General features: G+C 51.1%; 1 protein-coding gene across 7 annotated transcripts; it reads left to right on the forward strand.

Moving 5' to 3' along the window:
• Positions 1–225: 225 nt before the first annotated feature.
• On the forward strand, positions 226–89,263 carry NRP2 (neuropilin 2). 7 transcript variants are annotated; one of them, XM_054829636.1, is made up of 17 exons: positions 226–655; positions 12,363–12,540; positions 28,702–28,883; positions 33,201–33,431; positions 34,005–34,160; positions 36,028–36,197; positions 37,250–37,405; positions 45,808–45,952; positions 46,225–46,574; positions 47,642–47,786; positions 51,505–51,621; positions 54,168–54,320; positions 63,990–64,252; positions 66,167–66,263; positions 68,699–68,740; positions 85,118–85,186; positions 85,815–89,263. In XM_054829636.1, the coding sequence occupies exons 1-17, from the start codon at positions 583–585 to the stop codon at positions 86,117–86,119; spliced, it is 2,832 nt and encodes a 943-aa protein (XP_054685611.1). In that variant the 5' UTR covers positions 226–582; the 3' UTR covers positions 86,120–89,263. The 7 variants fall into 7 exon arrangements, with proteins under 7 accessions (XP_054685611.1, XP_054685614.1, XP_054685612.1 ...); XM_054829639.1 differs by having other exon boundaries at positions 227–655; positions 85,866–89,263; XM_054829637.1 differs by having other exon boundaries at positions 227–655; positions 68,699–68,719.
• The last annotated feature ends 28,498 nt before the right edge of the window (positions 89,264–117,761 follow it).

A 117,761-nucleotide genomic window follows, 5' to 3' on the forward strand; every position in this document is an offset into this window, starting at 1 on the left:
AGCCGCGGCACGGCGGCGCAGCCGGGGCTCGGGGATGCGCCCGGCCCCGCGCACCGCGCTGCCCCCCCCCCCCCGCCAGCGCTGCGGGAGCCTCCGCGTTTCCCCGCGGCTGAGGGCGGGGCGGGGCGCGGCCCGGCGGGGCGGGGCACGGGGCGGGGCGCGGGGGGGCGCCCCGAGGGGGCGGTGCGCGGGCGGGCGGGGGGGCACGGGGGGCGGTGCCGCCGCTCGGCGCTGACAGCCACATGCCGCCCTGCCTGAAAAGGCTGCGAGGTGCCGGTGGGGAGGGAGAGGAGGCGCAGACGGCGCCCCAGCCCGCACCGTCGCCGCCGCGCCCCGGGGGATGCCGAGGCGCCGGCCCCGCGGGTCGCCCTAGGGGAGAGGCGCTCCGCCGGCACCGCCCGCCCCGCAGTCCCGGCCCGGGGGAGGCTGCCGCCGCCGCCCCCCGCTGAGCCCCGCCGGAGCCGCTCGCGAGTGGGGCGCCCACGCGAGGCGCGTCGCGTCCGAGGCAGGGAGGCGAAGCCCGGCCCCGCAGCCTCGGGTGGTTTGGTTTTGGTTTTTTTTTTTTTTAATTTATTTCGAAGGATGGATACGTTTCTTCTCGCGTGGGGATTTCTAGGGCTGTGCTTGCCCGGCTCCGGAGGCACGGTGGAGACAGGTAAGGCGCCCCCCGGGGCGGGGGATGCCCCTGGCCGCGGGAGTCCTCCCCGCCCGCCCAACTTTCGGGTGCCCGGGCGCTGTCCCGGGCGCACGCACAGGGGCTTTTCCCGGTCTCGGGCATCGCATAGGGAATCAACGAAGGCTTGGCGCCGCCGCGCAGCTTTCGCGGTACGGGTTTTGGGGGGTTCATGCGTGTGGCGGTGGTGGCGCAGCCCCCCCGGCAAGGCGCGCAGCGGGTGTAGCCGCTCAGCTCCCATCGCCCGGCGTGAAGGGGCGAGGGGACGGAGCCGCATTGGAAAGTTGCGTGCTGGTTTTGGGGGGGGGGCACGGGGAAGGGAGGGGAAGAGGTACGGACCAGCCGCATCCCGGACGCCCGCATCCGGATCCCCGCGGCCCCGTGCCCGGTTGCAACCTCGGGAAACTTTATGTGGGAAATTAAAATCATGTGGCAGGGAGCAGGCAGCCGGGAGCCGTGCAGGGCGGCGCTGGGAGCAGGAGAGGCTTGCGGCGGCAGCGGCACCCGCCCGCGGGAGGCATCCTCCGGGCAGCTCCCCGGGAAAGCCCGCCCGCGCTCCGTGCGGCACCCGCGCGTACTTTGCAAACGCCGGAGTGTCCCGGGACCTGGCGGGTTCGTGGCGCATGGGGTTTTGGGGCGCGAATGTGGTTTTCTGGTCTTCGCTTAAGATAAACTAGGCTGGACTGTCAGGAGGCGCTGGGATGAAGCCCCGGTGCTGGCGTTCTTTCGGCTCGGGGACAGGAGAGGGGCGAGGGCGGGCTGAGACTGGGCCCGGTGCTCCCCGGCCACTGGCTTTGGGTCTGGCTAATGGGGGCAGCAGGGACCCCACCTGGAGCTGTCACTGGAGGAAAAGGATATGCCTCATGCAGCCGTCCACCGCTCTCTTGGGGCTCCTTCTGCGGTCAGCAGCCCAGGAGCTGCCTGGCAGGACAGTGGTGCCAAGCCAGCAGCTGCTGAGCTGTGGATTTCCTTTCCCGTTAACTGTGGCCTCGGGATGTGTCTCAGCCCGTGGGGATGCGGGGTCCTGAGCCGCAGTCTGACCCAGGCAGTGTTAGATAGCGAGGCGTGATGTGCATGCGTCGGTCTCTGCCTTTCCCCCTTCCCCTGCCCCAGAGCGGCATGGCCACCAGCCCCCCTTTGGAAAGGGAAGGGGGAGAGTCCCTGCTGCCTGAGAAAGTCCCTCTTTTTTGCAGCAGTGAAGCACAGACGTTCCCGGCAAACATGCTCTGTGGTACATTCAGTTGCTGGTTAGCATCGCCTCCTTCCTTACAGTTATAAAGGAAAGAAAAAAATCCCATCTTTTGTTCAAATAGTAAAACAAATGAAAAGGCACTCGATGGGGTGAGGAGAAAGGGCAAAGTCCTGGGAGGCCCCTGCTGAGTGCAACAGTCCTTTCAAGATGGTCCCTGTTGCAGAGGCAGTGGCTGGTCTCCTGGAGTGGGCATTGTGCTGAAGAAGAGCGGGCTGTAACCTGAGGCTCGCTCCTGAGGGTGCACTGACCAGCCTGGCTGCGATCCCTGTGGCTGCTGAGCCGGAATGTGTGCCTGTGTCTGTGTGTGCATCCCCTTCTTATCCTCGAGTGGGCTCGGGATCAGGACTTCTACCTGGGAAGGGTTTTATGAGACAACCGTGTCTCTGAGGCCATTCAGTCACTGTAAGAAATGTTTATTTGAACGAGGGGTTTTCCCGGCGAAACAGAGCATCACATGGTGTTGGAGCCAGCAAGGAAGTTGTCTCCCTGCGGCTGACACCAGCGGCTGTTTGCCGAGACGTTGTCGTGGTGCTGCAAACCCAGACAAATGACTTTACTGCTAGCCTAGTGTATGGGCTAACAGGATACCAACCTCGATCAGGCTACACTCAGCTCCAGTAAATTAGCCAGCCTAGTAAGAAAAACATGCCAGAGGTAGATGGATTTATGTTTCAGTCTGGTGTATCTGAAAGCCTTCCCCCATTATGAAAGTCCCTCTTAAGGTTCCCTAAGGGAGGTTAGTAGAGAGGGGAGATGTTTTTAATAGACAATAATATGATAATCCACATAGAAAAAACCCTCGTGCAATATTTCTACAGTAAGAGATAAACAGTGCAGCTGCCAATTTGTATGTAGCCAAGCAAACCTTGAGATAACCATGGAGGGGAGTGGGTGGGAGACCCTGGAAGATAAATCTGAAGGCTGGATGGCTGTGTGTTTTTCATCTTCCCGTAAAAAGCAATCAAGTAAGAAAGTTACAGATTTGAGTGACCCAAGTACTGAGCCCTTCAGATGATGTTTATGCAGCTCCGAGCAAAGCTCAGTCTTGAATTCTTCGAAATAGTTTGCTTAAAAGCTAGTATTTTTAGTAATGACTTAGGAGATGTAGCAAGGTGGGGAGGGGGACCAAAACAAATTGCTGCCAAGCAGGCACACGGTCGCACACATACAAACATGCACACACACACACCCACGCAAGCTTGAGTGTAATGCTTGTGCTGTTAACTCGGCTCTCACTGGGAACAAAAGCTTTTTTAGCCTAGGAATCAGACAGTTGTCAGGAGCATCACTGAAAACGACTGATACGAGCTCAGTGGGGGGCTTTGACCCAGGTTAGGATGCTGCATTTTGTTTTCCTAACTTTCCTGCCACAGAAAATCATGATGGGTGGTGTCTGGAGTGATAGGCAGGCATACTGGTCCCAGGGGGCTCTACAGAGGCACTTCCCACCTCCCTGCCCTGCTCCTTCTCCCCCCCTCAGCCCCCTTCCCAGTATTTACTCTGTGTTTGGTACTTTGTGCGTGGCTTAGAAGGTTAAAATGAGAAATAAACCTGCTTTGCTGGGCCAGACAAGGCAGTGCTCCCCATCCCAGCAGCGTGCCGCTCCAGCCAAACAAGTAGGCTGGCTTCCTAGCAGAAACCTCCAGTGCTGCCAGGCTCCAGGACATGGTGGCCTTGTAGCACAGATAGCCTGGGAGGAGAAAGCATCCTTCATGGGGTTTAGGAAGCTGTCAGGTTCAGATAAGGCTGGGATCCTATCCTGTGGGACCCCCAGTTGTATTAATAAGGAAAAATTAATTTTTAAGCACTGGGATTGCTGCCAAATTATATGACCTCTGACAGACCAGCTGTGCTAGGAAAATAAATTGTCTATATCTGAGACCTGTGATCCTATCTGAAATCGAAATAAAGAAGTCGGCATTTAGCCACGATGGTGGGGGCAGATTGCAGCAGCCTGAGAGCAAACTGGAAGCTGCTAAACTTGCTCTCCATTGTGCGGTGAAGTCACCGCCACCGCGTCCCCATGGGGTCTCAGGAATACAGTTGTCTAATCCGGGAAGTGTGGAGAGCTGATGTGCCTGCACGCACCCCACCCAAGCTGGGGCTGACGGTGTCGGCACAGAGGTGGGGGCAGAAGCAGGGTGTGAATGTTTCCAGCTCTACCCTCACTCTGTAACAGCCCTTTGACACATTTCTAATTATAATACACACACAGACAAAGAGGTAGCTGGGCTATTTTCGAAATCCTGTCTACACCCTGGTGGAAACTGCAATACTAGCAACAACATAAATCAGGGCTGTTGCTAGCAGTGTTGCACACGGCTTAGCGCTACAGTAGCATGGTTTTAATCATACTCAGAATCAAAGGGTCAGCCTTCTCCCTGGCTGAGCCAAATCGCAATCTCAGAAGGCCAGATCCTGAGCCAGGCTTGATGCCTGTGCAGTGAAAAGACACAAGCGCAGACACGGAGGAGAGGTTTGTCAGCACGAGGTCGGCAGGCACAGGGCCAAACACTCGAAATCACAACTCAGATCTGTAACCCTTTCTGCATGCAAGCAGTGCCTGTGGATCGCGTGCAGGAGGACAGCTAGGGTAATGCTGGGGGGCTGGGGCCCTGACCACAGCCTTGGTGAGGCAACCTCTTCCCAAACAGGTTGGGGAAAGGGGTACTAGCAGTGAGTTGGCATGCAGAATAACCCGAAGTATTACTTGCAGGGATGGATGGCTGCAGAGCCTTTCTGTCTGAATGCTTCTCCCCCTCTCTTCATACTTGATGAGTCAAAGAAAATGGGCCCCAGAGATGAAGTGCTGGGCTCTGGGTCTTTCAAACCTGCCCTGATTTCTTCCTGTGCATTTGAGACAAAGGCAAGACATCTGCCCAGCTGTTCTGGTGGGTCACCCCTAGCTGTGAAGTGCTGCCTGTGTGGGGCTTGAATGCCTGCCTTTCTCCACGTGCCTCCTAGGAACGTGGTGAAGCCAAAAGGACACTGTCCTTTCACTCTGCTTTTCATTTTGTTGAAAGGCTCCTTTGGACCCTGTTTTTTAGGGGATGCCTGTGGGGAGAGGAGGGAGGAAAACCCCAACCCCTTGCGTATGTAGACACATACGCACACACTGTCTCCTTGGTTCCTTCTCTCTCTTCGCAAGCACACAAATCTCTACCTTTTCTGTTATGCACAGAGCCCTCTGGTCCCCACCACCTTGCTGCCTGCCACACACACGCTCCTGGATCTTTCCCTTTCCTGCACTCTCCCTCATGCTCTCAGAGCCTCTCGGCAACTTTCTCCCCCGTGCGCACCCCCAGGCTCGCTCCTGCTTTCCTCTCCGTTTGACCGCTGAATGTGTGCTCAGCAGGAAACAATGTGTTTAAGATGCTCGCCAGAATGCGTAATAACTTCGTCGCTAGTAGTGAGGCTCAGCAGTAGCTGGATTTGAGCAAGCCGTCGTAAAGGCTGAAGCCACTGCTGCTCGGCAGCATGTGCGGAGGGAGCTACGGCGGGGCCTCTCCCCAGGTGGCTCCGGAGGGGCTGCTTCCGCTCCTGTTCCATGCCATCCCGTCCCATCCGTGGGGCTGCTCACTGCCGAGGCACCGGGTTTTGCTCTGCGGCTCTAACAGGGCCCTTGGGAGGGAGGTCTGAGCCAGGGGTGGTGCGGGATTCAGAGAGGCTCTGCCAGCCACTTTGGGAAGAGGCAGGAATAAACTGCCATTGCCCGGTGGGGAAAGCCAGGACTCAGTTTTTATGAAGAACGGACCCTGACAGATGGGCTCGAAAGGTGTGAGGGAGCTGGGAGGGCGCAGGGGGAGATGAGAGACAAGATAGGCTTTCTTTCTTCTTGGAATTGTTGTAATAACAATACTAATTAGTATTTCAGAGGCATTGAACACCTTTCATCAAGCCTGAAGCTCTTTAGAGAGGAATCCTAGGTGAATCCATGGCTCTTTCTTTAATGTGTGGAATTAGAAATGTCTCTCGCTTTTCCTCCGTGGCCCTCAAACCAGCCTGTTATTGATAGCATTCACGGGGGTGGCTCTGCAAATTGATTCATCCTCATATTATTTTCTAGCGTAGCCTATAGGTAGGGTGGCAGGCTGCCATGCAGGAAGACTCTGCTTTTTTTCTGCCTCTGCTCCGAGCTTTCAAGCCTCCCTGAGTCTCTGTTTCCCCACCTACGGTACTGGCGAGGTTTCCTCAGAAACTATCCGATCCGCAGCTTGAAGGTCTTCTGGAGCTGCCACCTATTCCTGGGAGATGGCAGTGTGTTTCCATGAGACTTCAAGAGCTTAACACAGAGGCAGGAGAAACAGGCGTGATTCCTGCAAGTTGAAGATGCAATTATCCCCCTCCCTTGCACGTGCATGCACACATTCATGCACTCTTTCGAATGATTACTGGAGTAGCCAGGAGTTGTAATTCCAGTCCCACCGATTACATTTGCAGGCAAGCTGGGAGAATTGTGTGCACACTCATGGATATAAAGACTAACTATTAGGCCGGTTGCCCTGTTGGAATTGCATTTGCCTGTGATATATGATGGCAAATAACAACGTTAGCAGAGGTGCCACCATGTAAAACCAGGATATGAAATCTCATCAAAGATACAAGGCGGGGGGGAGGAAGAGAACCACCAACACCCCGAAGTGGCAACATTTAAAGGTCAAGGTTGCCACTGACTAAAGTGGTACGAGGTGATGCCAGCCCCTGCAAGGCGGCTATCCAGAACTGCAGGTGTGGAAATCAGCTGAACTCCAGTGATTTCAAAGCAAATTACCCAGATTTGCATGCAGGATTTGGCCCTCTCATTTTCCGTGGTGAAGCTTGAGTAGATCTCTATTTCAGGTTTCCACTTAATTCTTCTGTGGATTAACATGGCAAAGAAAGTGTAGGTATCGGAAATCTCCAAATCTCCTTCTCTCTCTTCCTGCCTCCAACGCTCCCTTCTTATTTAAAAATAATTTAAAATGATCTCTTTTTGCAGAGGCTCACAGCTAAAATGTTCCATTTGCTGAGCTTTCCAGCGTTCCCCTCTCACTGCTGTCCAGTGCTATAAAGTGAATATATTGCATCCCTCCACAGTTGCCTTAGGAAGTGGTCAAACGGCTGCATTCCTCAACTGACAGATTGGCGCGTTCCTTTCTTGCTTAAGCCCAGACAGTGTTTTTATGAGCCTGTCTCATGACAGGCTTGAGACTCTTTGAATCAAACAAAATCTTAGTTCCAATCACAAAAGCAGTCTTTAAATTCTGCTTTGCTGTGCCTCTACTTTTAAGTGAAATTGTAGTTAAACTGGTAAAGGCCCGCAATGAAATGTTATGGGGATTTTCCCTGGTCGTGTGAAGTCCCAGGATGTGGGTACCGTTCTGGGATGAAATGTGCGTGTAAGTGCTTTGTGTTGTTTGGGTGTGTTTGTCTGTTAATTTGTTCAGGAAGCCTTTGAAGCTTTATCTCGCAATCCAAAGCAAACATGCTTCTGCTAAAATGATCTATGCTACTGGGGATAAAATATCTAATCTTATTAGCTTCCTCTGCACTATGTCTCTCTCCTTGGCCAATGGCTAAGCTGTATCATTTAAATCCGAGACTTCTCATTTGTGTTCCTGCCTGATGTGAAAGTTGTGCCGTAGGGTTTGGGGTGAGAGCCCCTGCCATGTTAGCTGTGTCCAGACTCTCCCTCAGGGCCAGAGCCTGGGGAATGAGGCAGGACGAATGTTAACAATAATGAACCCTCAGCAGAAGAGATTTGTTTCTCCTCTCCATGCCAGGGTTTGGCAAAGTGCTTGGATGCATGTGGACCTTAAAAACCTTTGCTTCTTGAAGAGCCGTTTGACTCTAATGGGACTGAAATGCAGGGTTTGCTGCACAAGGACTCATGCCAAGTTCAGCAGCTCTGAGAGCCATAGATTGTGCGTGCCAGGACCCATATTTTGCTGCGCTGTTGGAGGGTTAGCAGGGCAAATCTACTCTGCTCAGCGCTGAATCCTGGGACGTAGAAATCTTCTGCGGTGGTTGGATGAGAGCATGGAGCTGGGCTGTGAGGGTCTCATGCGAGGAAGAGAAAAAAGTGACAAGGCCAGGAGGTGCATCCCTCTGCTGTGGGACTCCGGGAATCTCTCTCCCTTGCTCCTTTGCTGCCCTCGAAGGCTGCTCTTTCCAAGCAACACTGACACTGCTGCTTGCCTCTAAGGCAACAAGAACATCTTAAATTTTGTGCGCAGCCCTGAATTACATCCCCAAAGTAAACTGAACCCGGCAGATCAAAATACGTGATAGTTTTCTGCTGGACACTACAAGCTCTGAGAGGCTGTAGTATGTGTGTTTGTTGTGAAACGAGCCTCTCTGGTGATGATTATTTTTGTTACAGGCAGAGTTGGCTTCAGTTTCTGTGTTGAAGGTCCAACAATAACAGTGAGCCCTGCTCTCCTGGGGTGAGGGAAATCCAGAGAGGTTTAATCGGCAGGAAATTCAAGTAGGAGAACGCTCTGCTCCCGGCCTAAGGTTTCAGCATGCGCTGATGAGCTGCAGAGCTGAAAAACCCCAAGTGGGGGTGGAGGTTCCTGGGGCCTGGCTGTTATTTTTGGGTCCCCTGAGTGATGATTGCTCGTTGGAGGCAGGGGGAGACTTCATCAGCCTGGATGTCTCCAGCAGGTCAGGGCAGGGAAAGAGGGATCTGCCCCTCGCAAAGGGTGAGGACCTCAGCTGCTGATATCCATCTCTGTGGGAAACTTCGGAGCTGCCCACCATATACTGTGGTGTTTGCAGGAGCCTACCCTCATAAGCTTCTCCAGGTCTTCCTTTCCAGTCCCTATGGCTTGTTTGTCATCCTCTGGTGTAGTTCCCCTGTTGGGGTGGTCCTGCAAGGAGAGGGTTGCTGGGATAATGCAAGTCATGTTGTGGGTCTTAATGAAGGAGGGGATCTGGGGATTTCCCATCCTGAACGCAGCCTGCTCCAGCACTGCCGAGGAGTCCCGACCTGCATAGCCTCTGTTGAGGAGCCTGGCTGCTCTCCTGTGGCCTTGCCATCAGCACGGCGTTCTACTGGTCCCTCCACTACGTGGGCTGGCAGGGGCCCCGGCAGTTTGCTTTCAATGCCTGCATTTTGCTTACTGAGCAACGGGATGTCCCACGCACCTGGCAGACTTGGCTTATAGTTCAGAATTTAATTTTAATTTTATTAAGTGAATTCAGGCCTGGCAAAAGCTGCCAGAGCCCATTAGCTGTGGAGCATGTCTGGCTTCCAAAGCATACAGCCTGGACAGTAGCCATGCCACTCACCTTTTTTTTTAATTATTATTTTTGCATGGATTAAATGCATCAGTTTGAAAGGACACATTTATGTAGAAGCTTGACCCTCTACTGTGTATAAAACAGGCCTGATTTTATATAGAAATCCAGTGCTTGGCATGTATGCTGAGGCAAACCATTTGCCCAGCAGTGGGCACAGTGATTATCTGCTAGATACCAGTGAATCAAAAGAGAAAAAGCCTGACAGAACAGTTACAAAGATATTAAAGTAATTTTGCCTCTTCGGATAACTCTGAGAAGTCCTGGTTTCCCTGGTACACTGTTGCCCACCACGTGGACTGGTGCTGTGCATGAACAAGGCAGCGCTGTACTGAAGTAGCCCCCTTCGTTTCTCTGGCCCTCCTTGGGGAGGGATGAATGAGAGGACAAAATCTATTCCTCTGAGAGACCTCGCAGGGCAAGGGAGAGGTTTTGAGATCAGGGTAAACCTGGATTTCTGCTCCTAAGTTCATTTGTCACAGAAGAACCAGAGCAAGCTGGAGCCTGACACCCCTGTTCACATTGCAGTCCCCCTCCAGGTTGGGCTGCGACGGCTCACAGAGTATTCATAGTATCCGGCGCGAGTAAGGGGCTAGCAACTTCTGAGTGGTGGGTGATGTTGGTGGTATCAGCCTAGCGGGTAGCATGTGTGTGAAAGCTGGAGAGACGGGGAGGGGATGACGAGGTGTGGAAGGATTGACTGTATTTTCATTGCTTCGAGACTTTGCCCTTTCCAAGAAAAATAATCTGCAGCTTGAATATTTCTCTTTGCTGGAGGGGGTGGACATGTGTGCAAACGTGGTGTGAATTTTTATGAGAAGGTGTGAAAGTGCGTACATGAGTGAAGTGTGAATTACACGTCTATTTGTACGTTGATGTCAACAAGTCCGTGAATTTCTTCCTTCCACGTGAATGTCTCTTTTTCTCTCTCTTTCCCCCCCAAACCCACATAGACACGTGTGTGGGCAAATATGCCTTGCTGAGAGAAGAGATTTGTGCAAGAACGTAGGTTTGTAAATGTTTGTGTGTTGAGCAAGCTCTCCTGTGGAACAAAACCAGATGTTTTTTGGTATTCTCAGTTCTTCTGTGGCAGTGTTGTGATTTTTCCCCTCATATTTTTCAAGATACTTACAGGATTATTTTAAGAAAAAAGGGAATGCTGCAGAGATGCCTTTGGGTGTGTGAGAAGAAAGTTATTTTGAAGAATGAATGTGTTAGAGGGCATGAAAAATATGGGGGAAACTGAGACAGTGCTTTTTCATGGTGAAGGAAGCCTCACTCCCCCACGAAGGGCCCTCCTGTTGCCCTTGTTCCTGCACAGGGCACATGCGTTTTCTGTAGGCAGCATGCAGGCAGTGTGCAGGCAGCAGGTTGTTTATTCGAAGTGGTTTTTTTCCAGGAAGCATTGCCGCAGAGGGGTCCTGCCTTGCTCCTTGCATTGGCTCTGGCAAGAGGGCAGTTTGAAGGCGGGCTGGGATGTCCCCACTGAGAGCGGGCAGACTTGCGACAGCCTGGTAGGGGACACCCCTGGGGCCTGGCGGACTCTGTGGCAGAGGGACAGAGCCAGACCCACAGCGTGGGGTTGAGCCCACGTGAGTCTGCGCTGCTTTGCTTCTCCCAGGTGGTCCCAGGGCTTTGCAGCGAATGCTGCTGCAAGAGGGACAAAGACAACCCTCGGGGCAATGGGGGGCACTGCAGAGTCCCTCAGCTTGCAGTGCCGATGGGATGCGAGACGTGTGGTTGCCCTCCTACACCGAGGGTGATGTTCCTCCTGTGCCTCAGCTCCCTCAGGGTATGGGATATGCCTCAGGCTCAATCCCAAGGTGTGCATATCTGGGCCCCGGGAAAGCCCACCCGCACCCTCCTGCAGGACCGAAACCCTGGGGACAGCATTGCAGCGGGGATAACCTACGAGGGTTTGCATCCCATGTTGTACACTGTTGCTTATCGGCAGGGAGGGGAAAGCCTTTCTGCAACGTGGGACTAGGGTCACCCTATATTCTTGCCACCCTCCCTGTGGAGGAGCTTATGGTTTTGGAGTTTGCCCATTTTGCTGGTTTTTTTGCCAATTTTGCTGGACATGAGGAGGCAATGGTGTCTTCCAGGGGCAGCTGTGGCAGCCCGTGGGGCCATGGTGCTGGGACGGGGCAGTGGCAGAGGAGAGTGGGCAGAGAGAGGCATGCAATAAGGGCCCTGTGGAGAAAGGGACTTTGTTGGGATTTGTAGTGCGTTATCAATTGACCCTGTGATGCAGATTTTCCTCCCAGCAAGTAATGCAATAATAAATTTGATTTGCAGCGTTCATGAGATTAAATGTTTTTTTGAAGATGAAATCACCCTCCAGGGCCTGTTCTAACCCAAAGCTGAGAGTGCTTCCTCTGCTCACCACGCAGCTGTTGCCAGCCATTTGTGGGCTAGCCCCACAAAACCACCACTGCTGATTATCCATGTCTGCAATTCCAACAGCTGGGTTAGCTTGAAAGGTTTCGGGGACAGGAGGTCAATCTGCTAAGATGGGGTGGTGGGGGCAGGCGGGTTGGGGAGGGAGAGCACAGCAAGCGGAGAAGGGCTGTCATGGGGCTGTGGGCTGGGGCCAGGAGGGCTGGACGCTGTCCTCAGCTCTGCCGCTGGCCACGAGGGTGGGCCTGGGTTTGCCATCAGCCCCGCAGTGCCTCAGTTTCCTTCCTTGGGAACAGCAAAGCTTTCTGCGCTCCTGCAGCTGTATCGAGGGTCATACGTGTCCAAATTTTGGTGTCTCCCAAGGCAGCTGTGGGAGACTGCCACAGAGCAGCTTGCAAAGAAGGTTAAAAAAAAAAAGGGATAAAATGAGGCGGCTCTGGATGATCTGATATCAATCTGTCTCTTACTTTATGGCTCTGTAATGGGCTCGGCAAGAGCATTTATTTCTCTTTTCTGGTCTGTATGAAATGTGGTATGTAAGTGTGGCAGGAGGTGGAGGGGAAAAGGAGTAGGTTTGTTGTAGAATAATTGTCCTTGCCCGGAGATTAATATGAAATACTAGAGTACCAAACGGATATCAATGGCCTGAAGAATGGCCTCTATCAGACCACCCCTAGCAGTGGCCCAGAGGGACCGGCTGTGCGCGGCCGATGCCCAGAACCCATTTCAATGCCTTGTTCTCTTGTGTCTCTGCAGCTCAGCCGTGCGGGGGCCGCCTGAACTCCAAGGATGCGGGCTACATCACCTCCCCAGGGTACCCCAATGACTACCCCTCCCACCAGAACTGCGAGTGGGTCATCTATGCCCCTGAATCCAACCAGAAGATTATCCTTAACTTCAACCCTCACTTTGAAATCGAAAAGCACGACTGCAAGTAAGAGCCTTCCTCTTCCTCTTTAGTACATAGTCACCTCTTCTTGCCTAGCAGTATGGGCCTCATGCTTGAAAACAAGCATTGTCCTGAGTCCTCGTAGCGCTGTGTCTCGTTGCCTTTTGGGGCAAGTGCGCCTCTACTGACTGGGTGGTTATAAAATGCTGCTTTGGACACACAGGACGAGCCTACCTGCATTGAACTGGTGGTTCTTAACTCAGCCTGATATCACCTGAAAGCCAGAGCTAACTGGCTTTCAACCTGAGTTTGACTTTGGTTCAAAGGCAGCTTGTTTTTCTCAGTGTCAAAGTGGCCTCACTGTCCTTTTAAACCATGCTGGGAGAGCAGAGCAATTTCCTGGTGTGTGAGTCGGCAGAGGTATGGGCACAGAGCGCCCTAGGGCTGGAGACCCAGGCTCAGGCCATGTGAGGCTGGGGGCTTGGGGGTCCAAGCTGTTTGGGCTGGATCTGACTCTCCACAGTGCTTATTGTGTTGCGTTTGGTAAACTGGGGGTTCGTTTTTATCTGCTTTTTTAATTCTTTGCTTCTGAGAAGGTACTTGGAAACTAGATGTCGGGGAAAAACAATTAACAGCTAGTAAAGAATAATTAACGGCATCAAAGGGCACCATAAAAGGCTGAGTTAATAACATGGTCTCAGCAGACATATAAACCTGTGTGTTTAATCTGGAATCCACAGCCAGCTACAAGGATGCCTGAGCTGTGAAGGAGCTTGGGGTCTCCTAAAACGGGCCTGACACAGCAGTCTTGCCAGACACACTGGTCCTGTTGATTAAAAGAGGGTTATATATGGAGAGGGGAACTCTGTTTGCAAAAAGGACAGAGGAACGGGGAAAGCATTTATGGGGCTGTAGAATCAGTCCTGTGGAGAACAAAGAATTCAGCATGGATTTGATGATGTACTGAAGGTTATGAAGTGTAGAGCTGGATCCTCAGCTACCATAAATCAGCATAGCTCCTCTAACTCTAATGAAGGTGTGCTGATTGATGTCATTGGGGATCTCATCACCCCCTACAGATAAAGCCTGGGCTAATAAGGCTTCGAGCACCATGAACTCTCCCTGAAGTCACTGTGTGCGAGGCGTTTAGCACTTTGCAGTATCAGGCCTGTGTTTAGAGAGGGGAGAAGGTGGAGAAAGGCTGGATGTGGGCATAGATGAACACAAGAAGGCCTTGGCAGTGCGTGTGAGAATGATGGTTGCTATCAGATTTTATTATTGCTTGTACAGGCTGAACTGTATAGCCTTCTCATAGCTAATGCAGTTGCCCCAAATTCACAGTAGTAAAAGCTTTATAGGCCTATATTCGCAGTCTGCAGTGTGTGCAGGGCAATGTTGTGTGCAGGACGGGTTGAGCTGGGCAGGAGGGACTCCAGCATCTGCCTCTCCAAGGTCTTGAGCAAGCAAAGCCAGCTTGGTCAGAGAGCCAAAGGAGACGAGCGTTAACACTGTGTAACGCTTGGGCATTAAGCAGTACTAATAGGTGACCATCTAGTAATAAATCTCATCCAAGTGTCAGAGGGTATTTTATGGAGAAGCAACGGCCTTATTGCAAATGCAGGTGGGAACCTTAACAAGAACAGGAGTTCAGCATCAAAGAAACATAGTCTCAGGGCAGAGCCCTTCTTTTGACATCTGATCATTAACATAGAGCACATTCACACAAAGGTGACAGACTAATGAACCCCATTGTGGCACTCTGGGCAGACAAGGTTCCCTCTACTCTGGTGTTGCTACCTGGCAGCTATCGGCGCGAGAGCGGGGCCAGTTTGTGCTTCCAGCTGCCAGAGGTAAACACCGTAACCCTTTCCTCTGTTGCTGCTTCTTTCAACATTTCGTTTTACCTTATTAGGCTAAAGTTTCTCCCTCATAAAGCATAACATTTACATTCCTAAACCCCATTCTAAGGCCTACAAAAATATCTGCAAAAGTCTTTTTAGTTTTAATGTGTCCTTTCTGGCCTTCCTTGTATCTGCTTTAGATTTCCCCTTGGGACGGGAGGCATTTCCTCCTGTGTTTTGCACAGTGCCTGGCACCCTGGGGACCTCTGCGGAAAGGTCAGTGATTTCCCCTTGCTGGGCAGCTGGCCGGAAAGGGCCTGCGTACCTGGTGCTGTCCCGACCGCCGGAGTGAGAGCTGGCTGCCAAGAGCGGCTTCAGCAGCCAGCCCTCCCTGCCTGGCAGCGGGAGCATCAGCTGGGGACGGAGCCCAGAGGTGGCAGGCAGGGGTGGCTGCTCAGTTCTGATTGTTGCTATTGTTTTCCTGGATGCACATCTGGGCTTTTATTTTTTGGCTGCGTTCAGCTGCATTAAGAAGTAACTGCCCACACCATCATGAAAGGAGTAATTTGGTGTAACTGAAGCCCCAGAACATTTTTTTTTTTCTCTCTCTGTGCTTCATCCGTGCTCCAAGGAAGTGCCTTACTTTGGGAAGGCGCTTCAGGTTAAGAAAATTGGCAACCTCCTCCTGTTGTGGCTCTTCTGCAACGGGGATCCCTGTTGTGGGAGGATGGGCACGCTGTGATAGGAAGCATGGGACCCGGTTGTTCACGCTGTCCTGCAGCCATGGGGCCACAGCGGTAATGGCAAACCCAAAAGGGAAGTTTGATGCTCCGAAAAAAGACCTGCCAAACTATTCGGAAATAATTGTAACAGCCTGTCTGCTCGCCGTTTCTTCCTCTCCGTGCTGCGAGCGCAGCTGTTGCTCGGGCACTGCGGCCCTGCACAGTCGGTATCTGCTCTCTGAACAGGGAAGTGGCATCCAGTGGAAAAGAGCACGCTGCTGCTGCTGTGGCGAAATGTTTCCACTCGCCGCATGGCATGGCGGTAGCTGGGCAGCCTTGTGCCTGGCAGCGTTTATTTTGTGATCCCAGGAGTGACCTGAACGGTTCGCAATAGGTGTGCAATAAGGGGTGGCTGTCCCCCGGCTCGCAGAGTCACGTAGCTGAGCTGCCCACTCCTTCCTAATTGCCATGTCGCTGTTCTGTCTGCACCACTTGCTCGGAAAATCCAAGTCAGAAGCCTCATCTGTTTGTGAATCACTGCATTTATAACCACCTTTTCCATGTGGGCCGCCCTCCTGCTGCTAGGTTTCTCTTTGGACCATTAAAAGCTCCCTCCCAAGATTGGCTACTGACCCTGCCATCCCCGGCCGCACTCGGCTGACTCTGGCAGAGGATTAGGCTGGGCAGAGGTGCCGTTGAGTGCCAGGACGTTGCTGTACACTCACGGCAGAGGCACGCTCCCTCTAGACTGCAGCGGACAGGCTCATGCTCCCTCTGCAAGCAGAAGATCTTTCAGCTGAGTCATGACATCTGCACCAGAGGAACGTTATTTAAAAAAAGAAAAAAGCCTGACTGATAATCAGACCATGTCAGCGGGGTTTTTTGTAGCCCTTTCCAATACGCGCTGCAACTGGGTTGCAATCGGTGGGATATCCCTGCTTGGGGAGGATTTGGGGGGCTGCTGCAGTGGCTCGTAGCCCCCTCTGGTGGCACATGCCAAATGCTGGCAAAGGTCTCTGGAGACAGGGGCCTGGGGCTTCAAAAACAGGCAGGAGCTGGCAAATTGGAGACGGCCCAGAGCTGCAGTCAGGCTCTTCTTCCTGACTTTGGCTCCCCATGTCAAGCCCTGGGGGCTTGCAGAAACGGGAACTGGGGCCACCATAATGAGGAAATTTATGCAGTTGTCACTATGACCTCATAAGTGTCACGATGGTGCCAAGAGCTTTGAACCAAGTTCAGCATCCTGGTGTGTGCTGGATACCAGGCAGACATGGCAGGAGATGCCCCTGCTCCCAGCCTGAAGGGTAGAGGGGACCGAGGTTTGGCAAGGGAAGGTGCCACACTGCCAGCACCCGTCTCGCAGAGCACTGCCTGCCAGGGGACACTGGCAGTAACATGCTGGTGTTCCTGGGCCACAGTACAAAGGGTGAAGCACACGGGCTTGCCTAGCCAGTGAAGGCCTCTTATGGCAGCGTGGCCATCTCCTGTGCTTCCAGGAAGCTGGGCACTAGAACAAAAAAGCTCTGCATCCTTCCTAGAGAGCAGCAGAGACACTGGCCCAAGTCCCTTGCTCAGGCGGCGGGGGGAGCTGCAGCCAGCCCCAGTGCCCACGGACAGGCACAGCTGCTGGCTGCAGCATTCAGCCTGGGTCTCTTGACCATCTCCTTCAAACAAGAGCATAATATTGCAAGAAGCTGTCCTTCCATCAGTGAAGGTTAAGAGTAGACAAGGCAGCAATTATGGACAGCTAATTAGCAAATGCTTTGGAAAGTATGCATAATTAGCTTATTAGTAAACATTTTAGAAACAATGCAGTTCATCTGGAGATTGGGAAAATGCTTAGAAAAGAGGAATACATTTGGCGCACTGCAGAATGCCGGGGCTTGGGGGGCTTCTTCGCTGGGATGCAAGGGGAAGTGACTGCATCTCCTGCGACAGTGTGGGAGTCAAGCCTTAACTTTACAGAGAGGGGAAGTCAAAGATGAGATGTTAAGGAAGGCATTTGCTTGCTCATATATTTGTGGCATGGGTAGCCAGAAGCAACATTTCATACGTACAGGAAATAATTCAGTCTGGGTAACATGACACTGCAGCTCAACTTGTCTTGAAATGAGCTTCTACTGTTTTTTAACTCTGTCCAGCATCCGCTGTATGGTTCACAATTCCCCTCAAGCCCAGATCATTTTCCAAAATGAAACATCAACGAATGGGTTAGCTGTGACAGCATTAGACCAGGACATGAGTTAACAGCTCAAGGTTGTTCACATCTCTCTTCTCTGCTGCCCATCCACAGAGCTGTGAAAGCTCAGCTCCGCCGTTGTGCTTCCCCACGCCCCGTAGCCTCTCCCTGGGGGGAACAGGCCAAGTCCAGGCTCTGCAAAAGGTGATGGCCCCAAAGGCACTCTCCTGGGGTCTCCTACATCCCGCCGGCTCACCAATATCCAGTGCGTAGGAGTCAGATCTGGTTTTGCACCTTGTTTCCTGCTGGCATGGTGACAAATTGAGGGCCAGCTGGTGACATTGGGAACAATAGCATTAGAGACAGAGACCTCTCCCCCTCCTTCCTGCTAGCGAGGAGGAGGAGGTGGTAGTGTACTCTTACTCAGCCTCTCTTGCCAGCGAGGGAGGGAGGCAGGTCCCCCGCAGCATCTGGGAAGGAAGCAAGCACAGGGCTGGCTGTGATGACTTCTCACTAACCGGGTTCAGGATCCAGCTAAAAGTGTCAGAAGCTGCGTCCTTTGTGAGCGTGCAGTGCTAGCCATGCTCCAGCTCTAAGCCCCTTGCACGTTCGCTGACCCTGCTTAGCGCGGGTGCCACAGGACAGTAGTAGAGCAATCCCATTGAAACGGCCTGATGATAACCACGGTGTTGAGATGCTCGTGCTTTCAGCAAAGAGCCCAAGGCCCTTGGCTGTCCTTGCAACAGTGCTCCGGTTCACTGGGTGACACCAGGTGACGCCATTCACAGAGGCTCATCCCAAACAAGTGGGTCTTGGGAGCCTAAATGTCTGTGGGGATATGAGTCTCAGTCACTTTTTTGCATCACACAGCAGGGTTAGCAGTGCTCTTCCGTGTCACGGTGTTGCTGTCTGGATGCGGGAGTCAGGTGGCTTAGTGAATGTAAGGAGAGTGCTAGAATGTTATTTTAAAAAATTACCCTTTTTTTGTTAATGACCAGACATAAAGCCCAGCAAAGGCAGTGGGAGGTTTTACCTTGATTTCCATAGGAACTGGTTTAGGCTTTTAATGAGCAACTGTTTGCCTTAGCTACACGCAGCCTTTTTAATGGATATCATCCCTATTGTCAGGCTGCAACAGGGGAGTGGCAGACTCGCCAGCAGTATCAGGGCTGGGAGTTGTGAGATTTGGGTTCTTCCCCTTCCCTGGTATTGATTTACTGTTGCTGCTCTGGCAAATCACTTTAAATTCCCCGGCCTATAAAGAAGAGAAGACCTGGGCATCTGCAGGCATAAAACCCAGTCTAGATAGCAACCGTGCATTGCACACTCCCCTCCAAAGGCTGCTGCGTAGCCGCATCACACAGGAGCAGGTCAGAGCGCTGCAGACGACGATTGGTTCGTTCCCAGCCTTTTCTGGCTGGGTGTGAATTCTGCAATTAAATATGAATGCGAAATAAAAAGAACAGACTGCAAAGAGCAGACTGAAAACAGAAGAAATTTCTGGTTGCTTTTGGCTAGAGCTTATTTGAAAGAATTGGGGGAGGTTAGTTTTTAGTCTGAGACTAGTTCTGAGTCTTCTTTAAATCAAGCGGCTGCACACCACCGTGGAATGGCAATGTAATAATATGTTGCAAACCACAGTCTGGTGATCCTGGAATTCCTTATAAGTTAATAGCAGTCATGGTCCACTAATCACAGCTAGGATGTTTTCAGCAACTGTCTTTGATAGATCAGTTCAAACACACCTTAGAAAGCCTTCCTTATGCTGGCTTAGCAAGTAGATCAGTAGATCAGTAGAAAGAGTGAATAACCTGGGGGGTTTTGTTGTGTTCTCCCCCTCCGAATCCCAGGGAGTTCTGGGATCTACATACAGCGTTGCTGAGAAATCACAGTCCGGTGGTATGGTGGTGGTTTTAAATAGCACTGGGTCAGATATGGAGACGTTAGTGTTTAATAAATTGCTAGAAGCAGAGCCTGAAGCAGTGAGGTCTGACAGCAGAAATCCTATGCCAAAGACTTAGTCCTGTTACAAATGGCACAGAAACTGGTAGGGCAGCCCCTCTGTGGGTGTGCTGTGGCTGCCCCAGACGTCACTTCTTGCAGAGGTACAGAAGACATTGCAGTCAGCGTGAGGAAGGGCGCGCCCCTGATTTTTGAGGTGGGGTCCCCCTTTGCTGAGACAGGCAGCATTCACCGCTGGCAGTGGGAGAGCCCCTGTGCTCAGCTCCGTGCCTGCCGAGGCTGTGCCGCATACAGGGTGTTTGTAGGGGAAGTGCTCAGTGGATTAGAAACCTCCAGGGAACTCTCAGACCTGGGGTTGTTGACGGATGTCCAACAAGGCGTAGGACTCCCCCCCCCCCCGTCCCCCCGGCCAGCAGCACGAGAGTTTGAGGCATGTGCTCAGCTTCCTTCCTCTTTTGTGAGCGTTGGTGTGAGGTTTCATTTACATTGTTATTTTGCAGTAAAAAGGGAAGGTGTAACGCATGGCTCTCGCACGTTATGCCTTTGGTAATGCTGATGTTTGGCTGATAATCAGGGGCAGGAACAAGGTCTGGGATCTCCATCAGCAGAGGGGACTGACTCACCATTGATCTATGTTCACTGCATCTTGTTGAAGTTTTTTGACCCATTTGATTTCTTAGGTTTTCTTTTGTGAAAACCCTCTTGATTTTTCTGCTGTTCAGGAGCAAAACATCTCTCTGTGTCTTTAAATATGGCAGATGGGGATTTCTTCAGATGTCCAACAACTCAATTGAAGGAGACCTCAGGAGACCTCTCCCCTTCCCTGTCCCCCTTCTCAGCCTGTCTTTTCATCTGCAATCTGTAGATGTAAGGGCTATAGTAATAGAGTGTCAGAGGAAGTAATTGATTCATCACACACCGAGAGAGGAGTCTGTTGCCTTCAGTGTCAATGGAGCTGAACCACAGCCTGGAAGGGTGAGGGAGGCTTGTAAACACTCCATGGCTGAGCTGGCAGGACAAAGCAGACGCACCGCCGCTGCTGAGCAAGAGGGTGACACAAAGGGTTGCTTCAAAGAAAATCTTTCTGAAAAAAGCAGTGGCAGGGCCCTCGTTTGTGGGAGAAACAGGGATGCTCCCATCCCCCTGTTCCTAGAGCGCATTAAGGAGAAAAGGCATCCACCAGCTTCATGCAGCAGTCCACTCCCTCGTCTCGGTCTCCCTCTTCCATCTCGGCATGGCTGTCTCTCCAGCCTGCTGTCCCAGGCAGGGCTGAGCTTTCGACCAGCCCCCACAAGCGGCTAATTCCTCCCACACCCCCAGGCAGATACTGCTGCCTCTGAGACCTGGGTGGGAGGCCACCACTGCTGTGAACGCACAGCAGGGCATGATGTGTGCACGGCACAGCACTCGCCCTCGTCCAGGCATTGGTGGTGCTCAGAGCCTTGGTGAGACTCAGTTCAGATGGCTGTTGAGCTGCGAACGCCTGTGTTTTGGGGGCAGAATGGAGTAGGAGATGCTGCATGCAAGGAGGGATCAGGCAGGTTTGGTGTGCTGTTTGCCCCAGAAGCGGCTCTTACTACAAGCCAGCACGGTTGGGTTGTTGTGGAAGTGCCCGAACAGCGGAGGCTGAAGGCCAGCCTTGGCAGCAAAGCTTTGCTTACTAGTGCATCGGCTAAAGGCAGGAGCTGGGCTGTGAACAGGCTGTGTCTGAGAAACTGCGGGGTCAGAAAGCCGTCCCATGGTGAGCCGGTCCCGGGGTGACCATCCGTCATTAACAAGGGATGCAGGCAGCCAGGAGCGCGAGGGTGGGCTGGTCAGGGCTCTGTCCTTGCAACCTCCTTTATACAACTGGTGCTTAATGAGGTGTTTGTTTCGGGTTTGTGCTGAAAAAGGCCAGTGCAAATGAGTGACATGTGCAAAGCCGAGCTGCAAAGCTCCCTTTCTGATCCCAGTTATTACCAGCTCTTTCGTTCCTCGTGGCATGTTGTGTCTAAGGCCATGACTGGCACTGCACGAGGTGCAAGGGGATGTCCCTTGCTACCGCTGTGGAGGGTGGAGGGTGTTTTCCTCTGGGAAGAGGGCTGGCACAGCAGAGCATGTGAGGGTGCCCTAATCCTCATCAGCACCTGCCCGCCAGTCCCCAGACCTTGAGCCCTCAGGGCCAGCCTGGCCCAAACTGGTCTCCATCTATTGCCTGGGCTGTCGGGCACTGGATCCCACCAGGAAATGGGAGCCTGTTCACCTGTTCCCCCCACTGCAAAGTGAGCATTCGCCCCCCACACACACCTTCTGCCTGCTTTGCTGCTTTTCAGCAGTAAATTTTCCTCATGTGGTTATTACCTTTTATTATATATTTTTTTTCTTTCTGTTAGTGATCAACTGCCTGTGAGTGGTGACAGTAAAATGACATAGAAACCAAAGTCTAATTTTTTCCACAGATGGATTGTAGCAGAAGGAGGAAAGTGCAAATGCAGTTTCTCAAGTGTCCTGCATTTTGGGGTATGAAAGGGTTGTGAGTTGCTTCAGTTCCCTTAAAGCAGCAACAGAAGGCATAATGCCATGGGAAGGGTGGCTATTCTTAACATGCTTTATATATTTTATTCCTGGTTTCACCATGATTCCCCCCCCCCCGAAAAATACCAAAGACATCTTGCAACTAAAGACCCCTTTAGCTAAAGATAGAAGGGTGAGGAATTTATAGAGATGGTTTTGGAGGCAGAAATAAAATTAAACAGCCATGTGTAACTCCTGAACAACAGCCTGCAGAAAACCCCTAAAGTGCACATTAGCACATCTTGTTTTCTTATATAATGAACGGTTTTCCAGACATGCCCCAGATGAGAGCACTTCTCTACTCCAACGCGCCTTTCCGTAGCGATCTGGCAACACAGCTTGAAGAAGGCAGCCCGAGGATGAACAGCAAAGCGCGGGGGAGCCTTTTGCTCTCCCGTCTCAGGGGGGGCAGCAGCATGCAGCATGCTAGGAGCTGAAATTTCCTCCTGAATCAGAACTTGCCACAGGAGCAGTTTGCAGCTATGTTTTATTCTTCCCTTTGCAAGATGTATTTTGGCTACCTTTTTTTTTTTTCTCCCCACATAAGTTAACAGTAACTGCTGAAAGACTTTTCCCATCAGCGGTGCTTGTACAGGGGTGAAAACAACCCAAGGAGTATAAATAGAGGCTATTTGTAGTTTCCATTTTTTGTCTTCAAGGCATTTTTGAAGAAGTTTTGCAATCTGTTAGGGTTATTTTCTCTCCCTCTCTGTCTCTTTTTTTTCTTTTTCTTTTTTTTTTTGACTGGATGACTGGATTTTTCTCATTTCTCAGAAATTCTGGTCAGATTTTTGAGGGGATAAGAAAGTAATCCAAAGTACAGTGGAATGATTACAAAACCCCACAATTCTGTGATTACACAAGATGTAATTGGATGGAACAAATTCAAAACAAGCTTCCGAGAAATCGTAAGCAATTATGCCCCTCCGCCCCCCGGCTTGGCTCTTTCCCTGCTGCCATTCCATTTTGGTCATTTTAGTCACTGAAATCCAGTGAGGTCCCTTCAGATTCAGAGCAATGATAGCCTATTTCTCTCTGCTGTCGCCAGGGGCAGTTATTTCCATCAGGGCAAAACAAGGGCAAGCTCTGCCTGCTCTGGGAGCATCTTTTACCTTACCGTGGGCAAACACGGCCCCACAAGCTGCAGACTGAGACCAGATTCATTGCTTCTACATTCAGCCACCTAAAGGCCAGGTCTGGTCAGCAAGAGGGATTTAAACTACCTCTGTCATCAGTGCAGAAGAACGATTAACCCCATCCTGAGATGGCTGTGAGTTGTCATCTTCCACTGAGAGGAGAGGAGGTTTAGTTGGCTAAAGCTAGATATGATACAAGCTTAAGGTCTGGGCACAAATCTGTATCAGGATCTGTGTCTATGAGGACTGATTCTCTTCTCACCCCAGGATAAATTAGGAGTGATTACCCTTAAAATGATGAGTTACACATGTGTAAAACCAGTTCAAGTCAAAGGAGAATCCAATTCATCTGCTGTATTTATAATTAATTACTCTGATTAAGGGCTGGCAGCTAAGATCAAACTTCATTGCTCTTGTTTCATCAGACAGCAGAGGTGCTTGCCTCTGCTATCATGGCTATAAAAAAAACCCTGCAACATTTAAAAATCCCCAGGAGCTTCTGCAGCAATTTAACCTTTGAAGCTTATGTCCTGCAGTTGCTTAAGATTATATAAACATCACAGAAAAGTTCTACTGTCTTTCACAATGTAACCACCCATGAAATAAGGATTTGGTTTGAAGGTGGTGTATGAAAGAGCATGAAGATGGGTGGTGACACAGAAAAATCGACTAAGCCAGCTAGCATGTAGTGGACATTAATTCTAGCCGTCCCTTGATTGCAAAACAAGCACAGAGCTGCTGGTTCACCATTTCTTAACCATCTTTATACTGCAGCTGCCATTTAATTTCTAACAAACAGCTTTTTCTTAGATCATGTTTAAAAAACCTTACATTTTATATAACAATTTATGAGAAACAAACCACTCACCACCCTTTCAAAGGGAACAATTGCATTTACCAGCTGCCATAGTGGCTAAGCAATTTCCCCATGCCTTCCCCCAGCTACCCGCAGAGTATTAACGCCTGCTGAACTTCACTAGAATCGCACTTTCTCTTCCTATTCTCAGCAGATGCATTTGAGACACCATAACATATGGTTCAAGCAGACCAGAGGTCTCGAAGGCTCGAGTCAACACTGGGCATTCCCAAATTTAGGGCTGTTGGCATGCAGTCAGTACCTATTTGTCTCTCTGCCTACCTAGGCCAGACTCCTTCAATATAATATAATCTGTCTAATCAAGGCTGGCTTCTGTTCTCGGCTGTGCTGCAAACTTCCTGTGTGACCTTGGCCCAGCCACTGCTCCTCTCTGTCTTCCCACCTCCCAGGGTCTCATGAGGATCCCATCATTACTGTTGGCCAGGTGCAGTCATGAGCCCCATGGAAATGCCTATAAATAACAGCTCCAAATTAAACATTGGGGAAGTTCAGGTTAGAGGCCTGCAACTCTCTCCAGCCCTGGCAAGCACTGGAAACCAGGCTTAGCTCTGCGCGAGCCCTCACCTACTCCAAATCATAACTCGGGGAAGAGACTGAGAAAGCTGCCAGCTAGGTCAGAGCTTGGTCGGGGGAGCCAGCTCTCCTCAGGCTTTGAAGCAAGGCTTGCACAAGTTTATGTCTTGGGAGGACTCATAGTATGGCTGTGAGCATATAAATGATTTATCGTATTTCCATCCTAAGCTCATGTCCCCGTAATGTCCTTGCAGTATGCTTCTTTGGGGAAAGACTCAGCATCTCTTTGACCTGGGGCTGAGGGGCAATAGGTTTGTTGGTTATGTGTGGAGCAGTACAAGTCCCAAAACCGTGCTTTGTGCTGAGTTGTGTGCCTCAGAAAAGGAGCACCCAGAGGAATGGTGCAGGCTCTCTGGTGGGTCACAGCATTTCTGGAGCTCACCGGTGCCTGGGTGGGCACCTGGGAGGTCTGTGCTGGCCTCTGGGGATGGTGGAGCACAGCTAAATGGCCAGGGAGCAGATTAGCTATTTCATAACAGAAAAGGACTGAAAAGGTGGAGGTCTTCTCGTAATCACTGCGATTGGGGCTTGTTTGCCTTTATTGTGCCTTGCAGTCTTGTTTGGAGAGCCAGCAGCAAAATGACTTAGGGAAAATAGAAAGGAAAGACTGGGAAGCACAGAGGGTTGACTGGAGGAAAAAGCAAGCAAGGAAGCACGAGTAATACAGGCATTAGAAGTGCTTTATAATTAGTTTATAAAAGCTCTCTTAATATCAGCAAAGCACTTTCTACTGGAAATCTTTAATAAAAATGCAGCAATATTTGTAAGCATTGTACGTTTTCTGTTTAATTCTGTTAAACAGCTCCAAGAAAAGTGTTTAAGCAATGCATTTCCCTCCTTTCTCACCCCTCCCCATTGTCTGGGCAGTTAAAAGCACTTCAGCTTTGCCTCCCTGCCTTGAAAGTCCCTGGTGGAAGCCTCTGTTTGAGGTGGTTTCAAACCTACTGGCTGGCCTTTCCGCTTAAGCAACAGCTGAAAATATCCTGCCGCTGGAGGAACAGCCAACTGCGGTCACCTTCCCTGCAAGAAGACTTGGTTAATCCATTGAGTATACTTGTGGGTTACAGATGCTGCACCCTGCCCTCGCATATTTATGGTTGGCTCATTGGAGCAGTGCCTAGATGGGGAGAAGTGGCCATGAAATGTGCTTGGAGATGGCAGCTTGCCCAGTGGAGGTAATACCAGAGGTCAGCCCACAAGGATGTTGGTGCACACTGACTGAAACAATGGATTTGGTTATATGAGTGAAATGCAAATTTCTGAGCACTGGTCAAGACAGTTTGAATGCTATCGCTGCTTAAATGTGTCCCACCCAGCTGTGCCCTACTCTGTAATTATCTGGAAATGAAATGGTTAGAGTCGAAAGCATCCCCTGGGTTGGGTTTTCTTCCTTCCAATTTTTCTTCTTGTTTTTCACACGGGAAGAACAAAGTCTGGAAACCATGCTTAAGCTCAACAGAAGCAAAGGTCTGGCCAAACCAGATTTTAACATGGCCAGTGACCCAACGTGAGAAGAATAGGATTTATCAGCTTGTTTTATTGTGGGCCAAAGCATGGATATGACTGAAGCACATGATGCCAAAAGACTCTGCAATGGGGATTAGCTGGTGTTCTTGCTGAAGTTCAAAAGTTTCACGGTTTGGACCGGACGTGTTTGGTGTTTCATTTTGAAAGCCTAAAACTTAATTGCTGTGTTGGAGAGGAAGTAGGTGCTCCTGCTCATCTGGACAGGACTTATCTCCTGAGTGCAATACTCTCCCAGTTCGCACTGTTTATATGACCTGAAGACAAGAGAGTTTTGCCATATAAAGAGCAGAGGGCTTGGGCCAAGATTTTTTAGCTAGGGAAGAAAACTCTTATGCATTTATATTCATTTTACATTTGGCAAAAATGATTCCCTGACCTTCTCCTAGGGGCTTTTTTGGTTGTTTGTAACATTTGATTTATTAAGGATTAGCTCCAGTAGGAGAAAGCTCAGTTAGATGCATGGATGAAGCAAAACAGGGTTTAATTCAGAGAGGCAAATATTTCCTGATGATTTACTTACTAGATTCATTCTTTTAATTTTCCATTTGCAGATTGCCCATGAGCAGATTGCAATATTCCCAAATTGTATGTATTATTGGAAGTTATTCACCCATTCAATAACCAAATATTTCTTGGTCCAGAATTTGCTTCTGAAATTGCCAGGGCTCCTACAGCACTGGGTGGTTTGAGGAGCCATGTGGACAGCGCTGGTGGGATGTCTGGTGTGTTGGCTACAGCAGAAGCTGTGATCATTACAGTCAAGTAGTTGGGGCCACGTACTGTGTTGGCGAGTTATAACCCCACGAGGAGACAAACAGATGTGTTTCCCTGAGATGCAGCTAACCTCTGCCTGTGCCATGCAAATGGCAGCTTTTACAATCCGCTCCATGAAGTGTGTTTTGCCAACATTCATGTTTTTGCCAAATTAATTTTTTGCCACATATTCACAATTTCACTAGTAGCCGGTAGTCCTGCGGCACAGATGTGTACTTCAGATGTGGAAGGACTGCAAGCACACTGAGAGCAAGTAGTTATTTAGAGAACAAAATGTCCCTGCTGTTTGCTCAGTGCTACTTTAAACAAATAGACAAACAAGGAGGAAAAAATTCTACTTAAAAGAAGCAATAACACTGCCCTCTATGTTCCTCCTCCCTGGAGAAATGGTGGGATCAAGCCACACATGATGGACATTAGTGGGGTCATGCAGGGTGCTGCTGGACGGTGTCAGGGTAATAAGGGGTCACAAGGTGATAGGGAGCTACGCAGAGCTGAGGGGAGCAGAGGGAGCAGATCTTCATTTACATTGCTGCGTGTCTACCTACCAGCTAAGCCAAGTGCTCTTCCTGTGCGAGTGCCTCTTCTCAAGACCGCTTGGATTTCACCTTGGCCAAGCCAATTGAGCCTGTAATGAAGTTAAAGGCTGGGTGATTGCAGCTAAGCTGAGTGCTTGGTCCAGCGTAGACAGGATTTTATCTGCAGGCATTTTTGCTTCTGGCTCTCAGCCTGATTTAGTCCCAGAAAGGAGTGCAACCAAAGCCGTCCGGGCCATCTTTCTTTGTGGAGGAGCACACTCAGTCCCTGTAAGTTTGTTTTGAGGTTGTTGCCTGCTGATGTGTGTTTTGCAGAACAGGAATGAGTCACATGAGGATCATTCTGTATCCAGCAAGCTACTTCTCCTTTCAACTCTCCATTCCCAAACAGGAGATCTTGTGACAGAGAAGAGAGGCAGATTTCTGGCAGCCTGGAAATGCTTTTTCCCTCTCTGGCCCCATGAGAAGAGCTGTAGCATGTTGTTCAAACAGGTTGATACAAAGCGAATAAACAGTGGGAGAGAGATGGGCAGTTTCTGTAAATAGCAGCGTGCTGGCCAGAGAGGAGAAGAGGGGCGGGAGAGCGCGGGTGTTAGGAAGCAGCTGAAGAACAAGATGTTCACATAAAAGCTGTTTGTATCTTCACAGCACATAGAGCCCGATACTACCTTGCCATTAGTCATGGCCTAGAAAATATGAAGGAATCTGTGGGAGGTTCACCTTTCAGCCAGACTTTGGAACAAACTTTTGTCTTTGCACCAGGAAGCAACTCTTCCAACCCAACATATTCCTCCCCCAGACCATTCAGATGTCCAGGAGCCATGCCAGTGGGCAGGTGGGACATCTCCAGGTAGGGTTTAGCAAAGGCAGGTTATGGTTACAGGATGTACAAGGATCAGGCAATAGTGAATGTAGTTACCCAGCTCTTACGCAGCACTTCTTCTCATTTGTTAGCACTTAACAGAAGAGGATCAGTATTACTGTCCAAGTGCTACGTGTGTGTACTGGCCACGCTTGTTAAAGGACCGGTGTGGTGTCAGCGCACAAAATAGCTACCCTCTCACATGGATTGAACAGTGACTGTTTGTTTAATGCTTGGTGCGTGCTTGGCCAAATCCCACCTGGATGGTGGAATAAGCTGAGTGGATGGCACTTAAGGAGAGAGGGAAGGGAAGGAGAGCAGCCCCAGAAGAGCTGTCTCTGAACTTCTCCCATGCCAAAGGAATCTTGTGGAAATGAAGGTAAATTGTCCCCTAAATTTTGCATGTTGGCTCCGAAGTTGATGTGGGTGAAATAAATTAATCATATGAGGAGTGACAGAGGAAGGGACTTAAATGTAGCTGGACAAAAGGGAAAAAAGATATTGGGGGGTGTGTGGTGTGGTTTGAGTGACAGAGTCCCAGGTACATGTCTGGAAGATGTTCTGTGAAGTATGCAGATATAAAGAAGTGTTTTGTGTTTGTTCCTGGCATCCTGAAACGTCTCTCTGACAGATGGTTTTACTGCCTTTTCACCTGCCTCCACAGGTACGATTACATCGAGATCCGAGATGGGGACAGTGAAGCGGCAGACCTGCTGGGCAAGCACTGTGGGAACATAGCACCTCCTACCATCATCTCTTCTGGCCCCTCTCTGTATATCAAGTTCACCTCGGACTACGCACGGCAAGGTGCCGGCTTTTCCCTGCGCTACGAGATCTATAAGACAGGTGAGTGTCTGAGTCAGTGCCTGTCTCCCAGGCTGTTTGCCACGATGATCTTCACAAGGCGGTGTCTTTGGCCACCTTTTCAATGTGATTTTTAGCATTTTGTCCAGAGAGAGCTCGCTCTTCTTTTTTTTTTTTTTTTTTAATTTAAGCAAGTCTGTTGCATCATATTTCCAAGAAGGTAAAAGATATTACTGGTGCATGATAGTGCATTTTTGGATCACAGTGCGGCATCAAAAGCAGAGTTCCTCGTTAAATGCTGTCTTGTATTCAAGGACTAGAGACGTATATAATTTCTCCCTGGCATGTGTGGAGCTTGTTAGGGCTAAGTGGGGATTGTCCCTCCGTTAGGAGCGTGTGGAGCTCCCCCTCCTGTGGAGTTGTGATTCTGGGCTGATCAATGACACTGTATTTTCTCTCCCTTGAAGTGGGGTTTGTAACTGGGGAGCGCTGGTTTTCAAGGGACTGCTGTCAGCAGTGCTGTCAAGGGCTGAGACAGCGCCTTTCCAGGCAGATATAAGAGGAACTATTCATGATTCTGTTTAATACCAAACTATTATTGAGGAAAGGAAAACCTGCTCAAAGGCCTTTTAATAGTATTTCTGTCTAAATATTTGCCAGAATTGTGTGTCTGGGAAGAAGGAGGCTTGAGAAAATAAAACCCACTCTGTGCGTGCTGTGTGTATGTGAGTGAGAGAGGTGTGCCTGCATGCTGAGGGAACAAGAGTGTGTTTTGCTTGGGGATGCAGGCGCCTGCCCTGTGCCCACATTCTTTTGGTGGTGTGTTGGAAGAAATCACAGATGTGGCTGTCACATCATTGCATCCAGCATGAAAAACATTCCCGTGCCTGATGAAGAACCAGAAAGGAGCACAACAGGGTCACTCATCCAGCTTCTTCAAAGGGAAGGCAGGGAGCACAAGCACCAGGGGCTCCGGCCCAGCTGTGCAGCAGGCAGAGGTGTGCAGGCAGCAAGTAGATGTGAATGTGGAGGCCCTGCTGCAGAAGGATGGGAATGGGACTCCCCAAATTCATTGTGAAATGGTGAGGACAGGAGATGTCTAGAGGTTCAGGTAGCTGAGGAAAGGGCTGTTGCCGGTGGTTGCCTGGGCTGTGTAACCAGCCATTAAGCTGTGTGGTGCAACCAGCTCACCACTGCTATTTGTTAACGGTTAGGGTGCAGATTAGTCCTGAAAGAGTTTAGTGGTTCATCTGGCTATTGGGGTTTGCTGAGGCCACTTGCCAGCATGGAGGATGGCAAAGAATGCCTGTGTTCAGGTGGAAGACTGCTGACCCACCTCAGCCTCCCTTGCCCCTCGCTCCCTGTGTACACCCCCTCTGAGCCCAGCAGACTGCGCTGGGCTGTGCTTGTCCTCACATCGGGTCCATGCCTTGAGTCGGGGCATGGGCGATGTGGGTGGCCCAGCTGGCTGAGGTGGCCAGGTCAGACTGAGTGTGGCAGTGGGAAGGGATGGCAGGCAGGAACCACGTCTGCCTGGGTGGGAGCCAGCAAGGGGCCAAATTCATGGGAAAAGGAGGTTTTGTTGCTGCTGGCAGGGAGGGAGAGGAAGCAAAGGCTTCTCTGGAGGAGAGCAGATGTTGGATGGAGGCTGGAGCCGAGTTTGTGTCCCTTGATGTAGGTCCATGCAGAGCTGCCTTCAGGTCTCAAGTGGTGTTGGGGCTTCTTTCACGACCACCACCCCCCGCAGGCAGCCATCCTCTCCAGAAATAACCATGCTTTCTTCCAGCCACAGCCCACAAAATCCAGCCTGGTAAGGCAGGTTTTGGCCTGGGAGCGGGGATGAGTTTGTGATCCAGGAGCACCCCCAGCCCACCCGCCCACCAGGGCTCCCAGGGAGGGCAGTGGGCAGCACTGGCTGCCGTGCCACCGCAGTACCAGCAAACCCTGCCTTTTGTTTGCAGGCAGGCACGGGCAAAGTTTCCTTCTGAGCTGTCAGCATAGCCAGCAAGGGTGTCACCAGCTTTAAAGGTCATCAGATTGTAATCGTCCACATCAGTAAAGGCAATATGGCTGCAGCTTCTTTCTTTCTTAAAGGTGACCTAAAAAACCAACTCGTTTCATCTGAGCATTTAGTTCCACACCTTGTGCTAAATTTCCCTTATCGCGGTGTGAGAGAGGAGCAATCTGCATACAAACAACTGCATACCAGTCTTTGAATCCCCTGATGGGTATCAGTCAGCGGTCTGCGGGCTGACAAAAGAGCCGTGCCCTGGCTGGTCCAGCCTCCCTGCTGCTCACTTTATGAGTCAGTTTGGCAGAGCTGGCCTGAGCTCCCCATCGCTGGGCATCAAAGTCTCCTCTCAGGCTGGTCCGTGCAGCCGAAGCCAGCATGATTCCCGTTGATTATCTGCAGCTTCCTTCTAAAAAACCTAATCGTTGTGTTTGCTGGTATCAGCCAAACTGTAGACAAAGATTCCAAATGCGATAAGAGCCCCACATGAGGAGACTGCTGTTGTCTAATGCAGTGACATAGTTATGTCTCTCTCCTGTCTCTAGAGGACAGTCCCTGACTCTGGGTTTAGTCTTTGATTTTCTCCCTAGCTCAGAGCTTGTGTTATTTTCCCTGTTTATCTATTTATCTCTCAAGCTGTTTGGAACGAAGTACAACCTTATCCCTGTTTTCGGCGTTATGCTGTGATTTGTGTTTGGCCTTTTTTTTTGCTTCTGTGTTTTACCCCACAGGTTCACACCAGAAAAGCTGGCTGCTTCATTAGGAAGTCAATTAAGAGCCTCTCCTGAGTAGCTCTCCAGCTAGGCGCTGCATAATGCAGTGCCGGGATCCTGCTATTACTGCGGGCTGCTGGCCTGACTCCTGTAGGTTAATGCTGAATTGAATAACAAGTCTCCCATTAGTCCCAGGAAGGCTCATGCTGCCTGGAAGAGCTGGAGCAGAAGGGTTTATAGAGGAGAAGGAGAGTATCCCAGTAAAACCGAAGCAGAAACCTTTGTGAATGCTAATGCCGGGTTGCAGCGGTGGCCAGCAGCCTCTTGACATCCCCTTTTGCCTCTGATAGCTTCAGGCTGCAGATTTCTGTTGCCTATTGTCCTGTCTCCACAGCACAGGGGTTTCAAAGTCACCGTGGTATGAATACGACACAAATTCCCCTTTCCCCGGCCACCCTGAGGCACCTTGGCTGTGTGAGAGGGGGCACGGAGCTGGCCCGGCTGCAGCCGAGGCCAGTGCTGAGGTCAGCAATAAATAAGAGGCAACATTGTCTGCTCTCCTCGCCACGCATAGATCTTCCTTAAGGATAGAAATAACTTGCATTTCTGGTGTGGATGGCTCAGTCTGTAAGAAAGAGGGCTCTGTTCCTCCTCTCAGCAGAGATCAGAGATGCCCCCCGTTACCCCCACTCTTGCCACAGCCATGGAGCGGGAACATATGCTGGAGCTGCCCCTCATCCTTTGCGTGGGACTTGGGGCTCTGCAGGCTAACTGCATGCTTCCTGAGGGTTTCCAGAAGTTTCCAGCTAACAGTGGAGACATTGGCACCCTCCCCTGAGCCCTTTCACTGTGTAAATATTTGTGCTTCCGGATTCTCTCAAGAGGAAACTGAGGTGCAGATGTCCATGCCAAAGAGGGAGACGTTGCAGGAGACAAGTCCCTTGGGACAAATTTTTCCAAAGAGATGGCATCCCATTACTCCTCTCTGCCCCTTCCCAGGCAGCCCCCTCCCCAAACAGGGGCTCCTCCATCAGACCTGGAGCTGCTCTGGCTCTTTGCCAGTGCGGTCGGTGGGTGGCAGCCGCGGCAGTGAGGACCATGGACGGCAGCCCCCTGCACGCTGGTCTGCCCCTCTGCAGGTCTGCTAGCAGGTCGCCCTTTGGGGAGCCTGGCAGACAGCAGGTAGGGCTGGCAGGGGAAGCCCAGCCCAGCTTGGCATGGCCTCCCTTCCCCAGCAGGGCCACCACCACTGGCGTGGGGGACACAGCAGGGTGCTGGCCTGCCAAATCGCAGCCGTGGCTTTGGATGGGATCACTCTCCTAGTCCTGTTTTTGGAGTAATTGGCAGGGGGATGAGCAGTGGCATGTGGGTTACGTTTGCAGGGCTGTCTGAGGGATTTAGACACATGCTGTCCACTCCAGTGAACGCACAGACCTTGTCTCTCCACCTGTGGACAGCTTTGAAAATCACCCTCTTGGTCCTTGCAGGAATTCACACAGCTCTTGGGTTACAGGACATTTCCAGAAGTGAATACACAACCCCTCTAAGCTCAAAATTGGGTTTCTACAGTGTGACAAGCTGTTGGTATTAAGCTGCATCGTTGCTAAGGCTGTGGGCTTTTTCCTGCCACTACAGGCTCTGAGGACTGCTCCAGAAACTTCACTGCTTCCAACGGCACTATTGAGTCTCCAGGTTTCCCTGACAAGTATCCACACAACCTGGACTGCGTCTTCACCATCATAGCCAAGCCGAAGACAGAAATCCTCCTCCACTTCCTGCTCTTCGACCTCGAGCACGACCCGCTGCAGGCAGGGGAAGGAGACTGCAAGTACGACTGGCTGGACATCTGGGATGGCATCCCTCAGGGTAAGCCATGGGGTGCTGCGCTGCTCTCCTCAGCTTCTCTTGGTGTCTCACGAAGCTCCAAACCTGTGCATTCTGTGCCTGAGCACCAAAGGTGCCTAACCTCAGATGTAGCTGCAGCATGCAGCCTGCCGTCAGGGTGCTCCGTGGCCAGCTGTGGGGACGGTACACTTGCAGAAGGCTGCATGCATTAAACCTTAACTTCTGCTCTGTTGTAACCACTGATCTGAAAAGCCCCGTGGGACACTTCAAGATACCACTGGTGTTCCCTCAGGGAAGGGCAGTGGGTTCGGACAGTGCTGAGAGGACCTCCCTACCCCATACCAACACTGAAAAACAGAGCAGATTGGAGCATTTCCCAGGAATTGCAGAGCAGTGCCTGCTGCAGTGAATATTTCTGCGTGGTGCACTGCATGGCACCAGGCCAGCGGATATAAAAAATAGTCCATCCCCAAAGCCTTTCTTTTATCCCGATCGGTCCCGCTGAGGCATCTCTGCTGAGTGATGCCAGTCTGCTGGTGAACCAGGAGGCTGGTGGAAAAGCAGGCGTTACCTTTGCTGCTCTTTCTTTTGCAGTCGCCCCCTTGATAGGCAGGTACTGTGGCACTAAGATGCCGTCGGACATCCGCTCAACCACTGGCGTCCTCTCGCTCACCTTCCACACAGATCTGGCAGTGGCTAAAGACGGTTTCTCTGCTCAGTACTACTTGATCCAGCAGGAAGTCCCAGAAAGTAAGTTGGGAATGTGTGTGTATGACTTTAGGCAGTTGTGTCACCTGTTTTTCCCAAGTCTTTCACTTGGCACGTGCAAGAGTGAGGCAGGCAGGAGTGTGTCCAGGGGCTGGTCCCCCACTGGCAGTGCAGACAGCAGTTACACTAGGTGTGTTCTCTGTTTCTCTTAAAAGTGAGATTTCAGTAAGAATCACACTTTCTGACCTTTCTTTGACTTTTTCACTGGCTTGTGAAGTCTTCTCAATACCTTTTGGGATAGAATCCTTCATGTATCTGCTCAGCCCAAAGGATTTAGGGGAAGACTTCAGCCCAGCAGGTGCAGTGGATTCATTAAAGCATGGGGGAAAATACTCCCCTCTCTGTTTTTTCAAAAATTCACAGCCCCAAACTACAAATTGGAATTTCTTGTCTAATTAAAAAATGCCTAAAGCTCTAAGAATTTCAAACTAAAATTTGTTTTAGATCCCTTGTTAAGGGAGGTAAATTGATGTGGAGTGAGGAAGTTGTGTGTTTTGAGAATGAAGAGCATTTTGATTCTTTGTGATAATGCTTGCAGGCAAGGAAAGATTCGGTTTGTTTTCCCATGGTTTTTTTCACATCAGAGCTACAGTTCTCAACCTCTGTTAGCAGCGAACCTGTGATACAACAGAAGAAGCCCTCAGGAAACTCCTCAGTCTCAGAGTAAGAGAGCGGGTCCCTGACCCAACACTGAAAGCCCATGACAGAGAGCACGGTAGGGTAGGGGTTGTGCAGCGCTAGGGCAACTGGGTTACAGGCTCTTGCTCTGTGATTGAGTTAATGATGTTCTGCTGGGGCTGTGAGAGTTACAGACAAGCACGAGCTCTTCACCATTACCTATATCCACTCTCAGCTGATCTATTCTTTAATCCCCTTTCTATTCTGTTCTTTAATAGGATTGGGAAATACAATGTTAATGACACACAAAGCTTGAGAAATCAAGCACAAGAGCTGTTAAAGGGCCAGGCCTTTTGATTTATGCTGGTGTAGAATCGTAACTTTAATATTACCACTGAGATCGTGGCCCATCGTTTCCACCCGGGGTTGACTTGGCCACATTAAAAACACAGGCAGCTTGGTGGAGCCCCATTGGTTTACAGCAGCAGCACACTTTGGCCCATGTGGTATTTCCAATCAACGTTTTCTTTGCTATTGTTTTTACAGGACAGCTGCCATAAAATATATGAGACGTGCAATAAGATTGAGCTAATTGTGACTTTTAAAGCCTTAGAAGTGAGGAAACACAAATGAAAGCATACCAGAGTCTTTCATATTCTTGGCTGGTTAATTCCTATGGGTCTGATACCACATGTAGCAAATGCACATATACACAGACACATACACACATGCATCCATACTCTCACACACACAAAACCTTTAGACTTCCCGTTCCAGGCCTTGATGTTCCTGCCGGCAGCACAGCAGTAAGCACCCTCCCGTTGTGCCTGCCCATACTCCTTGCCTTCTCAGTGCTTAGATTTCACCTCTGGCCTTCAAGAAGATGGGGAACTTTGTGGCAAGGGGACTTGGGACATCTTGATGGAGATGGACGGAGGGAAGGGACAGAATTTTGTCAAAACTGCAAAGGTGAAGGAGATAGAGAAAGGGAGAAAGATCTGGACTGTGTTAGTTTTCAGAGGGCCATGCAAACATAAAGCTGCCCATCTGTAATTTTTCATCTGTGCCATCTGTGAACACACACAACCTGCAAGATGGTGCAGATCTGTTCATCGTTCCAGGCAGGCAGCTTTGCTTGGGGTTAGCTGGGGAGGACAGTTCAGGGCTGCCTTCCACTTGGGAGTGAAGTACAGAAACTGTAAGGTCATCTGTGTGTGTGTGTCCGCTCCAGACTTCCAGTGCAACGTGCCGCTGGGGATGGAGTCTGGCAGGATCTCCAACATGCAGATCAGTGCCTCCTCCACCTACTCAGATGGGCGATGGACTCCTCAACAGAGCCGGCTCAACAGCGATGATAACGGCTGGACCCCCAACGTAGACAGCAACAAAGAGTACCTCCAGGTACACACACTTTGCAGCCCCCTCACCTCTTCCCCCACCAAATGGAGTGTCACGCTGTTAAACTGACCTTTGACCATAAGGCTTGTTGAATTTTTTATTGCCTCTGTGGTTCACGGGGAGCGAGCAGCAGGGGAGCTGCAGTGCCTCCATGAAATGTGACAGGCTGGCTCTCCCATTAGCACGCCTGCACGAGGGCTGACTCGACCTGCTGTCCATCTCCCACCCCCTCCTTCCTGCCCAAAACCTTGATGGACTTCCCAGCATACCAACAGAGACTGAGGGACCTCTGCCACTTACAAGGGCCACTGACTCCACCACTAGCCTGAGGACCAAAGTCTCCAGGAGGCACATGGAAAAACAACTAGAATAATATTTATCTCATCAGTGATGCAGGGAGTGTGAGTGGGCTAATGTCAGGTAGGGGGCTGACAGAGCAAAGGCTTTCCCTGGGAGTTGGTTAGATCCACAGCGTCTGTCCAAAGAGGGCTTCTGCCTGTGTCACATCGCCGTGAGACTCTGCTTGCTAAAGGGCACTAGGAACAGGAGGTGGTGGATGTCATTGCCTCTAGCAGACATCTCATTCTTCATTCATGGCAGTGCTACCAAGCCAGATCTGCTGACCTTTCTCAACCCACATTGTAAAAAAAAAACCAAAAAAAAAATGCGAGGGAAAACCAGGAACTGCAGCACTAATTGGACATCATGCTTTTATTTTATGTGGAAAAAGTCATCCTCTGTCCTAATTTAATGGACATGAATTTCTGTGCAGATCCTGTTGTTTGGTCTGAGGCAGGAAGAAGGGTTTGTGATGATCCCATATGGACAGACATGAAGATTCTTAGTTACTCCTGTCCCATGGTCCTGCCTGCAAGCATCCTGCTGAAGTCAGCCCAGGGGGTTTGTGCCTGTTGAAATGTGTGTCCACAGATGGAATGAGACAGATGGAATTCACACCTTTTCATGTTTCGGAGACAAAAGGAGGAACTAACTATGCCAGCCCGGGCTCTCAAGTGGTCACCGTTCTCTCTCTTGTCCCTTTTTTCCCTGGTAAGGTGGACCTCCACTTCCTGACAGTGCTCACAGCCATTGCCACACAGGGTGCCATCTCCAGAGAAACCCAGAATGGCTACTATGTCCGTACCTACAAGCTGGAGGTCAGCACCAATGGGGAGGACTGGATGATGTACCGACATGGGAAAAACCACAAGGTAAAGGCCTTTTTGTCTCTTTTGCATGCACCTTGGTGAGTCTTGCAGCAGACAGGAGGAAATAGAACAGAAAGATTTTACAGGCTCAGAGAGTTTAATCTGTGAGGGACCCTTTTTCTGATGAGGGCTAAATGACTGATGATACTCTGAGCAGAAATAGTCCTTTCTCCACTGCACAGCAATGAGGAAACACTATTCCTTGGAAAACCTGGCTGCTGTTGCATCTTTCGTGGTGGCGAGAGTATGTTATTTGACTGCAAATGAAGGAGAAAATGCTTTCACAGCCTGTGTTTTGCCGTACAAGATTCATTGAGCTTTTATGGTCATAGCCCCGTCTGCATGCTGGGTTAACAATCACAAAACCACATGAAACTGTAGTTCAGGAGTTATTGAGGCCTGGAAATGAAAGGGCACAAATCCCAAGAGGGGATCGCACCATCCCAGAGAACAAAATGAACAATAAATAATGAGGAGCAATTCAAGCTGCCAGAGCTTTGGGTCTGCGCTAGCAGGCACGGTCGGCAAGGATGCATTGAGCCCTGGGAGCTGCTGCACGCTCTCATCGTGTTTCTGGGAGGCACAGAGAGATGGGAGTGAGAGGCGGGGAGGGTAAATATGGGTGTTCAGCCCTTCCAAGCCTTGTGGGTGTTGCTGTATGGCCAGGCAAGGCAAGCTCGAGGTGGTCTGCATGGGAGCTTTGGCGTATGGGGAGAGGGGTTAAGGCAGCCGTGGTGCCGGGCTGGTCCTGCTCTGTCACTTGCCTCAGTCATGTGGTTGTCCCCTGGTTAAGGGCACCACCAGAAAGCCCTTCCCTGCTCCTCTGTGGTGCCCACCAGCACTGCTGCCGCAGCTCAGGCCCTCCCCATGGATGTGCCGTAATCTGTCTGGGTGAACTCAGTGGCTGGGGTCCCACATGTCTCCCCCCGCATGCATGTCCCAGCAATTTCTGCTTGCTCAGCGCTTCTGTTAAATTAGCTTGTCCCCTCCCTCTGCTGGCACAGGCGCTGCTGGCATGAAATGCAGTAGCCTGCCTGTCCAGGATTCATCCAGACATTTCCTTCCCTTCCGGGCCGTGTGATTTCCCCTTCCCCAGTGTGTCACACGGTTCAAATTTACTCTGCTTCCCAGAATGAGTCCTCTCTGTGCAGAGGCCCCTAGCAGGGTCTCATACCTGCAATATTTCGAGTACTTAACCTCCTCGCATGGCAGTAAGGCGGTGTTAGTCCTGTTTTAGAGGTAGGGAAATGGAAGCACAGGGCAGCCCAGCACCGCATAGGAGATGCAGCAGCTGGGCTCCCCCAGGTCCCCCTGGTTCTGGAGCCGCAGCTCATGGCAGAGCTAATGTATAACCCAAAGGTGGTGGTCCTGCGCTGGTGTGGAGGCTCTGTGCTCTCCCAGGACCCACTGGCCACAGCAGACCTTCCTGTGAACCAGGGCCGTCTCTCCTCACCCGTGGAAACGGGTGAGTTTGAGGTCTCACTGGGGCTGTTTCTGCAAGCCGAGGCAGATGGGAGATTGGCAGCACGCCGGGCAAAGAGGTGGGCTAAATACACATTTCAGTGTTTCAAATAACCACTGGCAATAAATTCACCTTTTGGAGTCTAACTAGGGGTGGGAATCTGTCCTGGAGGGTGGGTTTAGTCACAGGGGAGAGTAGATACCCTGTACTTGCAGTCCTGGGTGTTGGACACTGGGTCCTCAGCCAGGGTGGAGCAGGACAGCACGGCTGGTTTCGGTGCTGCTGAGCCAATTTCCAGCAAGACCCTAAAACCTGGCTGGTGTCAACCCAAAGTAGTCCCATAGCCACATGAATTGCCACCATTTCAGGATTCGGCCCTCGAGTCCTATCAGCTTTTTTCTACTCTGTTTTCTCTCTTCTTAAAAAAGAGGAAAAATCAAACCTCCTTTTTCACTCCTTTATTCCAGTCTCGCTTCGTTCCCATGTTCTGGCCTCAATTTAGCAGACACTTCCCGAGGCTGGAGGATAAGTAATTGCTTTTTGGTGGCTTGCCTGCCCCTTGCATCTGGGTGACTGCTTTCCCTCCCCACCAAATGACTGGCTGCCAGGCGCTGAGCCACAGCGGGGCCAGGGCAAAGCCCCTCGCTCACGGGCCCGGTGCTGGGGGGCTGCAGCCCTGCATTCCCCGCCCGCATTAATCCCTGCCATTCCTGCGTTAGGCAAGTTCCCAGATGTCTGTACTCAAGGTGCAGATTCCTCCCTGCGTTAGTGCGGCACACCGCACAGTTCAGGCTGCAACGGTGGAGCGAACCGTGCCAAATAGATTTGTCAAGTCTGCCGCAGCTTGATTTGGTGCCATGAGGAGCGGGGAGGGGGAAGGGGGTGGACAGACAGGGACTCTCTATTCCTCTATATACATGCAGATATATACATATATATATACACACACACACATATATATATATGCACACGCACAGATAGGCATATGGGGTGTATCAAACACTGCTCTGAATTTCTGTCGGCTGTGTGGGCCAAAAGCAAATCTCTGCCATGTTATAGGCGGGTCAGCTAACGTTTACATCTTCATCAGGGAACCAAAGCAAGAGAAAACCAGCGAGTGCAGGATGGTTGGGGAGGGGGTGGTGCTCTCTGCAGAGGATGGGGAGCTCTGACCTCCTCTCTTACCCCCTCTCCCCACTTCCCCTCCCTCTGGTGTTTCGGAGGAGAGTGGGGCCAGGGTGTTTCCCTGTGAAACATGATGGCTCACCTTTGAGTCCCCAGCTGCTGGCACGCACAGCGAGAGAAACGGGAAAGGCAGGATGAAGCAGAGGAAAACAAGATTAATACGTGCTCACAGCAGACAGGGCTGGCTGGGCTGTTTCCGTGCCAAGCGCTGCTGCGTTTCTGGGGTGGGAAACCGGCAGGAGAGGAGCCCCACACTCACGCCTTCCCCCTCCCGCCCCATCCCTGCCGGGATTTCCCCCTGCCTGGCAGCCCACTCCTCCCAAAGCCCAGCACACCCCGGATGTCCCCCTGTCCAGGGGGTGACGCTCTGTCCTTGCTCAGTACCAGGGGGAGAGGCTAACCCAGTGACCTGGCTAAAGGTGCAGAGCTATCTTCCTGTGTGTCCCCCAGGAGAGGAGATGGGGAGGAGAGCGGCCACTACCACATGTTGCCCCACACTCGCCCCTTACTACCCGCCAGCACGTCCCCATGGGACAGGGCCAAACAACCCCTGCCCCAGAACGGCTGCTCTGGCTCTTGGCCTCCCTGTTGCATCCCCCTCTGTGTCACCCAGGGTCGATGGCCCCAGAGGTTATCTTCCAGGCACCGACCCTGGTGTGCGTGCCGAGATCTTATCTAGCGGGTTGCAAATGTCTTTAGAAAACAACAACTCGTTCTTGAACCCAAGGAAGGAAAAGAGCACCTGGCAGGATTTGAACTTTTGGTTTTGGCTATTTTCTTCGCACAGATTCAACTATGAGGATTTTGTCAGAAAACAAAGTGCTCATCCATTCTGATCCATTTCCTTCTTTGTAAGGTCTCGGGTTCCAGCTCCTGTGTGGGCTGAGCTGCTCTGTCTTAGTAACTGCAGAGATCAGCTCACAGGGATCATCTAGTGTGGTGAGGGACTGGGGGACAGGATGGGTGTCAGGATTCAGGGTGTGTTGGGACTGTGATGTGTGCTTTCGCTGCCTCCATTGCTCTGTGTGTGACATAGGAGGACGCAACTGAAACATTTACTTTGACAATCTGTAGAAGTCAATGGACAAGAAATGGCAGCAAGATCCAGCTGATGCGCATTTTCCATTTCCTACGCATTGTGATGGCTTTGTGCTTGTCATCAGCTAACCTTCCTGGGTGGTATTTCAGGTGGATGCAAGAAGGCAGGTTGAATTGCTGCAGAGCCAAATATCTCATCTGTGCATAGAGCTGGGGACATCAGAGGTGTTTGATGCTGGCAGGAATATTGAGGATGACTTTTTGGAGACCCTTGTGCCTTCCCTTAGGAGCATTCCTCTGTCCTTTCTGTTCTTAATGCAGTCTTCTGTGTTCATTCACCTGGGGAGGGAGAGAAAAGCTTTCAGTCCTGTGGCTTCTTTATCTGGACAACTCAGGAAAAGCTTGTGTGATCAACCAGAAGGCCACAGAGCCACAGTGCAGAGGGTTTGCTCAGAAGCATCCCCAGGTCCCAGCCGGCTTCCGCTGCTTTCACAAGCAGGACAAAGACCTCAGGCTTTGGGACAGGCAGCCCCACGCATTCACCCTTGGTGCAGTACCAGGGGAGAATTACAGCCCTCGCTTTCCTAGCAAGGCTGCAGCTTTGTCCTTCTGGGCCTGGTATCTCTTTGCAGGCTAACAGTGTGCCGCTGCTCGTGTCCCTGGTGACTCCTGGATCTGAGTGGAGCCTCTCAAAGACACGGCGCTGGCAAGCCCAGCCCAGCACACTGTGCCTTGCCCAGACGGCTGTGCTTCGTTGAGTGTTGCCAAGTATCATTTTTCTTTTACCTCCTTGTTCCTGGATTTAATAAATCCAGAACTATCCACCCTCCACTCGAGCCAGAATCCTCCCACCATCAAACATGCCCCATTTTATGCCTTCCCTATCTGACAAGGAAAATTATCTCCCCTACTTTTCTCCTTCATGCTTCTCTTTCTAAATCCTGAAGCCCTAATCCTGTTAGCATGCTCTGTTCCAGGGCTCTGTCTCCACGGGAGTAACATAATCCTGCAGTAAATCTAGTGGGTCCAGGGAGACACATACAAACGGACGAAGGCAGGGTTGCTGCCATCCTTGGCCTTCTCCTCTGCCTCCCCCAGCCGCTTTCTTTAGCTCCCCAAGAAATTGCATAGTGGCCAAGCAGCACAATAAATAAAGCGGGAGAGAGGTTACCTCCTGCCCCCTCCCTGACTCACTGCCTCTTCGACTTCGCAGCGCTTTTTCTCTCCCTGTCCTTCACTCCCTTCACTCCAAACTGCCGTTGGCACAATTCCCATACTCACTGGAACTAATGCAGCTTCAGAAATCCCCTCATCACCCTGTGGTGGTTCCAACTTGTAAGTATTGGTGTGGAGCCTGCATGCATGTGCACACGGAAAACTTGCCCAATCCTCCTCTAGCCTAGACTTCATCTCCCACCACTTGCTTTCTGCAGCAAATTAATTAAGTAGGTCAGCTCTCATTGATTATCAATTTAATTTTACATGTAGACCTGCCGACTGGACTAAGACGGAAGTAAAAGTAAAGTATATGGGGAGGGGATAGGCAGCTTTTAGATGCAGCAGTGAAAATGAGTTCCCTTGACTGCTTCTTGGAAGGTGCTTTTAATTTGTTAATGGTTTTCCCATTCGTCTTCTGGCTCCGTCACCCTTCAGTGCGTGTGCGTGTGTGTGTGCGTGTGTATGTGCGTGCGCCTGTGTGCTCTCTGCTGAGTGTGTATCTATCTATCTCCCTACATCACAGCCAGATTTTTTTTTTCTGCTGGTGTAAATTACTGTGACTTCTTATACTTCGATGGCGATATGTTGATTTACACCATTCGAAGACTTGGCTCAAAATATGTGCTGAGTGGGATGAGAAGCAGATAGGATGGGAGGAATAGCAATGTTCTATTTTGGTAAGGGGGAAGAAATCTTTGCTTTCTTGGCGCTCCCAATTTCACACATTTTCCTGCTAGTTCTTCCCATGCCGTGAGTGCTAATTTGAGGCAGGATATAGAGCCTGTTTGAGTCAATGGGACTCTCTCCACATTGTGCTCGGGCTCCAGGGTCAGCGTTTTCAGTGCAGAGAAACTGCATGCTCAGGGTCAGACCCTGGTCGGCAGCGCCGGGACCTGCGGGCTCGCGATGCATTTCTGCTCGGGAAGGAGGCTGAAGGGCCAGGCACGTGGGAGGACCCCGCTTCTCTAACGGCACTCACCCCCTGCCCTCTGAAAATGGCCCCTTTCTGTTACGCTGAGCGGGGTGCGAAGCAATGACTTGCTGTCATCAGTTGGGGCTTTTCAGAAACAAGATTCACGGGGCCAGATCCTGCCAGTGCGGCTGATACTAGAGCTGGAAGTCAGGTGCCGTTTCTGCCCTCATGAACTGGCAGTCCGGAGTGTCAAGGTCGCGTTCAGAGTTACGTAGCTTGTTGAATGTGATCTAGTCTGAGGAAATTACTGGGCCCCAAATCTAAAGCAGAATTGAGGTTGCTCTCCTTGGAAGCAGGTGGTTGGGACTAAGGTCATGTAAGAGATGCTTTCAGCAATGCATGTGGTAGTGATAAAGTTTTTGGGCTCAGTCCTGCTTCTGCTTTCTGTCAAGCTTGACTTTGCAGAAGTCAGCAACAAATTACACTGGTGTAAATTTGGATTCTGGCCCCTGATGCTCGTATGTGCGAAGTGAGCTAAAAAAGAACAAAACTGGAAATATGTTAAACCAAAAAGAGCAGCAAACCTCATCAGTGACTGTTAAACATGCTGGTCCATATGCAACCTTTGGCTCATGGAGTCTTCAAACTGCTGATTGTGAGAAGCGAAGAGAGGTTGCCAGGAGAAGACTCCCCCGGGCTTGCTGCCCCTGGGCATCTGCTGGGCCACCATCAGGAGCCGCCCCCTGGGACAGAGGGACCTTTGGGCTGACCTGACGTGCTGCTCCTCGTGCTAAAATAGTTGCACTGGCTCAGATAAACATTTCCTGTCCTCTGGTGTTAGGTTCAGAGGTAAGGTGTTGTGTGTCAGCTTCTGTGTTGACATAAAGCTGGAGGCTTTGCTGCGGTGTGGAAATGTATCCTTTCAGCCTGTGTGTGTGTTCCCACAGGTTTACAAGACACACACATACACGCTCGCATGCCTGGAGAGTGTTTCACAGTACCCACTCTTCTTATAGCCCTCCTGCTGGAAAAAAGGGTATTTGGTGTCTGCTGAGCAAGGAAAAGGATGGGAAGTGGGGTCAGACAGGATAAAATAGGATGTTAAAAACATGTAAACCATGCTGTGTTGCTAAACGGTAGCAGCATGATATATATTCTCCAGATTAGCATTTCTGCTCAAGTTTGCATCAGCCCCAAATCCCAATTACCAACCAGATTTGCAACCAAGACCCTCTGTAGGGCGGCCGCTCCCTGCCCTGGCAGGAGTCCCGCCATCCCGGGCTGGACGGTGACTGCAGGGGCAGCCCAGAGCTGGTTGTGGTGCTGCAAACAGCCGCTGTCCCTCGCTGCAAACACCCTCCACGCACCCTGGAGTGCTGGATCCTGGGAGGAGAGCAGTTACATGTGCTGTCTGCAGGCCTAGAGCGGTGGGAGACTTATAGAATGCTTCTTAACTGCTATTCAAGGCGAGAGGCCAGGATACAGCCTCACCCCTTTTTCTGTCCCGGATCACAGGGATCTGCAGTTGAATTGTTTGACTCTTGCCTCCAACAGAAGTAGATCGGTGCCAGAGATTACACTCTCCTGCTTCGCTCTGAGATAAACTTAGCGGGAGCTCCTGTGTTTAGCACGGCATATGCAGGGTAGGAGCCTGCAGAAGAGCCCAGCCAACATCTCAGTGAGGATGCGGCTCTTGGCTGAGACCGGAGGATGCTCTAGCCCTGTCCTGAGAGCCTGCGTGCCTGGAGGGAAAGTGGGCAATGCCTGCAGCCTCAGTCTGTGAGCTTTAGTGCTTTATTCTGGGGGCAGAGAAAGGGTTGAAAATTACCCTCAGGTTGGGTATTTCCTATTTTCCCCTCTTTGTTCCCCACTATGGCTCTGCAACCTGAAACAGAAACACAAGTATCCAGTCCTGGTCCGGCCTGTTAAAATAACGGGAAGGAGGGGTGGATCTAACGTCCATCTGGTAGTTATTGATTATGGCCATCTGGTAAGGCAGCAGCCTTTTCATATCATGTTGGATCATAAACCCTCCTGAAAAGCTGTCTCTGTGTGGCGGGCTGCATGTGCGCCCAAGAGGCAGGAGCGAGGGGCGGGCTGGGACGGCGGCTTATCGCCCCAGGCAGAGGCAGCATCCTCCCTGCTCGTGCCGCTGCTTGCACACAATGTTTCCCAGTGGAGCTCGGTGCGAGGACATGTCAGGCTGTCAGCCCATTCCCCCGCAGAGGGGAGGCAAGATGTCTTGCAGCATTCGAGGACATCGGGTCTTTTGCATTAGAGCAGCTCTAGGTTTGGGGGTGAGCTTGAAGCAGCTGTGGCCTGATAGTCCAAGGTGCCTTTGGGTTGCCATGAGAGGCAGCAGGGCAGCAATCTCCTGGGTCTCTGGCCTGATGGGCGAGTCCATCCACCATGCTGTCCTGCCACCAGCTCAGCTCTCCCTGCCGGCCCCGGGGGCTTGCCCTGGCCAGAGGCTGGCCCTACCCAGAAAGCCTCTCCTCGGATTTCGCTGCTAAGATTATTTCGACCACTGATCATCATCTTTCTGCCTGGAGATGATATAACCATATTTGTGCCCTGTCTCCCTTACAGACATTTCAGGCCAATGAGGACAGCACAGAGGTGGTTCTCAACAAAATCCACAGCCCAGTGCTCACACGCTTCGTGCGCATCCGTCCCCAGAGCTGGCACAACGGCATCGCCCTGAGGCTGGAGCTGTATGGCTGCCGCATTACCGGTGAGGGTCCCCTCCTCCCCTTGGCCCCAGCCCTCCTCTCTGTCCCTCCACAGCTGTCATGGCTGCTCGGAGTGGGAACAGCGACACTGTGAGCAGCATGGAGGCACCCATCCCAAGGGACGTGCTTGGGGAGACGGGCACCCAGGCCCCAGAGGCAAGGGGGAAGTGCCTAGTGCTGATGCTGGTTTAGTGTCCAGAGCGTAAACCTGCTGGGAAAACCATGAGCACTCCCATCCACCGCCCCAGCTGTTCATGCCTTTCCTTCCCTGCAGATTCACCCTGCTCCAACTTGCTGGGAATGCTTTCCGGCCTCATCCCTGACTCACAGATCTCGGCCTCTTCCACCAGAGGCTACGACTGGTCTCCCAGCATGGCCCGCCTGGTGAGCAGCCGCTCAGGCTGGTTTCCCCGCGTCCCCCAAGCCCAGCCTGGGGAGGAGTGGCTGCAGGTGGACCTTGGCGTCCCAAAGAATATCAAAGGCGTCATAATCCAGGGGGCTCGTGGAGGGGACAGTGTGACCACCACCGAGTCCCGCTCTTTCGTGAAGAAGTTTAAGGTGGCCTACAGCATGAATGGAAAGGACTGGGACTTCATCCAGGACCCCAAAACAATGCAAGCCAAGGTAGGCACTGCCTCGAGCAGCTGCAAAATGAGATGTTTCTGGCTGTCTTCAGTCTGCCTCACGGGGTCTTGGGAAATTAGCTGTCTCTCCCCACAGAGACCTTGGGAGTTTGCGTTGTCACCATGAAATCCCAGATTGCATCCCCTGGTCCTGCTCCTAGGCTGTACTAGAGGGTGTAGGTTCCATTTTGCCCCAGAGATAGCAATTTCCATTCATTTCTTATTGTGGACATCACCTTCTGGTCCTTCCAGCTCCTGCAGGTCAGAGCCCACAAGATGGTGTGTTCAACTATGTTTGACACAAACTAATTACATATTTTAAGGGGAAAGGTGTTGCTGTTGAGGCTTGCACCTCTGGAAGAGGAAGATGAATCACAACTTCTCTTTGGAAGTCCCTTTTGCCACACTGGTGTGACCCTGAAATTCCCTGTGTTTTTCCCATATCATTGGAGTTCTCCATAATTTTTCTGCTTAGCAGTATGGGAGTGGCTGAGGGCTTGAGTAATAAATTCTGCTACTGCCTGTTCTGCTTTTATGCAAACTCATGTGCTTCTGAAAATTTGGGCAAGTTTTAATTTTCCCTGATCCTACAAATGAGTCTTAGAAGGCTTGATGCTATCTATAGCCCTCTGTTTATTCCCCACAGACTTGAGTTGGTGCACGTAAGCTGAAAAGCAGCAGTACTTGGACTGTGAGGAAAACTGAGCGCTTATCCTAGAACATGCAGTAGCTTCTTTATTTGCCAAAGGACAAATCTGATCTTATTTATATGTGAAGCTAGTGGATGTTCCCCAGGCTTCCCCTGCATGGCTTGGATCAGAATCTGACCCCTGGATATAAAGCAGAGGCCAAGAGAGATTGTGCAAGTTTCTTAGAAACAGCCTGTCTGGTCCTCTTGAAACTGAGGAGGAACAGCCCAGTTCTGCTCAGCTGGACTCGACGGCCTGGAGTCGGACAGCTAAACTATTTCAAACTGCGGCTGTGTCCTGCCAGACCCAAATTATCAAGTCTGATGGAGAGCATGCGGGATGCACGCATCACTTGCCTCTTCTCTCTCTCTCTCTGTAGCTTTTTGAAGGCAACATCCACTACGATATTCCTGAAGTCCGGAGGTTTGACCCTGTTCCTGCCCAGTATGTCCGTGTGCACCCAGAGAGGTGGTCCCCAGCGGGAATAGGAATGCGCCTGGAGGTGCTGGGCTGCGACTGGACAGGTAGGAGCCCCTGTGTCTCTGTCTGCTGGCTCCATCGGGGCCGTGGTGGGCACTAAACCAGCAAGGTACAAGTGTAAGGTTATTTCTCTGTCTGCTGTCCCACCTCAGGGCCAAACCATGGCGGGGAGACTGCAGCCATGAAGGCAGGACCTGCAGTGTGGCCTGAGCCCATCTTTTTAATTCCACTTTAAAAGGAACTGGCCTTGATGCAGCATGTAGTAGCAATGTTTGGACCACAATCCAAGCTTTCACACAGAGCCCCATGCAGGATTTGTCCCCAACTACCTTCTCCTTGCTTTCAGATCTTTTATCTGGATGTTGTGCAGACTTTCCCACTCTCTGTGTTAGATAACATTTGGGCTTTTTAGTCCAAATGGATAAGACAAAAAGTAGGAAGAGCAGCAGAGGTGCAGAAGAGGGGTGCATGACCAGTACAGGTATCTTGAGCTGCCTCAGTAAGGTTTTGCTGTAAAAACAACTGTTCCTCTCTCATTGAACCCCATGTGGAAATCCTTTTGCAGACATGGTTGGGGAGTTAACTCTACGACATCTCTACAGCATCTCTAGGGATCTCCAGGGAAGTTGTTCACTTTTGCCCACCTGTTTTTCACAAGTGGTATGCATTGCAGCCACCATTACTTCTAATACAGAGGTGAAAACTGTCTAACATACTCACTGGGATCAGTAGAGGTTGTGCCTCTGACCCTTCTGAAGCTCCACGGTGATTGATTGCTCCATAGTTTCATCCCCAAAAGCCAAAAAGGCACCCAACAGCTCATCATGTCTGATGCTAGCTTTTCAGTGCCAGGGGCTAGTTGTCCCTTTTTTTAACCTATTTTATTTTTTAATAATCTGCTTAAATCTGAATCTGGTGTCCAGATGTCAGTGAATAAGAGATATGATTTCTGTTTTATAAACACATCTGTAGAAGGCATTTTCTTGTAAGAATTCCCATTCTAGGAAGCTTAAAAGACATGGAGCTTTTTCCCACCCTTTTCTGGAGTCTTTATTACTCTTTCCTCCTGTGATGTGCTGTGAGATGCATTACAAACACTTAACAGCAAATCACAGAACACACATACACAAAACTAATAATGATAATTTGTCACCTTTGAAGTCAATTGCAACTCTCCCCTTGGACTGGGAATCCATTGTAAATCATCTAAACTTTAAATCAAGAATAGATATTAATTTAAATCTTACAACATCTTTGGGATGTTGTAGGAGAAGCAGGCGCAAGCAGCAGAAGCTGAGACTTCGTGCAGAAGTGGTCAGGCAGCTCCCACATCGCTGCTTCCTGCAGCTCCCAGGAGTCTCCAGCTGCCAGATCTCTGCAGACCATTGCTGGCTGGTGCATCACAGCGCTGCACCGCTGCCGCAAAGGTCACACAAGACCTCTGAGCACGTACATGACAGCCCCTCCATTGCACTCCTCCGAATTAGAGAATAAGAGGGGTTTGGCATCCTCAACTTCTTGCGCTGGTTTTGGTCCAAATTTTCTTTTACAGCTATGTCCATGTTTTTTCCAGGTAGGGTGCTTTATGGTCATTTCCCAGTGTGGCTGTCTAATCATTTGCACATTGTAATGTTTAAAACTCAACTGCCAAGTCGTAAATATTCGTAGCTTTATTGATCTGCCGGCATCCAGCTTTGTAATCAGAGCAGGGCTTGTAATCTGGTGGATTCACCATATTATAAAAATCATTTGTATCCCCGATGCAACCTGGGGAACAGAGATAGCCCGTGGCATTATCTGCATGCTAAATCCAGGCTGGCTACATGCAGCAGTCCTTGACAACGCCAAGATGCAGCCTTCCTTTGCTGGGAGGACCCAGGCACGTTACAGAACTGGCTGTGAAAACCCAGGCAATTGCACTTGCTTGGGAACAAGATTAAGAGATGGATTAAAACAAGCTGAGGACTGAAAATATTTTCAAGTGAGGGCCTAAGCCCATGTGTACCCTGCCAAGCTGTTTCTATTTCTTATCAGCAACGAGCATCTTAATTACTGAGTCAAACAGGTAACTTAACAGCAACTGGGCTCACAAGCTAGTTGGCTAGTAGCTCAAAAAGTGGGAAGCAGGCAGTCAGCAATTGGCTTCTTTCAAAGACCTGCCAAAATTTTTCCTCTGAAGAGTAGAGATTGATGAATGTTCACTTGCAGCTGGTTTTCTCTCCTTTGAAGTTCCAAACATCTGGTTTCAATTGCTTAGTGACTTTGCATTTTGATCAGCAGTTACCACCAGTTGCACAGACACTTGCTGGGCCAGGGAGAGAGAAAGCGAGCGAGCAAGACCTCTCTTTTTCACTTTCCATTTCACACATCACATTGTCCTCCCTGCTATTTTCATTATCTCTTGTAACCATCATGTTGCAGCTCTGCCATGGTAACTGATTTTTCAAGATATATTTCTGCGGCTTGTCCAGGGCAATGCAGCACTGTTGATTTACATCCGCTCGGCATCTGTGTCCCGTATGGGACTTGGCTTTCAAGGTCCTTCCACATTGTCACATTTCAGCTATAAATCTCAATATAAAAGAACAACAACCTAAAAAAATGTACCGGCTCTAAATAACTTGCAGCTTTTGATATGTTGCCTTCACCTGCTGCTTTTTTTTTTCCCTTTTCTTTTTTATGACATTTTTCTGTGCCTGGCTGCTTGCAATTTGCTTCTTGGTTGCGTTTGGAGTTTTATGGGGTTGTAACAAATTTGAACTTACAAATTAAAAGACTTTGAGGTTATTTGGTATTTTATCCTGAACAAAAGATAGCCACTGGGGGGGGGGGGGGGGAAAGGTAAAAAAACCCTGAGAGTTTATGTGCAACATGTTTAATAACAGGAAAATAAAAGGGCAGAAGGGAGCCTATGGAAAATATTCAATGTATTTAGCCATTTCCTCCTGCTTCTGGCTTTATTAAATGATATCCTGAAGGGTGCCAACAAAGAAACACAATCACACGTAACTGAGCAAAGCAGCCTCTTTTTAAAAGTGGAAGGAATCAAACCTGCTGTACTCCAGTTAATGCACCCGTAAAAGGAGCGACTGCTGGAACCTAATGTCGTTTACTGTTGATCTTAATATCCTTCCCTTTCTTGCTTAAATTTCCCCTGACACCTGCTTGGAGGTTGTTTCACACGGGCCATGTTGGAGAGAGGGAAATTGGACGGGGACCCTTTGAAAGTGTAGTCAGGAGCCTGGAGTGTGAAACCAGATGCTTTCTGCAGCGAGCCAGAGTGTGCTGGGGGATCCTCTGGGTCCCTTTGCAGTTACGTCATTTGTGGGTTTGAGTGACTTGTTTTATAAATTGACACAAATGGTGGGAATGTTGTGTGTGTTTTTAATGTGTCATATGCCTTTATGAAAGAAAAAGACATTCTGCCTGTGATCTTTCTTATCCAGTAATGACAGCTAAGTGAATTGCCAACACCAGTGTAGATTAAAAAATTAAGAGAAAAAGTAGCATGTCTGTCTAGAGGAGAGCCTTGTCCAACAGGAGCTCTAAATCAAAGGAACTCCCATATGGAAACAGCCAGTTCACTTGAAGTTCAAACCATGCTGACATGTGTAGCACGTGGAAATTTCATGGTATTCTTGTTCTATCTCTTCCTGCCATTATAAGAACATGAGAAAAAAAATTTTTGCTTTGTTTCCTCCTACCTGGGCTTTTTGTACTGTCTATTGCAAATAGCATCTCTACTCCTTTTTTTTTTCCCAGATGTAAAGCCCACTGCAGAGACGCTGGTGCCCACTTTGAAGAGCGAAGAAACCACCACCCCATACCCAACTGATGAAGAGGCAACCGAGTGTGGCGATAGTTGTGGAGAAGAGGAGGGTATGTATCAGAGCAGCACATCTTATCTCAATAAGCGATGGGTTAAGACCTAAGCAAATACTCTTATCTTCCCATTAGCTCCTATACATGAGGCTGGTTCCTGGAAAGCTTAGAGTAATATTATTAGTGATGGGCCAAGATTAAAAAAAAACAAACCAAATAAAACCTGCCAAAATCTGATAAGTTATATCAAGGAAGGATGCAAGAGCAAGAGACAGCAGCTAATTCAGTCCTTAGGGTACAAGACTTGAAGAGCTGCTCTTCCAGCTTCCTTATGCGACCTGAAGAAACTCACTTAGTGCCCTGTTTAGAGCCACCTCCATTCCAGGTCCCCTTGGTTGGATGTCATAAATTCAGAAAGTAATTCAGGGGAGAGAATCAGACTCTGGTATGCAAGGCTCCTTCTGCAGAGGTCACAACTGCGGGAGTAAATCATGACATGTAGAGAAGGCTGATGTCCTGAACACCTATCTGTTAAGGATCATCTTCCCGAATATCAGCTACTTAAAATGTAGGAGGACAGTCTGGCTCCTTGTGTAGGCAGCAGAGAGAGGGGAACACTAACTCTCCAGGCAGGAGTTCCTCCCGTCAGTCTTAGATGGCTGTCAGATGCACAGGGAATGGTTTCGTATCTGTGGCACTTGTTTGCCTTTTCTGACACAGAAGAGGCTGAATGTTAGTTCAGACTACATGCCGTGCTTGTTAAGAGCCAGTGCTGGGGGATGGGGGGGCACTAGTCTTCTCTGCCTCAGATCCCAACCTGTAAAAGCAGACGTCATAATCTTCTGCTCCTTGCAAGGGGGATGCGAGCATCTAAAGCCTGTGAAATGTCCACATTAAGGGGAGAGGTCATGGCAGCACGGCAGAGCTGTGCAGGGTTAGTTGTGCAGTGCAGCGTGCGGGAGATGCACGCCCCTGGGAATGACAGCAGAGCCTGCGCCTCAGTGCTGGGGCATTTACACAAGGACTTCAACAAGAAATCTCACAAGGCAACGCTATCCTTTGAGATAGCTCCTAGGACTTCTGTCACTTCAGCTTCCAGTCCCAGAGAAAAAATTAATGGGTTTTAAAATAAATAAATTAAAAAAAGAACATTAATTGGCTTTTTCACACCTCCCATCAGGATTCTGCTGTAGTTCAGTTCTGGAAATGCAAATTGCAGAAGTAGCTCAAAGGGCCTGATTCTCATTGCTTTGCCTCACTGATAAGCGTGTGCAACCCTGCTACCATCGAGGCACTTGGGAAACTGCCGAGAGGAAATTTAGGCCAGTAATAGTCTCTGCAACAACACCATTCCTGGGCGCAGTCCAGGGCAAGAGAGAGAGCAGAGTATGCCGTGGAGCGTGGAACCAGCCTCCCCATCAGCTTCCCTCAGATTTAGCAACAATTTTCATTCTCATACTCCATAAACAATGAGTGTGTTTCTCTGGACAATTAGATTTATGACAGCCAAAGAGAAACAATGCTGCTCTCCAGGGTATGAGATTAGATTGGAATAAAAGGATCCATGATCTGCATTGTTTTATTTCAAAGTGGGAGCATGTAAAGACAGCCCTCTGCTCCTCGCAGCAAAGTTCCCCTGATGCCTATCATTTGAGTCACTCACCTCCTCCTGGCTATCGCTCACTTTGTGGGCACTGTGATTTAAAACTTCCTCTTTGCTCAGGAAAAACCCGGCCTATAATTGGGCTCTGACGTGCATGTCCGCTGAGGGCTTGGGATGGTCTCGGACCCTTTCTCCAGCCTCCCTGCCTGCTTCCCCGACCAAAGGAGCCAGCAGCTGCCGTGCTACTACATGCAGCCCCTGGCATGTGCCCTCGTGCCCACAGACCTCTCCCTGCAGGAAGGCTCTCCAGAGCTTTTAAAGCTGTTGACACAGGGGAATTAGCTCTGCTCCTGTTTCACAGATGAAAAGTTAAATGACCTGCCCAAAGACCATGTGGTGAGTCCATAGCAGAGCTAGAAATAGAGGCTGGCTCCTTTCACTCAGAATCCAAAAGCTTGAGCTCATGGTGGCCCCACGTTTCCCCTGGTAGCATTTCCACGAGAAGGTAGGAAGCGGTGAGTGACAGCTCGCCACGTTGACAGACAGCTCCCGTCTGGTGCAAGTGGCTAGATCTGTCACTCAGGAGCTGGGATTCTGGAGCACTTGAGATTCTCCTTTTGGAGCCAGAGCAGGAACTGATGAGCACAGGGCACTCAGGAAGCACTCTTCCCTGACATTTAAGAAGGCATTTAATATTTGACCACTCTAGGGGATGAAGAGAAGGTGCTGATTAGAGTCTGGAAGCATTTGGTACTTGCTTTTATATTTGCTTAGTTTGGTGGATTAGCCGCAGGACATGGTGTGAGCATTTTGATGATGCAGAACTTAAGGCTGATCCCTGGAACTGGTGAAATATGAGATAGGTTAAAAGCATCAGTGTGAGTGAGATTTCATGCTTTCTTCAGTATTTATGGCTTGCCAGCTATTTTAGTTTTGGGTTGTTTTTTAATAGCAACACTTTTTAATCCAACTTTATTTTGCTTCTATTTCTTTTTATAAGATTTCCATCTCCCTGCAAACTTCAACTGCAACTTTGATCCCCCTGAAGACCTCTGTGGTTGGTCACATGACTTGGCAACGGGTTATACGTGGTCTTTTCAGCCTACAAGCACCTGGATTGGCAACTCTGAACCAAGCCCTGAGACTGTGCCTGGTAAGATGGTTAATACCATACCAAAGCAGGGAAGAGGGAGCTGATGGGGCTTTCTGTGTGTGAACAGTATGACTGATCGTTGCACAGCTATCAAGAGTTGTGAAGACTGTGCAGAGCTGAACATTTTCTTTTGTGGAAGCTTTCAGATGCTTTGCTTTATGGTTTTATGACTTATTTATAGGACTGTGACCGCTGGCACTGAATTATACTAATTGTCCTCTTGAGATAGCCTTGAATCAGACATTGGGCTTTGAATCCCCTGTGACCACGTAGGTTAGTCCAGGCTTTGTTCCCCAACCTGATCCAAATGTCCTCCATAGGACCCAATGCTTTTCCCCCAGAATGCATTTCCCCTTTTGTTAGAGATGCATTTCTTCCTCCCATATGTTGCTCGGATTCCCTATAGTCTTCAGCTGTTCTGCACTCTGGGCTTGCATAGGCTGGATTTCAGCCTCCTCCAAGTGAAGGATGAGCTAAGCCCAAAGAACACAGAAATATGCCAGCGTCTTGCTGTTTGACTTTTGCTCTTTTTCTCTTCTGTGCTTTAGAAGCAGAAGATTTGCATGAGCGTGGCAGAGCCTAATTTATGGAAGACCTCACTGAGATGTGCTGGCATGGGTTGGAAGGGAGCCGGCTTCTGGCAGTGTGGTTGATAGATCAAGTTCTTCAGCTTCATATCTTGGAACTCACCTCGGGACTAGTGCCCTTTCCTTACCCTTGTTGACTTTGTGGCACGGGTGGCACAAAGAACATTTGCCAGTTTCCTTATGACAGTAGATTGTGTCACCGTAACATCGCTTCTCTTCACTGTCAGTCATTGCTTATGAAACTCAAGGCTCCCCCAGGGAGAGCTGGCTGATCTTACCTGTCTTCAGCTCTGCCCTGACGCCCGGTGACTCCAGTGTCTGCATGCCGTGCGCCCAGGGATCCGCGCATGTTGCGGGCTCCTCCCTGCCCTCCCCCCCGGTAAGGTTGAGTCTCGAGATGCAAACATTTGAGTGAACCTGTTAGCCACCTGGCAGAGGCACTGGCCAGATTGGCAGTGCCGTCAGCCAGTTGGAAAGCCGTGCAGCCAACACCTGGTAGGCAGTGCTAAAGAGGAAAATATGTATTCCAGAAACATATGGGAAGAGGAGAATCTGCTATATCTCCACACACAAATCACCCCCACACAAATGCACACATCATTTCTCTCTTCAGCTCCTGAGGTGCCCAGCGTTTTTCTGAGACTGCTGTAGGTGCAGCCTATATGGACATCTGACAAATTCTTTGGCATGACATAGGGTCACAGTGTCTGCTATGGAGAAAAACATTTTCATATTTCAAGTGTTTATCTCTTCAGCATTTGAGTGCTTTAGAAGATTAATATCTGGAGCTCAGTGGAGCCTCAGGCAACAGGAGAGAACACTTACAGCCAGCCCCAGACTTAATAACCCTCCCCATCTCGTTCGCTGTAATAATGTTTAATTAATATAAGCCTCCTGCAAGTAGGATAAAAATTACTTATTTTTATAACTCAGACTCAATTTTTCATTTCATTTCCTTTCCCTCGAGTCTCCCTACAATTAGTTGGTCATAGTTTCTTAGAAGACTCTGTTGTATGTGCGCACGTGTGCACGGCCCGGGAGAGCCTGGTGCTGCCTCAGCTCAGCACGCAGTTGTGGTTTTTACCCTTCTTGCACCCTTTCTTCTCTTTCTTTAGTTAGTTATGAGTTGCAAAACCTCATTGCTGTGGCCGGGGGGACTTCTTCCTGCTGAGTTCAGTGATCTGGTTTTGTGCCAGCGCAGAGAGCTCTCCCTTACGGTGCAGTGCTGAGCCAGGCACCGAAGCCCCGTCGGGGTGCAGGCAGGCGCCTGGCATGTTACGGGCTGTACAGGCAGAGGAAGAGGAGGAGGAGGTAGCGGCTCCAGGGGGCTGAAGTGACTTGCCCACAGCGGTTGAGGAAGTCAGCAGCAGACACCAGGCACAGGCTGAGGGATGGCTGTTGGCACTGCCATGGGATCAGCCTCCCAGCGGGGTCGGGCAGGGGTGCGCCGTCCCAGTGGCTGTGCCCACGTAGCACAGGGCTGCGGTGGGGCCGGCATGCAAAGGCGCCGCTGCTGTGCCTCGCTTTGGTCCTGCTCTTAGAAATTAAGAAGACGTGACACAAAAGGAAACAACTATTTGCTTTTTTCCTCCCCGCACAGCTTTTAAAAGCAACTCAAGAAACATAAAAAAGAGGCGATGCCAGCCCCTCGGCAGGGACAGAATCGAAGCATTGTTTGGTTCACACTCCCCCGTTCTTCCCGTGCCTTGCACTCCCTCCAGCACTTTGTTTCTACATAGAAAATTCATCCTCAGACTCCAGGGAGCAAGGAATGAAAAGCTCTTGTTTGGGGTGGTCTTTTCTTGTGAATTCCCCACCCCGGGGTGAGCAGTTTGGGTGAAGGAGAGCAGCTGTGCTTGGTTTAGGGGCAGGGCAAAAGCTAACAGGAACTCAAAGCCACTGGAGCCCAATTTACTCTGATTTAAAGGTGCTGGCCTGGGCTAGAGGCTGTGGCTGCTCCACAGTAGCAAGGAAATGTGCTGTGCCTTTAAGAGCCATGTGGGAAGTGTTTCTATTTCTTCTGAAAATGGCAAAACAAAAATTAAAAGGGAAAAAAATAATAATGAAAGGAGGAGCCCTGGCTCAGTCTGCATGAGAGAGAGGGGAAAGGAAATGACCATGGTGAAATATCCTCTGTGAGGCACTTGATTAGAAAAGTCTGCTGAGAGACAGGCCTGAATTCCTCAGATATCTCCCGATTTCATTTTATGCACCGCATGCAATTCCTCCTCGTCTTTGGCGCGGAGAACTTCTCGAGACTGACAAGACACCCACTGCTCTCATTCCACTATTTTTATTTCCAAGATACTCTTTCAGGCAGCTCTGCATTTCTTTTTTTAGCCCTGTGTTCCTTGGGCTCTTCGCACCATGGATTAGCTCCACGTCGTCTCCTGCAGGCTCCCGTTACACGTCTGAGGACCCCGTTGGTGAAAGTGGACCCAAAGTGCCCAACTCAGCAGAAACCCAGCATGGTTCCAGCTGTTACCCTGCCCTTTGCAAGCCTAAAAAAATACTGTTGCTCCCTTTTCCATGCACCCAAGAGAGATTGCCAGGATTTTTCCCTCTATGGATTTTCAGATGCTTCCCATCTGTAGAAAGATTCCCCTTAGCTGCACCTAGCAAGCTTCAAGGAGCAACAAGTTCAGGTTTCAAAGAGGTTTCATCCCCGCTCCTGCTGCACGCAATGGCAAAGTGCCATTGGTGGTGTCAAGATAGAGGTCTTAAGACCTGAAAAGAAATCTGGGTTGGTACGTTGGGCACCTCAACTCTTCACTGTTTTTGAATTTCACCGGGGTTTCAATTCTGAAGGGTGTAAAGATCCTGGGTTGTATTCTTAGCTGGTAGGCGCGCTTGCGTTGCTCTCAGAGATGCTACGCTAATAAGCCAGCACTGAAAAGCTGGAATCAGTGTGTTTTGCCATTTTTTTCCCCTCCTCTTTTCTTGCAGTCATTAAGTAAATACCTTGTGGTCCTAGAAGAGCACTGTGGGGGTCTGCACCTCTACCACACGCTGCTTCTCATTTGGGTGAGGATGGCGTCGGGGTCAGAGCCCCGGCAGCATTGTGAACCCCACGTTGTTCGGATGTTGGCAGCTGTACGTGCACGCAGAAAAGGAAGCGATTTTAACCTTGCAGCGCTCCTGACCACATAGCTCTTGGGCTGGGCTGCAAAAACCCACTGAGAGCTTCTGTTGTGGGCCGTGGCCTCGCTGGTTTTGGGGGTCAGGAATGCTGCTCATTTGGGTTGCAGGCGCTGCAGGGAAAGGTTTATTTGTTTCAAAGCGTTTCCAGCAGAGGAATGTTTGTAGTGCTCTGAAGTTTCGTAAGAGCTTATTTTTTAAGGAAAACAAATGTTGAGCTGGTTTTAAGCTGATGGTGACCCTTTACCATTCCTGTGTTTTTCCCATAGGATCTTTAAAAGGGAAAGTTTCATATTTTTCCTGTAATCCATGAGAACTTCTGCCTGTAGGCCTTGATCCTCCTCTGTTCAAACCAGCAGAAAGGTTTTCATGGTGTTAATGGAGCAGGGCTGGACTGAACTGGGTCTGCGCTTACTCTCATGAGGCTTGGTCTCAGGGCTTGTGCCTTAGGGATACATTTTGACCTTTAGGGTCAATCCTGTCCCCTTTGAAGCAGGAGGGAGTTTGGGGGGGGGGGGGGGTGAAAGGCAAGCACTTCTGTGCAATGAGTGAGCAGCTGCACGCTGTGGGAAGGAGACCACATACCCAACTCTGTCTCTCCCTGTGTGTGGTGCAGATTGCCTCTCAGCAAAACTGTACGCGGCTCTCCTGACCCTCGTTTGCACAGTGAGGACAGCAAACCCTAAAAAGTCATTATTGCCTTGGCTGCCCTCACCATGGTGGAGCTGGGACGCCCCGGCACTGAGATCACGGGAGTTTTGCTGAGCATTGGCTGGGCTGTGCGAGTACTTTGAGCCTGTGGCTGTCCTCGAGCCTGTGCTGTCTTTCGTGAGAGAAGGGACCGGGCCACGGGCCATCCCTGCATTGCCAGCAAAACTCCAGTGCACTCGGGCTGTGCTGGAGGCAGCGGAGAAGAAACCGTTCCTCTGAGGCTCATCCATTTCTTTGCTTCTCGCCTGAATCCTTAGTCAGTTTTTGGACCCAAACACCAGTGACACACACTGCCTATAAAACCGGGCTGGAATGCTCTCTGCAAAGCAAGACAGTGTCTCTCAAATCTTAGCACGTGCATCACTCCGTCAGTTCGCAGCAGTGACTTAGCAGCCTGTGAGTCACAGAGCCCGATTCAGGAAAGCATACACGTGTGCAAGCAAGCTGCCGTGCCCAGCGTGTGCGGCAGAAGTGCCAGCTCGGTGGATTAATGCCTTTAATTGTGCATGCATAAACATCGGGCACGGGTGGGTCTGCGCACACCCTTTCATGTGGGGGCATGCAGGGTGCCTGCCAGGCTGGCGGTGGACGCTGCGCAGTGGCAAGCAGCTCACTTACTTAGCATAAATGTCAGGCTCTAATTGGCATTTGGCTTGTCAGGGACACTGTGCCCTCCCTGCACTCCCGGGGGGAGACAGCGGGACTCACAATTGCGCAGCACTATTGAGGATGCGAGGCTTAATTAAGAGAGAGGATGTAATGGCCCGTCCATTAGAAAGGCTCCGGAGAGCAGGCGGAGGGCTTGGTTCTGGGCAGGTGCGGGGTTTTATGCCTTTCACGGACTGATTTAGAGACTGAAATGGCAAGGACTTGGCAGGCTAATTAACACATAATCAAAATTGAGGGGATTTTCCAGCAGACGCAGTGATCTAGTTAATATAAATATTAGTTTTACGGAGGATTGATTTCCCTTCGTAAATGAAAGTCTGTCATTGAGGAGAGGCCTGTCACTGAAATTACAGCGGCAGCCTTTTGAGGTGAATTTGCATGATTTGCCAAAAAAATTAAAAATATAATAACTATCCAGTTTCAATCTGCATATTCATGCAGCTGCCATCCCCCTGCTATCAGAGCACCCTGCAGACGTGAGGGGATCTGAGCTGATCCACTCCCCAGTAAAGGCAAGGGCTGATGCATCCTCCAGCTCACATACCCCAGAAGAACGTCAGGATCTGGCCCCGCTGGGACGTCTCCCCAGCCCTGACACAGCACGGTCAGGGGTGGCATTTGGGGCTGCGCAGGCAGCAGGCAGGGCCCAGAGCAGAGATGTCACCTACGGGACTTGGCAGACAAGAGATGGCTGCTGGTGGGCTGCGGTGCTGCCACTAAAACACATGGTGAAACAAGCTCTGCAATGAAGAGGAGTGTGGTGACCTTTGGAGGGACATAAGTGAAGGCATTTAAGCGTGGGTCTTCCATAGGAGCAGCAGCTGTAACTCAACAATATTCAGCAAGGGGGAAACGCGGAGGGAATCTGAAATCTCAGTAATTGCTTGTGTACATCCTGCCCGACGTGTTTTGCTGGAAAGCCTCCAGATGTGCCGAGGAGGGAAGGTGCTTTTCTTGGGAGGGGGGGTGAGATGTGCAGGACCTGAGCACAGGCAGGCTGACCTTGCAGAGGGAGCGGCTGCCGTGGCTTGTGGTTGCAGCCTGACCCAAACAGCCAGGCTTCACCCCCTGCTGCCCCTAATGTCCTCTCAGATGGCTTGCTAGCAGGAGAGGATGGGCGCGCCAAGAGGAAACCGTGTTGGCCAGATGGTTTGTTTGCAGGGCCCGGCTGGTGATTTATCCGGGACTCACTGCCATGCACGTACAAGCAACTCTACCATCGTCTGGCTGGGGACGGTTGCGTGTTCACGCTCCTCTGGCTCCCCTACATCCAGATGATCCCATAAATCTTCCATGAGATTTATGCTGTAGCATCAGTTGCAAAAACAGCGGTAGGTTAAAATGCCTGAGCAGGTTTGTCCTGCCTTCTTTGAGCCGGCGCTTTGAACTACCAGAGCCAGTTCGGTGGGGGATGTAGCTGCCGTGTTAGCTGGAATAGAGGCTGCAAAGCAAAGTTCTGGGAAAGAGATTAAAATGCATTTCTGATCCTGGAAGAATTGATCAGCTCATCATTGCAAGGCTCCCTTCAAGCGTTTTTAGTAGGGGAAATCAGCCTTTCAGGTGCTTTCTGTGCCAAAGGCTTCCATTTACTGTATCAAACAGAGCGACTACTGGAACCACTGGGCTCCCACATGCTGTTCCAACAATTAGCTTCACAGTGTCCTCGTTCAGTCAGTCTCAGCAAATTTGCAGGGCTTTTCAGAAGGTCCAACTAGCCATTAGAGTGGTCCAGCCATTTCATCTTCAAATGACACAGAAAGTCACGTCTGCTTGCAGTCCACTCTCGGTTGCAGAAGCTCCTGTTACCAGGAGCAGAGGCGTGTGGTACCCAAACCCACTGCCACTTGCAGGGGAGCAGCTGGGTTCATCACCCAAGGACTGAGCCTCTCCACAGCCCTTGGGATTGCCAGCAGGTCCTGGAGAGGTCTGTGGGCCCCAGCAAGCGCTGGGCAGGGAGCACAAAAGATCCAGGGTTTGGGAGGGCTCCCATGACTCTGAAAGAGCCTCTGTGGTAGGGAGGGGCGTTGGGTTTGGCTGTGGTTCAGGATTTTCTTTGATTTCACGGCCCGATAGGAACAGGAACAAATTGGAGGTCAGTGTCATCCCTGGCAGGAGGGATGTGACTCAGAGGCACACAGGCTCTTTTGCTGAAGCGGCGGAGGCAGCAACGCTGGGTACTGCTGGCTCCCAGTGAGGGGTGTGGATCGTGGGGGGCGTCCAACTGCACAATTAACATAGTCCCCTGCGGTCAGCTGTGGGCTTTGTTGGATCCAGGGGTGGCTCGCATCCCTGCACTCAATCAGGCTGCCTAGATACTGGCACCATAGGTTGGTCCTGAACTTTGAGGATCTGGATTTGATCATTCTTGAGCCTGGCTGGTGCTTTTATTAAGGATTTGCCTGTGAGACCGTTTCAGCTGTGAGATAATGGTATGATCGCAGTCTGATTTGCTCTTCCATCTTGTTTGTTGTTGCTGCTTTTTTCTTGTTGTTGTTGCTTTTTTCTTTGAAGAGGCTTGTAGTGAATTACAGAAAGAGGATTTTAATTCAGGAGACCTTGATGACTTATTATGCCTTATCGCTCCTTAGGCATGGAGTACAGCTTGTTCTTTTTTTTATTCTTCCTCCACTTGTTTATCTCCCACATCTCCTCCTCCACCGCTACCACTCCGAGGTAAATCACAAGAACACTCCTCCATTAGAGAGCGGCATGGTACTTTTTCAAGTGATTCACTCAAGCAGGAGTGGGCAAACATGATTTCATCTTTTTTTCTGCTACTGTTTGTTGGCATAAAGTGCCAAGTGGCCCAAGTACATTTCGTAGGTGCTGGAAAATATTGTTGGAAAATGTTGCTCTTTGTGTGGCCGGGCAGGGACAGATTTGTCCTTCACGCAGCAAAATCAGTGAAAGTTCATATGGAGTGGATACGCTTTTGCAATATTTTGATCATACATCCCAGGAGTAGAGTGATGGCAAATCTTTCTGCTTTCTTGTCCTAAATTTATTTTAGAAAGCTGTGTAGCTCACGGTGGTCGGTTTCAGCCCAGCTCTCTGGCAGTGACTAACCTGCGGCAGGGCCAGCGGCTGTGCAACCACTGATACATCTCCCTCGGGCTGGGATGTCACCAGACTGCTGCACGGCAGCAAAGTCAGCTGCTGTTTTCTGGACGGGACCTGTCTTGCAATGCTCGGGAACTGGGCTCTAAGTTCAAGTCTCTCTGGTTTAAGTTTTGGAGGTGTTTTGGGTAAACTTTGCAAACATTCTCAGTGCAGACGCTGATTTTTTGCCATTGCTGTGGGCACTGAAGCCACAGAGGGAGTAGGGCAAGCAAGAGGCGGGTTGCTGCTCGGAGCTTTGTCCATCAAGCACAGCAGGCTAAGACGTGGGGAAAGGAAGCGACAGACCCTTAGGTGTGGTCCTGGGGCAGAGGTAACCCCCCTGGGCTGCAGGAGGGCTCGCACCTGCTGGTGTGAAGCACCAGTGATGCTTGCCCAAGAGCAAGCACGTTCATCCCTCTGTTGCATGAAATGCGCAGTACAGCAGTATTTGTCATGGGCCTGCCTGTGTCACCTTGTACTGCAGGCATTGGTCATGATGGGAGGGGGCAGGTAAGGATCTGATCAGCAACACGCTTGGCTTTCAGTCTGTGCTAAGGGACTTAAGGCATCCAAGCTGCAAATGGGAAACTCCTTGAGGAGGCTTCTCAACAGGGAGGGCTGGAAACTACTGATTCCAGACCAAATCAGCTGTGCCCAGGGATTTGCATCCGTGGGCTTTTGCTGCTATTGGTATTCAGATCAAGTATCTCCAATTCCAGTCTCAGCCTTGAACTTCTCCTGGGATATCAAACGTACTGAATCTCCTCCCTGAGGATCGACAAAAAGCATGGCACAATTGAAAATGTACTATTAAACAAGCGAATCCCCTGCTGTATGTATTTCAGCTACCTTCAAGTTTGCAGCTACCCAGTTGTCACCTGTGCATACTTCACTCACTGGGACCACGTCCTTCCTCTGTGCTGTGCTTTAGGGGCTGTTTTGCTGCATTACAGAAAAAACGACAGCCAGGCTTTCCTTTTGTCGTGTGTATCCTCGAAACAAAATTGTCAGCTAGACCCTGATTGTGCAGTATTTACCGCTGGGGATGAAAAGAAGCAGGATGAACGCAGTTTGAGATCCCAATCCCAAGATGAGTTTTCAGCACCAGTAGTTAGGAAAACCCACCTCAGGCTTATTCATTGAGCAGAATAAACACAAACCCCCCCAGTGTCATTATCACGGCGTCACTTCTGACAATAACTGCTCTTTAACTTCTAATTATATCGATCTTCGGCTTACTGCTTTCTGGTTTTGCTGTTGGCCTCCTACCAGTGGTGGCTGGTAGGGGAGGCGCAGCAGTGGCACGGCTTGCCGTGCACACGGAGGGTGCCGGTGCAAGACCTCACTGCTGCAGGCATGGGAGTGGGAGCCTGCCCAGCACTGCCACAGCCACCTGGCAGGAGGCGAGATGCTTGTTGCAAGTGGCCGCAGAAAATAACATAATGGTGTTTTCTTCTTTGAACAGACGGCAGGAATTACCTGCAGCTGCAAAGCAACGGAAGGAGGGAAGGCCAGCGAGCCCGGCTCATCAGCCCCACCATCTATCTGCCCCGGAGCGCTGTCTGCATGGTCTTCCAGTACCAGGCGTGGGGCAGCAACGGGGTGATGCTGCGGGTCTGGCGGGAAGCCAGCCAGGAGCACAAGGCGCTGTGGGTCATCATGGAGGACCAAGGGGAGGAGTGGAGGGAAGGCCGCATCATCTTGCCGAGCTACGACATGGAGTACCGGGTAAGATGCACGGGGAAGGTGTGTTGGACCGGGCAGGCATCTTCAGCATCTTTATTACAGTGTTTCAGAGCCAGGGCCCATTCATCATTGGGGATGTGGCTGTTTTCATTGTGTTTCTCGAGTTACTATAGTAACTAAACGACACTGTTTGTTATTCAGAGAGTGCCTGTCTTCTGCACAGACTTGGGCCTTTGTTCAGCCTGTTGCCTTTTATATTCCTCAAATTTCCCACTTTGCAAATATTTTTTTTCTCATTTTGTTTTGTGCATTCTCCCCACCCCCAACTGATGGTCATCAGATAGTCTGGCCAGGGGCAGGCACGCAGCTCCAGGGAGCAGACCCAAAGCCTGCAGCCAGGAGAGGGGGGAAGCTGGGAGGGGGCACAGCTGGCTCTTAAGGGTAGGCAGCAAACAGCCTGTCTCCAGCCTCAGCTGCAAGCACTGGCATGGGAGAAGGAAGGGGGAATGCAGGTTTGTTTGTGAGTCCACTTCTCAGATACCTTAGACTGGATCAGAGGGCTGGGTGCAGCGCTGTGGGATCAAGGCCCAGTCCCACTGTCAAGAGATCAGTGGAAGAGAAGGGGTGAGCTGGAGGGATCTGCACTGCTTTGCATGGCTGCCCAAGCACCTCTGGCACGGCTGTGCCAGTGCCCCGTGGAAAGGCTGCTGCTTCCAGGAGTGCCTTTGGCGTGCTTAGCCCTTCTGGGCAGCACACCGTGTGCCAGGGAGCCAGGGCTGCTGTTAATGAGCATCAGCACGGCATCCAGCACCCTCCGAAGCAGAAGGAAACACTCACAGGCCAAGACAGCGCTTTGACGACCACCCCATCAGGGAGCCTTGCTCCAGCTGGCTCCCAGCCCCAACCCTGACCCAGGGAGCTGCTGCTCTCAGGCTACTGACCCCTCCAAACTGCTGCCTCCCGCGTGGGTCAATGGCACGAGCTTGGGACCTGCAGCTCTGACACCCTGTCCCGTGTGCAGACACCCGGCTCTCCAGGGAGGTCTCCTTGCAGGCAGGCATAGGATCGGGCTGCCCAGCCACCCCAGAGAAAGGGGGCACCTAAAATGGGGAGAGGAGGTTTGTGAAATACATAGCCCTTGGAAATTATTTGGACCCTTGAGAGTAGTCAGGGAGATAGAAGGCAAAAGCTTTGCACCAGAGCTGCACAACTAGTTTGCATGTGTGTGTTTGGCTTTTTAATAAAATACCAGTAAATGTAATATGCCTACAGATAAGAATGATGGGCGCTGGCTGACTACTTTGTGCGTTAAACGTGAATATACTGGCATTAGCTAAATAACAGCATCATTATGTAAATAATGCAAGTCTCTCCACTCAGCAGTTCTTAGAGCTGACGACTCTATTTATTTTTGTAAATATATTTTGCCTGTGATTAAGTAGGAATAAATTGACCCTTCTCCTCTAACATTTCAATACTTCTTATGTAATGTTGATGGAAACAGCACTTTACAGTTAATGTAGCTGTGCATTTTGTGTCCTTCCTTTCCTTTTTCTGATCATAGCCCAGTTAATACCATGGGCCAAATCTGCTGCGGCTACAAGTCAGCATTATGCCACTTGCATAATTTGTGCAAGGGCTGGAGGGTGGCCTGCGATGCTGAACATTGATACACTGAGTCTTCATCCCATGCGAGAGACGTTTAATTGAATAAATTGCAGGGCCAGTGCTGCCAGGCCGGGTAACGATCTTTCCGCCAAACCTGTCCCTGCAGAGCAACTTTCCCTGGGGAAGGGGTGGCAGAGGCACTTCCTGCAAGGAAGCAGGAATAGTCTCAGGTCATCTGCAGGTGTGCAGGGAAAGCCAGGAGCAGATCTCCTGCCCTTTCCCTTGGGAGCAGCAGCCGCTCTCTGCTTCCCAGCTTAACATTGACATTTCTCTCCTGATTTCTCACAGATTGTGTTTGAGGGATTTATACGCAACGGACACTCGGGAGAGCTTGCCCTTGATGACATTCGGCTAGGCACCGACATCCCGCTGGAGAACTGCATGGGTACGTGCTGTGTGCGGCCGCGGAGTCGGGGATTGTGGTGTGGGCAGCCAAGGCTGGAGAGCCTTCACTTGCAGGCTGCTAGTTGGCCACCGCTTCTCCCCTGCTTGAGTTACTGGGAATTTCTGGATCTCAGCTGGGACTTTCCTTGCCCATGAAAGAAATGACGGGGACTCAGTCTCTGGGGGACGGGGGCTCTGCGTTGGTGTGAGAGCAGGAAGCACTTGTCTCTGCCACGCAAAGCTGAAAGAGCAGCCGAGGGTTACTGAGGACTATTCTGTGTGATGACATACACCAAATTTAAAAGGAAAGTGCTGGACAAAAGAAACCAGCTGTCAGTCAGTATTACATGCTTAGAGGGGCCAATGAGTTCAAAAGGAGTCTTCTCTAATAAGAAATAAAATAGCAGAGGGGTTTTACAGCAATGTTAACAGAATAACAAAAGAAATTTTTGTCCTAGAATTCACTGTTCCCCAAACCAGGCCAAAAGCCAGGTGGATTCATTCAGTGTGAAAGACAGAGAGGACTTTAAAAAAAGAGAGAAAAGTGCGTTTTAGCGGTTTGCTGGCGGAGGCATTGCCCTGCCCTGTTCCTCTAGCTGGCATATCCATGCACACATTCTGATGGCTCTGGTCGCCATCTAGCTTTGATGTGGATTTAGAGCCATCCCAGTTGAGGATGGGACCAGCAGTATTCAATTAGTTGGATGTGTGCTGAGAGCTGCCCTGCTCTTCTGCATGACCCAGGGGAGGCATGTTTCACTATTGAACATCCGCAAAGTGGCCGTGTCCAGCCCATCCTGAAGTCAGTGGAAAAAGTCAGGCGGAGCAGAGCCTCTGTCCCCTTTGGGCTTTGATAGGTGCTGCTCAGCAAAGTTGCTTTTCTCTCCTCTGCCGAGTGAGGGGAGGATCCCAGTGCCTCCTCACCCAAGCAGGACAGACACTGTCTTGGAGGGGTTGTATCTCAGGGGTGAAGGCACAGGACACGTTGTGCCTGGGAAGGGCTGGTGGTGTCTCATGCTGCCCTGTGCAGGCAGGCAATGGTGAAGATGGTGCAGGCTCCAGCATTAATAATAGAACAGAGGACCGGGACTGCCCCAGAGATGCTCTTGAGCACCATCAGTCCCAGTTTCTTTGATGCTTTGAACTCTGCTGGTCTCCCATCTGTCAAAGGAGCTAATACTCCGTATGTCAAATTCCCTGTATTTAAGGCTTGACAGTGGTCTTTTAATCCCTTGCCTTCTATGGCATTAAAGAGAAGGAAGACTGATGATTAACACTAATGGCATTTCCTATCTAACTTCTTTTGAGCTCAGCAATTCACCTAGCTCCAGTGTTACTGTATCTTGGGCCTCATGAACCTTAAACTTGACATTTCAAAACAAAAGCATTAATAAATTACAAAGTTTCAAGCATTGCCAACCCTAAAAATAACATCAAACTGCTGCACAAAATTATTTGTCCTATTCTAGGAGGTTTAATGGGAATCTTAAAACTGATAAGGATAGTTTGTTTCAGATCATTTCTAACAAAGGGCTCCCACTGCAAACTTTAACATAACTCATGGGTCATTTCTGATGTAACCAAAATAATGATGAAACAGTAGAGATACAGTGCTACTCTCTCTCTGTCAGAGCCATGAGAATAGCTGATTCCAGCACAGGCTACTGTTTTTTCAAATGTAATCCTGGGAAGTAATCTGATTCCTTTTTAGCATGAAAGAGCGCTAATAAGTCACAATAATTTTTTCCTTTGACATAAGTGTCATTCGCATTCCGAACTTGAGTGATGATTTCATAGCACTCAGTAGAGCCAGAGTCTGCTTCTGTGACTCACAGGCATAATGCAGAAGTAATCTAAAAATAATCAGAAGTCTATTACTTCTGCAAGAAAGTAAGCAGTAATAAGTACTGATTATTGCTTTTCAGATCCAGTAATTTGTAATAGATTACTTCTTCAAAGTATCTTGAAAGAAGAAAAAAAATCACTTGCCTTTGTTTCTTGGCACTGTGAGATGGAGAGGAGCATGGCATCGATGCCCAGAAGTCACACAGTTCCCATGCGAATAATGATGCCAGAGTTGAGCCAGGAACCAAACTGCTCTTGGAAATTTTAGGGGGTTTCAGGGGTTCATCACTGGGCCAGGTCAGGCTTTGTCTTTGGATGACTCAGGCCAGCCAGCTGAATCCAAATGACCCTCAACCTAGGACATATTTTTCTCAGAAGTCTGTGTCTGAGTCAAGTTATTGCATCTGGTCAGTCCTCAGCTGAGACAGGGCTTGGCTAGCACCCCACACTGTTCCCAGCGAGTGGCTTCTGTGGGGCACAGCCACGTGCCTGCTTTGCTCGGGTGCCACAGATAATGGAGACATGAACCATGGCCTTGTGTATAATATTGCCCTCTCTAATACTAGTTGTTCTTTCTTTTTTCCTTTGCAGAACCCATCACAGCTTTCCCAGGTGAGAACTTCTACTTTCCAGGTAAAACTGCACTTCTCTCAGTGGTTTCTTTCTGCTGGCATGGGCTTTTACATCGAAGGAAAGTGATGTGCGTGCTTGTACAAACAGCAAATGTTCTGAGTAGTGAAATGATAAGCGTGTGCTAAACCTCCCCCCCCCCCCGCAGCAGCGGGAGGTGGCACCCTCTGACTCCTGCTAGGTGACAGTGAGCGGGCAAACAGACAAGTCCCGCTGTCTTGGGGCTGAACAGCATTAGGAAACTTGCTATCACAAGGCACCTGGCCTCATGAAAAGCAGCAGAGCCTAAAATGGGAAGGCTAATGAGTAAAGGGTAGTTATCAACTGACTTAAAAGAAAAAGCAGTAGCCAATTAAAAGTGAAATGAGGTGGCAATGACTTACGACAATGTGGGGGAAGGTTGTTCTCCGAGGATTCTCTGGCGGGGTGGTGTTCAAACTGCTGATGAAGGACAGTGGGGCCGGTCTGCATGGAAGGGGAAGGGAGTTCGGAGGTAGAAGTGGGAGAGCACACTGCCATGAGGAGCTTTGAAGGTGACAGTTAATAAAAGGAAAACAAGGTGAAATGGTGCATTTAATAGCTTAATACTAGCCTGAAGGATAGAAACCAGCATTTCTCTGATCAGACCTACAGAGTGAGAGAAAAGGTGAGTAAGATAAACTGCCTCGTTCTTTGAGCAGTCAGTGGGGATGCTGTTTGTCTTGCTCTGGGGTGGGAAAAGCTATCTGCTTTTGTGGGGAAGATCAGTTTAGTCTGTCTGAGGTTTTTTTCCCCATGTTTTGATTTTGGATTTTGTTTTCCTGCCTGACTTTTCAGGAATGCATCTGGGGGTTGTGTTGCGATGAAGAGCAAACTTGGGGCTCCCTTTAACTTTGAAAGTTGTTTTGCCAGTTCAGTCAATGCGCCCTTTGCTTTCACGTGGTCATGATGTCTGTACTTTTCCCATCCCCTGCTCTGATGGTGGGCTCTTAAACGTGGCTGGGCTCTACCCTAGAAGCAGCTGTGTTTCTGTGTGGGGCAAAGCTGTCTCTGGTAGGTACGTACATTGGGAGCTGTGGCAGTAAAGACAAAGTAGACACCGAGACTGAAGTCAAGCATGCAACTCCGTCCCCAGGGTGTGAGGCAGGCTGTGGAGCGTTACCAATGGGAAGCACGCACGCAGCGTCTAACACCGTATTTTACGGATTACCCATAGTGTAACAACTAGGAATTTCGGCTTGCTTGTTGGTAGGCTGCTTATTTATCTGCTACTCAGACTTGTGGTGTTACTGAAAAGCTGCTGCAGTATTCTCAGCTGACAGTTAAAGCCTCACGACCCTTCCTTACTTAAACCATCTCTCTGTGTTCTCTTGGGCCTGGTCTGGTACCCATTTTGCAAACAGCATCCTTGTCTTTTGGGGCTTGTAGTATGCATGTCATACTCAGTTTAAACCTCATTCTGGGTGTCCGCATTGAGTCTATCCCAAAGTACTGCTAACTCATGTTGTTTCTTTTGCCCTTCACCCCCTGTCCTGTTGCCTGTGTGCCTCCATTTCCCCATCGTATTCCCCAGGGCATGCTGGCTGGGTAGGGACAGCGTTTGCTGTGCCCAGCACCATGAGGTCCCTTGAGCACCCCAGGCTGTTGCAGGCACACCTCCCCTTCACACAGGAGCTTGCCAGCTTGTGCCAGTGGGCTCCTGCCCATTGTTAGCTGCCTGGAGCACATCCTTGCACTGCTCACAACAGGGGAGCAACTGCAGCAAAAGGTTGAAAAGGTTTCCCTGGCTGACAGGCAGGAATAGATGGGGCAGAGGGATGGAGTGACCAGGGAAGGAGCAAATTGCAGAGGGAAAACATGAAGAAGTGAAGATGAAGATTGGAGAAAGCAAGATAGCAATTAAAATGAAAAGAAGACAGAGATGCCCAACAGCACAGGGCAAAAGGAGGGGAAGAAGTCCCTGGCTGGAGAAAAAAGGGAGCTCGAGAGGAAAGACTGTGCAGGAAGTACTGAGATGTTCTGTAGCCCCCCACTCCTGCAATTACACAATGAGATGAAAAAGTCAGATGCCATTAAAAATAATAGCAAATTCTTCCTTTCTTGACTTGGGAGCAAAGCTGAAAATATGCACCTTACAGGCTCCGGGATCACAAGGCAAATAATAAGAGAATTGTGTGGGTGGAATATCTTTCAGCTAGTGGGTCGGGATCTTACAAGACCAGTCAAGTGTGCTTAAACTGTGCTGCATTTGAGAGTTGATGCATCTCACCCATAAAGAAAAGGTATAACAAGTGGCTGGAAGCAAGGAGTTAGACAAATACCAGGCTAAAAATAAGAGACATATTCCAAAGAGCATGGAGGCAAACCACACGGAGAATTTGCCTTTGGGACTGGTGGATTCTCCCACACTGGGTGTCCTGAAATCAAGACAGGGATATCTTCCTGGAGAAATGACAGGTAGCAATTAAGGGGTTGAGGCTGACACCGATTTTGTGGCATTCAGATTAGATGACTGTAATACTCACTTTCACCTGAGCCATCTATGAAAAGTCCAGCTGTGTTGCTTGTCCATAGCAGTTAATGTCAGTGATTTCGGAGAGGAATACAAGCTGTGACACGGCAGTGGCAGAGCAAGGCAGGCAGCCCTCTAGGAGGCTCTCTGGAAAGGATTTTCTCCTTTTTTTCCCCCAATGACTTTTGCTTCTTTAAAGCTGGTCCCTGTAGAGTCTTCCCTGATGGGAAGAGGAGGGGGCTGTACCTGGCCAGGTTGGCGGTGTGAGCCCAGCAGCACACCACATGAAATCGTCCACCCTGTAGGGATTAAACAAGGTTTCCACTGACCGGTGTCCCAAGCCATGCATAAACACAGCACCCACAAACCTGACAGCAACAGCAGGAGGCATTTCTTTATTAAGACGAGAGTGAATAAATGAGGAAGGCCAAGTGTGTGTGGCGGAAGGCAAAAGGGAGTGGAAAAATTATTAAGTTAAGAAGATGGATTTTTTTTTTCCATCTCCCTGAGCAGAGAACTTTTCCACTGATACAAGAGAAAACTTCCAGAGAGCAGCAGAGCCAGTAAAAACAGAGCAGATAACATCAGCGCTGTGTGCTGAGTGGACGGGCAGCTATATTTAGTGGCTGGCAGTGTAAGGAAGAACAATCATTAATGTTGGGAATTGGCTTCGTTAGGGCTTAGAGACAACTGAGTGTGATTCCTTAATGACTTCAGCTGCTAAATGAACTCTCCAGACTTCTGCTATCTCCCCAGCAGGGCTGCGAGGTGCGGAAATGGGGGCCATGGCAGGGCTCTGCACCACCCCTCACGCCTGCGGCCCCCGCTGTGGCACAGGGACATCTGGAGCGGGTCAGAGCCAAGCAGAGGTTGTCCTGAACTTGCAGCCGCCTCCAGATCCCCTAGAGATCCTTCCCACAAGTGGGATCATCTGGGGCGCATCGCGCTGTTTCCCTCCATCCCCAGGCAGGCAGAGAGGGCAGAGGTGTGTGGGGAAGGGGCAGGGGGTGCAGGCTGGGCACCATGCACGTGCTCCTCTCTGGCCAGACCCACACTTTGTACTCCCAGCCCTGCACCAGGCAACATACAGCTGTTTGGAGGCCATGGAAACCTTCCTCCCCTCTGTTTTTCAGACGGGAGCACTGCTCCCCCGCAGGCTTGGGAACCGTCGGCATCCATGATGCCTGCCCCCCCTCTCCCCACCTCGGTTTCCACCAACGGGGCCCAGTGCTTATCGGTTGTGCGAGAGGCTGTTCGCCTGTAAATCTCTTGCTGGAGCAAGGCGCTATGTGAGTACAGACTGTCACCGAGTGTAAACACAAGTGGCCTCTGCAGAGCAAGCAGCCCTGCGGTGTTCATTGGGGTCAGCCCCGCACCCCAGTGCTGTCAGGCACAGGCGAGGTGTTGCCGATCCATCGGGGATGGTGGTGGGACACATATGGGTCTGGGACGGCTCAGCCGGCTGGATCTGCGGTGGGAGATGGTGGCGGGCTGTCAGTTGAAGCGCAGGGCGGTGTTGGACACACTCACCCCAACGGGGGGCTGGCAGCAGCCCCCACGGGGTGTCCCACACTGCCACCCCCCATGGAGCCGGGCAAGGGGCAGCAGTTGCTCGGGGAGGTGCCGCTTTCATTTCCCTGCACCAGGGTGGCCAATGGAGGTAGAGAAAGAGGTTGGAGGGCTGCCTGTTCCCTGCCTTTGCCACCCCCAACACACAGCCCAGCCTGGACCACCCTTCCGCAGGTGCCATCAGGGGGCAGGAGGGACAGGGCCACCCCCATTCCTGGCAGTGAGGGTGGCTGGGGTGAGGCGGGGCGAGGGCAGCATATCTGGCAGGTAGGCGTCTCCCGAGACATCCGAATTTCTTGCCTACAATGACAAATATGTGGGTGGTTCCCAGCCTCCTGCTCTGTAAAAGCAGGATTTGTCTTGCCTGTGGGTTGGTTTTTTTTTTCTTGGTTTTGAGAGTTTTTTTGTTGTAGCTGTGCATCTGGGTGCGGTGTTCATTCTTATTTTTACTCCCTGTGCCTGGGTTTTGGGGGATGGGGAGGGGAGGAAAGCCTTGTGACTGGCAGAGGAACCATCATTTTGCCTCATCTCCTGTGCCACCAGCAGAAAAGCCGTTGCCATCCCAAATTTGCCAGCCGGTGGCTCTGCTGGCAGGGCAGAGGGGAGGGCGGAGGCCATGCCCAGAGATGCCCTTGCTGCTAGCAAAGCTGTGAGCATCCTGCACTGTTTCATTTTTTCCCCTTGGCATCCTCCGAGCCTGCTCAGGAAACCAAACTGGAGTTTGGTTACTGCAGAGCTCAATGATATACTGACACTAAACCGCAGGAGCCCCCAAAATTCTGCTTGCCAGCACCCAGTCAGGGGGCTGCCCCCAGCAGGCTGGGGGCAAGAGGAGAGAGCAAGCAGAGCAGGGAGGGGTCAACGTGTCCAGCGGCAGAGCAAACCCTTTGGAGAGTTTCCTCAGGGACTTTTTCCCCCTTGAAGTAGCCAGTAAATAAATGTGGTGCAAAAGCGCATCTCTCCTGAGTTATTTAGAGCTCGCCCCCACGAGCGGAGCTGGGGAGGTGGGAGCGGCATGTGCAGGAGGAAGAGCGCAGAGCCACTCTCGGGCCGTGGGTGTTAGCACAGACGCTGGCGCTCCTCTCCTCGGTGGCTGCCGGAGGCGCGTGTGCGTGCAAGCTTCTGCGGACTGGCAGTAAGGTCCTATGCCTGTCTGATCACCAGATGCGCGCCGCCGAGCTGTCCTGGGATGACCCAGGAAGCAGGAGCAGCGCCTTGCAGCCGTGCCCTGCAACACGCTGCAGCTGCAGGAGTAGGAAGGGTTAAGCGTGGCTGGGCTGAGCCTCCCTAGGCTGCCCTTGCCCTCCCTAGGTGTGTGTGCTTCATTGGCATGAATTCATAGTCCTGGCTTGCTTCAGCTGCAGAGAGCATGAGTTTCTTATGTGAGCATTGGGTTGAATTTTGCAGCCTGTGCTGTGTAAATAATCATAACCATCCTTTCTCACTTTAAAAAATAATAAGGAAATCTGTAAGTCTGTGAGTGGGGCACCTAGTGAGACCAGATCTGTGTGCAGAGCACTTTCAGACAGAGAACTTCTCTCTTTTCCTTAAGAACGACAAATGTTTCTCCCTGTAATTTCTTTCCCAGTCTCCTGCGGTAACTTCCTTGGCCATCTGAGATTACGCTCTTCCTCCAATTAGGAACGTGATGTGTTTTGTCACTGCTTGACAACATCTGCCATGTGCAGACAAAACCAGGCGGCTGATCTGGAGAAAGCCAAAAAAAAGGGGAAAAAACCAGTTGTTGATGCCAGAAATAACAGTAATAATAGCATGCATATGGAATTTGTATTGCGATCCAGGCAGCCTGATTAATTAAAAGGAAGAAAAAGGTGCTTGGCTATGTGGGCTCAGCAAACGCCAGGCTGTGCTCCCTTCCAGGAGCACGCCCTGTATCCGGAGGCAGCCCCGGGACCTCGTGTTACTCCGTGCTGTACTCTTGAAAGCATGTGTGTTTCTTTTTGTGCGTCTGCATGCCTCCCACCCAGCAACCCTGTTCTGTGTCTCCTCCCCAGGGGCAACCCTCCCACCAGGGACCGAGCCCACAGTGGACACGGTGTCAGTGCAGCCCATCCCAGCCTACTGGTATTACGTTATTGCCGCCGGAGGTGCTGTTGTGGTGCTGGTCTCCGTCGCGCTGGCCCTTGTGCTCCACTACCACCGGTTCCGCTATGCGGCCAAGAAGAGCGATCACTCCATCACCTACAAAACCTCCCACTATGCCAACGGGGCCCCCGTGGCCGTGGAGCCCACCCTAACCATAAAACTAGAGCAAGACCCCAGCTCACGCTGCTGAGAGCCGAACAGGAACGAGAGAGCAAACAAAACACAAAACAGACAGACAGACAGAAACTAAGACTTCAAATACGTTGCCTCAGTTTTGCACTTTTTTCCTTACCTAGCATACATGTGAACTCTTAGACATCTCCGTCCCTTCTTCATCCCCCCAGCCCTCCCCGAATCTTTTACAAACTCTAAACTAATGCTGCATCTTGGATCGCCAGAAGAGACACACCGCCCCTTCACTTCAGAAGTGAACGCTCCCTTTCGATTACTTTTCGAGGACTCTTGGGGTGTTGGGTGGGGTGTTTTTGTTTCGTTGTGTTTGTTTGTTTGGGGAGTATTTTTTTGTTGGTAGGCTTGATTGGTTTGTTTTTTTTCTCCTCCCAGTAGGCAACCTGTAAGGAAACTTGATGGCGAGCCTGGAAGCTTGTGTGTGCGGCTCGTGCCCGTGTGTGTTAAATCTGTGTATGCGAGTGTGCATGGGAGTGCGTGCGTCTGACTGACTGAATGTATCTTTAGAAACAGCCCCTTTTTAATTTGCTTGTTGTTGCTTCTACTTGCACAGGGAATGCTTTTTTTTTTTTTTTTTTTCATTTTTAAATTTTCCCCCCTTCCCGCCTCCCCTCTGGAAGGTCTGGGACAAGTTTATGGTAAATACCCTGATTTGTTTACTTGGGAAAGAGAGCAATGCTTTTTTGTTGCCTTATCTAGCTTTGGCTGGGTTTCTTGTTTGATAGCGTTAATGTCTCGGGTGCAAAATGAGAAGAGGAGGCCAGGCTGGACAGTAGGAATGTCCACCTCAGATGGCTAGAAGAATCCAGAGAGGTTCATAGACGTCCAAAAAGTAAGATCTCTCCATCTTATTCTTTCTGCAGCCAACATGATAACACAGCCATTGTTTGGAAGGGGAGGGGGGAACCTTCCTCTTCCCCCACCCGCAAGTGAATCTATTTAAAGTTGCCTTATATCAGAGAAGCTCATAATGAATGTTTTATTTGTATCTGTTAAAGCCAGCCTTAGGGTAACACATAGACTTCAGCAGGTCTAAGGTGGATGCTAAATACTGTAGTTTCTTGAGAATTGAAGGTTTATTTATTTTGTAAGTATCCTCACTCTGGGTGCTGATGGTTTTGCTTTTACACGGGGAAGGGGGAGAGGGCTCCTCCTTGTCTTTCTGCTAGAAATGTTCAAGGGAAAAGTATAATTCCCCTTTCTGGGTTTTGGGTTTGTTTTTTTACCTCTGCCCAATTCATAGCTGCTGAATCATAAAAATTGCCAGTTGACTTTCTAGACTGTCAATTAGTTTTGCGTTTGCTAATGTTCTGCTTCTTTAAAGCATCAGTAACATCTAGCAAGCAAAGCCTAGCGGGCGCGCATGGGGGGCCCGGCTATTGCTGCTGCTTTAACCGGGGAGGCGAGATGGAGCCTCCAACGCGCCTCCCACTGTTGAATGGCCCAGCGTATTATAGTGGAAATGCCTTATATAAATTACTGATGACATGCAAAAGTGGTTTGAATCGTTAACTCTAATCTGTTTGCAGGCAAAAAATGTACCTCCAGTGAGCAAGGTTCTCCATCTTGTTTGTGTTCATTTGTGATGAGTGATCAGACTCCCTGCCCCCTCCTAAACTTGCTAGTGCTCCCCACCCCTCCTTTGCCCATGAATATTGCATAAAATGAATCGAGGCGAGCAGCTCTGTTAACTTCCCTGCAGTCTTGAGCTTCCTTTTGGTCTGGGGAAAAAGTGGAAACAGAAACGGTGCTGTGTGTACGTGGTATTGGCCCCTATGGCAGCAGAACCCTCTCCCCAGGGGATCTCTGTCGATGAGGGTGTCACACTCCCCTCCCTCCCTGCCTTTATTCATGCAGCCTGTTTCAGCCCCTCGTGCCCTTTATTCAGCAGATTTCAGCAGGACCCCCGCAGTTGCAGCAGCAAGTGTCTAAAACACGCAGGGAGCGCAGAAAAAAACAGGGTGATTTGGCATGTTAGGGGTGGTGGGTGCTCGGGGCAGCACCCCCGGGGCCCTGACTCCCACGAGCTTTGCAGCAGCCCCCTGCGAGGGCGGCAGGGTGTCCCTGTCCCAGCAGAGCGGGAGGGGACCCCGGGGAGCTCCCGTCCCCTTGCAGGCGGTGCTGCTCTGAGATCCCCAGACAGGGCTTCCAGGGCCGGGGTGCTTCCTCCGTGAGCCTCTTCGTCACACAGCACTGGTGTGGCAGTGCATGTGGTTTGTGATGTGAAATCCCACCCCCCCTCAGCCAGCTGCAAATTAAAACAGAGGTGAAATACTGTCATGCGCTCGCTGCACTTTCAGGTCAGCCCAAGCCATGTCAGCAATGATACCGTCACATTTCCAAAGTCAGTTCGATCTCCCTAGGTCAGATGATCCCCCCGCTTCGACCAGGTTCACCCCCATGGACTTTAGCAAGCGCGCATCGGTGTGTCAGAGAGGAGAATGTGGCACCCTGTCTTTCAAACCAAAATCACCAAAGACAAAACAGAAGGTCACTTCAAGATTTTTATTCCCAGTTCTGCCCTGCTCTGTGAGCCCTGACCTCCCCAGCGTTGCCCAGTTGCCTGTGTGTGAAAAATATCTTGTGGAAATTTGAAACTCTTTGAAGATGTATTGTGTGGAATGTAATAAAATGATGATATTTTTATACAAATATCTGGGGTTTTTCTTCCTTCTTCTTTCTTTGCTAACAAGAACACTGTCTGTCGGTTGAAGCAAAGTGGTGCTTGAGAATTCCCATGTTTCCCTTTGGAGCATCAAGGCTATATCCTTTAGGAAGGTGAAGTTCCCGTTCCTGCTGCCTGCAGACCCGCAGCTAACCCCCAGCTCCCGGCAGCACAGCTGGTGTGCACACCCGCCTCGCTGCACTCAGGATCGGGCCATTAATAGCAGCTTTTAGATCCATTACATTTGTAGCAGTCCTTAGTGGGAGCTTTGGGCGGCTGGACTGACACTTAGGTTTGTTTGGGGGTTTCGCTAACGTTGCTTAAGTGCTAAATTGCTCAATGTGATTATGCAGAATTTCTCCGTCCGGGGTCCCTCAAGACAGGACATCCGACTTCCCAGGGCCCTTGGGGCTTTGCTGCCAGCTCAGCTGAGCCACACGCTCGGTCCCCAAGCACAATGAAAATCCAGTTAAGCCATAACCAAAATTAATAATGAAAATGGCAACGCGTTCCTCTTCTGTAAAATCCTTGCCAGGCCTCTGCATGTCTGACTGCGGAGGAGAGCTGCGCGGGAGTGGCGCGGGTGCCGTGGCACCAAGGGCTTGGAGAGGTGTGCGTCCTGCCTTCCCTCCACCCGTCCTCCCAGCTTGTTACAGGGATCTCTGCTGCAGCGTTTGTCCTTCCATCTTCCTCAGGTGTGCCTTTCGCCCCTTCAGAGGAGTCGCTAGCAGCATCACATTTCATGTGAAATATATTTTGCTGCCAGTTTGAGAGGTTTTTCTTTCCCTCCTGCATTTATTTTCCTTCTATCATACTCTTTACCCTGGCACACAGCTCAGCTTTGCAATGAAACTTCCTGGCTTTACTAGGAATTCAGGCCATCAACAAAAAAATAATTCAAATGTGATCTCTCACTTTGGCTGTTCAAACACAAGCAAAGCTGAGGACCCACACCATTTTTTTTTTTTTTGCTCTAATTGTACAGCAAAGCCCATACACTTGTAATTTGCATTTTGTACACTTCAGTGACTGTCCAAGCAAAATTCAAAACAAATATGCACATGCGAAAAACAGGGAGGGAGAGACTGGCTGATGGCTTCCCAACGAGGAAGAAAAAAATTCTGTTAAGTAAACAGACAAGAAGGGAGGAATCGTTCAGGGTTTAATTATTCTGTATGTGCGCTGCAGCCAGATTGACCGGAGAGCTGGGTGCTGCTCAGGCTGCAGCGCATCATAGGGAAGAAAGCAGCTAAAATTAGCACGCTTTGTTTAAGAAAATAAATGCAACTTAGTGTGATTTTGATGCAAACTCCTCTGCAGGTAACTTCAGGTGTTTCAGATTGTACTTCAAAAAAGGGGGCAAACTTTTTGGGGTAGCAGTAGGGGCTCAGTATTTCAGGGCGTGGTGTCAAGGGTGGAAGCCTGATGCGTCCGTGCCATGGGGAGGGTCTGGACGTGGCTCCCCAAGTTGTATGTGGGGTGATGGTGTCGGTCTTGTTGTGGGGTGATGGTCTTTTTGTCTCTGCAGTTGCTCCCGAGTTGCAGGGAAAGTGACTCGGTGCGGCTGGTGGGAGAGGGCCCACGGGCACTCTCTGTCAGCAATGGGGCAAAGCCGCTGGCAAACGGGGGTGTGAAAGAGGGAGCGATGGCCTGGCAGAGCAAAGAGCCCCGTGGGAAGGGCAGTGCTGGGCCTTGCCTGGGCAATGTTGGCGTGCCCGAGATGGATGATCGCTCAGGAGCAGGCTGCAGACTGGATGCGTAGCCGGGCCAGCCTCCTGCCCAGGGCAAGCGCCTGCAAGGTGACACGTGGTGCAGGGAACCGAGGGCTGCTCTCCCGGGGTTGTGAGGGCGAGGTTGCAATGCCTCTGCTGGGAATGCAAGGGAATGAGGCGGAAAGTGGATCGTCCACGGGGCTGTGTCGGGATTTTTGCCCCTCTAGAAACCCTGTGAAAAACCTGCTGGCTCTATCAGGGCCAGCCCCAGCTTACCCGTGTCAGGACAGCACGGCTTGGCAAGCAGACACCAGGCGAGAGCCCCGAAGCGAGCTTGGACAGCCTCTTGGCTTTCTGCCACAGCTCCTCCATCAATGGCTTTGGCAGCTCTTAGCAGCGATTGCAGGCGTGACTGCCAGTTTGAGGAATAGTGTCGTTAGCCATTGCCGCTGTAAAAACAAACAGCAACAACGGGGAGGGTGATAAACGTATCAGGATGCCGCAGAGCTGCCGGCTTCTCCCCCGGCTCGCAGCCCTTGTGCGGCAGCGGAGGGCTCGCAGCAATGCCCTCGCGCCGAGGAGCTGCTTGTTTTGGGACCAGTGAGCTCTGGCACAGAGTGCTGAACCTGAACGGCAGCTCCTTACCTGGGTAGTCCAGCACTAAGAGACAGGGAGAGGAAAACCACGCTGTATAATGCCACTGTAATGCCATATGCATGCACGCCGCCGCCACTTTTTCCGTGGCCTTGTGCTGGTGCCAACAAGAGGTGCAAAAGCAGGACGTGCCAGGGAGATGCCGGGGAAAGGGTCAGGCTGCAACAGGGGACATGACTGCTGCGAGGAGGGTTTGGCAGGGTCCCTGATTTGGGCGGCCAGCTTGGCCGTCTGCCGTGCGTGCGGTGAGGGCAGGGTGCCACGCGTCGGAGGGCAGCACTGGAGCTGGAAATAGCTGCCTGCTTGTGTTTGCCTGGGCACCAAGCACCCAGCGCAGCTTCAAGTCTCTGAGTGCTTTCGGTGCGGGTCTTCACCTCCCCAGCCACGCTTCCCCATCTTCTCTGCATATGGGAAGCCCAAGGAATGCAGGAGGCTTTTCTGTGCCACCCAGTTTGAAGATGGTGTCGCTGTGCGTGCTGCCACCGGGGCAGCCCTGAGGCAATCTGAGGACAGGGTCCAGGGGTTCCCGCGCTGCGGAGGACGGCCGGGCCAAGGGAGAGGCTGCTTGTTTGCTTTCTTTAATGCTCAGCTGTAGCCAAAGCACTGTTTTAATTTGAAATTTGGAAGGGATTTAGCCCTTTTGTAAACTAAAATTGTTCTGTGTTTCTGGAGGAGTGGGGAAGAGAGAAGTGAGGCAGATTTTCGGCTGGAAATAGAGCGATGGGGGATTCAGAGGGAGTGTTTCTGCCTGGTGCCTGTGTTGCTGCTTTGAGAAGTGCTTCCCCATACAGCGAGGGTGGGCGGTGTCGCCCCTCCAGCCCCCGGGGCTCCCAGCCGGAGGAGCAGCGCTGCGCTGCCGCCGCCAACGGAGCGGTGTCAAGGCGAGGCCACCGCGGCTGCTCTGCTATGTCAAAACAAAATGATGTGTGTTGGAGTCACGCTATTGCTGCAGAGAGAAAAGGGCTGGGAATGAGCAGAGGGAGAAAAGCGAGGTTCAGAGCGGAGCTGGAGCTCTGCCTCTCTCTGCCAAGGCTGGGGAGCGGTAATTTCTGACCCTGTTTTCCTGGGCTTAGCTGGATTTAATGTTTCAGGCCCTCGTGGGCACTCTTTGGCAGCAGAGTGGCTGCGCGCCTCTGACGCTCCTTGCGAGGTGGGATAGCACCGGCCAAAATGGCTGTCGTGGCAGCAGGAGAGAGGGGTGAGCATGTAGGAGGATATTTGCTGTTTTCGGGGAAGTGAGCAGCACATGGTTGTTTCCCCGCTGTGGAAAGGAGCAGAGGGCAGTTGGCTGCCCCTCTTTTGTACCAGGAAGCACAGCCACAGATGTTACTGGGCAGTGAAGGACAGTAGGTACCAGATCCCACAAGCTGCCATCACCTGGTGCATCATTTCCTTTGCCTAGAAAGAGCCCGAGAGGTGCCGCGGCCACCGTCTGCAAATGCCTGTGTGTAGAGATAGAGGCATGGTGACAGACAGAGCTCTGCCCTGGGATGGAGGGACCCAGCAGGAGACAGTGCCCGGTGCCCAAACTTAAACCAGACAAAGTCAGTCTAGAAATAAACAGCATTTTTTTTTCTCAATGGTGGTCATTTGCCTTGGAGGAATGTGCCTAGGCTCCAGCAATTGGGACTGGGTGTCCTCGCCAAGGCAATAGCTCTTGGCTTGGTGCAAAGGTCTCTGCCTAAGATGGCAGGCACTGCTGGTAGGCCCGTGCAGGCAGGCTGGCCTTGAGCATGTGTGGTGGCAGGAAGTACATGCCAGTCCACCTCCAGTCACCTGCAAAGCAGAGGTGAGCTGCCTTGGGCAGGTTTGGAGAGCTTTCCTGCAAGAGGCACGTTTATGTTTGTGGTAGGACGCCAGAGAACCTCATCTGCTCTTGTGCCTCCCCTGTCCACTGTGGTGAGGTCTACTGAGCACGTGTCACCCCCCCTTCCAGTAGCCCCCTCCCTGTCCCAATCCCTCCTGCCCCTGCTGCTATTTTAAAACAGATGTACATTAAAGCTCCTTAATCTCTGCAAATACTAATTCTCTCCTGCTCTCCTTCCATGTGAGGTCATACGAACATAGTACTTAAGTTGCTCCTTGTCTTTGATTAGAATCTCATCTTTCTTTTTTCAGGTCCCATAAATTAGCCTTTTGGCTGGCAGTGCTCTCAGATCCAACAGATAACAGCCTTTTCTCGGCATCCGGCCGTTTCCGACAGCATCGCTAACATCATCTTTTGGGCACAATGGGCCATGTGCTCACAGCCATCATTCAGCACACGTGCTTTAAAAAGGGCCTTTCACTCAGGAGCAAGCGCTCCTCCTGTTTAAATACAGTTCCCCCTAACTTTCTTGTCTATCCTTCTCCAGTATATTTTTTTTTTCCTTTTAAAATGCAAAGTAAATTGTGCCTGAAAGCTGCCCTTTAAGGGAACAGCTCTCCATGGCACAGGGCGATGCATGTTTCTCCCATTCTGCCCAGCAGCTTGCAGGTCTTTTCTGAGGACTGCTTTCCAAGGGGGTCACTTTCCATGGCCTGCTCCACTTGTGACAATATTGCTCAGATTTGTCACAGAGGAGCCTAAATGATGACAAATAGCAAGCTAGTTTCTGTGACGGGAAATCATCTGCAATAGAAACTGAATTGAGACCACCAGCTTCAATTCCCACAGCCAGCCACGCAGCCAGAGCTGATTTTGTTAATGACTTGAGAAACCCCAGTATGGAAAAAGAAACATTGTGTTGTATTTTTCCAAAGCACAGAGCCCTGCCTGACAACACACAATCAGATAGCAATGAAATGGCACGCGGGGAACAGAAGAATAAGAGCCTACCACAGGCCTGAGGAGGAAGGAGAATGGGCGAGGAGGAAGATACCATTTAAGCAGGACTTGGAGTCATATTAGCATGGGGAATTGAGAAAATTGCTAAAAGAGTAAATAGGTTTTTTGGGCTGGGCTTTTTGTATAAATGCTCTCTCTTTTCAGATTTTCCCAGCGCTCCTTCCTTTCAGGCTGGAAGAACTGGTGTTCTTTTGAAAGTGTTGATTAACCGATACTTTGTTTTTTTCTGGCTTTTCCCTCAAGGCTACCCTGGGAAATAAAAAGCACCAAATTGCTAGCTTGTTCTGACACAAAATTGAGAGAAGCTACAATACGGAAAGGCAAAAGATTTCCAACAGCCTTTCCTCGCACATGGGCTCCTTGGGCAGACCTTTGGCCAATTTCCACCTTTGCTCATGTTCCCGCAACCTACGGTTTCTGTAGGGTTGTGTGGGTGACATGGATGGCAAATTTCAGTGCTTGTCTTCTGATGGAAGACTAGCAAAGCAGACGTCTCCGCGTGTGAACTGCTTTGCAAGTTATTTTTCCACATGTTCAGCTCTAAATGTTTGCAAGAGGCCCTCAGGCAGTTCTCCCAGCCCTAAGATGTTGCCATCTGGGCCTGTCAGTTCTGGAAGCGTTGAGAAATCATGTGAACTCACTGCTAAAGTGAGGATTTACAGAAGATGGTGTGCACCTATGTTTCTTCAACAAGCTACCAGCAGCCTCGAGTTGGCTTAATTACCTGGCTCGCTAGATGCAGAGCTTATCGTCAGGAGGGGCAAGTGTTGGGTTTTGTGTGCTCCTGTTGCCAGGTTCGCTTGAAAAATCCAAAGAAATCCCTTAATCCTTTGAGTGCAGAGGGCAAAAGATAATTCTGCCCAAAGAATGGGTACTGGGGAAGGTATCATCAGTACTGGCACGGAGGATCACTGCAGTCAGGTGTGAGGTGGTGTTGGGGTGGTGTGGCGTTCAGCAGAGCCCTCTGCTCTGGAAGTGAACCTTGAAATGTCACTGGCAGGGATTACCTGGTACCATTGCCTGGGATTGCAAAAAAAAAAATAGATTTGACAATTCAGAAGGCCTCTTCCAGTCCTAAATCTTCTGTGCAAATATGCACAAATATGCTTTTATAAGGTTTTGAAATATTTCTTTGTTTGTGGCTTTTTGGGCAACAGTTACATTCCCTGTTTTTTTGCACAAGACGTGAAGTAGCCTTGGTTTTCAACCACAACTATTTCAAAGGTGTGACTTCTACTGCTTTCCAGTTGTCCCTAATTTTCTGCATTCCTGATCATTTCAAGGTGCCTTCTCAGCTGAGCACCCCAAGCTACAGTCAGCTTTGAAACCTCTAAGCAGATCAAAATGAAAGTGCATTTTCTTTTGTAAAAACTGAAAAGATGGTAACTATACCTAGAGATAATGCTAGGAAGACTGCACAGGAAAATAATTTTCTTCTGCTCAGATTACAGCATGTGCATTTGGTTACTAGCGCTTGATCTGTGCTGAACAATAAAAAGAAATGTCACAACTAAAAGGAATTTGGATCAGAGAAATGTTAACATAAATACCTAGATATGGGCACCCATTTGCCGCTCTCCCCATTTCAACCAGCTTTTGCATTAAAACATATAGTGATGATACATGACTTCCTCAAATTACTATGAATTTGTCTGAAACCCAAAGAAAAACTGGGTCATTGAAGCTCTGTGTCCAGTAAGATGTATGGGAAAAGATGAAAAGTAGAGTGTGCTAAATGGATCTAGCATTAGTGGCAAGTAATGATAGGCACTAAGGTCCCATTCAAAGTTGTAAGGATAATACCCCTGAGCATGTTAATAGTGAATTATCGCCATTATGCAGGCACCAATGACAATATTGTTGTGCTATTCAAGTTATCTGGTTTCTTTGCTTTTCGCTCGCTCTCTTTTCTCCTTAAAAGCTGGTCATTTGGTGGTCACGAAATGTGATGCAGTGGGCAGATCCTGTTCTCTTGAGTGTGCAAGAGTCTTCATTTACTTTGGCCAAAGGATGAAGAGGAAGAGTTCTTCCTCCTTCCCTGAGGAAGAGCCTTGCAGTAGTTCAGCTATTGCTTTCTTCTGGCCAGTCTCGCAATCCAGCAACCGGTGGCCATAATGCCCCCGAAAGGCCTCTTTAAACAACAGTGCTTCCCATTTTGTTGTTCTAGTGAACTTCCCAAGAATGGAGGATGACTTTCCGATCTCCGAGCAAGACTTTGAAGACAACGATGATTCAGGTTGGTACCCAAATGCCACATGGGCAAACTATCTGGGGGAGCTTGTGTTTCAGTATCAGACACTACAATTACTCTCAAACGTCAGCTTTAGTGTGGGTTAGGAGCTAGAACACGCTTGAAAACATGCACTCAAGTGGTGGCTCAGTGCCTGGACAAAGACATCAGTTTTCTTTTCTTGTTTTCCTTTTTCAACAGCAAGCAACCTTGCAAAGTCAATATATTGTATTTGTGTTAGGACAAGTGGAACTGATCTTTCAAGCATTAATTGCTGCTTGTGTGGCATTTTGACTTGTAAACGGAGAAAATTAAATCTGGGAGCTGTGACAGATTGTTTCCATAGTTTTGAACCCAAAGGCACCACGTGAAGGGCCACAATTTCAGAGGGTATAAAATGCTAGCATGCTATTTCCCTAGCCTGAGATGTAAAAATGAATTAGGGTGCCTAACTTTCTTGGTAGTTCGGTGCGTTGCATTACTTCTAGACCTGGGTTAGAGAATACTGCTGAGATGTACCTATGGAGGAGCTTATACTCTTGTAAGGCCATCACAACTCCAAGTAAGAAATGCATAAAGGTGGTGCAGAAAAAAAAAAGTGATCCCTGGATAATAAATGCCCATTCCACTGCAGATTACTTTGGATCGGATAGGAACGACACACTATTCTCTACTAACTCTCCAGGAACCTCGAAGCTGGACAAAGAAAAAAGCTGGCTCTACACCCTGGATCCCATCTTGGTGACCATTATAGCGATGAGCTCCCTCGGTGTCCTCCTCGGGGCCATCTGCGCCGGTCTGCTCCTCTACTGCACGTGCTCGTACGCCGGGCTGTCCTCACGGAGCTCCACCACACTGGAGAACTACAACTTCGAGCTGTACGATGGCATCAAGCACAAGGTCAAGATGAACCACCAGAAGTGCTGCTCAGAGGCCTGATGGGTGCCCTGGGGTTCACCCTCGGTGTTGCACCCGGTGAGGTGGGCTGGCGGGGGGGTTACATTTTTTGCTGTTTTCTATGGGAACTGAATGCCATAACAGGGAGCGAGGGGCGCGGGAGGAGCGAGGGGAGGCGCTGCTCCTGCCGCCAGGTCCCGCCGGCGGGTCGCACTCCACCAGGACCGAGCAGGCATTCCTGCAAACCGGACTGTGCCGGGCAAGGGAAGACCGAGACCCTTGTTTGTTGGTTCATCTTCGTTTTCTGCGATGCGAATGGCTGGGACGTGGCGAGGGAGACTGGTTTACCTTTTGGATGTGAGAAACTAAATGTTGATCGTTATTTCCCACCTCCTTTCTCTAGTGAGTTGCTGAGAAGGCCGAGGGATTTCTTCAGCCACCCTCTCTTTAGAAATAACACACACACACAGAGACCCTGTCCATTTTAGACCCTGTCCAGATACCTTTTTGGCTGTAAGGGTTTGTGCACTTCACACTAAGTCCAGGAAGCTGCAATTTCCAGTCCTGAAAATGGAAGCATGTTGTTACCTTCAACTTTCCTTCTTCTGGAACGGGAAAAGGTGGAATACTGGCTCGAGTGTTGATGGTAACAACAGAGCTTTCTGAAGTCATTAAGTGATAAAGTAGAAAGGAAACCCTATGTGTAGAAGCACCTCTTTGAGAGAAGCTGAAGAGCCTTAAAGTGATTTGTGAATAAGAGCCATTTATTAAATCCAGATCTTGGATTACAACAGCTGAGACCTTCATCAGGAAGGCTTTTCTTTGAATCTCCCACCCCACTTGATCCTGTACTTTTTCTTTTTTCTTTTTTTTTTCTTTTTTTTTTTTCTTTTTTTTTGCTATAATGAGAAAATTGCAGCAAACAAAAGATAGGGCCTTTCAGGCGACGGCTTTGGGAAGGGGGCTTCACTCGGGGTCTGACTTGAGGCACAGCGCCAAAGCCTCTCCGAAGTGCCAGGGAGGGAGAGTGAACAGGGAAGGAGGCTGGAGCCGTGCCCGCAGCCCCGATGCCCACGGGCCCCCCTCCTCTTCTCTGTGCTCCCCTTCTCCCTGGAGCTGGGGGGCATGAGCTGGTGCTGTCATTACCCATGGACCAAACGGCTGCCGTCACATCCCCTTCGGAGCAAAGCTGCGCTGCTCCTGATCAGTAGCAAATTCCCGAAGTTTTATTTATAAGCTGTGTTTTGTTTTACTTTGAACAAGTGCCTTAGAAGAAGTATTTTTCCTCCATCCGATGATCAGTGCTGTATCAAACAAGTGAGGCCTTCATCCTTCCCCGGCAAAACGCTCTTCTTCACCGCTCTCTCCTTGGGTAGAGCTCGGCTGAAGAAGTCTGGTCCTTCTACTTTCAAGTGGTCTGGCTACACTGTCTGGCAGCTGATACCTCTCCACTTACCACTGTGCTGTGGGAGAGGAGTGTTATGAGAACAATTTAATGGAGAAAAGAGTTCAAATGCTGGGCCCCAAACCAATGCCTTCATTTCCAATTCAGTACAGGCGGATCGCCTCTGTCAGCTTGCGCATATCTAAGTGAGAAACCTTTCCAGCATGTTGACTTTGCTTTTCCAGGAGCAGTTTGGAAATACTTGACATGTCCTGATTTTACATTTTGCCTAGCAAATAGTTTGGGTTGTGGATGGATTTTTTTTTTTTTTTCCTTACTAACCACAGAGCACCGAAGGTGTGATGTGCTGTGAAGCTCAGTTTGCACAGCCCCTGCAAACACATCCTGCAGGAGGCCAGGTGTTCGGGAAGACGAGCAACATCTGGAGAGGAGATGAGCACGGACAGTGCCACAGCTGCTCCTCGGTGCGGTGGGAGTAGGAACATTTGTCTAGTGTTTCATGAAGAGCTCCATCAGACAGTAAGTTTTTAGGGGGGGGGGAAAAAAAAAAGACTTCTCCACTGTAAGAAAGACACATGTGTTACTGGGGAAGCAGATACCAGCAGCTGTGTCATCAAAACGTCCACGGTTCATACACGCACACAGAGACGCAGACACACAAAGGCCTTCGTTTTTTTTAATTCACACTGTGCGCCCAACAGAAACAGCAGTAAATGTATCTCAGATTCTCCTTTCAAATCACCTTATTTCTTTTGGCGTTCTTCGCGGACAAATTCCACAGGGGTGTTATTTTACTGTACAAAAGAAACGGAGGCAGTAAGAGAAATGTACCAGACCATTTCAAAGCTGGATTGTTGCTGCTCGATGATTTTACCCCCTTCAAACCACAGGAGAGGGGAAGGATGAATGGAAAAGGACCATACAGTAGAAAAGTCAACTTAGGCAAACAATAGATGAAAATATATAATTAAAAAGGTGACGTTATGGTGTCTAGTAGGCGTACAGAGAGAAGAGTTCGTATATACATATATTCAGAAATAGTGTGATTGCACACGCACGTGAATTCTCTGTATGTATCGTGTATGTGACTTATTCCGTGGGACTGACTCGTGTTAATATATCTCTTGATCTGGGGCAGGAGAGTACTGCTGATCTTGGCACTAACTTGGCACGGGCCCAGCGAAGCGTCCGCCCTGCGTGTGCCGCTTGCCCCTTCCAGACGGGGCTGGGCCCACGTGCGTGTGCTTGCTGGGCAGGAGCAGGCCAATAATGCTGCAAAGCCGATACCTCACTTACCTCTGCCGGGTGCTTTACTGTTCTTCTACAGAAAACTGTGTTTGATTGTAACTTCAACAGGGAAGAAAAAAAAAAAGTCGTCAGTGTATTCAATTCATTGCATCCTCCTCTGCAAATAGATTAGGTTTGCTGATTGCAATTCCCTCTGTGAAATTCAGAAAATAAAATAAAAAAAAAAAAGAAATTGGTGTTAATGTCATTGCTGAAATGAGCAGTTGCCTCCACACCCTTCCCGTGGCGAAGATGTGTTGCTAACGGGCGGGCTGTAGTGCTGGGTGATTCCATTTTGTGGGAAGGTGCTGGGGGTGAGCATGGGAATTAAACCATTAAGAAATTATATGCAGAAATGGAACTTCTCCAAGGTTTGCAGTTCAAGGTATTTGACCGTTCACTGGCTGAGCCAGGACTTATGGACTTAAAGAGCTTTTACTGTGATTCTTCAGTGTAAAAAAAAAAAAGAAAAAACCAACAAAAAAAAAATCAAACTGTGTTTATATGATTTGTATAAAAACCTTTTAAAATTACTATTTAATAAACATTATGGTAGAGATTATGTTTCAGTGGCTTTTTTATTTTTGGAGGAGCAACAAGAAGAAAATTGAACTGAGAAGACTATGGGCAGCCAGAAACTCGCAGGGAAACCGAGGCACGGCTGGAGGCACGCGGGGCCGTGCCCACCACTCTCCTGTGCTCACCGTCGCCTGGTGAGGTGGGGCTGTAGTGCAGACCCTGCGCACACACGTGCCCTCCCGCTCAGACATGGCCTCTGCTCCCGGAGCCAGGGATGGCTGGAAGCTGCTCTGGCCCAAGAGCAGCCCTCGAGCACAAAGCCAAAAGCTGACACAGGTCCTGTGCCAGCGCCACTGCTGATCCCGGAGAGGAGTGCGGTTTTAGGCTGAGAAAAACATCATTTAGGACTAAGACGGTTTGGTGCTGAGCAGAAAGGTGCAGTCGAGGCTCTGCGGTGCCACAGCCAGCCGGGGGGGGGATGAGGATTGAGAGGGGCACCGTAGGGATGCCCTGGCTGTGTGCAGGGCTGGGGGTGAATGAGATTGCGGCAGCACAGGCACCACACGGGGAGCAGCCTGCGCCTTCTCTGCCTCCTCCCAGCCAGCCCCCAGGACGTGCCGGGGACCAGACTGTCCCAGCTCAGCCACCTCGGCAGGGTGCAGGTGTCAGCGTGCCCCTGTCCTGGTCCCACGGCCCTGCAGTGGCAGGCAGCGACCACGATGGCACGGTCCTCTGCAGTTCGGCTTCAGCCCCCCCTTTGGGCTTCACAAGAGGTGTCCCGCAGCAGGGACTCCCAGCAAACCCCAAAGCCAAGCCTGGCCCCACACGCTTGTCTTCTCCACCCTCTCTCCACTCTGTCCCACCGCCCTGATGGTGGCCCTGGCCCGGGGCAGCCTTGTGTCTCGCAGGGGTCCCAGCACCCTGCCGCTCTCCCTGCACCGGGTGGCCAGGAGCCAGCACGGGGCTGCAGGGAGCTGGCTGGAGAAGCAGCATGGAAACTGCTGTTTATTTACGGGTGCCCTGACAAATGAGAGCCAATCCATCAAGCCCCGGGCACCTCCAGAGCAAATGAAATTTTGCTGCCATCTCCTTACCTCCAACATGGTGGCCCCCTCCCAAAGCGCGCCTGTGTTAAAGAGGGTCTTTAAGTGATGAAGGGCAGCTGGCAGCTTAGATGAAGATGACAGTGTAGCTGCAACCTTGACAGCTCTTCCTTCACCCAGGAATAAAGAACTGATGTGCAGATTGATACCTGGGGGAGAGGCTGTCAGCGAGCAGGACGGAGACGGCAGATAAGCGACTCAATCAGTGTCAGACCTGTCCTGCCGTAACACCGCCTGTAAATCACTGCGGTTAAAGAGGCGCCTCCGCTAAAGCGAGGAGCAGAAAGCAGGTAATAGAAAAATGGGCGGTGAAGCAGATGTGTGCACCGGCTGGGTTAAAAGCCTGATAGCTGGGCTGCAGCTGCTGCCTGGGCACGCAGGGGAGGCAGGCACCCATTTCGTGACACTGAAATCTTTAGGGGGATTTGTAGCACAAACTGGGATTGCATTTGGGTGGGCTGCATCCCGGCCGGCAGGGTGGGGTGGGACCCGGGGGGTGCCTGCATGCATTTGCCGTGCACACGCGGGTACCCGCTGCGGGGGCGCTTCACGTGGCACAAGACTAATCAGCAGCTGAGCGAGCTAATGAAATCGATTTCGCCGTTCTCAGACTGCTCCAAGATGGGGATCCAGCCGCTCCAGCATGTCCTCGAGAGCTGATTGCAATCGTGCACACACCCTTGCCGTCGCTCTCAGCCCTTCTTCTTTGAAATACTCCTTTGCTTTCAGGTTTAATGGGAAATCTTTTCAAATAATGACTTGCTCTCTGGACAGCTGGGGGCTTGGCAGTGAGGGGGAGCCATGGGGCTGAGCTAATGAGTGGATTCGTAATTAATTAATTGCAGGCAGGTGCAAGTGGAGCTTCCCGTCACCTCTCTCTCCTCTGTCTCTCTCTGAAGAGCTCCTCTGTCTCCCGGAGCCTGGCACTATCGTCAGCCATCCAAGGGGACTGACTGAAACCTCGTGCCAGCTTCGCCGTGGACAGTGACTTTGGCAGGCCTGGCAGAGGCTGGCGCTCCATCCCCTCCCTGCGGGGACCACGGGGAGCCTGCCCGTTGCAGCACACTGCCTTTTCATCTCCGTACCTGCCAGGCTCAGACCATGACAGCTGGCACCCACAAAGGCACCTTCCTTCCACCGGGCAGCTCCCCGCTGCCCCTCCCCAGGGAAGCTTTATTGCACTCCTTTTTGCAGCTGCACTGAACTGGTTCCCACCTCCTGACTTTACAGCCCAGATGGGCCAAAGCCACCTGAATGTGAGATGCGATGCTGGACCCCCAGGTCCTGGCTCCAGGTGAGCTGAGCGCTGGGGACCCCAGTGCAGCCGGTGCCACCACTGCTGTGCCCACGCTGCCTCCTCTCAGCCTTCCTGTGGCTGCTCCCGTGGGCGCTCAGCAGAGCCCTCTGGCTGTAAATACAGCGAGGAACCCAAGTTTTGGTCTGTACGTTCATGGCAAAATTTGCATTGAATTCAAGAGGTCCATATTGTCACTCACACTGGTCAGACAGTGGTTTTCAGTGGCTGACAGAAAGCCATGGGCTTTCCTATCAATGCCTGTTACGCACAGCGACCCATTTAAGGCAACAAACTCACCATGACTAAAGCAGTTTAATAGGAAAATAACTAATCCGTAATGTGTTGAGAGGGAATGACTCCTCTCTAGGCTCCTGTATCATAACTCAGCTGCACCACTAATATCCAAAATGGAAAGCACTGAATTAAACACTCAGCAGCTCTACCCCCGCCTTGGCCCGGGTGCCAAAAATCAAGGGAAGAAATACAGCCCCGCTTCCTTGTGCTGCTGCGGTGGGTGGAGGGCTGCAGGATGAGCCAGCGTGGGCTGGCGGCTCAGGACTGTTTGCTGCAAAAGACTTTGCTAACATTTCCTTGGTTAAATGTTTACAAACCCGGAGGAAATAGCTGTCCCAGATGTTGCTGATAATTTCCTATCAGGTCGCTCCTGGCGTGGTGCAGGGCTGCTTTGTCACCCTTCAGATCAGCTGCCGAGCTCATGCTTAATAACGGAGTTGATTGACTTCTTTACAAATGCCGTCAAAATGTCCAGCACCATTTTTGCCCTCCTGGTGTCTCGGGTTAATACAGAGAGTAACTCTGCCCTGGCTTCAAGCCCGGCTTGCTTCGCAGCCCTGGAAGCACGCTCCCAAGCGGCGCGGCTTTCAGCAGAGGCACAGGGCGGCTCTTCCCTCTCCTAAAGCAGAGGCAGCCCTGCGCTGCGCTGACCCTTGGGAAGGGCTTCCCGGAGGTGGCCTGCGCCGCCGCACCGGCACGGCGGGAGAGCTCTTCCAGCAGCCTTCAGGGACGGCCGTTGCCAAATGACTTTCAACCTCGTATTTTTAAGACGACATTCAATGTGCTTACCAGAGCCGGGAAGCCCTTTACACAACAGCAATAATCTAGCGCTCGGCCATGAAATCCTCAGCACAGTGTCACATCCATCGCTTTCAGCAGAGAAGTTTTATTAACTTAGGGTGTGAAAAGTTTTGGCGAGCAAAAAGTCTCTCTCCCTTTGAGAGAAATAAGGATGATTTAAGCAGTCTGGGTGTATTTGAGATGGAGAGTGAGTCCCCCGGCTGACACATCAGAGGGAAAAACTGTAAGCTGAGGCTGCATTTATTAAAGAAGGAGGCTGGGGCTCCGTAAAGCCAACCTTTTTAAGCACTCCACGAGAGCATTTTAATAAAAAGCACAACAAGTCCACAACAAATCATGGCTTGGAAGCAAAAAAAAAAAAAAAAAAAAGTCAATTCCTGTCAAGTTTTGAAGAATCGTCTGAGCTTAAGGAAAAGCGAATTCCTGCTACGCTCCCCTCCCCTGCCCTCCACTCCCGTGCATGGAGCAAAGCCACCCCAAACGCCGCCTGCAACACGCTGCAAATCACACCGGGGAGCGGCGGGGGGGGGACAGCCACCGGCCCAGCCCTGGGAAGGCCTGCAGAAGGATTGAAGCTTAAAGAAAATGAAATTTATAGTTGGAGCATTAAAATATTAAAGGGCCTTAAAGAACAGCCATGAATCTGATTTGGGGGGGAAAAGGCAAATCTGTCATCAGGCAGAGATAAATGGCTGTGGGACTTGACAACTCATATAAATCTGGCAGAGAAGAAGAAATAAAGCCCAATCAGACCAAAAAAAAAAAAAAAAAGACGATGAAAAGATTTTAGGGCATAAAGAGTGAAAAGGAGAGGGAAAGCTAAAGAAGATAAGGAGTTGAAAGCAGAGAAGCAATTACAAAAATAGCAGCAGAAGTACAGATGGAGGTAGAGGAGAGAAATTGTTAAAAATGGCCAAAAGTGCCTGGGTGGCACAGGTATTTTTGACACCCTTGCCCGAGCCGGCTTGTTTTTCTTGAGCAGCAAGAATTCGCTGGGTGGGCTTCAACAACTTTTAGCCCCTGCACGGACAGGGGAGGAGGAGCAGCCCCCACCACACAGAGCACAAGCTGTAACCCTCCGGTGAGGAGGGGTGGGCACGGGGAGCCCCGCACAACCCCAGGCTCCTCAGGCGTGCCGCAGAGCGAACCCCCTCCCTTTCCAGAGGCAGAGCAGCACTCGCGGGGCAAAGCCACGCGCGGCCATCCCTGCGAGCAGCGCGACCCGCTCCTCGGCTGGGGATGGCTCCCAGGAGATACGGCTCGGGGCCGACCCCAGAGCTTCCCCGAGAGCCGCGGCCGGTTGCAGAACGTGGCCAGGCTGCGGACGCTCTGTGGCGCGCGCGCAGGGTTTGTCCCACCTCACCAGGGACCCCCGCCGCGGGGTCTGCCCTGGTGGCAGCCGTGCCCTGCTGAGAGCGGGACAGCTGGCGCGGGACGAGGGGTCGGCCCCATGGCACCTGGGGGGCTGCTGCCACGCTGTGCCCAGGACGGTCTGGAAATCCAGCCTGGAGCCGCAGCCGGGACCCGCCGTAAATTGGGAAACAGGGTGCAGCCAGGGCCGGATTTACGAAATGCTGTCTGTAAGCCAGCCCTCCCTCTGACACGCTAAACAAAAAACAACATTCAGATACATTTCGGAGGAAAACACGAAGCATCTGGTTCCCTTCGCTGGTGTACATAGCAAGAGAAAAATTGGCAGTACATTTGATTACCATAAAAGAGAGAGCTATGCAGAAAAAAGCCACATTCGAGTAACATTGCCCAAAACAAAGTTAAATGTCTGCCTTGTTTTGAACATGCTAGTGGTGGAAATGCAAGCAAAGGTCAGCCCAAATTAACGAGACTTGCAAATGAATTGGCTGGGCTGGGGCTGGCGCCCTGCCACCGCGTCTCGCCCGGCAATTCTTATTTATCGATTTATTTATTTTGCTGGAAGAGGAGACATCCTGCAAACACGTAAAACAGGCCTGGCGCTTCCTACAGGTGATACGTTTGGTTTCGGCCGAGGTGACCGGGAGCCAGGGGCTCACACACACCCATCCCCGCTGCAGCCCTCTCCTGTACCCGTGCAGGGTGGCAGGGAGAGCTCGGCCCTCCGCCCGGGGGGGGGGGCTTCCCCGGGGGCCCTGCCCAAACCCTGCCTGCCCTGCGCCGAGGCTGAGCCAAGCACCGTGCTGGAGCCACCCATCCCTCACGGCCTGGACGGGGATGGGGACAGGCAGGGGACAGGCAGAGGAGCCGTGCCACCTCCCACCGCAGGCTGCCCCATCACCGCTGCCTCTTGCTGTCACTGCAAAAAAAAAATCCCACTGCCTGGAAGGTGCCACTTCCCTGCCAACACGCAGCAGGACAGCTGTGTCGGCGAGGGTGACGGATGTGTCTGCTTGGTTTTATGGAGCAAAGGGGGTTTTCCGTGGCTCTTTCTGACACTCAGGCAGTGATTAACTGCTGAAGCAGCTAAAAACTTGGGTTTGTTTTATTTTAGGGGGAAGGACGAGGAAGAAAAGCCCAGCCCTGGCTCCGGCTTCCCTCCTGGAAAGCAAAAGCCATCTCGGCAGCTCTCGCCTTTCTGAACTTCAAACACACGAAGCCCTCGGTGCTGACCAAGCAGCTCCTTCCCGCTCCGCACAGCAGCACACGCCGAAGGGCTGGGGGGAACACGCTGAAGCCACCAAAGGCGAAGGCAGCAGCGCTGTTACCCCTTCCCAAGGGGAAGGCACCCCCGCGGGGCTGCGTGCCTCGGGGATTCAGGGGAGGGTGCGGGAGGGGGGAAGTGCATCAGCACATCTTCCTGGGACAGGGAGCCCCAGTCTCGGCCCCGCCAGCTCTGCAGAGACCCGATGCAGGCACGGGTGCAGCGAGGCACATCCTCACCTGGGCCTGGCGGCATCACGCCGCGAGTCACTGCGTCCCACTTGGACTTTGTTTCAAAAAGAGTCCCTTTTCTTTTTTGCAAAGGAAGGACTTAGTCCCCACCAACTTGATTAGAAACAGCGTTCGCCTCACCGTAAGGGCGAGCGCTGGGTGAGAGCAGGCTGCTTTAAGCACACGTCCCAGGGCAGTTTCACACCATGGCCACAGCCCGGCCGTGCTATCGGTGTCGCCCCAGCCAGGGCCGCCGGCAGGCGTGGGGCTCCAGGCGCACGCCAGATTAATTAGCCCCGCTGACCGCCGTCAAACAGCTGGGTCCATCTGCCGATGCAACCTCCAAAGCTCATTAAAACAGGGTAGTGCCATGCTTGGGAACGAGCTGGTGTAATGCTGTGGGTGTCATGATAAAAACATTGAAACAGCGATCCGCAGCCCCTGCCGGACCGTGGCACGTGAGGAGGGGGCTGTAACGTGGCCTGCAGCCGAGCTGCTCTGAACCGGGAGCTATTGCAAGGGCTAAGCAGGATGGGGAGGCCGGGCCAAACAGTGGCGGGTTCGGCAGTGATTCGGGAGGATGGAAAGGGCTGCCGTATCTTGTATTCTTGGATATCCACGGTGTGACAAACAGGACATTGCTCAATGACTTAAAAAATGAACACCTCTGCCTGAGGCTATTGGCCTCGGGACAATGACAAGGTTGTGAATGCAGCAATGTTGCTGGAATTGAAGAGATTCAGCATCCTGACCTGGGAATAAGCGATGCTGGCCCCCCCCCCCACCAGCTCCTGGAGCTGAAGGGGAGATAATGCCGATGAAGCGCGTGCCGCACCGCGCCACGGCAGCCACGCAGCGCAGGCGTGTCAAATTGCAGCACGGGCGCGTGGGCCGTGCCAGACTCGCACGCGCGTGTCTAACCCACAGCCTGGCCTTTCCCCTCCCCACGCCATCGCTGCAGATGCTACCTTTGTCTCACGCCCATGGCAGCGGAGCCCTGCGCTGGGCGTAATCCCGCGTAACCCCACTCTGCAGAGAGCCGTCGGCCCCGCTGCGGCAGGCTGCAGCCCTGCTCGTCCCAGCCTGGCACCTTCCCTAACAGCCCGTGCCCAATTTTCCCGAGCGGCTCTTGCGGAAGCCCCGCTCTCCAGCCTCGGAGGGCACTGTGGAGGCAGGACGCCGTCTTTATACTGCTCCTTTGTTGCTCTGCTTTACAGTGGAGATTAATTTAGAAAAAAAAAAAAAAAGCATTATTTAAAAAAAAAAAACCCTCACCCCTCTCTTTCCTCCTCCACCCTCCCCAAGCAGTGATGGGGGATAATGAACTGCTGGGACTGTCATCCAAAGAGCGCTTAATGACAGTATTCGCGCTGCGTGTGTGTAGCATTGGCTGTTCTCAGAGCTCTCATTATGAATAGTTTTCAAGCTGTTTTGACTATTATCTGTTACAAAGAGGAACTCACTGTTAGCTGCCTATTTCCAGTGCTGAAGCTGGCCAGCATAATCCGCACGGAGCTGTGGCACCACGGCCGATGGCTAAAGCTCTCGCTTCCTCACCTCTGCCTTAATGGCAGTGGAGAAGGGCCAGGCTCCCCTTCCCTGCTCACCACCAGCCTCCTTTTTCGGGCTCATGCTCCAGTTTTGCAAGCAATGCCTCTCCAAACCGGCCGGCTGCAGCGGCCCAAGTCGCATCCCCCCATGGTGGGGGACCCACGGGTGCTCGTGGCGCTGGCAAGCCTGCACCTCCGACCATCCACTTTTGGGGGCTGGGACTCCCCACCGCAGGCTTGGCAAGGGGAAGGGGACCCAGCCTGAGCTTCATCTGTGCCGCAGAGACACCACAAAGATGCGCAAAAACAATCTGTTCTCCCATCTTTTCCCGGACCCTTTGCCATGAGACACAGTATTTTGGAGGGGCAGCTGAAATCTTGCTGGTGTTAATTTAGTTTCGGTCTGCTCGCTGTTAACTTTGGGCTTGCTGCGCTTTTTGTGGCTCCTTCTCCTTAAAGAAAGCTTATTTTCTCTTAAAACAGGGCGAGAAGCAGCTTGGCACCACAGACACTTTAAAGATGTTTGAACATTTGCGAGAGGAAGCAAACACATTTTTTTTTTAAATATTATGAAAAGCACCTTGAACAACAACTCCTCAGCAAGAGCCCTCCGCAGTCTCCATCCTTCGCTGAAGGAGCCCGTCGCTCAGCCCGGGGCTGCCTGAGGCTCAGCGCGCCCCTCCGCGCTTTTCTGCTGCATCTCGAAATCCCGCTCCCGACACACCATCCCGCAGTGCCGGGGCAGCGACTCCGGGCACAGAGGGGGAGATGAGCTCTGCCAAATCACAGCATTATTAAAAATATAATAATAAATCTTTAATAAAGAGGAAAATAAGTTCACGACGTACTTCAGCATCATCAAGCGAGCAGCGAGCGGTTCCTGAGCCGCTCCTGGCTCTCACTGAGGTTTTCAGGTATCGTTCCACCATCCCTCCTTACATGAAATTGGGATATCTTTGTCTTTTTCTTTCCCCAAATGAGGTTCTCCTATTAAAACCTTGATTTTTCTGGTCAATATAAAACTTGAGAGGTGGTTTTATTTTTAAGTAATTGTGAGAAAAATTAGGGGTGGCTATGCACAAAAAATTTACGTGTCTGCTAATTTCCACAGAGTTCGTGGTTTTTTCCTAAAAAAACCCATTTTTTGGCTAAAAGCCTTGCCTTTCTACTATTTTGACTCTCCCCACACACCTGTCAGTATTCGCCTGTCTTCTTCTTGTCCCTGCTGACACAGTGCCACGTTCCTTGTGTTTCCCCACCGATTTGTCTTGGTAGAGCCGTGTCCCCGTCAGCCGGCCGGCCGCAGGCACACAAATCACAGCCGCCGGGCGCGGGAGGACCGACAGCCAGCAGAGACCATTAGATCATCTCGCCTGACCTCTCCCTGACACAGGGCCGAGCCTGGCATCCAATTACTCCTGTGCCGAGCCCGATAGCTCCTGCTTGGCTAAAGCGTATGGTGCAGAAACGCATCCTGTCTGGGTCTAAATATATCAAAGGCGAGGGAATGCGCCGCTCTCCTGGGTAGTTTAATCTTTATTAACACTCACTTTCTAAAAGGTCTGTTTGATTCCCAATTTGAATTTGTCTGGCTTCAGCTTCCAGGCGCGGGCTCATGCGATGCCTTTCTGCTCTAGATTAAACAGCCCTTTAATACCTGCCTTTCTCTCCCCGTGAAGGCACTTCACACAGCACAATTAAGTCACCTCTTGATCTTCTTTTTAATAAGCTAAACAGGCTGAGCTCCTCCAGTTTTGCACCGTAAGGCATCTCCCCCAGCACCTCCCAAGGATCAAGTCTCTAACACCGCCTGATCCCGTGCGGGGGGACACGTGGCAGCGCAGCCCTCTGCAGCCGATGAAATTAAGCGGCTCGTTGGGAGCCGGCAGCCTTTCCCCACCTGACTCCCCCAGCCAGCCCATATTTTTGGGGAGGCTGCTTAGGGGTATCCGACAAGGTTTCACACCTCTCCGGGCACCTCCGCGCCCCACGTCCGATGGGGAGGCAGTACCGCAGCTGTCCCCGCCTGCGCATACGAGATGCTGGATAAGCGACGAAATTTAAGGCTGTTTCCTATTGTGGGGGGCTTGGGTGTGCTGAGCGTAACCAACCCCATCCTTCACAGCCAGGGCGGGAGAGGAAACACGGTGCCACACTGAGCCATCCCCATCAGCTTCAGCCATCCCTAAAATTCACAGCTCCCTGTGGTTTTAAGTGGCGTTGGTCCCGTCACTCACCCCATCTCTGGGGGGGGGGGGTTCAGGACATGTGGGTCCCAGCGCCTCCCACCCGGGTTCCTGCTGCACTTACCACCCGAAACAAGCAACTGGACAAGACCTTTCCTCATTCAGCGTTTACCTGGAGGAACAATAAATCTCAGCATCGGCCAAAGAACGGCAGTCGATGCTGCACGTTCCTTACGGGCAACAGTCATCGCTTTTGATTCAGTTTTTAATGCGTTTCCTTCTGAGCTGGAGCCCGGGTGCCCCAGCCAACGCGTGCAGACGGGCATATTTTGGGCGATGCGGTTTTTACAGCCAATCAGCCCATAAGCTGGATTTTAGCCACGGGCTTCAGGAAGACCATTTCACACACCATTATATCGGTTTAGCCAGGAGAGTACGCGGAGGCCCTCGCACTCTCCGCCGAGTATTTGTCCTGCCCGAGAATCAATTACAGCAGAGACACAGCGTGCATTAGGATTGCTGCTTGGCGCGCATTTCAGCCGTGATATATGTTGCTCTGCTCCGCAACAAACGACTTAGATAAACCTCCAGGAGGTCGTGTCTGTCAGCGAGGTTTTTATTAGGTGAGCTGTGCCCATTCTCACAACGGTAGGGACTACCTGGCAGAAAATTGTAAGCCGTTTCCCTCGGAGGGGGCGAGCCCTAAATGAGTTTCCCAGTCTCACTTTGGGAACACGTTCGGATATTAAAAGGACCAGAGAGTATCATTACTGCCAGGTGATAAAAACAACCGCTATTTGGGAAGACTGATGGCCTTTGTAAAAGCTCCCAACAGAAGCTTCATTCTGCACAGTGGATAATAACAGCCGTCTTGGGCTGAAATCCCAGAGCAGCTGCATTTTCCAAGGCTACAAAAGTGACTTCAGGATTCCTGGCGCCACGTTGCTCAAGCATCACTTTTTTGGCAGTCACAAAGCCCGAGATCAGTTAATATTCTTCAACGATCACAGCTTAAAGATGTCGTCTGCTCTCTCCCCACTTGCAGTTCTGCTTTCTGGATTGCCTCCCTGGCTCAGCAAGGGTGAGGTGTCAGCGAGAGCAGAGGCTACTTCGGGCAGAAAAGCCAGCGAGCAAAGCTTCTCCTTTCTATCTTCCCCCTTGCGAGGGGGAGAAGAAGGTTTAAGCCTCACTCTCTGCCACTAAAATAACTGCCAGCTTGCATTATGACATCATGAAGACATCGTTGCTTCAGACTTGCAGACATGATCTTGCACGACAGCTCATTGTGCTCCGGGAGCAGGCTGCACTTTACAGCACCATCTCCAGCCCGTTTTCAGCGCCTCTGGCATCGCAGTCCCCTGATGGCGCTGGGACTGGCCCCGGGAGAGGCAGGGGCTGGGACATCCTCGGTTACCTGCTGCTTTCTCGACCACAGCGGCATCGAGCAGCTACCTGTCCCAGCTGGGAAATGGCCACCCTGCTCAGGAGTCACTGGGACCTTCCCAGGGTTTTGCCGGTCCCTGGGCCAGGGCTCCAAAGCAAGCACAGAGCTGCCACCAGCTCACCTGGGAGCCGCTCAGATCCCCACTCATCTACTGACCAACTTTAAAAAAAATAGCTATTTTCTGTGCCCATTTCCTGCACCCCTTCCCGTTCCCATGTCACACACCCACTGGTGACCTTGTGAGAGCCCAGAGGGAAGGTGGGGCAGCGTGGGAAGGTGGCAAGCCGTGGTGTGCCATCAATCCACCCATGGGGCTGACCACCGTCGTGGACCCAGCAGCCCGGAGCAGGGTCTGAGCCCCGGCGCTGCCTCTCACCAGCGTCCCTGCCCCGGGGCAGAGGCTGAAACGGTGGCACATTCCCCAGAGGGCAAATAAAAAAAGCAACAGAGCTCTGCTCTTTGCTTTAACACTGCCACTGTTTGCCATCCCCTCTCGCCAGTGCAGGGGCTTCAGGTGTGTGAGGGCAGCGGCACCGGCCAGCCCTTTGCTCGCCCCGGGCTGGGGGCGAGGGCTGCGCGTGGCAGCCACCGCCTGGTTCCTGCACCAGAGCTACCCGAGCAGGGCACCGGCTTCGGCTCGCTTCCACGGCACGGTGCCCCGCGGCCGGTGTCGCTTGCATTCAGCCCTGACACCTATTCATCCAGCTCAAATGCTTTTTTCTACGCGGGTTTTTTTTGGCTGTTTTCTCTAGATGAAGATTTTCTGAAGACCACTGGTTCCCTTTGTAACCTTTCAAGAGTCCTCTCTGTATGAAGTTCTCTTCACATCATCTCCAACAGATGCAGGTAATAAAGTCACAGCAGATTTACGACTTTGAGAATCTCATTATATCTATCTATCCATCAGGAAAAGGAGCTGTTTTTAAAAGAGGCAGGAGAGGGATTTTGCCATTATTTATTGCTTTAAAAGGGGAAGAAAAAGAAAACCTCTTCAATCCTTCCCAGCCCCGATTCTGTAAAAGCATCCTCTGAACTCACCGAGCACAGTGCCGGCTCACGCCAACGTAAGGACACAGTGCCGTGGCCCTTTGGAGAGGCGAGAGCACGAGCTCCACGTCTGGGCACCTCGACCAAAGCCAGCCATGGTGCTGCTGGGGATGACGCTCAGTCCAGGAGAGCTGCGCTCTTAGAGACAAGTTAGAGGCAAGTTAGGATGGTTTGTGAAGGACTACGGCAGCTCTCTGCTGCTGCCTGTCTGTGGAGGTGAATGTCCTCAGCAAGCAGCGGGGTGGGACAGAGAGCTCCCCAGGTGGTGTCTGTGCGCTTGAGGGTCCCCAAAACCATGCTACCATGCCCATAAATCACAGGTTTTGGCAGTGGAGCCCAAGCAGGACCTCCAACCTACCTCCATCCATCTCAGCACAGCCCACCCACCCTGGCAGTGGTTTGCCATGAAGGACAAAGGCTGCAAGCGAAGGATTGGGCAGCAGAAAAAGAGCCAGGGGGACTGACAGCCTTCAGAAACCATCACGTGTCAAGAAAGAGGTGATGACCCCCCCACACCCCATCCCAAGCAGCATCGGTGCTACGGCCCTGGTGAGCCCTCGCGCCAAGCAGTCGCTCTCAGGCTCTCCGTGGAAGCAGTGCAGCCAGCTCCTCGCCCGTTCCCATGCTCTCCACGCTGCTTTCCCAGCAGCTGGGCCAGCTCTCCTCCAGGGAGCTCCCATCTGCCCGTGCCTGTGGGGATGGGGGGCTTTGCACCAGGAAGGGTCGACGCTGGTGGCACTCAGAGGCAGAAGCTTCTGCGTGGTGTCAGAGAGGGTTAAACAAGCACATTAGCAGGATCCAGCCTAGTGGATCATGGTCACAGGTCATGTGTTTGCCATGTCCTTTGACCACATCAGTCAGGGATTCATAACTGCTGAAGTCTCCACTTGGGAACTACATTTTCCAGGCGTGGTTCCAGCCAAAAGGCATCTCTGCAAGCCTATTGTCAGCATGATTTTGCAGCTTGGTTGCAAATGGTCAGAGCCTTGTCTAGCATCTCTCCCAGCCAGCTCATTCCCAAATCAGCCAGCCGCCCCTGCTCTGCTCGGCCTGGGGAGCAGGAGAAGCCCTTGGGCTCATCCCACAGGAGAAGGACCCAGAGCTGTGCTAAGTTACGTTGTCCAAGGCAGGTCAGAGACTGGGACTGACAGGGGAGATTGGGACGTGACAGACACCTGGAATGAAATCATGGCTTCTGCAAGGTCAACAGGGCTTTGGTCACCAGCTTACAGCCACAATTTCAGCTCCAGAATGCTGGTGTCTGGGGGCTTCCGTCAGTGCCTGCTTTGTTTTGTGGATATGGAGCCTCTTTCTCTGCAAACATAACAAATCAGTTTTGATCTTTCCCGTCAGCCTCTTTTGCAAACACACATCCCGCGCGACATCTCTGCTCGTACATCAAAACACTTGGCGAAACAAAGCAGAAACCTGTTCTTCCTGTCAACTAAAAAATTAATTAGGACAGAACCCTGATTCTGAAGAAGTAAACAAAAACCTCACCTCCCTCCAACTCTTTAAGCAAAAATCTCCATGCAAGGATTAACTGCTGGTGAGCAGTCACAGCCATTTCATTTGAAAGGTGACTGGTCTGTAGCCGAAACGTCAGAGTTTACTTTGCAAACACTTGCTGTTTTTCACAAAAGAACAGGGAAAAAACCCCACCCTCAGCTTCTTGGTGCACTGCAGGAGCGAGTGGTTTGTCCAAACCCAAGTGCACGGCAGCCCAGGTGCTCCCATGCCACCGTGCCAGCAAAGGGCCCGATGCCAGGGTGTGGGGCTCCACAATGTCCCCTTGGTCTCAGTGGGACGGGGTAGCAGTGACATCCATGGAGCATCTCACTGGCTCCGAGCTGGAAGATGACAGGGAGCTCCGGCTCCACTGCAGGCTGGCAGTGACCACCACCAGCACACCAGCTCCTGTCTCCTCCCGTAGCGCGGCATGAACCACAGCTGATTGAGGAATTTTGGTGCAAGCTACAGATAGGTTTCAGTGCAAGAGTCAGCAAAAATCTCTTCTGCTTGAAAAAAAAAAGCCAATCAGAAGAAGAGACAAAGTCTCTTTTAGAAGGAAGGGGGGAACCAATTCACTGAGAGGAGACAACAGTTTTGGCCAACACACCCTGGTCTCCATTAAATAAAACAACCTGTCATTTGCATTCACTTGGCAAGTGACTAGAGCTGAGCTTGGCTGCACACTTGATGATCCACCATTACTTTCCAGGGAGGAGGTTGAAATATTCTTATTCCTATACATTAGGCCAAAGTAATTCTCTTAATGCCACTGAACCAGCCACGGACAAGATCCTGCACATAATGTCATTGGCAGTGTTACTAAATGAAATCCCTCTGCAAGCAGCCGGGGGAATCAATACTTGCGGTAATTTGTCCTTCCAAGTTTTCCTCCCACGCCACCTTATTTGTGGCGCCAGTCTGCGCCAGCTCCATCTACCTCAGTCGTGCGTGGGGCAAGGAGGGTTCTGGGGCCGGGTAGGTGGCCCGCTGCGTGATCTACCTCTGCTACCCTCCTCCTGGCCCCACGGGCAGCACCTCTGTACGGCCCGGCACGTCGCTGCGGGGCGGGCAGGCTTTGCTGCGGGACCGATTAGGAGCTCAAAGAGAGGGATGAGGTGCTCTCCCCTGGCTCCGTGGAGTACGAAGGGTTGATTTTATAACACGAAGCAAAAAAGAATCATGGCTTTTTCCAGTAATTGGAAATACAGTGAAGTCTTCATTAAATTATTAGCCAGAAATTCAGCTTCTATTAGGCGAGGCTGCCACACCATGGCAAAGACATCAGGCCATCGGCTAGCACGGGGCCCAGGGACAACCCGGCCCCTGCACATTAGCTGGAGTAAATCTTTATTGCTTCCTGAGCCCTTGCTTTGGACCACATTAAATATCAATATCACAGCACTCAACGTCGCCCAATATTATATCAAATCATTAGCAGAGGGTTAATCATTACAAAAAGAGGAGGTCTCGGCTGACAATTCACTCATTTCCTACGTGAAAGCTCTATTACTACCACAGCAGCGCAAAGATTAGGGCTCGGCTGCACCGTTCGCTACCTGAACGCGTCACTGCAACCGGCAGGTTCATTACAGCAGCGGGACGGAGGGAGAAGGTGACCCCATCTGTCTGCAGCCAGAAGAAGGGACATGCCCAGGGGCCAGGCAAGCTCCATCCAAATCTCCATCCCTCTCAGCCAGTGCGGGAGCTGGCTCAGTGGCAGGACTGAGCCGCCGACACTGAGAGCCGCGTTTATGATGTCCCGCTGGGATTAGCCCCGAAATGGGGTCCCAGCCGCAGCTGTGGCCGTCCCACAGTGCAGCGAGCCAGGCGTCCGGCAGACCCGGGGAGGTCTGCGCAGCGGGGGAGTGGTTCCCTTTAGTCTCCTGGCCTGTCATAAAAAAATATATATTACCAAGTTCAAATCCTTGTGTTTCTTTTCTGCTGGCATAATAACTTTGAAATGTATTATTGCTGAGAGACTCGCCTCTCTCTGCCAACAACTCTCTGGAGAGAAGCACTAGCAGAAGAAAAGAACTTTTTACAGCTTCTTCATAAAAGAAGTCAGCAATCCACTGGACCTAATCAACTTTTCCTAGAGATGACGGGGACAGAGCCTCAACTGCAGAAAACTGGCGTAACCTCATTGGTATGCCATTGAGGCCAGTTTTTTTACACCAGCGGACAATTTGGTCCACTAATGCAGGAGCAATGCACAGGAGACAGGTCCAGATGTGCTCTGTACCTTTGCCGTTCTCTTCCACTGAGGCAAAAATTTGTGTTGCTTCCTCCTCTGCCAGCTGTGCTAGGAAAGGGTGGGGGCTGATATTGCAGCCTGGGAAGAACTAATAGAGAAAGAGAAGCATTTAGGTAAAACCACTCACTACTGCTATAGATCTCCTTACCGGGTCGGCTTGCCAATGGATCAGCACAGCTGGATGGTGTGCATAAAGAGAACCCACAGCTGATTTAGGATAACAGCCTAAATCAGGTGGCTTTTAGGCTGCTCTTTTCACTCAGCCGCAGAACACCAGTGCCAGAAATTTCAGCGAGAGCCACATTAGCGGCTGGTCTTTCCACCGCCAGGAGCTGTGCTGTCTGCAGGAGAAGACTTCCATTTCAGAAAGCACCTCACGGCCTCCGAGCTAATTTTCCCTGCTCCCAGAGATAAAGGAAGCCACAGATGTGGTTACCACTTTGATTATTTTTTTTTAAATCATTTGAGAAAGCATCTTGCCAGAGAACACTTGGAAATGATAGTCCTAAGCAGAGGCAGCTCAGCTGGCAGCCTTCAAAATAAGGCCATTGTACTAAGCATTTAAACTGGAAAAGTTAATGGTTTGGCAACGAGGCAGTAGATCAAAAACTGATGCTGTCCTGGGGTTTTGACAGTAGGCAAGGACCAAGGGCATGAGGTGGGGCTGAGCTGGCCCAGCACGCTGCTCAGCTCTGTAGGACGAGGGCTGACCCGGGCAGGGTGCCCCCGTGGCAGGCAGCTCTGACCCCGGCCAGCAGCACCCCCATATCACTTTGCCTTGCTGCGCCCCCGTTCCCTCCACCCATCACCAGGGACATCGGCACCTCTCTCACCCAGCAGTATGTTCGGACGCGGAGTGGGAGAGCATCCTGGTCGGCAGGTCACAGATCTCAAAGCACACTGCAAAAACTGGATCCTGACACCGCTGTTTCTGGGGCACGGGCAGCGGCAGGCACCTGAGGAACCAAGCGGTGTGGGGCCGTGGTTTTGGGGCAAATGTCGGCGGACTACTTCTTCCCTTCCTTCAGTTCCTAGCGGAGAAATAGAAAGGCGAGTGCAATCAATTTGGCACGTATCTATTTACTATGAGCACATACAAAAGACTCACAACAGATCTCCTCCCCCACCTTTGGCAGCCAGCCTACATGTTGGCAAGCAAAAGATGTTATCTTAAGGATACACCGCAATACCCTGAGTCATGCTGGAAGTCTGAATCCACCAGGAAGCCTGCTGAAGTCGAGGACCTAGCGCAGGGACGCTGCCTTCTTACGTATTGCTGATGGTGACGTTCACTGGGGCAAACCCCCCGCACGCCAGCATTGAGGAGGCTGACAGACAGCAATGCTTCGCCTGCCTGATCCAGAGAGTGGGAGATACGAGAGCCCAGTCCCAGCTCCAGGACCAAGATGACAAGAGTACTGGTCCTCTGGAGCTCTGTCCCAGCCGACTGGGCTTTAATTGGCATGTCCAGCTGAACCACCTCACCTTCCTACACAGGGCCCGTGGGGGCAAGCAAGGTTGCTGCAGCGGCTGCCTTGGGGCGCCGGGCTGCGGGGAGATGGTGTGAGCCGGGGTACGTGACAGAGGAGCGAAGGCAGCAGAGCTAAACTGATTTACATCAGCTGAGGAACTACCGCATGGTTGGGCAACAGAGCATAGCAATTCAAGGGAGGAATAGCAAATTCAAAGCCCAGCATTAACACAATGCTCAGCTGAGCAACTCAAGGACTCTGAGGAGAGGAAATTCAAACCATGCAGCAGCCTTAAATCAGGAGGATTTAGCAGCCAGGAGCTTTAGGTTCATGCTCCCATCAGGCAGATTTGGACTTGGCCAGCAGAAACCTGAATATTTCTTGGGGACAAGAGAGGACTCCTTATCCCAAACTGTAAAGTCTTCTATAAAAGCAGGTATTGGCTCCCACTATCACAGCAACCGTCACGTTTCAGAGTAGCCAGAGATCAGCACAAGTAAAACCATAAAGCCTCTGCAGAGGATGCCATATACTTCAGTAGTCCTTGGCAAACAGCAGAGCCCAGCCCACAAAACACAATTTCAGCCAATTTGCAGCAAGTCTTCATCCATCCCTGGACAGAAAATTAGCACGGGGACAATGCTGCACCACTGAAATCTGTTTGATGGAAGAGGGCTGAAGGGAGCCCTGCTGTGTGCAATGGCACGGCGGTGTGGGCTCTAGATCAGGACCATGTTTTGGGATGAGGTGGACACAAAGTGTATCACATCATGGTCATCTACAAACTGCCAGATGGATTTAGCGGGTGTGCGGCAGCTGCTAGCTATTGCAAGGAGATGTATAGATCTTAAGGCCAAAGGATCAGATAAAATCATTTAATATGAACTCCTGCAAGACACAGGCCACAGATTCACAAGTCCATAATTTCTGTCCGACCCCAGGCATATCTTTTAGAAAGATGTTCAATTTGGATTTAAAGATATTGAAGGATGGAAGGTCTGCCATCCGCTAGTACATTAGTAGATAATCTGAAGCATTAACAAGGGAGACGCCCCTTTTTTTGCCTGTCTTCATCTCTCAGGCATTGTATGTTGTTATGCCTTTGTTCTCCAAATTAAACAACCCTCTGCTCCCAGAAGTCTCATTGCTAAATAAGCACTTGGAGATGATGATCCAGTCACCTTTTAACCTTTCCTTTGTTATGGTAAATTAGTTTAAACTTCCCTCATGGCTCCCTCCAGGGAAAGTTTTCCAGCCTCTGAACCTCCTTCTTTCCAAAGCTTCTCCCTGGGCAGCCCCACAGCCTCTCTGTCCTGCCGGAGGAGCCGGCTGATTGAGCAGGAAGTCAAGGCTGATTAAGCAAATCGCTCTGGTAGTAAGGAAACACGCTCCTGGTCACACCACTGGTGTCCAGAGGCCTCCACAAAACCTCCTTGTCCCAGCCTGGACATACCAACGCCCAATTGACCGTCGGTCCCTCTGCAAGTGTCCTGCCGAAGGCAAGGCTTCCCTGCCCTCTGCTCCCTGCCCTCTGCCGCTGCTGCCTCCATTGCCCAGCCCCGTCACCCTGGCTTTCCGAGCACGGAGGGGACCAGGCAGTGCTGTGCACAACCGAATCTGCAAAGCAAGTAATTAACAGTGACAATTAACCTCTTCGGTTGCTTTTATGTGGTCCCATCAAAACTCTGGAGTGCATTTGTTTACTTGCTGTGTGACAACAGCTTGATGGATTTATATGAAGAAAATTAATAAATAGGCAGTACCCGTGGCAAGAAATAATTGGGAGGACTTAATGTCGCTGATTAAATTATCCACTCAAAAAAATAAGGGTTCTAGCAAAGCTCTTTGCTTTTCTCCTACATCTACACAACAGTTCAGTGCGTGCCAGGCCACCGCTCCGTGTGCCTGCACATCTCTCCTTAAAACTCATCTCCGCCACAGCGCTTCAAAGACACGTGGCAGTGACTGACAGCGAGGACGACATTTTCCACGCTAACCTTCACCACTGCATCATTTCCCTCTGCTGTCCCAACGCCCATTTTCTCCCCGCTCCTTGGCGGCTGCCACCCAAACCCCACACTTCCATTTTTAGCCCCTCAGAGCCGGGATTATCTGCGTTCGGTGGAGCGTTCAGGTTGAGCCCGACTCTCGTAGGTGCCTGCCCGCCCTGGCTGAGTCCGGACACGGGGCCAGCCTGGCCACCGCCATCCCCAGCCTCCCGCAGGCTCCGGTGCCAGCAGCAGGCGCGGCACAGCGCCCGGCCGGGTGCCAGCAGGCGATGCCGGGGTGAGCGCCAGCCTGGCGGCACCGGCACGGCGGCCGGGGTAGCACCCTCGCCTGCTCCATCCTCCCCTGCGGGGCCGCACACCGGGCGGGGCGGGGGGGGGGGGGGGGGCAGGCGTTGCCCGCAGCCCCCTCTCCCCCACGGCTCTGCTCTGGGGGCCGTAGCACTGCCGGGAACCCCGGGGCAGTGCGAGCAGCGGAGGGGAAGCCGTGCCGGGCGATCCCCGGCGGCAGCGGGCGCAGCGCGGAGCCCCGGGCCGGTGCGTGAGCCCCGAGCTCCACCTAGCGGGGCCCGGCCCTGCGCCCAGCCCGGCGCCCGGAGGGGGCGGCCGTCACCCCCTCGCAAAGTGCCCCCGGCGGCTGCCGGGAGCTGTCAGCGCTCACCCAGATCTCCCCGACACCGCTGTACATCAGGGCCACCGCCCGGCTGCCCACAGGACCTGCGTCTGTGAAGATGAGACGGAACCAGGCAGAGAGGTTGGGGGTTTAATCTTTAAGGTGATCCCGTAAATATAGGTGCAAGAGCCCACGCTGTCAAAAAGGGAGCTGTGGGAGATTTGTCTGAGCTGCCAATGGACCCCGCACGCCCAGCCAGAGAAGGAACAGCCTCTGAAAGACCATCCACAAACATCACACTACCCGCTGGGTGCACAGACACGATGAACACTGCACCCCACGGGGCTTCGCAGGGCAGAGCTGACATCAGGGCTGGGGTGATAAAGTATGAGGAGACCAGTCTGGGTGCCTCCCGTGCCTTGGGCAGAGCGGGCGGATCCCAGGGTCAGAGTTTGGCCAAGGAATTTAGCGGGTGAGGAACACCCTGGGGCTTCAGTGACATAAAGCCAACATCAGTACCAGGTGTAGCCTCGGTAAATCACTCTGCCTCTCTTCTCCCTAGCTCCTTTCTTTCTTTCAAAGATTCCTCACTTAAACACAAATGGAGATGTTCACAGATTGCTTTCATGAGTTCATAGGTTACTTATCTGCTGGCTGGGCAAGTATAGTTCCCTAAACTTCTTTAGATTTTCTCTATAAATGTGGAGAAGGGACACAGACAGGCGACATTTTCAGACACTGTTCTGCTCTGGAAATCACAAGGTTTGAGCTTTGCACCCCAGTCCCCAAGGAGAATTAACAGGTCCCTCCCGCCAGAGAGGGGAACATTAGGTAGTTAATTCCGGCATTACTCGCACTATCTAGTGTTCCGATGGGATCCAGAGTGCACACTTTGTATTTACCCCAAAGGGGCAAGAGGATCTGCTGCTCAAACCTAGTGCCCAGGTGATGCTCCAAGTCCAGGTGGCCAATGAGGGAGGTGGGCTGGCTCTCCTACCCCCACCATCCTCCAGAGCTTCAAGGAAATGTTCTAACCCAGAACATCACAAGATTTGCCTTAAAAAGTTAAAGGAACAAAACTTGTATTTACTTACCCTCTTTGTTCGAGTCTATGGGGCAAGAGTTTTGGTTTTTCTCGGCAGCTGGGAGATCAACCACTTTTCTCCTTTCTAAGAGAGAGCAGAGCTTCTTGCTGAGACTTCAGGGACAATAGCTGCTGGAAGGGCTGGCAGCAGAGGGGCTCTGCTTCTTGCAGGATGGAGAGGAGATGCAACCAGCCTCCGTGTTTCTCCAGTTTTGTGTTGACATTTTTATTCTGCATTGCTCCTTATCAGCTCAGGGCCAGCCTAACCCACAGGCAGCTGATGACATTTCCAGTCATCGGCATTTTTCCAGTCGAACTGAGATTAAGCCAGAGTCTTCTAATAAGAACTTGTACATTAAGATGACTGAAAGAGTGCTAACAGCCTCATCAGCCACCCAGACTTTCCCGTGGCCTCACAGTGCTCGTGCTGCTGCGTGTGGTGTGTTTCAGAGCCGGTGCCACGCGCAGTGCCTGCACCTGGAAAAGGCCCAGGGAGGGCTGACGGTCGAGCTAGTGGGGTGCTGCACCAGCACACAGACCTCAGGCACGGCAGAGATCTTGTCTGGCTGCTTCCATCTTGTGAATCAGCTGAACCCAGACATCGCCCACCTCCTCCGTGCACCTTGGTGCTAGAAAAGACAGCAGCAAGCATAAATCAGGGTCTACAAGAGCTTTGCCAATGGTGCTCCCACCTGCGCCCTGGCTGCCCGCCTGCTACAGCGGCGATGGCTCTGACCTTGTTTTATGGAGGCTGCATCATGGATCCCTCCACCTACACATCTCTCCTGGCCTGAGGCTCAACCCCATGCCAGCAACGCACTGCAATGTCTTGCCTTGCTTCCAAGGGAGCCTGACCCCACTGACCCTGGGGTGGATGTAAGTGTACATTGACCCTCCCTGTGAAGAGCACTGGGTGCCTGATTCCCAAATTGCCTTTGAAACTCCAGAAGGGCAGGAGTCCTGTGCAGAGGGTGCCAAATGATCTTAGTCAGTTTTTCTGCACCTGAAAACATCATCACTTTAAGATCTTTATCTCTGACTTTCCACGGATGTATCAGGAACTTGACACAAATGCACCCAGCCCACAGTCCTGTGAGACACCAAGGCTTGGACATCCAAAAGGGTATGGAGAAACGCATTTCTCCATGTACTGGAACTGGATTTTGCCTGCTCTGGGCATGGCAGTATGGAGGAAAGAGCAAGAAGGTTAAGAAATGACAGTATGCCTTCCAGATGTGCACACGCCACAGACATACCTGGCCCAGTTCACACTGAGGAGCCCCCTGTGAATGCCCCCACATCTGCACGCAAGCACGGTAGGCTGTGGCTTGCCCAGATACTTGCCCACAGATTCACAGCTAAGAAAATATGTGCTGGTATTTAGGAAGGCAGAAAAAATGGCCTGTATGTCTTGGCAGGTGTCCGTAATAACAAATAATAGTAATCACAACAATTACAATAATAATAAGAAACAGCAATAAAGGATCTTGCGTGCTGCCAGCTGGACTGGAGTGCCCGTGCAGAGCAGCCCATCAGCTCTCCCCACTCGGGTGGCAGAGATGCTGCAACATCAAACGGTTCCTTATCTGGAGAGAACCGATGAGCGTGGGCTGCTCCCCCTGGTCTCCTCACCCCCAACAAAATCTTCCGCCAGCAGCGAACAAATCGCTCACATTGTGGGCATTCACCAGAAATCAAAGCCCAGGCAAGTTATTATTGCCCTGACGCTCTTCCCAAGAGGAGGCTAATGCTGAGCTCTTTATCCCTTCTGTGTTCCCACTTTCCCCGACACGCTTTGATTTTTGCATTTGCAGGTAATTCTGCTCTGTTTGATCACGGCTCACTCGCCTGTCTAATGAATTCACATTGTCTGTCTGTCCTGCAGGGCAGCCGCCTCCACAGCGGCTCACTCTGCACATCCCACCCGCACACCCAGAGCGGCGGCGCCTTAGCAATCCAGCTTTGGAAACGTGTCTTCTCCCATATCCAGCACAAGGGCCAGGCCGTGAGGCTGTGAACACCAGCCTTGCATGGCACTGCCCGTGGCCAGAGCATGGAGGAGACAGCAGCCTCAGCCCTTCCTGAGAGGTGAGGAAGCTGGAGCAGGAGGAGGAGGGCAGCTGGCATCCCCCGGCCAAGCACGGGGCCGCTCTGTGCACCACCGGCCAGCAAAGCTGCCCCACGGACACTGGGGAACATCACCAGCCTCAGCTGCAGGAGGAAGCGCAGGCAGCCCCTCGGCCATACTCCTACAGGACAGAGGGTGGAGGGCTTGGGGGTCAAGCAGCTGCTCCGGTAAACAAAAGTTAGAATTAAAATTCGGATTTGCCATGGATCACACTCCATGCGTTCATAACACTGAAGAGGCGGCAATGTTGATCCCACACCCTGCCGGCCCCCGCACTGAGCCCTGGGGACAGACATGTCCCTGGGGCTTCCAACTCCCGGCTGGGTAGCAGAGAGCCTGAGGGACGGGACAGTGCCATGAGACCTCGACTTTCCAGCCACCTGCAAAACAACCTGGCAGATGAGGTGCCTAAAATGTCATTTTGGAATCAAAGAACAGAGTTTCCATTTCCCCAGGACGTCCCTGTGCGCCCTTGCCCCAACAACCCCACGGGCGAGGGCTTGGGGCTGCCACAGGCACGGCTGGACCAAGCTGCGATGCAACCCCCTCCTCATCCCACCGCCGGAGCTTCCCTCTCCCTGCTCTTCGAGGAGGCAGCCATCCTCACTGGCTGCAAGAGGGTTGGAGCTGCCTGAGCCCCCCAGCCTGGGGGCATCACGGGAGAGCTCTGCCCGCTGCCCCAAGCTCCAGGGCATGACAGAAAGCCGTGTGTGCTGATGGTGAGCGCACCAATGGCATTCCCGTGTGCTGCCGGGATGAGGGTTTGGAGCTGTTGTAGTTTCTGTATATAGCGAGCTCAAAATATGAGCTTTCAAAATGACTTGAGATTAGCTGGAGGGAAACAACAGAGAGACAGGAAGAGTGGTGCATCCCTGCTCAATTTAACCGCTTGCGCACCATGCGCACGCTGCCCTTCTGCAAAGCCGAGGCAACGTAGAGGGACTGGTGGACTCTGGAAAACTGCATCCTTGGCTGAGGGCATGTGGGTCCTCTTCTTAAGTGGCCAAGGCTGTGCTGGGCTCAGTGAGGGCCGGGCAGGTCTCCTGGACCTGAATCTCACCTTCTGACTGTGGTGCAGGATCTCACCTGGCTGGGGTACCCTGGCGTGAGGTCCAAGGAGAGCCAGCCTCGGGTCCCCAGCAACAATCAGCTGTGCTGAAATGCGGGGAGCCACTGGAGGACAGGAGCTGCCTTTTTGGCAGGAATCACCAGCATCACATGCACAACGCTGGACGCACAGAGGAGTTGTCTCCACTGCGCTGTGCACAGTCTCACCAGCGTGCCTGCTTTCAAACCAAGCAGGTCTGCAGAGCAAATTCCAGCTGTTTACATGCTTAAGATATGCAGATGCACGAGGCGCAGGCCTCAGATACCAAAATACCTGCTTGTAATTGCAAATGAAGCAGCTCAGTATTTAAGTGCACATAATTTGCAGGTGCCATTAATTTTTCCCACAGTTTGGTGTCTGGTTTTAACTGCAGGCAAAAAAGTTGTCAACAGGAGAGCACACCTGCAGGTTTAAAGCTGCCTTAAAAGCAGCAACAAAACAGCTACAAAGCCCAGGACCAAACTAAGGCATGCTGGTGAAGCCAAAAGAAGAGCCACACCAGCGGGACAAAGCAGCTGGTGCCACTTGCAGAGCCGGGCAGGCACAGTTGCCATGTCCCTAAAAAGGGCCACGAGACCCACTTACCTGACGGCCCGTTGATGCTGAAGCTGCCGCTGGCCAGTCTGTCTTCTCTCCTGAGGGAGAGCCCAGGTGATGAATACCCAACTGGAGCTTTTTCATCACAAAAGGGGGAAAAAATCCAATCAGCAAATGGTACACTCAACTAGCAAAGCTTCTTTCCCATCAAACTGTCATGGGAAACTGCCAAAAAATTTTCAGAGACAAAGATGACACGAGGAGAAGCTCATTACACCTGAAAATGAGATACATGTTCAGAGCAGTGGTTAGGAGGGGAGCAACCTCTACATATGCCTGCAGGTCTTCAGCAAATAAACACATCTTGCCTGGTGTCACCAGTGGAGGACTGGTTAGAGAAGGGGCGATATGAAACTTTGCCCTAAAACATGTAATTCTTGGTGGGCTGTGAAGAAAAGGAAGAGCTAGGAGCCTTTCACTTCCCAAGAGAAGTGGGGGGAGCAGTGGGCTGCCATTCTCCAACTTGTCACCTACAGCTGATGGAAACTAAAACCAAAGAGAATCACTCTGCTTGCAAAGGGGATTTCTGCAGCAGGCTGACGAGTGACTGGGTCAGGACAGCCCCTAGGAGAGGTGAGGCAGTTTGCAGTCATGACCTTCATGCCTGTGGAGTAAAGCAGTTATGAAGAAAAAATGGGCTTACTAAGGTCTAGGATTCAAATGCAGGATTCTCATTAAGTATAAATAGTTCCTCGCCTTGGTACAGTGTTTTCTTCTGATGAACTGGTCTAGATTTCCATCTGTGCTGCCTCCTCCCTCGTATGGCATGGGAGCTCCTCACAGTCACATACTTTCTCTTCACTATGTCCCTGAGAGGTAGGAAGGTGCTATTAGCAGCCCACGGCATGAAGCAGCACGTGCAGGAGCACAGGGTGTTGGTGTTTCTGGTTTAGCCATGCTGTGTCACACACCAGGTGTCTCAGCACAGGGCCACCTTCCCTCTGGATCTGAGGCAACATCAGAGGACACCACGAAGCTCTGGGGAAGGAGCAGCAAGAAATTACTGGAGTTACTGGGCAGATCAGCAAAGCGAAGGCCAGGGAGGGGGCTCAGGGGCCATGGAGGCTACGAGGCATGGGGAGGGGGAGCCCATCTTCCTATGTGCACAGGCAATAGCGGAGGAAGGAGAGCAACGTTCAGGCCTTCGAAGTTTGGGCTTATCTGTATTCGGTCATAAGTGAAAGCTCTCGTGACAGCTCCCTGCAAGATAATCTGTGGTTTTTCCTCCAGATAGGTTAAGTGGCTCTTGGATTAGAAAGTGCTGAGGAGTGCTCCCTGTAGTTTATCTTTGCTAATGCTTTCTTTAAGATCCTGTTCCAGACAACGCAAGCGATGGCTCTTTTATAAAACTTGGCCATAAAAGTTACATTAGCTTCTTCTACAGGAATGGGTAATACAAGTGCACCCATGGAGATCTCCGTGAGCCTGCAAAGCAACACACTACCTTTTCAGAGAGGGGACAGTAAACCACCTTTTTTACAAACCTTCAGGATCAGCATTGTGAATTGTGTCCTGACACCCAGCTTCCATTGGCAGAGGTAAGAAAAGTCCCAGATAAAAGGTCCTTTTTAGGAAGGACATGATGGATGACAGACAGAGAAGTCTCAAGGAAAAAAAGTGTTTGCAGAGACTGCAGGAGCTTCAGCCAACGAGTCTGGAGCTATCAAAATCCACGTTGTCAGGATAATTGAAGAAAAGCAATTTCCTAGAGAGTAATGAGCTAAAGTGAAGGAAATGTATTTCCTCAGCTCTGGAAACAGGATATACTGAATTATCACATAGTGGAAAGGCCTAGCAAGACATTTTGACGTACGTCACTCAGGCATTAAAGAGCTGCAGCCTCTTTAGGAAATTAAGTAATGAGGGTGAACAGGAATAAAGGAAAGCGCCTGTTTGGAGTGGATGAAAGGACTCCAGATGTGTACGCGGCTGTGACTGCTTCATATTGTTTGGGACTTTGAGCCCTGAAAACAAAAGAGACAATCCTGATGAAATATGTGTAAGCCTTCACTTGAATGCTATCGAGACAGAATCAAACCTAATGTTAAAGTACAAATACAGAAAGGAAACACAAGAGGAAATGAAAAGTGAAAGAGAATCTCCCCTTGAAAAAAGTAATAAAGATATTCCACTTCCCCACGCTTTCCCTTATCTCGTGCTGCTTGGGGAGCATCAGTTCTACACGTGTGAGGCAGTGCACAGACTATACCACATATTGCAGGATGTCATTTCTGGGTTTAAAAGGAACAACTGGAACTGAGGGCCCCGTCCTGCTCCCCAGCACCTCCTGCCAGCCCCAGCCCCGCAGCTCACGCGCTCTTGCTGCTGTTTCCACAGGGGCTCGCCAGCAGCCCCGTCACCCCCAGCACGGTCGCTCTGGAATAAACCCAGCACAACTCAGGAACAACTTTGGGTTGATTATTAAAAATTCAGGCAATACTTATATTGCAAAAAACCTCTTACAACAGCCTGCTGCTCCTTGCAGACTTTGGGCAATGAAATAAAACCGGGAATGTATAACTGAAGCTGATTGACCAGGTAGGTCATGTCACCCTCTGCAGCAAGCTGCAGCACCTTTGCCCTGCCCTTGGCCATCTGCCTGGGATCTCGCTGCGTGGCCTGACACCACGTTCACCCATTCCCAGGCGCTTGCTGGGGACCACACTTCTGACCGAGGTCCCTTCAAACAGCCCTGCCAGCCCGGGCACAGGCTGCGTCAACAACAGTGCTGGTCTGGAGGACACGGCTCCGTTTGGGTGCAATTCAGACCTGGGGGGACTAAACAGGTGAGCGGTGTTGCACTGCCAGGAAGTTTTCATTGGTGAAGAAAAAAGAAAATTCAAACCTTTTGATTTGAAGCTTTCTGATCCAACAGAGAGGTCTCACCATCAGGGAGCGAGTTTAACAGACGGCTGTTCTGTTGTGGTGCTGAGACACAACATGGACTACAGCTGTAAAGTTAAAATGATTCAAAAACATGGCTTTCAGGTCCTGGTCTTGGGTTGCAGAAAATAGCCTGAATCTCAAGCAAGAATATACTGCAGTCCTGCCTTAGCCATACTAAAATCTGCGATGACGACGCTCTTCCACCATTGCACATTTGTGTGGGTAC

Source organism: Grus americana, chromosome 6 (genome assembly GCF_028858705.1).
Source record: "Grus americana isolate bGruAme1 chromosome 6, bGruAme1.mat, whole genome shotgun sequence".
Classification (NCBI taxonomy): domain Eukaryota; kingdom Metazoa; phylum Chordata; class Aves; order Gruiformes; family Gruidae; genus Grus; species Grus americana.

Bases quoted from the DNA above. Each gene is read 5' to 3' on its own strand.
- NRP2 (XM_054829636.1), top strand. From the start codon at position 583: ATGGATACGTTTCTTCTCGCGTGGGGATTTCTAGGGCTGTGCTTGCCC. The intron at 656-12,362 runs GTAAGGCGCCCC...GTGTCTCTGCAG, and splicing joins CGGAGGCACGGTGGAGACAG to CTCAGCCGTGCGGGGGCCGC. The intron at 64,253-66,166 runs GTAAGATGCACG...GATTTCTCACAG, and splicing joins GCTACGACATGGAGTACCGG to ATTGTGTTTGAGGGATTTAT.